General features: G+C 31.3%; 6 protein-coding genes and 1 long non-coding RNA gene across 8 annotated transcripts; 4 read left to right on the forward strand and 3 right to left on the reverse strand.

Moving 5' to 3' along the window:
- Positions 1-409: 409 nt before the first annotated feature.
- Rpn6 (regulatory particle non-ATPase 6) lies at positions 410-1,979 on the forward strand. Its single transcript, XM_088236417.1, has one exon. It carries the CDS (start codon positions 498-500, stop codon positions 1,755-1,757), a length of 1,260 nt encoding a protein of 419 aa, XP_088092543.1. The 5' UTR covers positions 410-497; the 3' UTR covers positions 1,758-1,979.
- A 4,051-nt stretch (positions 1,980-6,030) lies between these two features.
- On the forward strand, positions 6,031-29,754 carry LOC148274912 (uncharacterized). Its single transcript, XM_088236416.1, has 12 exons — positions 6,031-6,311; positions 6,393-6,786; positions 9,826-10,017; positions 12,131-12,345; positions 12,711-12,945; positions 13,069-19,493; positions 22,064-22,321; positions 22,876-23,002; positions 24,299-24,549; positions 25,223-25,354; positions 26,178-26,297; positions 27,183-29,754. The coding sequence occupies exons 1-12, from the start codon at positions 6,273-6,275 to the stop codon at positions 27,237-27,239; spliced, it is 8,445 nt and encodes a 2,814-aa protein (XP_088092542.1). The 5' UTR covers positions 6,031-6,272; the 3' UTR covers positions 27,240-29,754.
- A 5,171-nt stretch (positions 29,755-34,925) lies between these two features.
- On the reverse strand, positions 34,926-51,954 carry LOC148274913 (putative inorganic phosphate cotransporter). Its single transcript, XM_088236420.1, has 10 exons — positions 51,566-51,954; positions 48,937-49,142; positions 47,828-47,908; positions 46,905-47,148; positions 45,493-45,707; positions 40,886-41,047; positions 39,037-39,169; positions 37,182-37,295; positions 36,960-37,087; positions 34,926-35,998 (listed from the first exon to the last, which is right to left on the reverse strand). The coding sequence occupies exons 1-10, from the start codon at positions 51,645-51,647 to the stop codon at positions 35,813-35,815; spliced, it is 1,551 nt and encodes a 516-aa protein (XP_088092546.1). The 5' UTR covers positions 51,648-51,954; the 3' UTR covers positions 34,926-35,812.
- A 1,532-nt stretch (positions 51,955-53,486) lies between these two features.
- Positions 53,487-64,991, reverse strand: LOC148274914 (transmembrane protein 19). Of its 2 annotated transcripts, none has more exons than XM_088236421.1 (7): positions 64,779-64,991; positions 62,535-62,700; positions 61,430-61,678; positions 60,986-61,135; positions 59,280-59,443; positions 57,893-58,049; positions 53,487-55,111 (listed from the first exon to the last, which is right to left on the reverse strand). In XM_088236421.1, exons 2-7 carry the CDS (start codon positions 62,692-62,694, stop codon positions 54,954-54,956), a joined length of 1,038 nt encoding a protein of 345 aa, XP_088092547.1. In that variant the 5' UTR covers positions 62,695-62,700; positions 64,779-64,991; the 3' UTR covers positions 53,487-54,953. The 2 variants fall into 2 exon arrangements, with proteins under 2 accessions (XP_088092547.1, XP_088092548.1); XM_088236422.1 differs by lacking the exon at positions 64,779-64,991 and adding an exon at positions 64,663-64,683.
- Positions 55,108-61,135, forward strand: LOC148274915 (uncharacterized). Its single transcript, XR_015824165.1, has 2 exons — positions 55,108-57,590; positions 59,620-61,135. It is a non-coding gene; the product is annotated as an uncharacterized LOC148274915 (long non-coding RNA).
- An 844-nt stretch (positions 64,992-65,835) lies between the features above and the next one.
- CenB1A (Centaurin beta 1A) lies at positions 65,836-86,291 on the forward strand. The gene is made up of 17 exons (XM_088236424.1): positions 65,836-66,005; positions 66,085-66,201; positions 67,567-67,740; positions 68,801-68,885; positions 70,362-70,505; positions 75,602-75,697; positions 76,829-77,091; positions 78,199-78,315; positions 78,812-79,003; positions 79,409-79,515; positions 80,121-80,304; positions 81,128-81,351; positions 82,963-83,175; positions 83,711-83,883; positions 84,924-85,037; positions 85,128-85,234; positions 85,352-86,291. The coding sequence occupies exons 1-17, from the start codon at positions 65,953-65,955 to the stop codon at positions 85,536-85,538; spliced, it is 2,550 nt and encodes an 849-aa protein (XP_088092550.1). The 5' UTR covers positions 65,836-65,952; the 3' UTR covers positions 85,539-86,291.
- Positions 86,292-92,510: 6,219 nt separating this feature from the next.
- On the reverse strand, positions 92,511-115,703 carry LOC148274917 (uncharacterized). Its single transcript, XM_088236426.1, has 3 exons — positions 115,394-115,703; positions 95,268-95,398; positions 92,511-93,372 (listed from the first exon to the last, which is right to left on the reverse strand). Exons 1-3 carry the CDS (start codon positions 115,490-115,492, stop codon positions 93,273-93,275), a joined length of 330 nt encoding a protein of 109 aa, XP_088092552.1. The 5' UTR covers positions 115,493-115,703; the 3' UTR covers positions 92,511-93,272.
- Positions 115,704-144,179: the final 28,476 nt, after the last annotated feature.

Raw genomic sequence — 144,179 nt, forward strand, 5'->3', positions numbered from 1 at the left:
CCACACAAATGCCTAAAAGGTGACATTTAAAACTGGGTTTAATATGATCCAACACCGACAAAACTTAATCTCAACCATTTAAGGAATAAGGCAAATACCAAATAAAGTTCAATGTACAACATGAAAATTATAATTGTTATGAAGCTTTAAATATTAATTTAAATCATTTGCAGGTTGCATCGGTTGTTGTGTGTTGCAGGTCACAATATTGTTCAATATTTACCTCTTTGCCCAGATTAAAAAATGATCGCTATCTCTAAAACCGGCCCGGCCCTACTAGAAGATGTACATTATCTCTGCTAATAGAAACAAAAAAAGGAAAGCAGAGACAATTCGTTACATTCCTAACAAAACATTATAATGCATTGTTTCTATATTTGTCTATTTCCTTTACGCCATGTTTTTCTATGGTTTATTAGTGACATTGCCGTTCGTTTTCGTTCGTTGATGACTGAGCGATTATAATATTTTTATATTTTATTACAATAAGTTTAAGTATGGCTGGCGCCGTGATGCTTGATACCTCTCGTTCAACTACAAAACGTGATGAAGGTATTCATTTCTTGAGTAAAGCTATTACTGAAGAGGATATAGAACAAAATGATGAAGAAATCATTAAAGAAAAGGAGCAGAAAATCCTCAGTTTGGGAGAGCTTTATAAGAAAGAAGGTAAGGCCAAGGAACTTGCCGAACTTATCAAAGCCACTAGACCGTTTTTAAGTGTCATCAGCAAAGCGAAAGCTGCAAAATTGGTTCGGTCTTTAGTTGACTTTTTCTTGGACCTTGAGGCCGGGATAGGAATCGAAGTCCAGCTGTGTAAAGAGTGTATAGAATGGGCCAAAGAAGAAAAGCGAACATTCTTACGGCAGTCGCTGGAGTCCCGACTTGTTGCCCTGTATTTTGATACTGGAATGTTTCAGGAAGCCCTACTTCTTGGTGGTACTCTTCTAAAAGAACTCAAGAAACTGGATGATAAAAACCTGCTTGTAGAAGTTCAACTCTTAGAGAGCAAAACGTATCACGCCCTCAGTAATTTGCCGAAAGCCCGAGCTGCCTTGACCTCTGCCAGAACAACGGCAAACGCGATCTACTGCCCTCCTAAGATGCAAGCTGCCCTCGATCTGCAGTCCGGAATCCTCCACGCCGCTGACGAAAGAGACTTCAAGACAGCCTATTCATATTTTTATGAGGCATTTGAGGGATACGACAGCGTGGAGAGTCCCAAAGCACTGACAGCTTTAAAGTACATGCTCTTGTCCAAAATAATGCTAAATCAACCCGAAGACGTTCAGCACATAATTAGCGGGAAGTTAGCGCTCAAATATGCCGGAGCCGACATCGACGCCATGAAGAGCGTGGCTCAGGCCTCCCACAAGCGTTCCCTGGCGGACTTCCAACAGACCCTCAAGACGTACAACAAGGAGCTGGAAGAGGACGTGATCGTGCGTGCCCACTTGGGTACGCTGTACGACACCATGCTGGAGCAGAACTTGTGTCGGATCATCGAGCCCTACAGCCGAGTGGAGGTGGACTATGTGAGCAGCTGCATCAAGCTTCCCGTGCCGCAGGTAGAGAAGAAATTGTCCCAGATGATCTTAGACAAAAAATTCAACGGCATTCTCGACCAGGGTGAGGGAGTTCTGATCGTGTTTGAAGAAGCCGCTGTAGACAAGACTTACGAGACTGCTCTGGAGACGATCCATCACATGAGTAAGGTTGTGGACACGTTGTATCATAAAGCTAAAAAGCTCTCATAGATACCACTGCATCTCCTCGTAGCGTCGACTTTTTAAAAAAATTGTTGGAAAATTTCTATATTTTTTGTATAATTTAATAACTTTTCTTAAAATCATAAGATTTGAGTGTCGAGTATATATACTTTATTTCCCTTTAATATAAATTTGTATCTCAACATTATCTTTCATTCTGTATCAACTAACGCAATAATACTAACCAGAATATAAATTGTTTACAATGTTTATTGTTTATTTCTTTTAATTATATATGTAGACAAAAGATAAACATGGGGTGTGTACCTGCAAAAAAAGATTAGATGGAAGATTATTTAAAAATTATGTGTTCGCTACATATTTCATTTATTGTATGTTCTAAGTAGATTGATTTTCAATCTTAATTTACTAGCTTAATATTGTATACAGATAAAATATGCTATTATTTTAAAATTCAGTGACCTTTTACACAGATGAAAAGTAGGTATACATATATCAATAAATTGAAGGTAATCCTTTGTACTGATATTGTGTAGGATGTCCTTTGTTAACTTTATAGAGTAGAATATGTTTCTTTTTAGGTAAAAAAAAATATTCCCAAAATTTTCATTCAGTATAAAAACATCTTGAACAAGTAATAGGAATCATTTATTTAAAAAAATATATTTTAAATATGTATTTTGTCTTTGTGCTGTTCACAATAAAAATTTTTATTTTGCATACTCATTAAGCTCTTTGTTTTAAATATTCATAGTTTGTTGCCGAAACTTAAAAACATAAGTAGATGTAAAAAATTGATTTTTTCAAAACTGCATCCACAAAAAAACTTAAAATATAAATCATCAATAATAAACATGTAATTATCGAAATGTCAGCGTATTTGCCTACCACGCAAAAGGTCTTGGGTTCAATTCCCGACAGGGTTGACGTAAAATATTTATTTAAAAAGGTGTTTTTACACTAGAAAATTTCATAGTACCTGGACTGGTACCTAATGCGTAAGACTGATCATCGTACCTTCATGAATAAAAATTATCAAGATACACTGCGATTGGTGTACCAATACAGTGCTCTATGCACCATTAGGTGCGGAAAGGGAATGACGATGATGGTAAATTATCAAAAAGACATATTTTTCTGCACAGTGCTTAAAACTTCATTTGAAATAATGTCCTTTGCCCATAATAGAGAACAATGTCTCAATAAGGACATTTTTCTTACGGAAAATTCCATCACATATATGAAAAGAAATCAGAAATTAAAGGTAAAATGGGTTATTATTCCAGCATACATGTATTCTCATATCATTTAATCAAAAAAAAATTACACCACAACAGACCAGAAGGCCCAAGTACATTAGTGAATTACAAAATTATAGTAATGAAACTTTGTTTCAAACCTAGAGGTGGTGAGTGCAAGCGTCTAAGAATCATGTTAAAGAAATCCAACATTATGAAAAACAACTTTCTAAGAAATAAATCATACGAGGACCGCTTAAGGAAGCTTGGGTTAAGTTCACTGGAAGAGCGGAGGCAGCGTGGTGACTTGATTAAAACATTCAAAATCTTAACTGAGCAATATAATGTACCCAAGTTGAAATCAATGTTCACTATGAATGAAAACCGCCATCTCAGAGGTCATTCATTGAAGCTTAACACTACCTCCTTCTCATCCAACCCCAGGAAGAACTTCCTGACAAACCGAGTTGTGGAGAAATGGAATAGCCTTCCCGGGAAAGTGATTGGTGCTAGTTCAGTTAATGTGTTCTAAAACTGCCTAGATGCACACATCAATTTATAATGTTTAATAACCATGTACACTTGATATACACTCATCAGCCTAAAAGCTGCTAGTGTATTATTAATAATAATACTTATAAAACAATAAATTATAAAAATTATAATCTGTTTTTAAAATACTGTTAGTTGAAAAAAATTACCCATAAATTTAATCTGATGTAATATTTGTATGGATTGTAGATAGATTTTAAAAGCAGTCAACCCAATATACAAAAAATAAAGACTATCATCTATGTTGCCGATGTGTGCACCTGGATTTCAAAAGTCTGAGCAGACTCTGAAACCGCAGCGGGTACAAGGACTGTGAACCGGTTGTTGATCTTTCCTTTTGCTGTTTTTTTCTTGCGAAAAGGGTACTCCAATTGTCAGGGGAACTCGGCGCCAGCTACTTCATTCACGCCTACCCAGTATGGGTCGGATGCTCCAAACCCCGCTTCGGCGAAAGGTCTGTAGCACAGTACCTACTCGCCTAGATCGTCTCAACACCCCGTCTCATCACCATTCCCTTTCCGCACCCAATGGTGCTAGGGCACTCCATTGGTACACCAATCGCAGCTTATCTTGATGTAATCACCACACCATGTAACATCTTTGTTACATGGTATGGTGATCAGTCTTACGCTTCATGTACCTGTCTAGGGACTGTAAAATATTCTACTGTAAAAACACCCATTTAAATAATATTTCATATCAACCATGTCGGGAATCGAACACGAGGCCGACAAACACCCCGTCTAGCACCCAGTTTACGCAGAAGTTTGTCAACATAATTGTCTGATACGTCTTATCGTCCACAAAATATGGTAATCAAAATATTAATGCATAATATTTTTAAATTTTGATAACAATTAAATAAAGCTCGCTTGTTCTGATTTGATGGTAAAGGTCACAAAAAAAAATATTTTACGGAAAAGAAGTTGTAAGACCTGAAAAATGGCGTTCTTTCCTATCCCCACCGAAAGGCGTTCTACCCCCCGCGGAGTTTGATACCTGTGTCCGTGCAGAAAAATATTACTTGACTAAAGATCCCAATGCACACCCGATCAGCGTTTTACGTCAAAATGATAAAATAATATATTTTCGTGTTTCTGGTTCATGTTGGTAACTACAAATTTTTAATTAACTGGCATCAAATAATCTTTATTTGAAAAGAAAAGAACAATATGTCGTATTTTATAAATACAAAAAATAATCTTTTATAACATTCTGCTTGTGGTTTTATTTAAATTCTTGATTTGAGGTGAGCTTTTAAAAATAAAATAAATATTTGCGTTCTTATGATTTACCCAAATATTTAGTTTTGAGGGACCATTTTCAATGAGTTGTAAATAATAACTCACTATTAGAAAATGGGAATCAAGTTGGGGTAGAGTAGGATTCGAACCACGGATCTTTGAGCCGTAAATTAAAAAAATAAATATCGATGGGAACACTAGGTTCCCATCATCATCATTATAATTTCCCTTTCAGCAGTGGTGCATAGGGCACTGAATTTGCAAACCAAATACAGCGTATTTCTATCATCTATTTCTATAAATAAGGTGATCAATCTTACACTTCAGGTGTCAGCCAATGAACAACGAAATATTGCTGTTTGAACAACCTTTAAAATCAATATTTCACGTCCACCTTGCTAGTGATCAAACACAGGACCGCTAGAATTGTCAGCACGTGCGCCAACCTGCCAGCATATCACCACTCGATTTCTTTAACCAAGATTTTTACCTGAAGGCAGCTATCGAGTAGTGGTCAAGACGCTTGACTCACGCACGGAAGGTTCCGGGTTCGATTCCCGGTGAGAACACAAAAATTAAAATGTGATTTTTTTCAAGCCTGGGTGCTCTGTGATGTAATTCACCACTGTAATTAGGCCTCCTGGCCTGTTGTGGTGCAAAAAAAATGTAAACATTCGGCTGGGAGATATGAATTTGAATTTTTCCGCGATGTATTAAAGAAAGTATGCCCTTGCCCTAGATTTCGCGATCAAATAAAAAAAGATTTTTTCCATGTTACTACTCGTTCGATTTTGCTCTGCGCTGGTATTTCGAACGCAATTATTACGAGTTTTTACGTACTAAATATGCGTTATAGCATGCTGTAAATGCGTTCGGAATACTAGCTCTAGTATTTGTTATTTTTTTCACCACATTTCGTTTATCTGTATCAAATATTTAAAATTCCTGAATACATAAAAAGCACACATTCGAGCTATTTACAATGCCCGCGAATTTTCAAACAATTTAACAATATCTACCTCTTTTTTTTTTTTCTTTATTAGGGCCTACTACCTAAACTTGATAACATCGGCCGATTTATTTTCGATTATATGAAATAAAAACAAAATTATAAAATTGATCATGTTATAAAAATAATAAAGGTCATTACCCAAAAAATAAGAAAAGCAACCCAGTGATTATGTAAGTACCTGCACATTCACGCATCAACCCTTTCAATGTTTATGGTATTTACCATTTGGCCATTTGGCAACATTAATTTTATTTGTGTGGCAACACTCGTAACGACGATGCAAAAACAAATCGGGAAGACAGCTCGTTAATTCGGTTAATCGTTATTTTTAAATTTGAAAACGAAACTGTCATTTTGTAAATAGTTTCCGGCTTTCTGGTTTTTTACTATTTACGTTATATTGTTCATAGTGTCTTTAATTGGTGTTATTTACATACATAGGCGCGAATATGTCGTGGCTCAGTTTATAAAAGGTTTACTTGTGATAAAATCAAAAATGGAGTGTTATAAATGGAGTAAAATAATAAATCACTGGGTAAGTTTGGTTTCGTTTAAAGCTAAATTAATCTAAGGATGAAAACTCTTCGAACAATAACATTGATTCGTTTTCTTTCAGATAAACTGTCTAGGAGTGCCAAATTTGAAAGTTAGTGGAGTAAATGACTTAAATGTTCGAGTATTTTACGAGCTTATAAATTTCTTCCACAATGTCGACGAAGCTGTTGTCGGTGACAGTAAACATCATACAGACACGGTATTATCATTTTTGAAGAGAGAATATCCTCTATTTACTCCGTGGAAAGATCTAGAATCTGTCGGGGAAGATGAAAATATTTTAATAGCATCTTTACTTCTATATTATTCATGTATAAAAAGTAACGATGGAAGCATCAGGGGTGCGATGTGTCAACGCTTGAGTTCGGGAGACCAAAAAGCTATAACCTTGTTTGCCAATAGTTTGATGAAACATGAAAAAATCACAGAAGAGAAACTTATTAATACGATATGTGGTAAGTCTAATATTTCGCTTTTGTGGTTGAGTTTGTTCAATTTTTTTAAATAGTAATTCGGTACCTCATCCACATTTCTGATCATTTATGGAAGAATTGAAATATGGAAGTAAGTAAGTATAAAATGTAAGTGCCTAGACTTACATAAGTCTTCCGGAAAAGGTTCTCCATAGCATATCCAATGTTGAAAATATTTCGAAATATGAAATGGTCTTATTATGTGGCTAACCATTTAGCGCCAAAGTGGTTTAATTGTTTACAATGAGGAAGTTAAGTGGTTTTTATTATTTTTTTTATTTCTCAAGAGACTATCAAACTAAGCCAGAATGATTTTTTGAAAATATTTTTATGTATCGTTTTATCAGCGCTATGATTTTTTTAATTTTTGAGATATTTAAATGACCCCCTCAGTGAAGTCATAAGTTCTCTACGGTGATTTGTCATGATTGGTGGGTTGGCTTCCTGGTAACCGGAAATGTGTCACAACACCCGGTCATTGGTTGATGAGAACTACAGTCCAGACGGTGTGTTGTGGCAGTCTTTTTTCTTTCGATTTTTGATATCGATTTTAAATAATTTTCTGTCAGGTGGGGTAAATAGAAACCGGTTTTCATGACTAAATAGCTTAATACTTAATAGTTCAAAGTTAAAGTTATCGTCGATCAATTTCAATTAATCGTATTGTGAACTCCTTAAAATTAACACGCACAATATAATTCAATATAAGATATTGTCGATAGTACAGTTTTCTGATGGTACATCACTATTGCGGCTACCTAACAATAAAGTACGACATTTGTTTCCTTCACTAAACAGTCAATATTTACAGAACTTCATGAGCGTGTAAACGTTAAAAGTCTCTTCTTAAGTTGACTGTAGAATAGTGATTTTGTTAAAAGTAGTTAATTTTTACTAATTTTTTCATGCATTTTTGTGAAACTTCGTCATACATTTAAATGCTCTAATTTTTACTACCCGTGAGAAATAATTTCAAGATTTATATCCAATTTCCTGTTGCACTAAATTCCCTCATTATACTTTTAAAAAATATGTATTTACCACTTCAACTTTATTTCACCATCATTCCCTTTCCGCACCTAATGGTGCATAGGGCACTGTATTGCAGTGGCGAGCGGTGAGTTTTAGATTGGTAAGCTGCAAAAATTCTGATAAAATATCTATAGCGGTAGTTTGGCACATAAAAAAATGTCTATTTTTGATAAATAATATATAACAAATGGCACTAGCGGCTAATAGTTTCAGTTGAAATATTTTCTAATTTCATACGCGCATTTAATTATTTTAAAAATGCATTAAAAAAAAACGTAATTGCAAAAAACTGGACTATTTTATGTTTGATAAATAATCTATAAAAAATGGCACTAGCGGCTTAATTGCAAAAAACTGGAACCCCGCGAAGGCTCGAACGCCACCGTTGTGTTATAAAGCAACGAAATATCCGCACAGCTATTTCACATACAAGTATGAGTGTCGAAAAATTGATTTATAAAATAACATTATTCATAAGTGTACCGATAATTTTCGCTTAATTGTGACTACCTTTACTTGTCTTGAAATAAAACACTATTTTTTAGTAAATAATGATAAAATCTAAATTATTTAAAAGTATTCCTCACTGAAAACGAAAGTTCACTAATAATTGCCTTTTTAGAATCATTCTTTCATCGATTTTTATATCACTTTAATATTCACAAAACTGTGTAAGTTATACATTATACTATTCTTTATGCATAATTTACTCTTGACACTAATCAACTTTAATTTACTAGTAACGTTTTTATCATAACTCAAACATTATTTTTAATGTTTATATTTGAAGCACTAACTTTGTGGTTATTCATTATAATAAAATAAATAAAACAACTTTGTTTTTAACCACTAATTTTTATTTTTCACCGACCGGTTTCAAAGCAAACAAGCTTCTTTGTCAAGGTTTACGTAACCAATGAATTGATTCCTTTTTATTTCATTTCTATCATGTTCACTAAATACTACACGTGTGAAATCAGATTACCACCCGTGTAAGAAAAAAATAACACTTGATTTATTGGGTCCACGTGTAGTATTTAGTCTGTTTAACTGTCATCGTCGGTTAAAAATATTATATAATTCATGTATATTTTATTCTTGTTAAGCGAATTTTTGTTTTCGAAAACTCACTTAAGTATTTATACTGATACTAAGGATTAAAATGTCAATTTGTAATATTATGTATTTTACAACAAATTAATCAAACAGGACCTAAGTATTATCCTAATCTAACTTCTATGTTATATACTCGTACACATATTCGTTATTTCCTTTTCACATTATACGGGTGCGTATAATACTATCTCACTTGCACTGTCTTAAGTGAAGCAGTTTTATTTTAAAGAATAATAGCCCTTATAAAGGATATTGATTCCGTCAATAATGCATGTCTCAGCCTTACATAGTTCACGGATCTCGACGTTTGTGCACTAATTGAAATATTCACTATAAAACATACAAATATAATACACAAAATAAAATGTGTCCTCACTGGGATTTCCTGCTCCGAGGACACGCTTTACATTATTTTAAAAAAACATTGAGAGAATACAGAAAGAATTTTACAAAAAAATAATCATGAAAAACACAAGATTATAGACAAAATTGGTCATTTTTCATGTTACAGAAAGAAAGTTCCGAGAGGATAGCTTCCTATTATTCTAATTGCTGATTTTACCATTTTTCACATTCAAATTCTATTGTTAATTTTTCTCGTGTTATGTATATGCCTTGAAATATATATTTTGTAATGTACATAAACATACTGAATAAATAAATTGAAAACGTAAACGCAAAAAGAAAACAATATTATTAATTTATTTTTTTAAAGAATTGCTTATGGAGTAGAGAAATCAAAATTGGTTTGACTGGATGACACAATCCATTTTACTTCTATGTGCCTCCATAATCAATTATTTTAAATAGCCTTTAAAAACTTTTTTGTACCATCCTACTATCATTCCGATGTTAAAATATATGTGTTTGCAGAATTGCCTCAAAGTGAAATATCACCGATGCACTGGGCTGGGTCCCCCGGAGGGAGTAGCAGTCCCTTTACACCAAAAGGCCGGCGCTCCCGGCGCTTGTTGAGCCTCCAGGCCGCTCTAGACTCGGAGCGCTTTGATCGGAACTTCTTGCAAGAAGAACTAGCGAGGCAGAGTGCTAAATATACCGATTTGGGTGAGTCGATACCCATTTTAAAAATTGATTTGTGTTAAGAACAATAACTGGGCCAGTAATCTTTTGTTACTGTCGACACTATGCGTTGCAAAAATCACAAGATAAAAAATGAATCATAGAAAACCAACAAAAATTTGATATTAAAAATAAATAAATTATTCAAAAACAAATTATACAAAGATGATCTTTCACAGTAGTAGCTGTTCAATTATGTAATAATCTACCCCCTAATGTCAGAGACGTGCCCCTTCTTTATTTATATTCAAATCGCATATGAAATGTCACTTACTGAATATTTAAGTTTTTACTTTTTCCTCCTTCTTTCCTTCCCTCTTTAACGCCTTCTCTCTTCATAGTTAAGTGTAGATATTTAGTCAATTTTTATTTCTTAAAAGATATATTGTTTATCAATTTTTTGTTCTATAAAGAAAATATAATATACCAACAATATGTTCATATACCAATGATTTTCTAAAATTGGTAAAACGGTTTAGGTAGGTAGGAAGAAATTGCCTCAAGGCAATTTGCCCGCCCTTATGCATATGTATGTAAACTGTATATGTATGTATATAAAATGTTTAAATAAATTAATCTAGGGCAGGCATAGGCAACCTTTTGCCAATTTTCCTCCGAGTTGCAGGGTGGAATATCAAAATAACCACCCACACATACAAAACAGATGTCTAGTAGTCAGCCACCATATTAAAATAAATTATTATAATTAAATTTAAAAAAATATAGAAATATGATGCACTTAGGAATAAATTCATTTTCTTGATAAATAACTGCATCCTAGTCCAGTAAAATCCTGTTCAACATAACATAAACCATGCGGTCTAGATTGAAATTATTTCAATGTTCCAAGTGCGTTTACAATTTTCCTCTAAAATCGGATTTAATACCTCACATGCTTATGTACTTTGGATTGAAAACAATAAAAAATCTTGTGCATTAATAACAATATTAACAACTGAATACCAGACCAATTGTTTTTGCTATCATTATTTCTTCATATTTATTTTTTTAGCCCTGCGAATAATTTAATAACATTTTGCTGGTTTGAAGGAGGCTTTTGGTTCTGGCAGTGTCAGCTCTGGATTCTATGCTATCTATTAGTTCAAACATTGTAAAATTCAAAATCACGGTACCGTCTTACTGAAAACTAATTAATATGACGTAAATATTTAAACAATATTTTGAGTTTGTCCAAATTTTTGTAGACAAGGACTGGATTCAACTCCCTGGGGAGTTGTTTATATTAACATATTACAACAGAGATGAAGAACATTTAAGAGAAGGTTATTTAGAAGTCTAGGCATCTACAGGGCTTATGACCTGTCAATGGCTGGTTTAAATGGCCACTTTACACACTGTGTAACATTCACCATTCTGCCTATATTTGAACATCTATATTCCTTCAATTCTTTCATCTGTTGATGTTTGTGAAGTTAAAGAGCTGAAACCTTTATTTATGCGTGTGAGATTCATCTAATTGAATTATTTCACCTACATACTAGGCAACGCCTGAAAATGTTATTGAAACTGAAAGACATTGCTGTATTTAATTTTTTTTATTTAAATTTAATGATATCCTATACCTATATTTTCAGCAATGTCCTTTTTTTTGGGACAAATTAAGATATTTGTTTATTCACAGAAATCGGCAGTATCGCTTAAAAATGACATCTGATATTTTTCATTTTAATTTCAAGAAAAAACTCATAAACAGACAAAATAAACTACGAACATGTAAAACAAACTTACTACTGTATTGGAAAATAATGCGGATTGCAACTATTTCTCCTTTCCCTATTATTTTAATTAGCAAATTACCGGCGTCAAGTTCAAACTTGTCAATATTCATACTGACAACCACAGGCTATGCGACATCACTGTTTTGTGTGTGAGCGAAAAAGATAGCTATATTTTTGTTATTTTTTATCACTTACCACATTACATTTTGTTTGTGTTAATAATTATGATCGATTTTGTAGTTACCACTTAAACTAGACGCAAACGCTTTAAGGGTTAAATGTGATACTTAGAATATAGGACTTTATAATTCTTAATACTTTGCAATTCCAGTAAAGTATGTTTTTTAATATGTTTATAGAAAAGCAAAATTGCCTCTATCACTCCGAAATTGTCAGCCTAAAATCCGAGTTACTTGCGTGTGCAACTCCCAGCGAGAGGGGAGATTCAAGGGGAGCGGAGAATGAAGAAACAACCAAACTCAGAGCGGAGCTGAAGAAGACATATGAGGAATTGTTAAATACTGAGAAAGACCTCGACAATGCTACTGAAGAGAGGGACAATCATAAGAAAAAGGTAAGCCATAAATTAAATTTTAAAAAAATGGAAGATACACTATTCACTAGATAATTTACTGTATATTATAATATTTACTGTTACAAATAAATAAATATTTAATTAATTGATTTTCTGTATTTATAAATACACATTAATAATTCATCTTAATATAATTATCCGCACCTAATGATGCATAGTGCATTGAATTGTTATGCTAACTGCATATTTTGTTTAGTTTTTACATGTAGGCAAGATGATCAGTCATGCACTTCAGAGGCCAGCCCTGAAACCATAAAATAATGCTTATAGTTTCTGGGTTATTTTTTGTTTTTTTTTTATTGTTAGTTTTTAAAAAAATAACTACAAATTATCGGTTGTTATAGATTGGAGACATTGAAAGGGAGCTTTCAGCATATAGAAACCGCATTATAGATCTGGAAAACACCAAGGAACAGATGTCAGTGCAAATTAGTGAAGATGCAAGTCAAATTTCAATCTTAAAAAAAGAATTAGCTGAATTTAATAAATTCCTCGAACTACAGCGAAGAGAACACCATTTGAATGAGAGTATCGAGTGTGATGATGATACTCTCAGCCTTAAAAAGGGATTTGGCTCTTGTAAGTATAAAATATAGCAAGTAAATATGTAACACTGTATCACTAAAAAAAAAATGCAGATAATTTTGTGAGTAGTTTTTTCCCTATAAAAAACGCCTTGTTTTACCATTCATTATTTTTCAGCTTTCAACTGCACCGTGGAAAATTTGGGTAACGCTGTTATCGATGTCCAATTAAGAGAACAAATTAATCAAAATAACTTATTGACCAACCGATTGGAGGAGCTTCTCAAGGAAAAAAATGCAATGGATAACCAACTTCTTATATTGGCTCAGCATCTTGAAGATTTTAAGAATGAATGCCTCATTCTGTCTGCCTCCAATACCGATCTGAAAAATAAAAGGGAATTACAAAAAACCGAAATATCTCACAAGGAATCTATTATTCAAAATTATGAATTAGATATTCAGGTTTTACGTGAAGCATTGCAGAGGACCGAATCTAATAATAACGATCTGAATGTAGAAAGTGAAAAATTGAAACACTGTTATGAACAACAAGAAAAAGAAAATAATGATTTACATATTAAAGTAAATGAACTTGAACTGTTGAGCGAGGAATTAAAAACTCTACAAAGTGACTTTAATTCTAAAGTCGAGATTCTGAATACTGTCACCGATGAAAAACTAAAACTCTGTCATCATATTGAAGAACAAAAATCTGAATTGAAAGCTTTAAATGAACAAGTAGATTTACAGAAATCAGATATTTCTAACAAAGTATCCATAATTCAAGCAAACCAATCAGAGTTTCTGATTTTACATAAAGCATTGCAAGAAATTGAATCCAAGAATAATGATTTGACTGTTACTAATGGTGAATTAATTCAATATCAAGAACTGCAAGAAAGGGCAAAGGATGAAATACAGATGTCTTTAGAATGTTTGAAATTGGAACATCATAAAATAAAAAATGATTTACAAACTAAAGTAATTGAATTAGGAATATTGAGTGAGAAATTTCAGACTCTGCAAGGTGATTTTATTTCCAAAGATGAGATTTTGAATGCTGTCACTAATGAAAAACTAAAATTAGAACACGAAATTGAAGAGAAAACATCTGAATTGACAACTTTAAATAAACAAGTGGACTTACAGAAATCTGAAATAGCTGATAAAGTATCTTTCATTCAAAACTACGATTTGGAGTTTAAATCTTTAGGGGAAGAGTTACGAGCGACAGATTTGAAATACAATGATATAGTAGCAGTTAATGAAGAATTAAAATGCTGTCGAGATAAACAAGAAATAGAAAGAATTAATTTAAATACCAAAGTAGATGAACTAGAACACCATATTAAGGAACAAGTATCTGAATTGAAAGCATTGAATGAACAGGTAGATTGCCAGAAATCTGATATATCTAGTAAAGTATCTCTCATTCAAAATAATGAGTCAGAGGTTCAGATTCTACGTGAAGTATTGCGAGAGACTGAATCCAAAAACAATGACTTGATTGCTGCAAATGAGGAATTGCAACAATGTCAAGAACAAAATGAAAAAGCAAAAGATGAAATACAGATGTCTTTAGAGTGTTTAAAAATAGAGCACAAAAAAATAGAACATAATTTGCACTCTAGAGTAAATAAATTAGAACATCACACTATGGAACAAGAATCTGAATTGAAAGCTTTGAATGAACAAGTAGATTTACAGAAATCTCTTATATCTGAAAAAGAATCTCTCATTAAAAAAACTAAATCAGAGTTGAAAGCATTGCGTGAAGTCTTGCAAAATACTGAATCCAAAAATAATGACTTAATTGCTGCTAATGAAGAACTGAAACACTGTCAAGAACAACAAGAAAAAGTAAGAGATGAAATACACATATCTTTTGAATGTTTGAAAGTAGAACATCGTGAAATAGAAAATGATTTACAAACTAAAGTAATTGAATTGGAAATGTTGAGCGAGGAATTTCAAAATCTGCAAGTTGACTTTATTTCTAAAGATGAAATTCTGAATTCTGTCACCGATGAAAAACTAAATCTAGAACATCATATTAAAAAGCAAGAATCTGAATTAAATGCTTTAAATGAAAAACTGAATTTACAGAAGTTTGATATTTCTAACAAACTATTAATCATTGAAGCAAGTGAATCAGAGTTTCAGACATTACGTAGAGAATTACAAGAAGCTGAATCCAAGAACAATGATTTGATAGTGGAAAACAATGAATTAATCTGCTCTCAAGAACATAAACAAAAAGCAAGAGATGAAATACTGACATCTTTTGAATGTTTGCAAGTAGACTATAAAAAAATACAAGATGATCTACATACAAAAGTACATGAACTAGCACTGTTAAGTAAAGATTTTGAAACTCTGCAGTGTGATAAAAATGAAACTTTAATTGCTGTCGCTGGTGAAAAACTTGAACTTGAACATCACATCAAAGACCAGCTGTCTGAGTTAGAAACTTTGAATAAACAAGTGGAGTTCCAGAAATCTAATATATCTAAAAAAGAATCTCTCATTCTAAAAACTGAATCAGAGTTAAAAACACTGCGTGAAATCTTGCAAAAGACTGAATCCAAAAATAATGACTTAATTGCTGCAAATGAAGAATTGAAACTATGTCTAGAACAAAAAGAAAAAGCAAAAGATGAAATGCAGATGTCTTTAGAGCGCTTAAAAGTAGAGCACGAAAAAATAGAACGCAATTTGCACTCTAGAGTAAATAAACTAGAACATCACACTAAAGAACAAGAATCTGAATTGAAAGTTTTGAACCAACAAGTAGATTTACAGAAATCTCTTATATCTGAAAAAGAATCTCTCATTCAAAAAACTGAATCAGAGTTAAAAACATTGCAAGTAGTCTTGCAAAATACTGAATCCAAAAATAATGACTTGATTGCTGCAAATGAAGAATTGAAACTATGTCAAGAACAAAGAGAAAAACAAAAAGATGAAATACAGATATCTTTAGAGTGCTTAAAGGTAGATCACGAAAAAATAGAACATAATTTGCACTCTAGAGTAAATAAACTAGAACATCACACTATGGAACAAGAATCCGAATTGAAAGCTTTGAACGAACAAGTAGATTTACAGAAATCTCTTTTATCTGAAAAAGAATCTCTCATTCAAAAGACTGAATCAGAGTTAAAAACATTGCACGAAATCTTGCAAACGACTGAATCAAAGAATGGGGATTTGGTAATGACTAACAAGGAATTGATTTACTCTCAAGAACAAACCGAAAAAGCTAGATATGAAATACAGATATCTTTAGAATGTTTGCAAGTAGAGCATAAAAGAGTGGAAGACGATTTGCTCAATAAAGTAAATGAACTAGGACTGTTACGCAAGGAAATGGATATTCTGCATGGCGATTCTATTTCTAAAGAAGAACTTCTGAACCAGCTCAAGAGCGAAAACATCAAGTTAGAAGACGACATTAAAGAGCAAATATCTGAATTAAAATCTCGCAGTGAGCAGGTGGATTTACATAAATCTGAAATTTTCATCAAATTATCTCTCATTGAAAATTGTGAATCAGAGTTGCAGGCTTTACGTGAAGTATTGCGAGAGGCTAATTCCAAAAATAATGATTTGATTGCTGCCAATGAAGAATTGAAATGTTGTCAAAAAAGGCAAGAAAACGCCAAGAATGAATTACTGAAGTGTTTTGAATGTTTGAAAGTTGAACATAAAAAAGTAGAAAACGATTTACGCATGAAAGTACTTGAACTAAAATCGTTAAATAAGGAAGTTGAAACTCTACAGTGTGATCATATTTCTAAAGAAGTTCTGAACTCCCTCATTAATGAGAAACTTAAACTAGAACATCACACGAATGGGCAATTATCTGAAATCATCATTTTAAAAGAACGAGTGGAAAACCAGATATCTGATATATTTAACAAAGAATCTCTTATTCAAAATTACGTTTTAGAGTTAGAGAATATTCATGAAAAGGTTGATACTTTAGAATCACAAATAGAAAAGATGGAAAGTGCCAAAAATGATATTTTGAGTGAACACCAAGCAAATATCCGAGAACTAAATAATAACCTCGCAAAAAAATCTTCCAATATTGAACATTTGCAAATACTGAATACAAAATTAGAGATTCAAATAGAAATGTTAAATCTTGAATTGACAGATAGTAAGCAATACTTCAGTGAATTAACTGAAAGCAAATCGTTAATTATTGAACTCTCTGAAACACTCGATCGTTTGAAACAAGAAGAAAGTAAATTAAAGGTGGACTTATCGAGTTTAAATGATATGTACGAAAAGTGCAATACACAGTTAAGTCTCCAAAATGATGAATTAGTCACTAAAAATATGGAAGCAGTTTATCACGAACAAGAAATAAATAACCTTAATGTGATTGTTGCTGATAAAAATGTTGAATTTAAAAATTATGCAGAAAAACTTGAGTCTTTGTCTAAAGAAAATAGTATATTACTGAAAGAAAAAAATGAGTTGGAGGATTTCATTGATGGTGTTCATTTAGAGTTATTAGATGATAATCATTTGCAAGACTGTAACAATACTCAACCTGAAATTTTTGAGTTTAATTCATTAGATTTTGAGAGTGTTTTAGTTAAAAGTGAGGCCACAACTAAAACGGAAGATGTAAATATAGTTACTGAACATACTAAAGTTAATAATATTAAAATGAAATTAATTTCATTGTGTAACTCGACCGAAATGATTTCCAAGACATGCGCTAAGACTATTCTAGAAAAGGATGAAACCATAATCAAGTTAACAGAAGAGTGTGATTTTCTCAGAGAGCACATTGATCAACTGGAAACTGATACTGGTATTATGCAGCAGAAATTATTAAATATTGAAGACCTAAATATAGCGAACCAAACAAATAATGAAAACCAGCACCGAAATTTAACAGATTTGTCTATTAAAATCACAAAGATAAATGAAGAATTACAAGAAACCAAATGTGAACTATATCTATCTAAGCAAAATGAACAAACATTGCAAAAAATGTTGTACTCCAAAGTGCAACAGTTATCTGATTATCTGAGAACAAATACGAAAAACCATGTTCTCTTTGAAAAATTAAAAGCATTCGAAAATACGTTAAGTAAAATTTGGGAAGTAGTGTGTGAAGCTGTGAAGAGACTAAAAAATATAAGTTTGCCAATCGAAGGTGACTTATTCCCTCTAACTGTACAGGTACCTTTTATGGAGTCATTAAAAACTATCGACAGTGCTCATTTTGAAAGCTCTAAAAACATTTTTAATATGCTGGCAACTGTTTCTAACTCTATAGATTATGTGGAGAACTACGTTGACAATCTGTGCAAGATGATTGTCTCATTAGTTAAAGATAGAATAACCTGCAGAGACACGCTCGCTCGGTTAGAGAAACAGAGGAGTGCCGTTTCTGACGAATGTCTGCAATACAAAAATAAGTACCAGAGTGCAACAAATGAAAAAGAAATTGTTACCAAAAAACTTACCGAGTTAGAATCTGCGAAGACTCTCAACAACTCTGACACCATAACCTCCACTACAGTGCACTCTATAAACAAGATGCATTCCCCCCATTTTGAAGAATTTCTTAAAATGTTAAATGTAAATGGATCAAGATTAATGTACATATTTTCACTTCAAGTGACACGTACCAATAATGTAAACAAATTGAAGGATTCTTTACATAAATTAAATGAAAACTTTTACAACTGCATGGGTGACAAAATTGCTTTGAAGAATACAATAAACACTTACAAAAATATCGAGAAAAAAATCAGCGAATTAGAAGTTGAAAATGCCCAGCTTATTGATAAAATTGGAAAGTTCTCAACTGATTTATATTCGTTTTTTGTTAAAAAGTTTCAAAAAGACTTTGATAATTCAAATAGTTCAGAATCGCAGGATTTGTGGTTTATTAATTTTGAAAATGAACTGGAAGCGATCGAAACCATAACTTTATCTGTTCAAAATAATATACCACTTATTCACGAGTCTATTGAAACATTGAAATCTTCAACAACCAAGAATAAAATAGACATGCCTATATATTTCGATGCAGATAACAGGAAACTTTCAATTTATGAGCAACTACAGGATCTAGTAGAAAAGTATACCCTAATTAAAGAATATGAAAATACAAATACATCCGCAATCAAATCTCTTAAACAATTGCAAGAACATAATTTAGAGATGTCGAATGAGAGAAGCGAACTTGAAAATAAAGTATTTGCTCTGCGTAAAGTATTGAAAGAGATCGAATCCAAAAATAAAGATTTGATTGTGGCCAACGAAGAATCGAAACGCTTTCAAGAACAAAATGAATTTTTAATGAAAAGTGAAAAAGATTTTAATCGGAAGACAATGGCCGAGAACACGAGTCTTAAAAAACAAGTTACCAGTTTATCGTATAAAGTAGATGAAATTCACTCTCAATACAAAGTAGAATTAGAAGAACTAAAACGTGAAATAGAGAAACTCTCCAGGGAAAGCTTGAAAACGAAAAGTAAATTGGAAAATGGCGCAGACACAAATCAATTAGTGACGGATATGCGGAATGAGTACGAAGATAAATTGACTCGAATGAAACAAAAGATGGTCAGTATTTGTCCCTTCGTGATTATAGTTCTTGCTTATCAATTGGTGTGGTGGTTAATATTAACGATATATTTTAAAGATGACAGTACATTACATTTTAAATGAATTTTGACCAAATTAAATATGTTACAAATAGCATAAATATTGTGATTATTGTTTTTGAATTATTGCTTTTAAAGAAAATTTAAAAACTAGTAAATTATGTGCAATTTAAATTTTTTATTACAATGTATTTGCTATTCCAAAGAAATTATTTTATTTAATGTGAATAAATTATCTGTACTAAATAACTTCTTTTATTTCAATCATATGGCGGAAGTACGAGGGTCAATATAAAATACATCTTTAATACTAACCACTTTGGTAGTTTTTCACATTGTTTTTTTTTTTAATAACCTTTCAAATCCCGTTGGGCCTCAAAAGTTTTCATACAAGTTTTATACATTTACCCTTATTTTTTTGGACTTTTACATTGGTCTATTTAGTTTTATAAATTCTACAAAATATTCTCGATATTTTGTAAGTGTTAAAATTTTTTATTTTTTTTGTTTTATTTTAACATTTTTTAATCCAGTATTTCCTTATTCCTAACTAAGAATTTTTTGTCAGGTTGTTTTCTAAATTTAAAAAAAGTGCATTCCTGGTAACAACTTAATATATCGTCACCCTAACTTGTAAAACTCGTGAATCCACAAATTGCCAATAATTATTTTGGCATTTTCTGATAAGATTTGTATATCTGTTTCATTATTTAAAAAAAAAAACTTCGCTTCTCAAGTAAAAACTGTTTTTACTCTCTCCTGGAGAAAAGTAAGTTTGAAATTCACAATTTAGGCTGATGATAATATATTGTTTAATAAAAATATTTTGGACTATTATTTTTCTTAGTTTATTAATTAAAGCTGTAGTCAGGTAAAACGCACGAAAAATGAGGAAACATACGATTTTGTTATTTTAAAACAAATGTTTTTTTTAAATCGCGCAATAATAAAAAATAAAACTACATAAATTAGATAAAAACAATAATTTTTATAGGTATTTCTATTAAAAAATATGCTTAAAAGATTTATTTAACTAAAATATAATTACTTTTCGACTGGCAGATTACGCCATTTTAAATTTAGACTAAACTTTGGCATCTCAATTTGATTGTTTTGGCCATTTTCATTTTCAATCTATTGTCTTTAAATCATTAAAAAAATTTTTGTTCAATACTTAGTTTTTATATGAGAATCGAAATTCCAAAAATTAGTCTAAATTTGAAATGGCGTAATCTGCCGGTTGAAAAATAATTATATTTTAGTTACATATAACTTTTAAGTAAACTTTTAAAAAACATTAGTTCTAAAATGGCAAAATCGTATGATTTCATTATTTTTCGTGCACGACAGCCTTAATGGTTAAACCAAAATTTGAATAAGTTGTATTCGGCACATTACATGAAGTAACTGCTGCACCCCACAAGAAAACAGTTTTTTTAATAAAAAAAATAATTAAGATAAAAATAAAACTGTTTTTGTTACTGTTTTTTGTTTTGTGTTTTTGTGCTTGTGGTTTTTTGTACATTTTATGCAAAATAGGGTGGAATGATAAGGTTAAATATGAGTATGGCAACATTTTATTTGAGATATACGATATGTAGCATGAAAAAAACAAAATAAATAACTTTTAATACATAAAGAAACAAAAGTTTTAAACATTTTTAACTAAATTTTACCTCTTTAAGGAAATTGTGTAACTTCAAAACCGGTCAGTAATAAAATATAAACTAAGAAGTTAAAAACAAAGTCGTTTTATTTTAATAAAAAAAACAACTTCAATGCACCCAAATTATTTTCATAAAATCATATTTTAGGAATATTTTTTGCTAATTTTATATAAATTCAAATCTTATTTCTATACATTTACTAGTCTGAAGATGCTAGTTTAGAACAAAAGCACTTAATGGTGAATAAATAAAAGTTAAATTGTTGCCAAATATTTTATCAATTTGTTTTTTCCAAACACATTTCAATATATTATTCTGGGATTTGCATAAAATAATACTCCGTGTATTTACATAAAATAATGCACCTAAAGAACTGATGAAGGTAATGTATATCAACCCTGTTTAGGTCAAAGGCATTTAACCACAATTCCGAAAAATTGTTTTAAACCAATTGTGCAGGTCTTAAACACATTCTAGCTAAAGGATTTGAACTGCGAATATCTATTGGCCTTTTTTTGCCAGAATATGTGTAAAACCTATAAAATTGGTTTAAAACACATTTGAAATAGTGAAATGGCTTTTTTGAAAATTGTAGTTTTGACTTGAACATGGTCGATATGATTTAATTTGAAACTTGTAAAAAAACTAAAATACAAAAAATGCATTAAAGTTTTATTATTTTTCTGTAAATAATATTATGGTGTTGACAGTTAGCACATTTATGTGTAATAATTGTCCTGAAAGGATGATTATAAGTACTGTGCATTGAATAAAGTAAATATTGACTTATTGTTGATGGAGTATTTAATAGATATTTGGTCGCCTTCATTTTTAATCAATTTATTTTTTCACATTGGTTTAGAAACAACTTTACCAAGAACAAATATCTGTATACACGGAGAAACAAAAAGAGGAAACTGCCAGTTTGGAGGCATTATGCAAGAAATATAGTGAAAAAATAAATAGATACGAAGTTCACGTGAACCACCTGATGTTCGAACAATGGAAAGTTGGAGAGAAACTTCTCAATGAGAAGAAGGAGAATGATGAACTGAGAAAGAAATTGGGGGAGAGATTGGGATCACAGCAGTCAATCAATTCTATCACCTCGACTACGAGTGTAAGTTTTAAAAATAATTTCCCCTATCCACACCTAGTGGTGCATTAGGCACTGAATTTGCACTCCAATTATACCGTATCCAGATCATTTTTGTTGAATGGAAGGTAAGGTGATCAGTTTTACGCTTCGGGTGCCAGTCCAGGAACCCGGGACCTCAAAAACGATAGGCGAACACCCCAAGCACTACCCAACGAGGTGGACTTATCTTCACTTGATTTCCTTTTTCAGGATTTGAACCTGAGAGTAGCATTAAGTCAAAAACGCTTGGAACAGGGTTCTGGTTCTTTTTCACCCTCAAAACTGTATTACATATCCGCAAACGGATAACTGATAGCTATCCGAGTCACCGAATCCAACACCTCAACTTCCTTTTTTGTCTTTCCTTTGCGTGGACTGAGGCTTTGAATTGTAGTGAGACATAAAACTTTTAATTTAGCCAATACCAACGAGCATTACGTGGTGTTAGCTAATAATTGCATGTATCCTATCAGCTTTGAATATTGATAATAACTTAATACCTATCATTTATAAGTATAATATATTATGATTTTTAGTTGCCCCATACAAAAATGGAAATGAGAAGAAATACAATTGATACAAGACTTCCTCAAAAAAGGTTTTATCCATCGCCGGTAAAGGAACAACCTTCCTTGTTCAAACAACCGGCTGCTAGTAAAGTTGGTAAGCACAGCTAATTATTTTTTTAAACTTTATCCAGTTGTGGTTTTCTACATATTTCTAAATACAATGACAAAAAAAAGCATACTTATGTAGGGCCACTCCACTTGTAAAAAAATGCAATAACAGCTTTTTCAGCCAGAAAAAAAAACAGTTTTTTTTTAACGCGGTGTTAAAAAATCATCGCAAGCAGATTTAAAGAGTAATCCCAGATTAGTTAATTTTAAAACAAGAATGTAATGTTAGTCACTGGCATCTGCCGCGGTCAGGCTTCCCGGCATAAATGGGAGGCCACCCTCCCAAGCAGGGGCAAAAGGCAAAGCCAGAAGATAGGGGCACAACTGCACCAACTACAAGTCAAACTCAATAGCCCTGAAAAGGGCTTTCCTCCCAGTCCAAGTGGTATACAGAGGTGAAGGCAGTTAGCGAGCAGAGTGGAGGTGAAGACTGGAGAGCAGAGAACACACAGGGCAGAGGGATGGAAATAAAATGCAATGCTTACTTGTCAGAGACCAGAGCTCAACTGATTTCAACAGAGTTGGGCTCGACGGTGCGCACCGTATCGCTGCCCTGAATAGCACGGAGGGGTAGGGGTCATTCTACCCCACTACTCTAGGTACCGCGTCAACTACAGCGCTCTAGTTAATAGTGGCGCGCACCGCGGGGGCCATTTTGGCTATGGCCATGACGTGCGGATCATATACATTTTTATTAATTTTATAGCTACACTTTTTACGCTTATATCATAGGTAATCATCATTTATATATAATTTCTAGGCTATAATTTCCCCGGTATTCCTTCCCGGAACCTTTGTATCTATTGAAGGTCCAGCACTCGGCTAACAGATACCGGAGTTCTTAGCTAATTTTGCACTAAGTTTGCATCCGGAACAAAGAAAAAAAAATGAAAGCATAAAAAATAATAATATTAAGCTTTTTTTAAATAAAGTCAGATTAAAGTAACTATCCCAGGGCCCCTATTACAATGGGAAGTTAACAGAGTTATCTTCGACTGTCTATAATTAAAAATAGATATTTGTGTATGAAAATTTATATATTTGCATCAACATTTAAAGTATCTTCATCGATAACCTATAATTCAACAAGTTTAAATGAAAAAAATGTATGCATATTTTGCTTTTTATACAGAAAACTTAATTTTACTTTGTATATATAATTGAAGATAAATGTTAACTTCCCATTGTAATCGGGGCCCAGGTAGGTTTCAAAATTTGATTAGCCTAGACCAGGAAAAAAACATTATTTTATTCAATTGAGCGTGTGTCCTTTGGTGACCAGAATCTGGGGGCCTGCACATGTCTGATGAGGAGGGAGAGGTGTTCGACAACACTTATCTGACGGAGCTTCGCAGTGGAGTGTACGAGCCACGAGCCAGCAGTACGGCGCATAGTCTGAATGTGCACACTGCTCAGCCGCGGGATAACCGGCTCTCAGAATTGCAGTGGCGCAACTCGCTATGCCTGCCGCACCTCAAGAGCTCCTATCCGGCTGAGACGCAGTTCCGCAGGTTCAAGGAAGAAGACATTAAGGTAAAAACACTATAATCATCATCGTCATTTCCCTATTCGCACCCAGTTGTGCATAGGGCACTGCATTCGTACACCAATTGCATCATATCTTGATCATTTGTTATATAAACGTAAGGCGATCAGTCTTACACTTCAGGTACCAGTCCAGGGGCAGTGAAATATTTGCAGTGTAAAACCACATTTTAAAACAATATTTCGTATTGACCTTCCCAGGAATCAAACCCAGAACCTCAAGCATGATTGACTCTATTTAATTTTTCAGATTTTTTACATCAGTGTAGCTAACAAGTCAAAAACACTATTCTAAGATCCTGGTTCTATTTCACACGCAGAACTGTATTCTTCATTCGCCTGGACCCAGACAACACACTTTAAACTGATTACTTCATTTTTATATTCGAGGTCTAAAGAAATAATCTTTTGACACTGCTGTGTGTGTCATTTTTTACCTGTTTTATCCATTTTTAACTACATCAAACGTGGATAATATTATAATGTTTGAAAATTTTACATTTTGGTCAATCAACTGTACATGCGACAATGATTTGATTTATAATTTTTTTTGTACATTGGCTCTCATTGCCAGGTGGCAATTTCGTTCATCCAACCAATAAAATAAATGATGTTTAAAAAAAAGGGTATATGAATATTAACGTAACATTTTTTTCTATAGACAGGGACAATAAATTTGGATGAGAGTCCAGCAGTGGAGAAGCCGCGGGCTAAGAAGGAAGCTGGACAAACGTCTTATCATAAGCCAGGACCACCCACACCCAGTAAAAATGGAGGCAGGTCATCATTGCAGGTGATTTTATTTACCTTAAGAAACTAACTATAGGATTATCAAAAAGGCATTCACTGGAGTAACATATGGTGCCAACAACCCCATTTCGATGCTCCTTTCCAGAGTTCAGAATAGTTATTAGAATTATGTAAAAGAAGAAAAATCGCATTGCTATTAAATTGTTAATATTATAGTACACATTTATATTTTTTTACCATAAATGAGGAAGTTCAGTGAGTTTTTTCAGTGATTTGCTAGTAGACCATTAAACTAAGCCAAATTTTTAAAAAATAAATTGTGTATTGTATTATCAGCACCATGATTATAAAAGTTTTGTATTTCTGAAATTACTCCGCATGTGATGTCTCAAGTTCTTTTCCGCTTCTTCTCGGTCAGTTCTACCGATTGGTCTGTTGACTTACCGTAAATTGTAAATCTTTTACAACTGTCTTATCATTGGTTGATTCATATGAACTAGTGAAATTGTTCAAAGTAGTTCGTTTTTGTTAAAAAAAAATTTGTATACATTTTCAAAACACTTTACCTCACAATTTAATGCTCTAATTTTCACCGCGCATAAGAAAACATTTTTTATATTTAATTTCCCTAAGGGCTGAACATCCTCATTCTGTTCAAACATCCATATCTTGAATATTTTGGTTAATGTATAACATGAATGTATATTATTAATATTATCTCTAAAGTTAAACAACTTTAACACATATTTGCCATTGACAAATTTTCTAAGGAAGCCAAATAATTACAATACCTGTAAATTTCTATGATAATTCACAAAATAATATGTATATCTATGTTTTTATAAATATGTGTTTTTCAAAACCAGGGTAATGATCTCCGAGAGCCATTAAAGGAACAAAATGATAATGCAAAGAAAGCGACAACACCATCGCGCATCAAGTCACTCTTCATGGGAAACACTTCTAAATCGTCATCAAGAGATGAGGTAAGCATACAAATTATATTTATTTCACAAGAACATTGTACCAAAGGTTTCTGAAGTAATTAGCATTTATAGGGCTTTTGACCCATCAGTGGCTGGTTTTTGGAAAATTGATATACACCGATAATGTTTAGGTGATAATGAGGGCTGTAATTTTGTAACAGTTTGAACACGAAAGATAATATTTGGTATCACTGCAGCTATAATTATCATATTTTCGGACCTGCATTGTATTTTTTTTAGATTTACTAACAGTATATGTAAAGAGTTACAACAATTTTATTAAAAAATGGGAAATGATCCACTTGTACTCTAGGTCAGGTACAGTGGATCACAAATAAATCAACAGTGGCTCATTCCAATACCTGGTAAATAAATATGTATGTACCTTGGTGAATATGTGGGTAACATAAGAAATATTGCTAATAGCTTAGGTGCACAGTGGATCATGATTCACTGTGTACTACGGTATTTGATCCACTGTACCCTTTGCGGCCATTTTGATTTTCTAGCCAAACAAACACAAATTACTAAGTTTGTTCATGATAGTGATACTGTTATATGTAACCAGAATACGTGTAGTTTAAAGTAAAATCAATGCCATATGAAAATGTTGCATGCAAATCAGACAAGAAACAAAAAAAACTTACCTTTAAAATTTAGTTTTGTGACACAAAAAAAAAAATGGATGCACCACGTGTATGCACTGTCACAGCTACCAGCAAAAGTGATGTGTTTGCCCTATGAGACCTTTTTACTGTGAGCAAGATTAAATTGTAGTGCTTATACTTTTACGTGCAGGGTATTTAATCAACTGTACCTACCTGAGCCACTGTCGTCACCTTTGCGCTATGTATTTGAAATTATTTTTTCCTATTTCTTTTCCAGAACACATTTGGAACACCAAAAGGAAGAAGATTAAGTATTTTTAGAAAACAGAGATAGTTGCCTCAGTAAAGATTAAGTTCATATTGAAAAATCTATGGTAAACTTTATTATATTAATTTTGGATTTGGGATTGTCTGCTTGTTTAGCAAAATATATTACCATTCTTTGAGTGTAGGTTTAATTATCATTGTACTCATATTAATTATTAAGCATTATTATTATTTATCATATTTCTTGTGAATTTTCTGACTAAAGTATAATTTTATAAAAGACAAAGTACAAATAAGCTCTTAGTTCAAACCATCAAAGGCAGGTCATTTTGTAATATCCTCATATTTTATTATTAGCTTGGATACATACCTTTACAATTTCTACCATTTAATAATATGTGTGGCTTAATGTTATTAAAAATATATATATGTATATGCATATGTGTAAAAAAATTGTAATAATTCCATATTAATAATAGGGTATTTTCACATATCGGAAATAAAGTTGGATGGAAAATACATGAAATTTTTAGAACGGATTTTTACAATTCTAATGATATAACCATCAATGTGTATTTAAAACAAGTTTTCATTTATAATTTTCAGGTTTAAAAATGTAAAATTTATATTTGAAACACAAACTTTATGGTTATTTATTATAATAAAATACCTAAATATAAAACAATTTTGTTTATACCACTTTAAAAAAAATAAGCAAATTAACAACATTTTCTTTAGTGCACTCCTGTCTAGTTTTAAAGATTGTACCCATCTCACTTCCTACTTTCCATCTTTAGAAGAACAATGGTAAAAAGACTTATTAGTTCCATAGGTTTGATGTAAAATTTAGTAATCTCTCTTAAAATAAAATAGGATAGAATTAACTAGTTAATTATACCTTGATAAACAAGCTTGTATAACTTTGAAACTGGTCAGTAGAAAAAAAAAAATAGTGGTTAAAAACAAAGTTGTTTTATATTTATTTGACATACAAAACGGTTTGCAGTTAGCGTCACGTTATTTAGACGTCGCACGTCATGCCTACCGAGTACACTTCTAATAAACACTGCGTACACATAAGGCAAGGTACAATACGTGCCGTTTGTCCCGCGCAAAACATCTCATTTTTAGGTAATTCAAACTATGTACATTTCAAACCTTTGTAGAAAATGAATCCGACGTCGCATGGAAAAAATAATAACATCACCATTGTAATTCTTTTCTTATTTTAAAATATTTTTTAATATGTGAAAGACCCTGTTATTAGTTTAAATTAAAGTCCTACTGATCTGCATATTTTTGAGTTTTTAATTGTATAGTTATTACTTTTTTATTTTATTTTTGCTTTATTGTGATGGGTAAGATACCTTTATTCAATGTGCCGTTGTTTTAATTTTATTTAATCTGAATTATGAGTTTCTCATTGATTACCAGTATTGATAATTGAAATATTTAAAATAGATTTTACTTTGTATCCAATTTATATTATATTGACTGCTTTTGAAAATAAACATTTTTTTTTTCTCCGGACAATCCATTGGTACTCCGATTGCAACATATTTAAATATTTTTTATTACATATAAGGTAATGTGATCAATCTTACGCTACAGGTGCCAGTCCAAGGATTACGAAATATTATTGCATACAAACACATGTTTAAATAAATATTTCATATCAACCATGTTAAGAATCGAGCCTAGGATCTCAAACATGGTGGACGAATGCGCCAACTACTACACTCCAAGGCAGACTTATCTCCGCCCAATTTCCTTTTTCAGGATTTTTACACGAGTCGAATATACTTGTCCAGGGTTCCGGTTCTATTTCACACACAGAAGTGTATTCTTCATCTGCCCAGACACATAAAGGTTTTACCTAAATATATAAAATAACTCAATGGGTTATTAACTCTTTTCTTGGCATTTCATCTATGATCTCATTTTTCCTCATGAACTAAAACATTAATAAAACAGCATTCAGTTAAAACTGCTTTACCATATTTTTTATTCTTAACTAAATTATCACAATTTACAATAAACTTTGATTAAAACAGAAAAAATATTTGGGATTCTGAAGCCTTTTCCACCATCAAATGTGTAAAAAAACAATTTTTCGTTTTGCCAAGAAAAGGAAGGAGGAGGAGGAAATACCGGGTTCCTAGCTACGTTTATCAATTCACTCAGTTATCATTTACATATATCACTTTCATTTGTTCATTTCAACGTTATTCGCGTGTCCGGAACAATAGATGAATAACCTGTTTGAAAAGAGGAATATGTATTCGGATGTGGAATCTTCTCCCCTCCACCATCAAAGCTGTTACTACAGTATCTCTGTTTAAATCACGTCCGAAGAAACATCTCCTCTCTCTACCTTAACCTCTCCTCCTTTTCTCTTCTTCTTTTTTACTTTTTCCCATTGAGTAATGGTATTGATTTAAGATAATTTATACACAAATACATTTATTTATATTTTTATGTATTTTCAGCTTTTTTATTTTCTATCGAATATGTTTTGTATTACTTGAATTATAAATATAAAACTTTTATTTTATTGATTGGTTGGAAGAAATTGCTATTTGACAATAAGCCCGCCAATGTACAATTAACATTATGTACAAAAAGTTAAATAAATAAAAAAATATATGTATAGGAATTTATTTATAAAACCTGTCACTAAATTTCACTGTTCTGCCCGTGCATGGCCATCCATATTTATTAAATTAATATAATATTCTATTTAACCTGCATCAATAAAGGATTCAGTTCTTTGACTTCACAAAAATCAATACATGGACGAGTTGAAGAAATAAAGATGTTCAAAAATAGGCATAATGGTGAATGTTAAACCGTGTGGTAAAGTGGTCGCTAATACCAGCCAATGACAGGTCATAAAACCTGTAAATACCTAGACTTCCGTATTCCCTTCCCTAAAATGTTCTCCATCTCTGTTGTAGTATGTTAATCTTAACTCCCCAGGGAGTAAAATCCAGTCCGTCTGTAAACAAATGGACAAACTCAAAACGTTGGTTTTTTAAAAATATTTATTTTTTATTTACATCGAGAACATTAACAATTTATTCTTAATACATTACAAAATATTCATAACAGATTGATTAAATAGAAAAAAAAGTCATAACAAATGAATATACATATTACAATTTGGAAATTGCCTTCCTAGGAGAAATCCCACTGTCTCGAAATATATCGACATCCGAGGCAATACGATTGCTCTGCCTACCGGCATAACCATTGGCAGGTTGGTTCTGCATCGGAGTAGGGAGAACAAACTGTTGCCTCTTTCGAAGATAATTATCAGGGACAAAGAGACCGAATTTATTAACACCCAAATGAATATTACTTTTCCTCAACAATGATTGTTGATAGATTATGTATTACTATTACCATCACGCCATTCCGTAGGGGTAGGCAGAAAGGATGGACCGCACACATCTATCCTGACATACATTCCTAGTTTCTTCCACATTCATACATGTCATTTGGTCGTGTCTGCTTTTGACATGACCAGACTTGAGATTTTGGTTTATCTGATCACTCCACGTCTTGGTCGTCCTTGTCCTACGTTATCATTAACTCTCGCCATATATATTTGTTTTTTCATTATTTCTTGTATACATATTTATATCCTTTTTATAAGGCAGTGACTGTTCTGTAGCACGTGTTAGAATAATATACTTATATACATACATTATGAAAATGTGAGGTCAATGTGGAGGTTAAGGAGGGTTAATAAAACAGAATTATTAAAATTATTCATATTTTTAATTGAATTTGTATCACATTTTCAATATTATAATAAAATATTTGTTTAAAACACTCTTTGATGTAAACACAATCACGTAACTTTCAAAGTGCAAGTAGAAAATAGTCTTAAGTAGTTTTTTTTAAACCATTAAATCATCCACAAGACAAACTAAGACATTTAGCAAAATGAGAATGACTCCACAAAACAATTTGATTTTGTTGTTTGAAGTTGGCCAAATTTATCACTGATTTAAGTTGTTTTAAATAAGAAACAAAAAGGAGTATTTGAGAAGTGAAAATAAAAATACATAACTTTTTTTAAATACCTACAGTAAAATGAGACTATTTTAAATAAATTAAAGGCAATTATGATACATAGATATTATAATACAATTAAGTTATCCCCTTTGCCTTTATTTAAACATTCATATAAATCTTCTTTCTTTATAAAAATGCACTCCATCTCTAATAATTACAACTAATAAAAATATATCAATCTTGATAAAACTCCCTGGGTGGTAAAATCCAGTACTTTTCTACAATGATTTTGACATACCCAAAATAATGTAATTATTTTTACATTTTTAGAATGTAAAATGCATAAATTTCAATGAATAAAAATGTCCTTGGCATATTTTAACACATAAAATAGATAACCCTCAGTCATGATCCAGTTTAAAATCCGTACAAAACCACTTAAATAGTTGCGAAGCAAACATTTGAAATATATTACTTTATGTTCATTTTATTACATTTTGTATAGATTGAAAAAATTGCAGTAGTATTAGCTAAAAAGAAAATGTTTATCAGTAAAAATGCATATCAAAACAAATACGCTTTACTTGAAAAATAAAAACATTCTATTTGGACTAGTAAATCATAGTTAATCCAATCAAACGTTATTTCCTTAAGAATAATTGACATACCTACCTAAATAATATTTATTCTAATGTCAACAAGCTCTGGAATATTCAGTAGTATCACATGATTGTTATTTTCAGAAACAATAAATTTAAGGCTGGATTGGAACACCTAAATTACTCCGTATATATATATTTTCTCTCAATAATATTTACTATTGTAGTTTTTTCTTTCGCCAAACTTCAACAAAAGGGAGGATTTGTATATGCGATTATTTAATTGAAAACATTTAAGAAATATATTGGTTAGGGTGATTAGGTATCAACATATTTTCTAGGTAATTTTTTTACCAATCCTCTGAAGAGCATGAAATATAAGTTATTACATAATTACAATGGAATACCATAAATAATATACTAATAAATATGAACTTAATATTAAGGGTAAGTTTTTTAAAAAAGAATACGAGTTTGCACGAAAACTGTAGGTCAAATGTTACTCCCATGTTCATACATGTAATTTTTTTAGACATTTGGTGTATACAATGCCAGAATAATATTATTGAAATTTTTCTTGAACATAATAATACAAACATTTAACCCTTTCAGACCTGAATTAATTCCTGTGGATTTAAAAAAAAATATTTGTATTTTTTTACTTACTAAAGGAATTATTTGAAAGTTTGTGGTATATTTTAAATTTAATAAAAAAATTAACTCGCCGCTTTTTAATTTAGATAATTTTGGTAGTTACGGGAGTCGATGAATCTTAAATATTGTGTATTTGAATGAACACCCAGGCTGAAAGGGTATGGTGAAACTTCTCTAAAATATATGAAAGAATAGTAAAAGTAGTTAAAAATTTAACATATTTAAAATACACACCTATGTTGTTATCATTAACTAATTAATTGGCTAATCATAAGTGCCCGTTTGGTCGTATTAGAAAAAAATCCATGGATTCATAGAAGAACAAGGAGGCAAGAGTGATGTCACAAGTAAAAAATTAAAGTGGGGATTTAAAAAATGTAAATTTTTAAAACATCGTACTGGCGTCAAATGTTCCTGGTAGGGTCGACAAGAAATATTAGCTTTAAATATGGTTTTGCACTGCAATATTTTACTGTCCCTGGATTGGCACCTTGGATCACCAACTTCATGTAGCATATTTAATAAAATAATACTAAACTTTCACATTTCCCGTCTTAATATTTGTTACGATTTAGTGCAATATGCATATTGTGCGAACATTTTAGTATGCACAGTCTTCAATAATTGTGCACTTATTTTGATATCGTTGCTTGACGACTCATATTTTTTCATCATGGGTAAATTATTTTGAACCACATGTAAGTGTAAATACACATAAAATACCCTTATATAAGTTTGCATGTTCAGTTTGATAACATGGAATGATTTTATGCAAACGTTGAGTACATACAAGGTTTGATAAAAAAAGTACATGGAATATGTAAGAGCCCTTTTTTTCCCTAGATTGCTACAAATGTTTATAATTATTCTATCAATTTTTGGCCATTTTGGATGCGTAGTTGGTTTTCGACAGACAGGATAGACTAGTAAGACGCGTTTTGCTGTGATTGGTGAATTTTCACAATTATTCCAGAGCAAAAATGACAGACGCCCGCTTTTTGTAAAAAAAACCAGACTGCATTGATGCCCGGCCACAGTATTCACTGGAATTGATCCCTGGGACTTTTCTATTCCCAAAAATGAAGAGAGCTATAAAAGGACAATGTTTTGATGAAATTGTAGGCCATACCAAAATGTGCATTCCAGAAATGTTTCGAGGATTGGAAAAACGCTGGCATAAATGTATATCCGATGGTGATTACTTTGAGGGGAATAAACATATTAATATTGAGGAATAAATAAAGATTTTAAAAATATACACATTCTGTATATTTTTTATCAAACTGTGTATATGCATAATCAATAAAAATATACAACTAGAATTCAGATATTCATAACATACTAACATAAATGTTATAAGATTCTAACATAAATGTTATAAGATTATAAAACATTTTATCTCAAAATTACTAATTAACATTTTTTTTTTATAATCTATTAAACGGCACAAAACATGTAATATTCAAATACGCAAAATAATATATGCACTTGAAAAATACATAAATAATATCAACAACAAATACATACGCAAAATCCCTTTACTCACAAAGACACAATAGTGAATTTCTTTTTGGGTAATTTTTAAAGCCAATTATGGTTTAAAATCTGACTATCACTTTTTGTAAGAATGTGAATTAAATGAGTTTACGTTCATACAGTTAGAAATAAATCGTAAATGCTAATATAATTGGTTTTTAAAACAAAGTAGAAAAAAAAAGTATTTTAGATATATAGGCACCTAATTAGCAACATTTCACCGTTGCGCCGGTAATATTTATAAATTTTTCTCAATATTATTATATGTTTATTTATGCAGACAAAGTTTCATTTATAATAAATAATATTTTTGAATAAATAAGCATCGTTTTTTTTTATGACATTTTTTTATGGATTCAGTAAAAAAGGTGAAGAATTAGACACAAATAATATTGTTAAGTAAAGAAAAAAAACACTTAACAACTCGTATTAAATTAATACCATCAGTGCAACGGTGAAATTAGTATAATATTTTTAGATCATTATCTTTGTTAGAAAAGTAGTCTTTTTTGTAATTAGCACTATCGCATTACATTACATAATCACAATTCATGATCACTTTACAAGGAGTAATTGAAAATATATGTCGGGCCAACGGCAAAGTCCCGATATTATTCCTTAAATATGCATTTCAGTCAGTTTTGAGATATACTATTAGTCAACTCAAAATGCAGTATAAACTACAAAAACAGCACATGTGAAATTGTGACCAATGTGAAAATGACAAGATATTTTACATAGTCCAATTTAAATGTACATGTTTATTTTGTATTTGATTATTTCCTGAAGTAATAATTAAGCAGATTTGCCTACAATGATGAAATATTTAGAAAGTGTTTTTTTTAAAAACTGTATATTCATAGTCCCTGGACTGATAATCTTGTCCTCATGTAACCCATGATCAATATATCGCCATAGAGCTGGCAATATCTGTTAAGTGATTTTTCTTTTTCAAAAGTATTTTCAATTTCTCATTAAGATTACACAACTTTGTTTCAACAAAATTTACTTTTTAAAAGTATATTTTCCTTTCTGAGGTTGATGTTTAATGCGTATTTATTACATGGCGAATAAATAATGGATTGAATTATGTCGCGCAAGTGTTACAGCGACGAAGAGTTGAACTGGCTGCTCTTGAACTATATGCCGGAACTGAGTGACTGCGTTGAGCTGAGTCTTCAGGCTGGCTGGGCTGACTGACTGGGCGTTACCACGCCCTGTGGTCTCTTTATAGACCGCGTTCCTTTGTTCTACGTGTCTCACTAGCAGGAACGATGTTAATGTACTGCAGGACGCTGATCTCATCGTTATGTGCAATACTGTTAGTCTTGTATTCACTATAAAATGATGACTTGCTTCATCGGTTCACGCACTATATTTCAAGTGAAATGATTAAGCATGCGTGTGTGTCATCGATCATGGACTATGAACCCCACATATTTATTAACCCTTTTAAATCCATAGGGTTGATCGGCCTCAAAAATTTTCTTAAATATTTCTGAGAATTTCAATGTTATGTTCGGTCAAAGGTATTTTTTTAAAAATGCTACTGTTTCTCAATTAACCATAACTCAACACGCAAAACTGAGTTTAATACTAAGATTTTTCACACATTCTCGCAAAATAGGCTGAGATTAAAGGGGCTAATTGTAATAACAATTCATGTTAACTGGAGATATGTACGACAATGAGATACGTAGTTAAGAAAATTGATAATAATATCAAAATACATATAAAAATATTTTCATGTGAAATACTATCCCCAAACAGTAAAATTTGCTAGGTAAGTTTGACGCGACGAGAGAAAGCCAAACTTGGTGTTCGAGTGCTAGGAAGCTGATCTAGTGGACTCTTCCAGCAGGGAACTTGTTCCATCCACACCTTCCGGGGTTTCGGACAGTTCTCGGGACCATGGTTCTTCCTCAGCGCTGGCGAACATCAGGTAGAACAAGTTGCAGGCGAGGTTGACGGCCGAAGCGAGGTAGAACACTACCCTCCACTGGCTCAATGTTTCCTTAAAAAATACATGCATAACAATACGTTTGAATATGTTAGCATCATGCAGTAGAGAAAAGGTATGTCCGCATACCGCAATGTGGAGAATATCATACATTAATACTATTCTGACTTGCCAAACGCTGATGTAATATTTAAATACTTTCATTATTTTCATATGTCTCATGTCAAATTTTCTGCTCTTGACATTCTGAGACTACATATATTAAGACAATATACAAAAAAAATGCAGCAGGCGCGTGTATGCGTCCACTAGATCGGCAGTCCGTATGATGTCATCGGCACGCATCGGAATAGTTGCCCTTCTGAGTAATTACGTAGGCATTGAGAACACTTACCTGACAAGTCCTCATTAATGAGGAAGATCAGTGCTACAGTAAATTGAATATGAAAAATGTTTGCCTACATGTGGTAAAAATTAAAGCATTTAATTGTAGAGCAAAATTTATCAAAAATGTAAGAAAAAAATGATTTTAATAAAAATTAACTACATACTTTGAACGACGTCACAAGTTCTTGCTAATCAACCAATCAATTGCAACGTTGGATAGATTTCCTGTTTCCGGGAAATCAACTCACCATTTAGGACAACTCACTGATGACAACTAGTGACGTCACGGGAGAAGTAATTACAAAACTTTAAAAAATCGTAGTGATGATGATACATAAATAAGACTAAAAAAAATATTGATTTCGGTATATTGCATTGAACAGAATCGTTATATTGAATCGGGTTGTGGTGCCGTGGCTAGTGTCTCGGACTCATGGGTCAAAGGTCCATGGTTCGAATCCCACTCTACCCCAACTTGATTCCCATTTTCTAATAGTGAGTTATTTACAACTCGTTGAAAATGGCCCTCAAAATGAAATATTTGGGTAAATCATAACGTAAATATTATGATTTATTTTTTATTGCTGATTTTTGCAGCTCCATACGTTATCACTCTGAGATTGCATACCTGTCCTTGTATGATGACTCCTATGGCATAGGGAGCTAAGAAGCCGCAGATATTAGCTGCAGCATTAGTAATTCCATACATTGTTCCGGCGTACTGCGGCGAAAGGGTTATGTGGTTCATCTGGTTTCCTGTCAAATCAAAGAAAGCATTTAATGTTGCAACATTTATATCTTAGATTGAGCGTTTTATAAGCTGACACTGGAAATGTGACTGGTTTATTACCCGCATATACCGCGCCCCCGAACGCACCGGTAAATGCTAGTAGGAGCAGTACCGACATTTGGTCACAGCCAACCCACGCCACTCCCAACAAACCGACTGATGGTATCACTGATGCTGAAATTAAAAATATATATATATTGATGATGAATAATAATTAGTTTATCTCAAACTATATACGTACTAAAATATTTCAGAAAAAAACAAAACATAATCTACCATTCATTCATACGCGAAACCATATTAAAATATATTTTTAGGTTCTGTGTCCAGAATCCTCAAATTTAATAAAAAATTATATTTGTAATAATTCCACTCTTTTTTATCTTCACCTGATTCAACTCTTGATTATATCCTTATCCTCGTTTTCTTCCTTTCCTTACTCTAATTTAATTTAGAATTATAGTCCTTAAAATGTAACATGATTAGAATGACAGTTGTCAGAAAAAGTGACGACATAACTTTGTAGTAACGTCAAAGGAGTTATTTATATTGACACGAAAAATCATTTGTATCTGGCTTGTTAATTTTTTATTTTATTACAAGGCTTGAAACATAAATCAACATTAATATAATCAGCTTTAAAACTAAAAAAAAAACTAAAATAAATATAATTATTAACGACAATCTTACAAGGTTACATCATTTTGCAAAAAGAGAAAAAAGATGGGACAAATTGATCAATTATTGTACCAAAATTATTGTACAATTATTGTACCAAATACCAAAATTGATGGAATAAAAAAAAAAATTGTTTGATGTTGTTCATGAAAAAAGTATAAATGTCTCATTTTTTGGTGAATGTTAAACACACTATAATAGGCTTATTTTTTCATTTTTTATATAAATTTTCGGAAACAGAGTTTCATGATTGCATCAAATAACTGATAAAATCGATTTGATCGGTGATCAGTAATTTCCCATCACTAATGAAATTAGTTTGACAGCTGTCATTCTAATCAAGGAATATTTTAAGGACTATAATTATATTTATTTATTAGTGTTATGTTGGTATGATACATAGATTTTTTTTCAAAAAAACATAAGCCTAACACATCACCAATTATGCACACAACGCAATATATTAGGTGTTACAATAAGTTGTCTGTTTTTTTTTTTAAATTTAAAATTTAGCACCAAAAGAAGAAGAGTAAACAAAACAGTAAAGGTTATTTTGTCATTCAAAAGAAAATATTATGTTTGCTTTTGCGTTCCATATATTATTTTATTTGGTTACAAGGCTTCCAAATTGAATGCAAAATAGAAAGTAAGCATTAACACCCATTTTGTGCGCGTGTGTGGTGCTTTTACAATAGAATATTTCATAGTCCCTGTACTGGAACCTGAAGCGTAAGACTGATCATCTTAACTTCATGTGACAAAAATGATCAAGATACGCTGCGATTGGAGTACCAACGCAGGGCCCAATGCACTCTTAGATGCGGAAAGGGAATGGTGTGTCGGTGCTTCTGTTCGCGTGCAATCGAAGGAATAAAGCTGCCCAAGCTGCTAGCGATATTTGAGCAGTGTATGGTGAAGACGGTATGAATTATTGACTAATTTGTTGTAATTTTTTCTTCTTGTTCTCTCCATTTAGAAAAAAACAGACAGAACTTATGTTACCACCCGATATAATACAAACGTCTAAACAGGACAACAAGATGTAATGAGAATAGGTATCTATGGATGATTTTATTTGTGTTGATGCTGTAATCGCTTTATTTTATGCCCTGTACTATTGTTCAAACTAAGCAATTTGAGAATAGCATATAAATATGTACATTTCATTTTATTAAGATAATATAATGTTCCGGTTTTGTAGCAGTGGAGTAGTTAAAACAAACATTTTTATCATTACCTACTGTATTCCATAGTTTATAGGAGTTGATCCTGGATATGTAGTCTCTAGAAACTAACCAATCCGCAAATATACTGATGACAATCCCAGCCAACCAAGCTGTGAGGTAGGGCATTGCACTAAGTAGAGCATTCTGAAATCAATAAAACCGACAATTTATTAACCCTATTATTTTCTAGCAGTTCAGTTCAGTGCCACATAGTGAAAAGTGACAAATTCGTAACTAACCACTAACCGTAAGAGGGTTGATTGATACGCTTCACCCCTGACCTCTTTTAAAGTGGATGAGAAAAGTTTTTGTGCCTTATTTTTCAACGCAGTCCCCCAGGGCTGCTATTGTAAAGGCTCTCGCGGCCGTAGAAAAAGTTTTTACAGCGCATATTTACATACTAAATAAACTTGCTGTAAATAAACGCTGGACTTGCATGAACTTCTTCCAGCGATGCTCCAACATTTCTATAGCTTCCCGGTAGAATATTTTTGTCCGACCTCTCCCACCACTCATCTACATAGCACATGACCTCATTGTAGTCCAAAATTTTTTTAATAATATATAATGTATATATATATGTATATTTATTTTCCAATGTTAATTTTTTGATGCATCTATCTATCTATGTAGGTAGACCCGTACCAAAATAGGTGAAAGATGGATGTGTATGGTGTGGTATCGGTAGGGTATCTCACCCGCAGGCAACATAGCAAGTAGTGACAGCAAGGCGATCCATGACCACTCGAGCAAATATTTTAAAATTCACCCAAACGACAGCTTTCCACGCAAATATTTCTTGAATTTAGGGAATAGCCGGTAGTCACTGAGGGATACATCTGGTGAATATGTCATTAGTCAATAGAGGTCATTGACATGAGTGGTGGTGGGTAGATTAGTGGTCGGCAGGGGTCCGACAAATGTTCTACCAGGAAGCTATAGAAATGTTAGAGCATCGCTGGAAAAAGTGCATACAAGTCCGAGGTGACTACATTACATTATATCTAAATTAAACTTCCATTATGCCAGTTTTTACAATTACAATTCTTCTGGCAGTATATTTATACTATATGTATACAGGGTGTTCTTTAAACCCTGTCACATCCGAAACCACGATGATCAGTATGGGCAAGAAGACATATTGGCATATTTAAAAATATATTTAGAACGAAGAAAATTTGTAAAAATACAATATTAAAGAACAAATGGTTGCTTACTTCTGCAGGGGAGAAGCGAGGGGGGGCGGCCGCGTGGTTAGCGGTATGTTAGACTCCCCCCTCCCCCCTCCTCGTTTCTCTCCTGCAGAAGTTAGCAACCATTTGTTTTTTTTAATTTTTTTAAATTTTATTCGTTCAAAAAAATAATTTTAATGTGCCAATATGTCTTCTTGCTCATACTGATCATCGTGGTTTCGGATGTGACAGGGTTTAAAGAACACCCTGTATAACAGAGGTTCCCATATTTTTATACCTATGGAACCCTAATTGATCTACCATTTTTGGTGGAACCACCTTGACAATAAAAAAGTAAATTCACAAAAATTATATTTTTAAGGCCTGACACCTTATTGTTTGCACCTTTAGGGAACCGCTGGTCTGGAACACTTAATTATTCCATTTTTTCCATACATTTTTCATTTCTCCCTTGAAAAATGTAAAAAAGCGTTATTACTGTATTTATGGAGTTTAATCATGCAATATCTTTCGCAGCATTCCTCGTTTTCTGCAACCATTCACATAGCAAATCTTTTAAATCGTTTTTTTGTCTTCCAAACTGTGACAGCACCTCTTTCCCTATTTTGTTGACAATGGTCTTCATTTAATAACTATCAATCGCAGAATGGATTTATGTAATATTTACCTGTTCGAGATTCATGTGAAGTATGTTGTTCATATAGGACGGAAGTTCGGTCAGCTGTGTGTAGAACTGCCACGACATTCCGCACTGAGTTATCAAGATGGCCCATAGAGGAACGCTTCTGGCAAAATGGCCCCACGGAATAGGCCCCGACTTATTTCCAAGCTTCATATATAAACACAAAAATCAATAACTAAATATGATATAATCCACAATACTTTAAAGTGTTTTAATTTTCATGGATATGTGAGGAGGGCATTAGAAAAGCAAAAATAACAATGAATTTTTTTCATTACGATGTCTTTCAATAGTTCATCGATTTGATTTTATAATTCACATTTGTGTTTTAAATTATGTCTTAAATTATATAAAATGCTAGCTTTATTACTTGGGATCCATTAAACTACAATTTTCATTAGTTGTAAATAATCTCTTCCTATTTCCAAAAAAATACCTTGTTGTGTAATTTTCCGAGATTAGTGGGAATTTTCACGAATTGCTACGGCTTACATACTGCTTTGAAGGAGTTATTGCGACGAACAAACAAACATACACGTGTATTTTTGGTTTTATAGTATCGAATATCGGGTATGTATTACTTGTATATGTTTATTTAATACGTTCATATTGTATGTCCTATCTCATCATAGAGTGAAATTCCATGAAGTTTAAACACAATAAATTTTTAAATACTGGTACAATGAGGAAGTTCAGTGTCTTTTTTTGTTAATAGAATATTAAACTAAGCCAAATTTTTTATTTTATTATTTTTATATATCGTATTATCAGCGCTATGATTTTTTAAAGTTTTGTTTTTCTAAAATAACTCCGCGTGTGACGTCAGAGGTTGTTCGATGACAGTTCTTCCGATTGGTTCGTTTACGGTGACCAAACCGGATATCCTTCAAATTTCTCATATCATTTGATGGTTCATATGAACCAGTGACGTCATTCAAAGTAGTGCGTTTTTATTACAATGCTTATTATTATTTTTTTCATACATTTTTAATAAATTTTACCGTACAATTTAATGCTCTAATTTTTACCGCGCACAAGAAAACATTTTTTGTATCCTATTTCCCGTAGGGCTGAAGTTCCTCATTGAGAGGGTTAAAAGCAAAAACGCCTATCTTCCCAAAAACAGTGATCATGGAGAGAGGTGTGTAATTGTAAAATTACACATGAATGAAATAAATATGCACCTAAATATAACTCAACAGAGATGAAGAAAATCTTTGAGAAGAGAATATGCAAGTCTAGGGTTTGACAGGGAATAACAAATTGAAGATTTTAGATGTTTAAATAGAAACAGAATAGTAAATGTTAACCATTTGTATGCCATATGCATGTTACTAAAAAAGTGTGTATACGCACTTGACTTCTTACTTTACGGGCCAAGGTCAAGTGTATCAAAGAATTTGAGGTTTTATGCACTCAAGAGACATTATGTATTTATTTGGTAAGTATTTATGATATAATTTTGGCATACATGCTTGGGTTTTGTTCTCTTAAAACTGTCGAAAAAAACTATGGCCTACTGTGTAATGCCATAGCGATACCTTAAAATGTTTAATATTCAAATACAAACTGTGAAAAAATCTACCCTGAATATTTTCTTTGTCGGAATATGAAATGTAAAATATTATTTAAGTCATTAAATTTTTCCTTATTAGATATTATGATTTAAACTACGCATTGATTTGTGACTCAAGTTTGCAATTATTTATTGATGTCAATTACATCAATAATAATTTGTCGATCAAAGTTGATGAAAATGTTTGAGTGCATCATCACATTAATCCAGAACTATATTATTTTGTGAATAATATAATCATAATTTGACGGTATACATTTTTAAATAACGTAAGTATAAATAATGACATGTCACTAGTACTGGATGACTGAATAGATTGTTCGAATTCAAAAGAATTTTTATTGGATCAAAATAACATTAAAACAAAACATTGAAGGCGTTAAATTGGGACAACATATCAGGCCAGGAACCGCTGAGTAATAGCTCGATATTATGAAGGTATAATACTCTCCAATAGCAAGAGTATTTGTCTCTTAAACATACATACTGTCACTGATGTAAAATATGTCGATCTCTGACTGCTTTTGGAGAAAATTATTATTATTCAGTATTATTGCACACATATATCTCTCATATGGAGATATGAGAGATAAATGTGTACAAAAATACTGGGATTACCAGTTTTAGACTCTTCCTCTCTAACTATGTATCATAATGTGTATTAGTGAATTATTCGTCTTTGTTTACTATTGTGTTTATGGACTATATGTTGGACCTTAATAACTATTGTGCTTTTTTTTCAAACATGTTTTGTAATTACCTAATAATATATGTACATTGTAATTGGCAGGAGTGCTGTATTTACATTTAAATAAAATAAATAAATTGAGATTCTAAATCTAAATAAGTACATTTTTCTTTCACAGAGTATATCTGTACCTCAGAGGCAGACGGATGCAAATCCAAACATAAAATGTTGAAAACATGCCTAAATAATCTACTTTCTCTAAGTTGTTTTTAATTATTTATAGCATTAATTTGTATTTTTATAAACTCAATACATTGGTTCATTCATTATAAGACTTACATTTCTTCAAAATCAATAGACATGATCATAAACTGGATACAATGTCATTCGAAATGTCATTTCATCAAATTCTGGATTTGCATCCGTCTGCCTCTAAGGTACAGATATTATCTATGAATCTATCCAAGACCTATGCATAGTAGGTAAACGCGTTGACCATTTGACCACGAGGGTTGATATTATGGACAGAAAATATTGTTAAAAAAATACAAACCCTAAATTTTTATTTGTGTATTTTTTTTTTGGGTTCCACGTTATGAAATTCCAGTGTTAAGATATAACAAATAAATAATTGGATTATGTCACAGTGGAACAAATTGCCAACACACAATAAATTAATTACTAATGTGAAATTCAATACAGCATAACTTGATATCTGTAATATAATAAAATTGTACTGACCTTAAGTGTAATCTGTTTTACCTACTGAACTAAATATATTTACAATAGTGAAATATTGAGGATACAAATAATGAATTAATTAACATCATAATATTTTATATCGTCACTCTAACTTTTAAAACTCTCAAGTCCACAAATGGTCAAAAATTATATTTTGGCATTTTCTGTTAGGACTTCAAATAATCTCTGTGTGTAAACGTATATATTCGTACAGTGGTGATCATTGTATGTAGGTAAATATTTTATGCAAATTCAACTTTTTATTTTCGTATTAAATTTTTACATAAAAAAATATTTAAACTGGTTTCTAAAATACTAAAATATTGTTTAAAAAAACATCAAAATTAATTAAAAGAAATCATTGTAAAATGGTAAAAGTATTCAACATTCCCAATTACGACAGTATTTAGAATTATAATTTTTCTGGCGGTATATTTATACTTAAGTCTAGAGTCTGACCGCCTCATATTACCTACGTAACATTAATACAGAAAAATATATCAATTACATTCAAGCAATAGGACGGTTGTAGTTCCGTAGTAGTGTTAAAGACTCTGAACTTGAAAAGACACAAATTTTTTCCTTTTTTTTAACATGGTTATTAACGACTAAGAAAAAATGGCTACAAAATTTAAATAGTTAGGTAAATCATAAGACCACAAAGTATTTTCTATTTTTTTTTTTTTTAATCCAACACATCATTTTCAGATCAAAACTAAATTTCACCAGAAACATGATTTAGTAAAAATATGGAATACAATATTTATTATCTGTATTTAAATGCTTTCCTATTAAAATGATTATAATTTCGTCAAAATATCTATGTCAAATAATTATCTAATACATTATTTAATAGGCTATAGCATCGACCAATTGTAAAATAGTAATGACACGAAAGCGTACACATAGTTACACAGTTTGTTTTTTATGCCAGGGCTGCATTCAACGAGCATGCATATACTACCAAAAATTGGAGGAAACCCATTTTTGGTATATAAAAAGTTTGTATTTCAATATTTACAAGTAAAATTCGGTTTTTGTGAATCCCAATCATATTCTTTCCTTAAATTCCTTATAATTTTGACCCATTTATTTATTTTCATGGATTTTGGGGAATGCAAAAGTAATATTAATTCACATTTATTATATTTTTTAAATGTATTCCTATCACTGCATCCCTGTAAGTAAGAAAAGCTTAGCAATAGCGCCACTATTCATAGTCAAAGTTTACAAAAAGTAGTATTTTTATTTAAATATGAATTACTTTAAGCTTTATAATCATGAATGAACAAGTATTTACCAATGGAAAGTTACACAATTTTTTTTATGATCTTTTTTCGAGAGGTTTCTACAAACTTTCATGATACATGTTGGCATTTTGGTTTCGATTCTAAACGTCGCACCTGGCAGGCGGTCGAAAAATGACTAAATACGCGTTGGGCATTACTGAACGTTTGGCCATCAGTAAAGAGTCATTGAGGGCTCAGGGCGCGTCTATGTATTAATTGGTCGATGGGCTATAGAGTTTTACCAGTAAATATCTACACAAAACATCAATAATCAATATTAAGAAATTTCATAACTTACGTGAGGGCCGATGGTCCATGTTATGTATTCCCTCTCTTTGGGACATATCCTCGGGTGTTGTTGTGGGGTGTCGAAGACCAGAAAATACCAGGCAATAAACCAGAAGATGGTGATGCCACCAAATAGGTAGAAACACAGGGGCCAACCCCCTGCGTAGTCCAGTGTACAAAGCCAGGCAGACACGGGAAGAGATATTACAGACCCAAAATTCGAACCTGTAAAATTAGCAATGTTTAATTTAAATCAATAAGCACAGAATATTTTTATTGAATTTAATTTGTGAATGAATTTTAGACATAGCATGTGCGTTATAATTTATGGCCCTGGGAATACATAATTACCCGAGGGTAATTACTCCCCAGGGGGTAAAATGGGAATTTTTGAGGAGAAAAGACAAAGATTGGATCATTGTCCAAAAAAAAATAAAATCGCCAAGTAAATGCTCGGGTGCTAAGATTTTTTTCAGTGGATGAAGGAACATTTTCAGATACTTAAATTGAAGCCAAAGCACAATTCCTTAGACTTCGCGAAGAGAATAGACTGAAAAAAGATTTTGAAAACACACAATTAACAAAATTTTGGTGAAAGATTGGAGTATCCATTATTATCGGAAAATACATTGAGAATACTGATCCCATTGCCATGTGACAATGAAAACAAAAGAAAGGATGAATGAGGAAGTTCAGTTGGATATAAAAAATGTTTTCTTACACGCATTTGAAATTAGAGCATTTAATTGTAAGGCAAAGTTTCTCTAAAATGTATGAAAAATTCATAAAAATTAATTACTTAAACTGACGTCACAGGTTCTTCTAAATCAACCAATGATAACGTGTTGTGATAGGTTTCCGGTTTCCTGGAAGCCAACCCACCTATCAGAAAATCTCACCGAAGAGAACTAACTTCTACATTGAACTACGATGTGCATTGGCTAAAACTGCACCGAATATTAAACAAATTGTTAGAACTAAGCAATATAAACCGTCTCATCGATTTACATTATTTCTTGACTAAATAAAAAATGGCTAAAAAACAGGTGTTTTCTGTAATTTAATTTTTTAAAATGCAAAAGTTAATTTGTTTTTTTAAGTAAACTTTTTTGAGGGTTTTTGCTAATATCTAAGCTGCTTTTTGGGTAATAGCCTCAAAATGGTTGAGAACAGTTACTCTAGTGTATTCTGTAATTGTAAAAGCACCAATAGCATTATTTCAGCAGATGGCTATTGTTCTTGTCAAAAATCAACAAGTGTATATCAAACTAAGTGTCTACTTGTTTATTAAAAATAAAATTTTATTAATTACAATTAAATTCCACCAAGAAATTAAAAAAAATGAAATGTTTTTAATGTCTACCATATCTTTGTATTAATTTTTATCACTTCGCGTGGCCGCCTTTTTGCCTTACATATTACCTGCATACACTATAGCAGCAAATTTAGATCTTTCTTCCGGGGGGATCCATCGAGCGAGCATCGCATGCATTGCCGGGAAGGTGACCCCTTCTCCGATCCCCTCCAGAACGCGGATGGCTATGAACATTGGGTAACTCCAGTACGCTGCAGCAGGACTTAGCAGTGTGAACAGACCAGTCAGTAACACACCGAAACCAAATATCCTCTTTCCACCAAACATCTCCGCCAAGCGGCCGCCGGGTATCTGAAAGAGGAAAAATGGTGAATAGGGTACATCATTTCTCTTTCCACATCCAGTGATGGCACTAGATTTGTGAACCGAATGCAGCGTATTTCGATCATCCGTTACATGAAGGTAAGGAGATCAATCCTATGCTTCAGATGCCAGTTCAGGAACTATCAAAATATTGTAGTTTAAAACAACCTTTAAAATCAATATTTCACGTCAACCCTCCCAGGAATCTATAACCCAGGACCTCAAGAATATAGGGGAATACAGAAATTCAAAAAGAACTAAAAAAATCTAATAAAAGCCGACAAACTTACCTGATGATGTGCAATTAAAAAAAGTAAGGTTTCTTATGAAGTAATGAATAAAAAAAAATTTAAAAATTAAAAATGGTGGAAAGCGTAATGATAAAAAAAAAACAGATAGATATTATCATTCAACCGAAGAAACAATAACGTTTAGTTGTATGGAGCAGCGATGAGAAAAAAAATTTCATTGAATCGTTGTTTCTTACTATTTGACACATATTTTTTTCATAAAATTTTTGATGGAAAAAAACTATTTTGAAATTTTTCGGAACCTAACCCCTCTTTTTGTACTGGCTCTGAGTTCCATATAACACGGTTTCACATAACACGGAATTTCATAAGAACCTATCTACCGTGTTGTAGGACCTGTATACAAATAAAATTACCTGTGTTAAAACATATCCATAGAAAAATGATCCCAGCACAACGCCTTGTTGCTTTTCATCCCAATTGAAATCTCCTTCCCTCTGTAACAATGTCAGATAAGGTAAAAAATAAATAAGGATTTACAATACAATTTCACTCTTATCTATGAGTTTTAATATTTCGTCTAACAACAATATTTTTTAAAAGTTTATTGTGATTTTGATTTAAAAAATACTTCCACATTTGAAAGTAATATAATAAACAAGAATTAATACGAGGTGACCAGAGGAGTATATACAGAAAGTAAATTCCTTTGTCTATCTTATTCGCGCCTACATGGTACTTACCCTGACAAATTAAGAAGGAGTTGCACTGTTATAAGTTAGCTGACTGTTGTGTACGCCTCGTGGTGCCTTTTTGAAATGCCGAATAAAATTGAAAATCCCCCCGCTTGTGAGATCAAGGTCTGAAGTTTGTTTCCTTAATATGAAGAACATTAAATCAATAATGCTTTTGTTTGCAGGAGATAGGGAAAACAATTTGAGAAGGAAATATAGAAGTTTAGGCACTTATAGGGTTTACGACCTGTCATTAGCTGGTTTGAGTGGCCACTTTACACACTGTAACATTAACTTTTCTGCCTATGTACAGATGGAAGAGTTGTAGAAATGTGCATGTTTAAACTGTGAGATGTGCAAAACTGTCAGAATGAAGTGATGTTTCGGAAAAATCTTAAAATCCACTTGTTCTCTAAATCATTTTAATAAATCCGTAGCATGTGATCACAAAGTATTTTTTGTTTACATAAATTACAAATTCAAAAACTTAAAGTTGAGTTTATTTATTTGTAGAATCACTTTGTAAAGTGCCCTTGAGGTATTATATTACAAAAATGGCACTATATAAGTTATCCATAATAATAATAATAATAATAATAATAATTTCCACCTGCTGACAAGCCTCTAAAATAAAGGCTAAATGGGTTATTCCTTGGGAAAAAAAAGTTGAGACCCAAATAAAAAATGGTTGGTTACCATCAACCATCCCTCCTTTTTTTTTAAAGGGAAGAAGAGACATATTTTTTTGTTTCCATAGTGTTTTTTTTTTTAATTAATAAAGAAATACATACCACAGGTATTGTGCTGTTTCCGGGAGGATCTAGAGTCGGACAGACATCTAAGGAGGAGTTTGTAATATTAGTGATGATTGAAGAGTTGACCATGGCAACTATGGCAACGGAAAGGTTTACTCTCATCGCGTAGACATTCGCAAAACCAAGGAATCCCATGATCCCGAGTACTGTGCGTGCTTTCATACATTGTGCTGTGTCAATTACTAAAAAAAACATATACAATTTTAAAAACTCACATCTCAACAGACAATATGTAACACAATCACTATTTCTTCAAAGGTCAAACAGTATTTAATTTGTAACTTTTATAAATATCTAGAAGGTCGACCGAAGAAAGCAACTTAGCATTTTCTGTTTAACGCAATACATTGTATTGCCCAAGACCAACTTATTTCACACAAGAATTTGTAAAGCACCCTTGAGATGATGGGTGGCCTATTATGAAAATGGCACTATATAAGTTATCCATAATAATAATAATAATAATAAAAAGATAGTAACTCTTAATAACGATATCGGATGACAAATCCAGTGCAACGCTCTGAAGGACTGGATTTCACTCTGTAAATGCTTTTCCTTCCAAATTTCAATATCAAAAATTTTTTCCATTTCTGATGTATTATGTTAATTCTATAAATATATCATTATTGCATTGGTAATATTTGTTATGAGACTTTAAACATTTATTTGCAGTTTTTTTTTTCTTCTTTCTTCTTCTTCATCTTTTGAACGATCCTAAGATCTGTAATACAGAAAACTAATTATTCTCCTGAGATGTTGAGGTCCAAATATTCCTCCATCGCTTGGGTGGTCTTCCTGGCAGACGTTGTCCAGATGGGATTTTATTGGCTGCAGCGTACACAAATGTGTCATTGCTCAACCTGCCCACATGGTCCCTCCAGTATCATTGTTTGGATCTGCTCCGTCACACGATATCTTTTATTTCACACGTATCTCTAATTATAGCATTCCGGATTCGATCTCGGAGCATTTTTCCAGTAATAAACCCTAAAACCTTCATTTCAGCAGTTCTGAGTAGCCCTTTAATATGAACAGTGTCAGCCCGCGCTTCCACAGCATACGTCATGATGGGTCTCACACATGTCTTGTATATTCTGACCTTGCTATCGATGCCCACATCCTTATTTCTCCATATTACATTCCTCAGACACCCCGACTCAGTTGATGTTTTGTTAACCTGTTCTCAGACTTCAGTGTACAAATCGCTATGACTTGAGATTTCTACTCCCAGCTCATGACTTGTTCCACTGGCTTGTTGTTAATAGTCAGCTTACACCTTAAAGGTTGTCTGAATACTGTAAGACTTTTTGTTTTGCCGACTGATATTGACATATTTAGCTTTTGTGATACTACTCATCCTCAGATTCGGATATTATGGCTGCGTCATCTGCATAGCATATCATATTAATTGTTTTATTGCCCATTTTATAACTCAGTCCTAAGCCAGTCACCTCTCCTACAATTATTTCATCATCAAAAAAGGCTCAGACTATCTCACTGTCTAATACCATTACTTGCTGGAATCTCCTTGGATAATTCATTATCAACTTTAATTTTTGTTTTGCAGTTGGTATAGAGATCTTGAATAGTATTTACTTTTGTATTGGATATTCCCCTCTAGAAGTATTCCTATGTCTGAAAGGAACACCCTGTCGAATGCCTTAGTCTAGTCCACAAAACATATATGTATATGAAACTTTATTGGATTATATTGCCTTTTTCTTTATCTGTCTTAAAATAAAAATTGTGTCTATGGTGGATCGGTTTTGTCTAAAACCCCGTTGATCCTCTCTATTATGTAATTTCTTGAGAAATAGGTACAAAAACATTGAAATTTTTTGGTGGAAGTTCATTGTAATTAATGAAATTTTAAGGTATGATAGGTTGACACTTTAATCCATTAAGCTTGATAACCAACAACCAATTTCATCACTCTCGCACCATCAGACTGGTATGGTTTTTAGAATATACTATATAAATTGAAAAATTTGTGGGTGAATAGATACTTTCTCGTGATATCGTAAATGGAATACAACTTCTTCATCTCTGCTGCGAGCCATGGTCTATCAAACTTAATGGATTAAAAAAAAAACAGTCAATGAAATTAAATATCAGAAACACAATTCAATGCATCGTGAAGGTATGTAATTAGTGAATCATACTTAAGTCTAATGAATGTTTGTTTTGTTTATGCATAGTTAATTGAATTTTCAGGTACCTGAGCGAATGGTAGTAACACTAACTTATACAATTTGTTAATTTACTTACAATAAATTATCGTGACGCAGTAGTTGTGATATATACACAATGATCAAAAGTTATGCTGTTATTTTATATTGATAACGGCGTTACTGGTTTACTTTATTAGCCGGAAATGAACATAATTTCGATACAGATGGAATGATGTTAAAATACATCGATAAGCTTTATTGCGTCTTTACAATAATGAAACAACATTAAAGATATTAAGATTGTATCATATTCAAGAACAACAATTACGATTTGAGTCTGATTAAATTGAAAATCACACGTAAATAAAAAACACTTATTTTAATTGGTAAATCGGATGACACTTTTTAGGTTAAATACACATAAATAAACTTACCTGTATTTGGTATTAACGTTTGATCATCGTGATCACTTACTTCTTCAGTTTCCGAGTTATTATCTCTAGGTGAAGGAAACATTTTGAATGAATAATAAACACCAAATCATTTCTCAGTAACCTATTGTTTACAAAACCATACTTTTGTTTATTTACTAGGCATTCCTTCCGGCCAATTTATTGTAAGGCTGTGCTATTACAAATGCGAACAAACACGTTTTAAAACTTATTTGATAATTTGAAAACTAGATAAAACAGAAACAAAGCTATCTCCTCTAGTTGCGATGACACAGATTGTGACGTAAACTGCACGCTCCCACCCCACACTTTCATGTAATATCAGCTGTTTTTTCTATTGTCCCGTCAAAGCAAAAAGCTTGTTTCTGACTGGTGGGTTTTTCTCCAAAATGTTCAAATATCTTTGAGCTGCTTTTAGCTTTTTTGTGTCGGCATTGAACCTGATAACGGGTTATGGAAATTTATTTCAACGGGTAATGAAATATATCCTCTTGTAATCGATTACTTAAGCTAATTTTACTTCGGAAAAATGTTTAAAAACTTCTACATCATCAGTAAAACCATTTATTTATGTTTTCCTTTTAGCAAGTATTTATATTAATATTTTTAAAACTGTACCTCCCTGTGTTTGTAAATATGTTATTTGAAAACAACACAACATTTTTCATATTAATTACCTCAGACATCATTATTTTTTTATAAAAAAACTTCCATTTCAAGGGTTAAAAAACAAGTTGTAAATAATTACTCAGACCTCTGATCAGAGAGTGTGCGACACTATTACGGGACCACAACCCAGTTCATATTAGGATTATATGTATACCAACACCAATTTATTAATATAAATTACTTATATTCATATTTTATAATTTTTCAACCACTACATTATTATTATTTCAACTGCACTAGCGAACCTGTACTTACCTAAGTTTAGAAAAAAATAGGGAACTAAAAATTAAAGGCCCAGCCATTTTTCAGCCAACGGAGCCAAGGGAACTAATACGAGGATAGCCACTACATATCCATATTTAAACTTTATGGAACTAAGCAACTAAGACTACCAAGAGACCAACGGCAGTTAAAAAATATTAATTAAATAGTATTACATTTTGCACCAAAAGCATTCTTTATGTGAACTATAAAAAATATTGATATTTAACTCAGCGTAATAATGCGCCATATGTTATGCATTATTACTCTGAGGATATTTAAGGTACTCATTAAGTGTTCAAATATTTTTAAAAAAGAGATTGAGATTTTCTACCGACATTTCTTGGTGGAACTGCATTTTAATAATAATAATAAAAATTACATATATACGCATAAAGTGGAATAAAACTATATACCCATTTTTATCATTATAATGTTGTATAATACTGTTTTAGAGTAATGGTAGGTTAGTTTTAAATAATTTCAATTTAAAAAAATCCATAACATGTTTTAATGCTGAATTGATTTATAAATAAATTAATAAATGTGTTGATTCTGTTTTTTTTAGAGTATGCTCTATATATCACAAATTATATTTGTGAGTTGCATTAAAAAAATACAAATGTATGTACATTACCTTTGTATTTACTTTGCTGTTGGATTTGTCAAAATAAAAAACATAATACATTAGTTGTGCAGTGGGTTTTTATTTTTTCAAGGCTGTGTGATAAGAGACAAAAGCATTTTATTAATATAAAACATTATTAGCTCCACCCTTTTGTATGCAAATTGCATTAGTGGTATTATCTGGAAAACAGTCAACTGATTTTTATGGTGGTAACATCAAATTACAAGATGCTTGTTTTGTGATTGGTTATGACAAGGTCACGACGTTCTAGAAAGAAAAGCCATAAGAACATCAGCACTCTCTATACCGTAAATAGTTGTATGGGGAAGTAATAACAAAGCAAAATACAAATTCAAGTAGTTTATTATTTTATAAAATATTTAACAATGTTATATTAAAATATTTTTAAAATGCTATCTGGACTTAACAATCACATTAAATAAAAGTAGAAAAACACAAAAATTATTATTAATTAATTTGTACCACAACCAAAACAATGACTCTCCTGATTAGTATATAGAAATGCAAATTTAAGTACCTATCTACATAAATATATAACTATTTTTACATTAAATAATAAATATTCTTTGTCAAAAATTAAGATTTAATTTATAAATAATTTCATTGTCTTTTGATCAAGCCTTGAGTATTGAAATAAAGTCTTAAATAATGGCTGAATTTTATTGCATTGTTGGTGATATAAAAATAAATATATCGCTTTGAAAATTGAAAAATGGGATAGGAATGTGTACAAAATAATATTATGATATTACTAAGTATTATGTACTTTTTACAGTTTGAACAAAATATGAATGCACCGCTTTGATTTATCCTCTTAATAACAGAAAAATGATTTATTAGGTTGAAAATCTTCATGGAATTATATACATAATGTTCTACAAAAATTTGAAAGGTTCACAGATCCAAGCTTGAGTAGGTGGCGATATATTTACAAGATACAAAAATCCATAAAAATTAAATTCCAACTCTTTGATTTGTAGAAAATTGAGTAAATTCTTAACTACATTAATCAATATTTTACTTACCCTATTAAGAATTACTCATAGTCCTCTTTTCTTAGAGAAAACATATATTTTTTTTAATTAACAAGCCTCACATAAAGTATCAACATGTTTAAAGGTTAAAAAAGATTGCATTAATAATAACTAGAGTACAATTAAGAATGGTCGACAGTTCTAGATAGGGATGTGCAGACTCCCGAATCGAACCTACAAAATTTAATTTTGAGTTCTGTAAATCTCTAATTTTTGAGGGAAAATATTTGACGGCTTGTATAAGTCACACGTATTTAGATACGCAGAATAATATTTACGGCATATAGTATTATTTAGTCAATAACGACATCAAAATAAAACAGAGATTTAAAAATATTTAGTCAATAATGACATCAAAATAAAACAGGGATTTACACACAAACAACAAAAATTTTCACAACATTATCACCAATGAGGTTTTAAATTAATTAATTCTAAATTGGAATTTAAAAGATGATAATATAATTAATACTCGCCTATATGTCAGAGAACTGTTGAAAATTCTATTACTGTGTTGATTTTCTTTAGTTAATCACACAAAATACACAAACATACACAACGGGCGTGAAAATAACATGTTTTGTGTTGAAGAAAGCATCTTTGAATATGCAATAAAAATGTTACCACTTAAAAATAACATCAAGAGTATAAAATCTGAACAATCAAATAGAACAGTACAGTTAAAACACACAAAACATACAACTTTTCATGTTCTAATATAAGTTCAATTGATTCTTTAATATAAATACCACTTGAATCAGTATGGCCAGATAGCTTTTGCTATATACGGCATAACAAATCCCATGATGACACTGGATATAAGGTTAACACTATGGTTGTCTAATATTTTCCATCCACTGATGTGTTTTACGCCTTTCCCGGGGTGTGTCACAATATGACCATTCATGTCTATACCTGTGACAAAAATTCAATCATCTCAAAAGTCATGACAATGATTAATGCGCAATACATGTAGAAAAAACAGAAATAGAAAGATCATTCCATTATTTAAATTTAATTTGGTGTAAAATCACTAAACTCAAATTCATATACTTTTTTTAGATTCTTGTCAATTTTCAATATTTAGTTTTGGTTATTTTTATGACTTTTTTAAAGTTTTCAATAATTTATTTATAAAAACAGTGTTTTTATGATTTATGTAAATATTTCAATTTTGGTGGGCCCATTTTCATAGAGTTGTAAATAATATACTCTTATAAAATGAAAATTTAGTTGAGGTAGAGTAGGGTTCGAACCTCTGATCTGTGAGTCCGTAAGTTCGGGGCACTAGCCACGGAACCACAACCTGACTTGACAAAGCCACAGTTGTGTTCCAAAACCGGTCGGTTGATGAGTAATTTTACACAAAATAAAAACATAGTCAAAATATTAAACATGAAAAGTTAGTGCTTCGAACATAAATTTACATCACATTACTTAATTCTATCAAACAGAAGCCTATTCGGCCCATTTGTCATATCTTCTGTTGCATATGAATAAAGAAAAAGGTTTGTTTTTTGTATGATTTCTTTCAGTATCTTCCAGTACTATCTTTTATTTGGTGATCCGGGCTTTTTGCTTATGTAGCAATTTGCCTCCCGTAACCTCAAACTTGGAGAAAGGATAGTGAAATAAAGGTTTAAGTCAAAATATTTGAAAAATTCAAAAGATGTGTTGACCATTTTTAATTTTTATTTATTTATTTAAATCATCAAACAAAGAACAAGTTCTTTGGCAGACTGACTGCTAAAAATAACATCTTTCAGTTAACCAAGAAGACAAAAAAAAGAGTTCGTCAAAAATTTATACTAAAAAAATATACATATATCAAAATATACACACACATGAAAAAACCTAATTAATTAAAAATAAAAGCTGTTTATTATGGGGAGATAAGGCTTGCACATATAAACTTAATAAAAGTACATTATGCTATATATATATTTAAGGATGAGGAATGTGGAATCGGGTAATGAGTTGAGAAGGAGAGAGGAAGAGAAACCAGGTAAAGAAAAGGAATAAAAAATATTTAAAAAAACAAAAAAATGAAGGCAGGTTAAGTTTATTACCCTAAGTGTGTGTATTGTGGTGGAAAGATAAATAATAATTCCCCGAAATTCATTTTTAGGCCTGTAAGCCGAATTTCCTAGCATGTATGTTGCCTGCTAGTGGTTAAAAGTTTTTTTATTTGTTTATTTCATAGAAAACACAACATTTATAATGTATATAATGTATGTAATTCCCTATATCGTTCTTTTACTTACTAGGCGTAATTTTTAAAGTATTTAGTTGTCATATTATATTAAAAATAAAATTAAGGTACAATAAATAATAAACAATAAAATTTTTTCGAATTACTGAAAAGAAAATCATACAAGGGATTATATCCCAGCATTGTTCTTTTTAAGTATACTTTTTTTAACAAACGCAACCACTGTTCCGGTGTTTACGTATAAATTTTATTAAAAATAATATCCGTAGCCAATATAACAATGCTTGTTGCCAACGTAACGCGGCATATGCCAACTTGGCGGCCCTTCTTGGGGCCTTTCATAATATTTAATCAGGAACTTCAGTATGTGTATGCGAGGTACTACCTCCCCAATAAAGACTAACATTTGTCGCTTTCGGGGGTGGTCATCGCCATACTGAAGCACATATAGAAAAGGATTTAATAAAATATTACTGACTGCCTATAAAATTATTTACTGTGTAAGATTATTAATTATTCTGTTTGAATGTTAATCGCCGCGCGGTCGGCAGGGAACTGCGGCCGGGTAGCGGGAGGGGGGCGTCCTTATACGTGGAGCGAGAGAAACCGATAGAGCGGGCGAATAAGCTCGCTATCTCTCTCGCCGCGTGATTGGTCAACCTAGTACCGCCCGCTATTGGCCTAGCATCGCTGCCGCACGGCAAAATGTATTGTATATATAGCCCCGCCGGGCAAAGAATAAATCAGTCAAATCGTCAAACTACTAAAGGCTTTTACTCTCCACCTCGTATCCCTGCTTCGCTTCAAACCGGACCTCACCGCCACCTGGAATATTCGACCGCCGCTACCCCTGGACTTGGAACTCGGATACTCTTAAGATTGGATTTTGAACCTCGGATAATTTGGACCCTTGGCTACTTCCCCGGAACACACCCCGCCGTTCCCGCCAACGGTGAGATACCGACCTTACAACCCGGTTGCCTGCTTCAGGATTGCGGCCGCCAGTGCTACTCACTAGCGACCCCGCAAGGGATCTCTAGGCAGCGATACCTCCCCCGGAGCTTATCGTTCGTCGGCCGAGGCCCGCCTACGCCCTGCCACTCTGCATTGACATCAGCACCGGTTGCTTACTTCTGCAGGGGAGCAACAAGGAGGGAGAAGGGGGAGTCTGACAGTTTAGAAGTAAGCAACCATTTGGTTTTTTTATATTTGATTTTTGAAAATTTTATTACTTCTAAAAAAATATTTCAATGTGCCAATATGTCTTCTTGCTTATACTGATCATCGTGGTTTCGGATGTGACAGGGTATAGAGAACACCCTGCATAAAACATAATAAAGACAATAATATAAAAAAAGAGAACACTCACAATTAACCAAATAGACAAAAAATAGATATGTTTCTTCTTAGTGTTTATAAATTACAAAAATTAAATGTATTACTATAAACAAAACTATAATACTAATTACTTTGAATAAATATACCTGAGTATTGCAAAGTAGCCCCCAGTAAAGAGTCTACCAGACTTCCTATGAGGCCTGAGAAGAGTCCAACAACTAGAATTGGCCATTGGGGAGGACTAGAAGCTAGTACAGCTCGGTCAGCCATATAAACAACTGTCAAATAATGTGCGATGCCAACCTATTCATAAAAATCAATCTGTTAATAATAATTGATTTCAATATTTTTTGAACACTCACAACTTTCCAAAGTGTTTGGTTTTGTATATTATCATAGTTGGATACTTTATATAGCGCTGAAAATCACCTCAAGGGCGCTGTACAATAAATAAATATCCCAGGACGTCCTGCAGCTAAAGAGCGCATAGATAATTAGGATTCTAGTTCTTCATTTCCAATTATGATCTATTTCAATTATAACAGATAGGAGCTAGATTACAGCACATCTTGTAGCTACAGAGCGCATGGATGGTAAGAAATCTAGCTTCGATTTACAGTGAAGTTAAGTGTTCGAATGGTATTAAAATAAATTTTTAAAAACAATTTTTTTGAAAATAGGAGTTAGATTATAACAAGTCTTAGAGCTACTGAGCCCATTGACGGTTGAAATTCTAGGCCACATTTACAAAATGCAGGTATTTGATAGTTGAAAACATTTACACATTGAAGCTAGATTACCAATCCTCTTGCAGCTACAAAGCGTATGGACGAATGGAATTCCAGCATAACATTATCTGCTTTACTAGATAAGCCTGTACTGAGGCAGGAATTGCACTTATCTTATTTATACATATTAACGGCTTAGCTGAACTTTTGCATTGAAAAATGTACAATAAAACAGATAAATATATAATATTACAAACATACTTTTTTTTTACAACGGGGAGGTATCAATAAAAACAAAATAATTTTAAAAAAACGATTATTTTTACAACAGTGAATAGTTCATTTGGAATAACATTTTCTTCTGACAAAGATTATTAAATTAGTTGAAATATTTCGACAATATGTTCAAAGTATTAAGACACCATAGCTGTTAGAGAGAGCATTTCGCTCTATTGCATACAACAAAATTTTTGGTTTGGTAAATGTTTACCAAATTGTTTCAGTTTGCGCTTGCGATTGTCGACTTGAGTACCTAAAGCCCATTTTTTTATTGTAAGCTATAGCTAACTTCTTGATTGATAATCCTAGAATGATTTGTGTCCGTATGGGTGGCTCTACAGCTGTGAGGCCTTCTTACTCTAAGGGTTCTACAATATATTCAATAATGTCACCGACAGAAATTTAAAATACTGTCAAAGACGAAGATAAAAATTAGATTAAAATATAAATATTCTCTGACAAAGTTCTTTATGGCAAACCACTTCTTTCGCTTGATTTTATAAGTATAAGGAAATAAAATATTTACCATTAAACCGCCAATTGCACTCAGGAAGATTCCAGCAATGCTGACTCCACCATTGGTACCACGAGGCACCCTTTTTAAGTTAGTTATGAGCCACGGATCGCCTCTACCTAAAACTGTACCCAATTCTGAAGCCCATGTATCCCCATTACAGCAAGCAAATGACCCTGCAAAAAAGAATGATGAGCAATGTATAAAAAATGTATTCTGTATAAAATACATATTTCCTTTAAAAATATTTTATAAAAACTCTGAACATGGATGATTTTTGCCATATTATATTATATTTTTAAAACTTTTGTATTCCACATGGACCAACAAGACCAATTTTTTTTTGTTTTAGTCATCATCATGGAACTAATTATTCATTGAATTCACCAATTATTCACATGCAGCGACTTGCAAATCAAGACAGTGATGATTTAGATTTTTTATACCTCGCCGCTGATGATCAAGCCGTGTTTTGAAAACAAATTAACAATTAAAAATTCAAATTTACTCTTGTGTGTATAATTATTTTTTAAATTTATAATATTAATATTTTTATAAACCATGAAGTAAACTTTTTAACTTTCCTTTTAAAGCACTTTCTTTTTCGCTTTTCTTTTTTCTTCTCTTCCTCTTTTTTAAAATTGATATTTTCTTTAATTTACTTTTCTTTTATATAGGTAAATAATTTGTTACAGATGTAATATTTATTTTTTGATATGTAAAATACTGTCTACCATTGTATACTTTTCTCGATGTTTTTGTTTTTTTTAATATAATGCTATTTTTTGTTGTATTTTTTTTCACTGGTTTTATTGTAATTATGTAAAAGGTTCATGAAACTGTAAATCAATAAATAAATACATGAAAATATTTCCCAGATTAAAAATTTGGCGCGTTCCCTTACCACGTTTGAGGCCCCGGGTTCGATCCCTGGGAAAGTCCGCATGAAATATTTATTAAAAGGGTGGTTCTATACGATCACTGTACTTTCATGTAAAAGATGATCGATATATCGTCATTCCGCCGGCATATTTACTAAGGAACATTAAAAAAATTGTTCAGGAGATTAATAAAGCAACGTTACTTTTGATGGACTATTTTTTTATTGATAACAAAAAGGAATATTACGTTATTTTATTAAGAAAAAACATTTAAGTAAGTGTATTTTATTGAAACAAAATTGTGTGATCTAAATGAGAAATTAAAAACACAAAAAGAAAGTTCACTTGACAGATATTGCTGGCGCAACGACAATATGCTACATTTAGAACATTTACACCATAATATTAAATAAATAACAATGTACTAATATTACCTATGTTAAAAAAGATTCTGTGTTTAATTTTTTTATCATTTACTGTAGTATGTTTATAAAATCTCAACACTACAAATTAGATTAGGGTATCATTTGATTCTTCAACTCTCATCTATATATACATTCACATTTTTTCCCTACATTTTCGCTATGTATTTATAATCTTATCATAATATGTTACCTGTTAATTTAACAATAACTGTTTAATTTTTTTTTTATTGTGTATGTTAGTAATTTATTTAGTACATAATAAAATTACAACTCAAGGAAACCCATACTATTATTGAATGTTAATGGCAGCTTTTTTGTTTTCCCTATAAAATTTTCTGTAGGTCTATTAAAATTTTTATCGTAATGCTGGTTGATGAATACATTTAAAAAGTGTATTCTGCGTTAAATTTACCCAATACTCCCATAGCGAGCCACGAAGGTCTATAATCCCAAGCAAAGTTAATAGGCCTCTCTCCGCAACCTGCATCCAGCAAATACAAGAAGCTCAATTGAGTTGCCATTCCTCCATTGCACAGGACGTGAATCCACGAACGTTGTCCGCCTATTAATGTAAAAAAGAAGAGAATGAAAGAAGTTATTTTATAGTACAAACATTAGTAATCATAATCATTCATTTATCCACAATAAATTTACATAGTAGACTACGTTGGAAAATGGCAGCTTTGAGGATATAAACATTAAAATTAATTAGGTACTATTTTCAAGAAAGACCAAGCATTTAAAATTCAAACTGGTTTAAAAAAAAACATTCAAAAAGGGAAAAGAGGGGTCCGAATTTACAGACCAAAAAATTTTTTTTTCTATGGAAATCATATTGAATACAAGAGTATCAAACCTTCTTTATGGTCCTCTTCCAGCTTGGCCTTTTCATTTTCTCTAAACTTGGTAGCTTTGGATGAAGTAATGAAGAATACCAGAAGACACGCCAAAAAGCAATAGCTCCCGATGGTGAGAGTCATCCCAACAAAGAAACCGAGGAAAGCACCACTTGAGGTTAAACTCTTCTTCTTCAGCCCATATATAATAACAGTCAAACAACTTAAACTAGCCACCAGCCATCTACTAGGGTGTATTACAAAACTGTCTGGAAAATAAACAAAGAAAAAAACATTCAAAGTCTACCTTAGATAAATATCGATATTAATATTTATAAAATAAAGACACAGAAATTTCACTTTTTTCAAAAAAACAACATCATTTCTGAATAGTTACGCACTAAAATCATATACTAAATTTTACTCGTCAATTATGCACTCAAGCTGCAAATTTTTCTGCAAGACACTGGACTCTCAGTGATCTGTAATTTATGGCAGTAAGTAAATGAAGGTCTTTTGAAATGATTTATTTTATAAGTAAAATTTAGTGAGACAATTGTGAGCCTTTTAGGTGTATATATATATATATTTATATAAAAATAAAGTAAATGAGTATTTACCACAAATATTTTACAACTATAAAATGAAAAAAATACTGTTATTACTTTTTAAAATTATAATGAAATCCAAGGAGAAAGTGACTTACTAAATAATATATTACTGAATTATTTTGAGTTTTTAGAAAAATACTTAAAGTTCTTTAAAATTTCAATCTCAAAAGTTTTGATGATAACATTTCGAATGAGATTTAAATAAATGAAATACACTGTTTGTTGTTGATCACTAGCATTATAGTTGTACGGAAATCAGAATTAGTTTAGTCAAATGACATTACCTACTTTATTTTAACCTGCTTTATATTCCGTTGTTATTTTTTATTGCATGTTTTATATTTTCGCATCACTCATATCCTAACGGATAATGGAAAGGGATATAACAATATAACTTGTATAAAAAGATAAAAGTTGAAATATATATTTTTGTTGTGTAGGACACTCTTTGCTTCATTTAGCCAATGGTTAAATATTTTTGTCTGCCAAAATAAACGATTTTTTTACAACTTACCATCATACATGTCTTTGTATTGGAAATATGTATACCCAACATTGAACAACCACATTGACATTGAGAGAGGGATAGCCAGAGCACATACAAGAATGGGAAGTAAGCTGGCAGACTCCATCTTGGTGCTGACAGTTTCTGATTTACTGTGCAAAGATGACATAGTTAACTGAAAAACCAAAATACCACCTCAAAAATTAACCAATCATATTTATTTATTTAAGCGCTTTTTAGATACATATCACGTTTCTGGACTCGAATATCTAGGAATTTTCTAAAGTTAAGTTCATCAGGAAATCTCAAAAGCGATTTATGTAGTACAATGTTGACTATAAAATCCATGGCTTAATATACCTACTTCAGACCCGTAGGTACAACATCCAAAGATGAATGAAACACACGAGTCAAATGATTTTACCCAAAATTTAGGGCATCAATCAAGTAGGGAACATAACATTTTCTATTTAACACAATACATTATATCATGAAAGACCAACTATTGCACACAGGACATTAATTCAATAATGAAATCGGAAGACATATCCAGTGCAACAGCCTGGAGGACGTTAACTTCATCCCCGTCATGGAGACGTGAAGAACAAAAGAACATGACCAATAAAAGGACCACAGAGCGTAGAAACATTGTGTAGTCAGCTCAACGCAGGCATGCAGCCAGTCTCCTGTTCAGTTATCGCCGTTACTCTTATGCTTCATAACCAAGTTCCGTAAATTATTCAACATCTAATAAATATGCATCGAACCTCAACATAGCTTCTCTGGCAACACTTCAAATGGGGTAGGAGCTCTTCGATTTTGGACTTTCCTACACCCCTTGCACAGAGCCGGATATACCATAGGTTCAGTTGGCACAAAGAATCAGACACTAACTTACAAGGGAGGGGAGAATAATATGCTCATATTAATTTACAAATGTGTATATTCCCGTCTGTTTTCAGTGACGGGGCGCATATACTATTAGATCAGGCGCTGCACTTGCGTGTACATTACTTATAGGCTTAGAGAGGTATGCAGAAGGCTGTGGAAATCTCAAGTAATGAGAACTATATTGAGTAAATGGGTACATCTATTGTCTGATATCCTGATGCCTTGATATCATGAATTGATTGTTATCAAATTATTCACTATTAATCTTTGTATTAAAATATTTTTTTTCACATTTTTTACACAGTAATGTATGGAACATATCCACCGTGTAAAATGGGAGGCCAGTGTAATATAATAATTTGCAAAGGAGTGAAAAAATAAATCGGAGTTTGCTTTGAATAGCTTTTAAATTGGATAGGAGACTTAAAATAACATAATATTTAGGTAAACTGATATCAAATTGTGCAATGTGAGCTACCCAATACTATATTCACTGATGTCATTTTCTTTCAGTCATAAACAACCGTATTCGGGCCTCCTGGTCAGGAGTCTGTGATGCTTTCACTGGACCACAACATGTCTCAAATTATATTACCTATGTAAAAAAAAAACATCCAGTCACAGAAGTATTGTAAAATTAGCAAAATAATATTTATTTAATTAACGGAGTCAAATATCAAATTGTTTGGTGTGATGGCTAAGATTAGCCTCACATACAAGAGTTCAGTGTTTAATTTGAGATCACAATTCACAAGAATTAAATGCGATTTTTCTCAAGGCAGTGCTGTAATTCGTACTTATGGCTTATTGTGGTACAAAAATTTAATATAAGTTTTGGGTAAAAAAATATTTTGAAAAGCTAGTGCATTGGATAATTAATTTCTAAAAGCTACATGACCATTTTGTATTTCATTATGCCCCTTTAGCACCCGATGATGCATAGGGAGCTTTTGTGTTACATGAAGATAAGATGATCAGTTCTATGCTTATCACTAACCAAATTATTGAACAATTGATCATATTCTTTAAACATACACTTTAACTAATTTGAAAAAACATACACTTTAATTAATATTTATGCGGTGTAAGAGATTTATGGAAACATGATTTAAGTAATAATACACTACAGTACACAAAAATAACCTAAAGGTGACGAGGTCAAGAATCACAAGTTATAAATTCAAATAATACACACACTTCACAATACATTGATTTAATTAAGACGGAGGACTTCGAACTTAATTACCGTTCATCAGCTAAACAGAAACTCAAATAGTATTGTCGCTTGTCACATACGAGAATCCTTTTATTTTTATCAGTCATACGATAGTTAACGATTTAAGGTGATCAAATTTTAAATACCTGCTTATTCTGATGTAACAAACGAAAACGTATTCGGTGGATTATCCATACATCATTTTAAAATTACGAAATATTTTTTAAAGGCCGTTTTTTATTTTGACATCGGACGGAGAAACGTAATAAAATCCAAAAATAAAAATGCAAGAATCAGTAAATTTGAAAAGTAAAATCTGACATTTGACATTAAACCATTCCACGTCATTTTTTTCCTCTGGCAACATTAGAAATAGGGAAGGGCACAATACGAATAATTGAATCGTTGACATTTTCCCATAAAATATTTCCAAGATATCTATCTACAACGATAATTTTTCACAACCCAACCAAATTTACATCAGTAACTTAAATAGATTTTTTTGGAAATGGGTTGCGTTTAAAAATATAAATAATTGTAAATATTTACCTACCTAATCATATTTTATTAATTATAAAAACAAAATTATTAACCCATATAAAATATCTTAAATTTTAAAAGAATATTGTGGAATTTGATATTTTTATTAAAACAAACAAAAATAGTATTTTTTGATATAAAGTCTTTTTCACAACACAATCATATTTATATCACCTACTTGGATGGATTAATAATATAAGTCCATTTATTGGTTGATTTAATATTAAATATTTTGTGAGTGATGTAAATCATAAAATATTTGATCATACAACTATAATTTTTTTTTTTTTTATTAAATCATACAATTAATTTTGTACTCCCAGGAGTTACAACAAACTCATTTTGAGACAGAATAATATTTGCATTACGGTATGGTATAATAATAATATTGTAACAAGTAATAATATGTACATAAAACTGAAACAAGATAGCAAGCAAGTATTCAAAAGAAAAAAGATATTATAAGTTGAGGATTTTGTTAAAAATAAAAAAATCCATACGTATTTCCTCTGAAAAACCTATCTTAATGTATAAATATCTAATTACTAATTCAGATATTATATTTATTGCACTTTTTAAAATTTACGAATCTAGGTAGGCAAAGCACTGAATTGTGATAGATTTTTTTAAATATGGCACATTATTCTTGTGGTTGCTTACAACACTGAGTGCTAGTGGGTGACAGACATTGACATTGACGTTAACTTTAGAGTTCGCTATTATTTTAGTATTAGTAAACGATTAGTATTTTAGAAAATAATTTATCTTTTCTAATTCAAAATGCCGACCGCTATAGATTTTGACGAATGTCTTCGCGATTCTCCAAAATTTCGGTAGTGTTTTACAAATGTAGTGTTTTTAACTAGCGCAAAATGTATTCCGAACTAATTTTTTTCGCTCTTTTACCTTTAGATCTCAATTGGAGGAAGAAGAGACTAGCATTGAACAGTTAGAATTGAAACTGGATAAAGTTTTAAAAATGTGCGGTCTTATGATCGATAATGGAAAAGCATACGTCGCACAACAAAGGTTTTTATAAAATAATTTGTCTCCTTATATACACGATTCATGCACGCATGTACCTATTCGTGTTATTATGTTTCCCTGTTTCCAACACATCCTGTTTGTTTAATCAATGTTGTTTTCGTTACTTAAATCATTTTTTCTAATCGACTTGATATAATATACAAATTAGAGCTTTGTTTATGTTAGATTTTTAACTGACTGACTTCAAACACTTACTTATTTTATGCTATAAACAATGATACAATGTGAATAAATAGTGAATTTGTGACACGACAGTGCCGGAAAATGCTATTTAGATGATGTTTTCACGTTAAATAATGTTTAATATGAAATGCTTGCATATCATGTATTCACTCTGATGATAACATAAAAAATGGGTTGTGGTTCTGTGGATAGTGGCTTAATTTTCACCACTGTCTTATTTTCTAAAATTTTAATTCTAGTTTTTTTCTAATATTTAGATTGAAAAAGTGTAAGCTTTTTACTTAGAAACAGTATAAATTTATTCAGCAATGATTTAAACCTGATGTGTTGTCTAACGCATTTTTTTTTTTAGCAATCCAATCTAATTGACAATATTCGGTTATTTTTTTATGAGCCTTTTTATGTATATCAGGTTTGGAATAATTATGTATTTTATTAACAAAACTGATATGATTTGTATTCCTTATACTAAAACAAGATACTTGTTTTCGTCACAAAATAGAAAATCCATTTCAATCTGAATCTATGAATACATTTAATGAGCAATAGGGTTGTTGAATTGAAAAAATAATGAATTGAATTGACAATAAGTCATTGTAACACAATAACTAGTTTCAATGTGTAATCTTAACTCTTAGAAGACTGCTAAAAAATCCTGGAAATCCTTGTTACATTAAGCAAAAGACAATATATTTTGAAATACGAGTATTTAAAAACAAAAATTTATTGTAATGTTCTGTACTGTTTAATAATCTATTTTTCATATTTTATAAAACTAGCCAAATAATTTAGGCCTGTTACAGCAAAATACGATTTCATTATTTTATAAAATAAGAGAGATATATCATGTTTTGTATTCTATGGAGACTTACACGACATAGCCACATAAGAGTTAATAACTTCAAAATAAAACTAGGTGCATTTTGTTAAATTTAAAACATTATTATGTAATTCAAATACGCCTACCTATCAGTAATACGATTTAAGCATATCAGCTTTAAGCTGCTTTTTTGAAACATAAAAACAATGAAGCTATTGAATGTTTTGATAAATGAAATCCAGTGAATGTCTATAAAATGTGTGAATTGCAAATATTTTGGGTTGGATGCATAAAATTTTTGTGCTGTATGTTTTGTGACGTTAGTTTTTGTTATTGAATTCCAGCTTATTTGCAAATTCTCTGTGGGAACTCAGTTTACAGTTCGGACAAGAAGCTCCTGTTATGTCCGCCCTGAACAGACTCATTCACACACTACAAGAAATGAATAAATTTCACACCATTCTCCTCGATCAAGCTTCCAGGACTGTGCTAAAAAACTTGACTGCCTTTATCAAAGTGTAAGACATATAATTAAATGCACAAATCTTAAAATTATAGAAATCACTCTATATTGGGAGACATTTTGGCCTCTTATTAGTATTGCATGTATTTAGTAAAATTTCTTTACATCACACTTTCTTCATAATGTTTTTCATTTGTTTGTCCTGCTTGTCATTAAAAATGTTTACTTATTTTATTATTTTTAATCATCATGTATTCTGATTTTTAATTTTTGGGACATCCACAACTTTCATGTTTGACGGCTCAAAGGTCTGTGGTTCGAATCCCACTCTACCCCAACTTGATTCACTCTTTCTAATAGTGAGTTATTTACAACTCGTTGAAAATGCTCCTCAAAATTCAAAACTTGGGTAAATTATATAAAATAAAGGTATTGGGTAAAAACATGAGAACACAAATATTTATTTTTAAAATACAAGTTGTAGTCGAGCGGGGTTCGAATCTCGGACTTCTGATCCGCGAGTCTGCGACAATAGCTACAGGACTGAAACTCAACTAAAATAATTAAAATAAGAAAACATATGCATTAGTAACAATTACTGAAATGGTTCCTTATTATTATCTTGTATCTAAAATGCTTAAGCAAAAATAAGGATTTGAAGTTTCTATTATGTATATTACAGGGCATAATATATTTAAAGAATAAATAATACACCTACGGATACATTATCATTCACTTTAATTTAGGTGTAATAATAAATGTTTTATTTTCTATGTGAGACAAAATGATTGTGATTGTAAATCATTTTTCACATTTGGATTAAATTACATCCAGCCGCAACATAAACAAGATTACCATTATTAGTACAATTAGATTTTATTCCAGAGCTTTGTAAACCCAAACGGCAAATAATTTTGCATTATGGAGTTATTTTTATTAGAGTTTTTCACAAAAGTATTTATAAACTTAAAATATAAAGTATTATGTAGTGCAAGATATTATTTTCCCTTTTCTGTAATATTTTAATATTTAATTAAAAACAGTTTTACTGAATATGCTAATAACATATTTTGCACATAATGCATTCAAATTAAGTATTAAATTATCTTTTTTAGAGACATAAAAGGAGTAAAAGAGAGCAAGCACTATTTTGAGAAGATTTCAACTGATTTGGATACATCACTCACAAAAAATTCGCAGGTTTCTATCTTAATTTTTTCTGCCTAAATTAACCATAATACAGTAAAACTCAAATTATCCGGATTAAAGAGTGCTAGATTTCATTGCTTTGAAAATAATACAGCGAGCTGGAATCACATTATAAATTTACTTAGACATGTCCAGCAAAGTTAATTGCACAATTAAATTAAAATTAAGAACTTCTCCTTTATTTTTTATTTTCTGATAATGATCTGGATATTTGGCAATCCAAATGACTGGAGTTCGGATAAACGGAGTTCTGCTCTATAGTCAATAAAAGTCGAGATCAAGTCAATTCTATATAAATATATTTAATAAGTTAACAGCACAATAGACAGTCGAATAATTTTACGTTTGTGAAAAAATAATTCAATTCTTTTTTATTACCATTTATTTTAGTACCATTTTTATTTAAAAAAAGAACAACGTTTATTTTTCTTACAAATAAAACTACCTTTTAATATTTTATAAAAACATATTAGAAAATTGTTTTGTAAATGATTCAGTAAATAATTACAGCAAAAATATTTGTGTTTCTAAAATCAAATATCTAATCTTTAGTTTTGTGAATGTAAATTAATTTTAGTTTCCTTTATTACTTCTTAGTTTCTTTTTATTGTTCATTAAAAAACAACAAGTCTTATCTTTAACCCAATCTGTGTTATTACTCAAATTTGTTTAATTAAACTACTCACAGAAAGATGGTGGAGTTCTATAATTGAAGATATATATATATATATGAAGAATGATACCAATGCTTACTTAAAAATTGTATGTATCCTTGTTGAACGTCCGAATAAAATAAAATGAATTAGTACTATAAAATAATATTATGTACAGGAATTGAATAATCTTTGGAAAATGCATTGAACTCACCAAGTCCTTTTTTTGTTCATATTAATTTAATAAAAAAACATGTTTTTTCATAAAAATAACTTTTATTTATGTTCAAAAGATAATAAGACCAAATAAGTTAGCATAGCAGTACCCATCATCATTATTTTCATTTCTCTATTCACACCCAGCGGTGCATTGGGCATTGCACTAGTATCTCAATTGCAACATATCCAGATCACTCCTGTTATATAAAAGGTAAGGTGATCAGTTTTACAATTTAGATGCCAGTCCAGGAGCAATGAAATATTGCAGTGTAAAATCACCTTTGAAATCAATATTTTACATCCTGCCAGGATTTAATCCTGGGACTTCACGCATGGTAGGCGAATGAGCCACTACCAGGTGGACTGCACTTGGTTTTCTTGTTCATGATTTTTATCCTAGAGTACCATTCAGGGCTCTGGTTCTATTTCACTCACAGAACGGTATTCTTCACATCCTGGACACAGACAGTTTCTATAGTGTTTACAAAATTTTCTCATCATTAAGTTAACATGACAAAATTTTGACCTGATGGGTTTTCTCAGAATACCCACAGTATTTTTAAGTGCACATGTGAATTTATTTTTACATTTTTAGGCAACCAAAAATCGTCCAATAGAAATGGAAGAGGCTGCAAATTTGCTTTCTGCAACTCGTTCATGCTTCCGTCACACGGCTCTGGATTATGTTCACGCTCTCACCATGATAAGAGCACGAAAGAGGCATGAAATATTAGCCACAGTGAGTATCATTGCAATTTTAATACATGATACAACAAAGAGAAAAAAAATACCAAGTATTTTCAATAATCCTATTGGCCCCGCGTATTTGTATAAACTCAACATATAACCCACTTACCACCTGCCTACCCATCCTCGCCAGTCCCTTCTCAACCGCTGTCGAATCTGCAACCTAAGTCATTCCTGAATTTGAATCTGATTACGCCTGTGTGATGTCTTGAAGTTCACCGCTGAAGACGTTACATGTATAGGCGCCGTATCTTTAATATTGTGTAAGGATCTTACCAAGGAAAGGCTGCTACAAGAAGGAGAATAAAGACTGGAACAGATTAGTAGCTATCCCTCAGAGTAATAATTCTCTAGAGAAGCCCTTAAGCTTTATTGCATAGAAAAAAAGCGTTCCAAATTTTTGGTTTGTATTTGTACACTTTCGGTTTACACTAGAAATTCTCAACCCAAGTACCTACGGCCCGTTGTATTGCTGTAATCTGTAGCTAACTTCGTGGTCAATAATCATAGAATGTTTTTTACCAAATGGACGACTATTATCCTAGTCCATCTTTCTTGGTAAGGTTTGTGAATGACAGCTGACACCTCATATCGCATTGTTATTAATTGATTATAACCTATAGAAAAAATACAGTCCACTTCTCATTAGTATCATAGAAGCCGAAAGGCTTCGCTTCTGCACCTGCTGGTGCCTCCGCGGGGAAAATTCATTTTCCTGAGTTTTTCCCACCACCAATTATATAAATATTTTAATTTATTTTTTATGCATAATTATTTATACATTATTAATGTTACTTATATATTGATTAATCAAGTTTACAAACAAAAATATGTTGCATTTATGCCTCTTATGTAGTGAAAGTTATAATGTTATGTTAGTAACGATATGTTTACAATGAGAGTATTTCAAGTGTGCAATTAAATTGTTTTAAAATTTAAATCAATAAGAACCAAAATAGAATTAGAAAAAGTAATTAACAGTTTAAATATCTAAATTTATTTCAACAGAGCGGGAAAATATTTTTGAGAAGGGAATATGGAAGTCTACGCATTTACAGGGCTTATGACCTGTCATTGGCTGGTTTAAGTGGCCACTTTACACACTGTAACATTCACCATTCTGCCCATGTTTGAACATCCACATTTCCTCAACTCTTCCATCTGTTGACTTTTGTGAAGTAAAAGAGCTGAAACCTTTATCACTCGGGTGAGATTCGTCCGGCTGAACCAAATCACCTACTAGGCAACGCCTGAAGTGTAGTTTAAATATCAATCAAAAGTTTAAAAAAAAAAATTCAAACTACAAAATATGCCCATGACATAATTGTACTCCCATGAGTTTGCAAACTCATTCTGGAACAGTTATAATTAATTAGATTGAGACGTAATCAGATATATAGAGCTATACAATTCAAAATAAATAAAACATATATTGTGGATAAATCTCAGAAATTTTTAAGGATAATTTTACAAAAGGGTTACCGAGGAACTGTTTCAGGAAATGATTTTTTAGTATAGTAATTTAGTAGATAAGAATGAAATATAGTAATGTTGTCAGTGACATATAATTAAATAGACACGTTACTAGTGCAAAGAAAATGGCATTTCAATTCGTGGGTAATTGCCTTTCATGCCTTCATTCTCTAATGGACTTTCATCATGATCAGACGTGATCCTACGCAGAAATATGCTGTCCATGTGATTTAATCGCACTGAAACTCTGAAAAACCAAACTGATGTGTCGTTTTATTCATAAATACAATCCAATTAAGATATTTTTTATAAATTTTGGCAGCTGCGTGCTAGTGTTGTTTCTATGGTAACGAATTACATATCATCGGTGATACTGCAATACCGCATGACCTGATTTTTTTACGAAAATGTTTTACTGAAATAAACTCATTATAGGGACTCAGAGCCGTTCGTTTTTAATTATTGCTATTTTTACTCTGAATAATGATGGTTTTTCTGATACTCCACTGGTATTATCAGTTCACCGGCTTATCAGTTCATGGTTTACCTCTTCGTTCTAATTCTCAAGACACTCTCTTAATACCCATCCACAATTCCTCTTTCTTCTCTAACTCATATAGTGTCCATGCGGCTCGACTGTGGAATCATCTCCCATCCACCATCAAAGATGTTACTACATTATCTCTGTTTAAATCATGTCTGAAAAAACATCTCCTTTCTCTTCCTTAATCTCTCCTCCTTTCCTTTTTCCTCTTTCCTCTTTTTTCCCTTTTCCCATTGAGTTATAGTTCTGATTTAAGGTTATTTATAAACAAATACGTTTATTTCTATTTTTATATATCTTTAGCTTTTTATTCTTTTTTCTATTGAATATGTTCTGTAACTTGAATTATAAAAATAAAACTTTTATTTTATTGGTTGGTTGGAAGAAATTGCCATTTGGCAATAAGCCCGCCAATGTACAAATAACATTATGTACAAAAAGTTAAATAAATATTTTTGGTTGGTAAAAATCTTAAGTAATATATTAACAAAACACTTTTTAGGATATCCTGCCAAAAAATTCAATTGACAATTATGCGCTATTGCAGTATCACATTGCATGCATATAGTGATTTGCTATTTCTCTCTTTTTTTTTATTGTTGAGGGCAATGCAATATTATAGGAATAACAGGTCTATTTATTATATGTCGTTAAATGTACTTGGTACAACAACATTTTGTACAATTCATAAAATACTAGCTTTTGGAATGTACATATTATTTTATCTCTAGATAAATTGTATAAAATATCTGAGTTATAAGGATACCATCAATATATTTATTTGGTCTTTTATATCCTGATATTGTCTTAATTATCTCAGAATGAAATAATCAACACTCTTCATAGTATTGAGAATGCCAAAATTTACTTACAAAATTTTTATTCAACTACAAATCAGTCTGGGTAAAGTATACAATTTTTCAAGAAATTAATGAATTTTATAATGCATACTTAAATGCTAACTAAAAAAATGACATTTGCTATCAACAAATTAAAATCTATATCATAAAATAACTCCGGAGCCGTTAGGTATAGAATGCTCAGATAAGTATTTTGTTATCTAAGAATTATTTGCATGTTTAGACATAAATTATGGCAATAATTTTGATAAGTGAAATGATAATACTTTTTCTGTGTACTAAAGATGGGTCATATAACCAGTCTGTTCATTTTTGCATTTAATGTATCAACCTGTATTTCTAAAATATCACATTTTTTAGTAAGAAGATTTATGTAGTGTAAAAAATAAAACAATTTGTACCTACTGCCTAAACAATATTTTTGGTAAGTACTCATAAAATTAAAAAAACTGAATGGATTTCTTCCAATATTAATAAATTATTACATAAATATTACCGCTGAATGACCTACATATCTCATTTCATTTTTCATTTTCATTTTTTTTTTTTTTGCACCACAACAGGCCAGGAGGCCCAATTACAGTGGCGAATTACATTACAGAACAACCAGGCTTGAGAAAAATAACATTTTAAAATTTTTGTGTTCTCACCGGGAATCGAACCCGGAACCTTCCGTGCGTGAGTCAAGCGTCTTGACCACTACACCACGGAGGCCGCCTCAATCACTTTAATTGTACACTTAATTAGTTTTTCCCTATATTATTTTGTAGTTTCCTGATTTGGTTTATAACATTATGTGTCGAAATAAATCCGACCTTCTAGTCCTATTTAAAAATCTCAACTTACTCTTGGATGCGCCTGAACTACTGAGCTTAATAAAATTAAATATCCCAACTAGAAACCTCAGACAAAACTTACTCTTTCATACCAATAACCATAGAACCAACTATGGTTTTCATTCCCCTATGCCCAGAATTCTTATAGTCCCGCCACACTATGCTCCTTGCGCTGCTCATGCTCATGCCCCTTGCGCTGCCGCCTTCTCGCCCGATGTTGCCCTCTCCGCCCACACACTGCTCTACTCGCGCAATTAATCGCGACGTTCCGCACTTGTCATTTGTCTTTCTATACAATGGACGATAAATATGGAATGGTGGAATATTTTTATGTTTTTTATATATTTTTTTAATTACCATAAAATAAAAAAGTACCTCATAGTCTTTAACAGAATATTTTTTTTCTCTTTCTTATATAACACAAAAATATTATATCTGTCTATTTATTATAGGAGCAAAAATTCATAAACATTTCTTGTATACCCACGAACAGGCCATGCCTTTGTGGGATTTTTGTTTGCTATTTTTACATTTAATATGTATTTCATTTATATATAATTATCCTTTATTTTTTTAATAGTTACTTTGTTTCACCTCTTCTGTATATTGTAAAAAAAAATTTGCAACAAATAGTAAAAAAAATGTCATACAAAGAAATATACATCATTTAAAAATGACGTGAGCGTCTTGTGTGAGCGCTCGATGCGTACTGTGACCGCGCGATTACGGGGCCCCCACTCGCGCTCATATTGCCGGCCCTTTGACTCGCGCTCAAAAAACCGACAAAATAGGGAGCGATGGGCACGACGAGGAGCATGACGAGCGGCATGACGAATAATGTTGCCACACTACGTCTCTGCCTCCTTTCCTCGCTACTTCCCATACCACTCGTCGAGTGTGTGGCAGGCCCATTAGGTCTGCCAACAAACATACCAGTCTTGATTTCTTTGATAACAAGTTGTCTTCTTTCATACAATCACTTAATCAAATTCAATTATAAACACCTCTCTCCCGCTTCCAATCCCACCAAGTCTACTATATACCATCGTTTCTTTCTACTTTCTTATATAATAATTTTCTACGTAAAAATATGTTCTTAAAAATGCCCGCTTGGCGTATATATAAATAAATAAAAGAATAATTAATGTAATAATAGATTTTTCACTTCACAATATTTATATAATTTCTCACAAAAACAGTACTATGTATCTAAATTAGCCAAATAATTTGACATACTCCTGTATACAAAATCAGTATACTTTATTTCTAAACTTGTTTCCATAAAAGTATAATATTGTTTTTATCATTACTTATTCAAATATTATTTCAACTTGTTTGTGGTTTAATTGATTCTTAAAATATTTTTTTTTTGCAGTTCCTGTCGTATATGCATGCGTGTTGTACATTTTATCACCAAGGAGCTGACCTCTGTGAAGATCTCGACCCCTTTCTTAAAAGTGTAGCAGAAGATGTAAGCAGTTTTATTTGCCTTTTACTGCATCCACTAAAATTATTTTCAATCAATTTACTAAAATAACGAAGAAATAGTTTCATCTTTATCAAATTAGTTGATTAATTTTTTTTATCTGTATTTTTCTACCAGTAGGTATGTAACAGTATCATTCATATTAATTTTTAGCCAGTTTAGATATTAATTTGTTCTACTGGCTAAAAATTATATCAAATAAAAAATAAGGGTTTCAGGTTCAGGACCAAATCAAATTGTTGACTTAAAAAAACAATTGAAATAAGTTCATAATGTTCATAACTTCATAAAAAATTATAATATTTATAAGAAAAATAAAATGTTGATCATCATCATCATTCCTCTTTCTGCACCCAGTGGTACAGAGCGCACTGCATTTGTAAGCCAAATGCATTGTATTTAAATCATCTGCTACATAAAGGTAAGGTCTTACGCTTCAGGTGCTAGTCCGGAACTATGAAATATTACAGTTTAAACATCCTTCAAAATCAATATTTCATGTTCACCCTGCCAGGAATCGAACCCGTGGCCTCAAGAATGGAAGGCGAACACACCAACCACTACATAACGAGGTGGACTTATCTCCACTTGATTTTCTTATTCAGGATTTTTACCCGAGAGTAGCCGTCAAGTTGAAAACACTCGTCCAGGGTTCTGGTTCTATTTCACACAGAACTGTATTCTTCATCCGCCTGGGCACAGATTTTTTTCTGTTACATAATGTTTAAATGCAAACACAATCTTTTTAATCCAAATACTGATCTAAAATAAAAATTGAGAATTTGGCAGTTAATTCGGCATTTAACACAAAACCTGGCATAAATCTGTTAAATTTGGCCCATTATTATTATTATAGGTGGTTATAAATAAATATATTTTAATACTTCTTTGTACACATGCTTTACAAAGCTGTACAAATAATTGTGATTAAATATATAACTTTGTATGACATAATGAGCAATTGAATTGCATATAAAAGTCTTTTGACATTTTAAGCGATAATTTATCAAATACAAAGAAATATATATACACCTAGTTAAAATCTTTTATAAAACATTTTGACCATCGGACATCTCTCAATTAAAGCATGAATATTTCAGTGTAATAATTTTTCAGGTGGCCAAAATGCGATTAGAAACTAAAGACTTGGAAAAAGAAATGGAGAATCGGCACAGCATTGTCAATAGTCGTGATACTGCCTTGCCTGGTTGTAATACTTCGGGGAAAGAGAGTGAAGGGACAGACACCATGACTCTGCCCTCTTCCAAGGCGGCAGTAAAGGCGCGCATGCAAGGGTACTTGTATAAAAGGACCTCAAATGCCTTCAAAACATGGAATCGGAGATGGTTCTACTTGTATGATAATCAATTGGTTTACAGGTACACAAATTTATAATTATTTCATTTCTTAAAGTATTTTTTTTGGCATGGAAAATGGGCACCGAAAACTAATAAACTTATACAATATTAAATAATGTGAGATGAGAAAGTCCAGTGCTTTTTAAAAAAAAGTGTTTGTTAATAGACTATCCTAACTAAGACAAAAATTTAAGAAATATATTTTTATATGTTGTATTATCAGCACTATAATTTTTTAAGGCTTTGTCATTTTGAAATTACTCTTGCGTGTGACGTCACATGTCTTCTTCAATGAGTTGATTGCTGAGTGATTGAGAGTGCTGATTGGTGAATTATCTTCCCGGGATCCGGAAATTTATGTCACTCAAAAAAGTTCCTTTTTACTAAAATCATTTTTATTTATTTTTTTATTCATTTTAAAGAAACTTCACCGTACAATTTAATGCTCTAATTTTTACCATGCGTAAGAAAACATTTTTTACATCCAATTTTCTGTAACACTGAACTTCCTCATTGGATTCAATATGTAAATTGTTTTATAAAGAAAGTGCTGTAAATATTATTAATATTTTCACATTATTTAGTATTTACATTTTATTATATCATTAATAAAAAACCAAATTAATTAAAATTTGTTGTTTTATTTAAATAATAACTTTAAAAAAAGTCTATGCTCGAAAAAAACATTTTAAAAAGTAATTTATTATCCTGTTAAAGGAAATAATCAGATTTGACCGAATCCTTGTGTTCTCATAATGTAAATGACTCAATAATTTGAAAACAGATTAAAAAATGGAATAAATTGATTTAATCAATGTTTTTTTTTTACCAAAAATATTTGGGCTTAACTTGCACATGTTAAGAGTTCGAATATTTGTATATTAAAGCATGATATGAATAAAAAATGATTTTCACATCCACCATTATTTTGAACTGGATTAAGAGTTTTTATTTTTAGAAATACTAACATCTGAATTTTTTTTAAATGCTTATTTATTGCATAGTAGTAAATCAGAGAACGTATCTCGGACCTCCTAATCTGAAGTCCTTAACACTACCTCTGGACTACAACCGGCACAAATTATTTAAAAATGATAACTAATGCTTTTTCCATTTGGAATATTTCAGGAAAAGAACAGGAGAAATACATGTCACGGTTATGGAAGAAGACCTTCGACTTTGTACTGTGAAACCCGTTGTAGAAGGAGAGAGGAGATTTTGTTTTGAAGTACTTTCTCCATCCAAGTAAGGAAATTTGTTACAAGCTTAATTTGTATTATTTCTTGAAAGTCATATTGAAATTACCTGTTCCAAACTGATTTATTCAATTTTCAACCTTTTAAATGCTGTTAGGTATCATTATGGCAGTACCATAGTGATATTGTATCAGTATTTGCACTGTTGGCCTCGTGGTGTAATAGTCAGCGCGTTTGCCTACCATGCAAGAGGTCTCGGGTTCGAGTTGATATGGAATATTTATTCAAAAGGGTGTTTTCACACTAGAATATTTCATAATTCCTGAACTGGTACCTGAAGTGTTAGACTGATCATCTTACCTTCACATAACAAAAAATATCAAGATACGCTGCGACTGGTGTACCAATGCAGTGCCCTATACACTATTAGGTGCGGAAAGGGAATGATGAGTTGAAAATTTAAATCATTATTATTTTTCAACACCAATTTGCAATAAAGGATTGCTCCGTTCAACAAAAAGTTCTGAGATAAGGAATTCTTACAGGAGCCACATGCTGCAGGCTGACTCTGAAGAAATGCTCTTGGCTTGGATTGGCGCTCTGCAGAGTGGGATCCGAGTTGCCATCCAGAGGGGAATGTGCACCTTACCTGTCTCTGACACCCGTCCCCGAGAACTAAACCCGCCTTCCAACCACTTTAACAACACCCCCAACCACCAGGCTACCAGGAAAGTCAAGTGAGTATTCCATCTAATTAAAGGTACTACCAATAAAGACTCTTTGTAAAAATAAAAAAAACATTTTATCTTCAGATTTTTAACCTTTGAATGTAGCCCTGCAGTTTGGTAGAAAAAAATATTCACAATCGGCATAGGTCTGTTCAAAGCTGAACAATGCTTAATTTAGAATCATCGGAAATCCCCTTTTCTTTTAACTTATCAATATATGGCCGTTTGATGCATCAGTAGGTCGTACCTACTGCGGCGGCGTGCAATATGTATTAAGAATGAGAAAATTTAGAATCTTTAAAAATGATTTCTTTGATTTCCGATTTTTTTAAATTTGGAGGAGATCGCTGAATCGAAAATCCTTTTTTTTATGTTAAAAGTTCTGGATTTAAAGCTTTTTATTTTTCTTTGTAGAATGTGGGAACAGTTGCTGAGTATTCCTGGAAACAATGTCTGTTGTGACTGTGGGAATCCAAATCCCCGCTGGGCCAGCATAAACCTAGGAATTACACTTTGTATAGGTAAAAAAAATACTCGACTATCAAATTTATAAAGGTCTGATACTATATCTAAACAAATGTAGCTTTTACTAACATATTAGGAAAAGCACGAAAGACTATGTTAAATATTTGAGACTAGAAGAATACTTAGAAATCTCTATTGAAGGAGTTACTGAGAAATTTGCAAAAAACTTTTTTTTAAAAATGTACCATAAACATAGGTTCTTAATAAAAAGACTAAAAAAATAAGTGCAATAATTTTTTAAAAAGCTATCAGATACAGAATTGCCAAACATGTGTATTGTATTTCAATAGATACATATTTGGCAATTCTACAGTATCAAGCTTTGTTTTTGCTCTCCTGTAAATCTTGCAAAATGCAGATTTGATAGTATACGTAGAGACCGTTAAAATGTTCTACTAGGAATATATAGAATGTTGGAGGAATGCTGGAAGAAATGCATACAAGTTCAAGGGGACTACATCAAAAACAAGAAATAAGTCAGGAGTGGTGCATATCAATCGACCCTCACATACCATTACTCCCTTCCACGGTACATTCTTTAGTTATTTATTTAGACATTATAATAGATACTGCCGAGATAATAATAAAGTAATGTTTCCAGAGTGTTCCGGTGTCCATCGTTCTCTCGGGGTGCACCACAGCAAGGTGCGATCTCTCACCCTGGACGAGTGGGAAGGGGATGCAGTGAAGGTGATGGTGGAACTCGGTAACCGGGTCGTGAACCAGGTGTATGAGGCTAAAGCTGACGACTCTCCTATCACAAGGGCCACCCCTAACTGTTCTGGGTAAGATAGTTACTTCCGAATTTATTGCAATGCCTTTAAACACCTTTCAATCGAATGTTTTCCCTCTCTGTTGCAATAAATAATAACTCCCTTGGCACAAATGATGGTGAACCTTTTTGAGAAGCGGGCCAAATTATGTTGATGTTTTTTTTAGTACTATCCCGTGAATCACCGAGTCAGTGGCATCACTTGGAGAAAATAAAAAATAAGTATATGAAAATCAACTCGTGGGTCATTCAAAAAACCTGCATCTGACCTGCAGGTCATAGGTTCACCATAACTGCCCTGGGGAGTGAAATCAACCAAAATTAATTAATCAAAAGTGAAATCAACTACAAACATGTTGACATACTCAAAACATTGTCGATTAAACTAACTGGGGTGCTATTCTGAACCGCTCTCGTGGCATGAGAAAATAGTTTCTCTCATGTATTTTGTATGTATATACGCGAGATAATACGGCCGCGAGAGCGTTTGGCATACCACCCTTGGTATAAAAAGAAGTAAACAATTTTTAAGACATTACCTATTAGGTGAAATAATTCGGCCAGATTTAGATCTTTATAACTCCCAAGGGAGTGGAATCCAACCTCTCTACGAATATTTGGACTCATAATTTATTTTGAACATTTTTTCTCGCTCTTGAATATTTTATACTGAACGGTGAATTAAATTGAATAGCGAATTAATTTATACAGAATAGTGCATGTTACACAGTGTGTAAAGTGGCCACCTAAGCCTGGTTATAATTTGTGGATGTAAGTATCATTCAACTTTTATTTCTATAATAAACCATATTTTTTTCAAATATTTATTTTTATAGGTCTGTTCGTGAAGCTTGGATAAAAGCAAAATATGTGTCTCTCATGTTTGTGAGCGAGCTGCCTTCTGTTGTGGGTGTGAAAGCTGAGGGGGGCGCAGAAAGTTCTGTCGACGGCCCGTCTGGAGCCCCCGGCCGCAAGTGGTCCGTGAGGCGAGTGCGCCGCCGCCCCCGCTCCAGGCCTCCGCAGAAGAGAATTGTCGAGGAAGAGAAAGACAACTCTACTGGTAATAAATTCTTACTGACTGCTTGTAGTTTATTTCATCTTTTTGAGAGCTTTCTTTCGTATTTTTGTAAATTCTGCACTCTCCACTTAAGCCGGGAATATATGTCAGATTTTGATTCTGATTGTCTGATCAGATAAGACAAATACCAAATACACCTTAGATTCTCGTGTCTGTATTTTTATGGTTTAATTGTTTCCGATGTGTCCAGTGAAACACATTGTGTATAATCAGCACAAAATATTTATAATCTATCGCAAATATGAATATGTGTAGCGAGGAACTTTTAGCAATCGCATATTTGCTTATGCGAATAAAACAACGGTATTAGATTCATCCCTTAAATTTAAGAAGGCCCACAGAAAATCATATCCATATCCAAAACTACATACTTCGCTACCCTAATATTTTTCTTGATAAAATGAGGATAACTTCATTTCATGAACTTTTAAATCAAGTGTATTATCACTCTAGCGCCACTATTACTTACAAACTGACGAGTCGGAAGATAAAATTGGACGTGTATTTCTGACTGTTTCAACAGATTCATGGCGTGAACGCCTTCCGACAGTTGGACCCGACTATCATTTGGAAAAATCTGACATTCTATTCCTATTCCTGGCCTTAATACTATTTACCAATTTTTAAAGTAGGTATCTATGTATGTTTATTGGATTTAATATTATTGTGTGTTATTATTAATCCCTTTGTTGAGAAACTCTCCTTGGTACCATTCAAAAATCCTGGCTAAGAAATTAATCTCTAACAATAGTAGGTTATGAATTGGTCAGTGTGTCACAAATATCTATTTAAAATTAATGCGACAGGAAGTCAATGGTCTGAATGTGGTCTTGACTTTGAGACACTAGAGCGCGTATTCTTTGGCTGCCAATAAGGGATAAATATAGTTTGTACTCCTTGAAAAAATCTTGTCTAGTCCTTGGTCCTTCTTATTTTTCTGCTTTCAATATCCTTTATGTTTATTGTTTTGTTTCTTTATTGATTACTTAAATAAAAAAAAGAAAATATTTTTTTTTGTTGAGAATGCTGCATTGAAGTGATTGATGATCCCCCTTTTTAAAATCTTGTTTCAATAGATAATCATATTCTTCTTCTTGTTTGTGTGCCGTACCAGGTCCCCTTGACATTGACGATCACTGTGGCAAATGTTTCCCTTGTTTGCGCTATCCGGAACAGTTCTTCTACACATACCATTCCGGTCCAATTTCTTATATTGCACAGCCAAGATATTTGCCTGCTGCCAGCCCCTCTTATACTTATTTTGGCCATTAAAATCGCTTGAGATATGAGATTTTACGAATCTTAACATTTAACAAGAGTTTTCTCTCTCGGTATTGGCTCTTTGTAAAACCTCTGAGTTCGTCACCATCTTGGTCCATAATATGCGAAGCATAATTATATTACCTATATTTTACTCCACGGTACCATATATCCAACTCATTAAAACTATTTTTTGTTGCGAAATAGATTTCTTTACCTGCTTAATTGACTTACGAGGGAAATTAATATGTTTACAGTGTTCAATCATGTTTATAAGGTTCAAATTGCTTTTCATACAGGCACACATCCACCGAACTTTGATTTGATTTCTAGGTGCAGGTTTTTCTTCAGGGGACATGTCTCCTAGCTCTGAAAGTTCCACCAGTAAGTGCCCGAGCGGAGAAGCCAGCGATCCCATTAGCCCCGCCAGAGAGAGGGAGGGAGTGTTGCTTATTGGAAGTGAACTCAGTTCAACAGACAGGCCGACGGCCATTACCCTCAGTGACCAGGACTCCACAGAGGGAGAGGAATCTGATAATATCTTGGGTAATTTCTTTAACTTTTTATAAACATTTTAATGCTGCAGGAATGGCAAAAAAGGGGCGACTTGATAGACACATATAATACTAAATAATCACTATAGTTGCCCAAATTTGGAGTACATGTTCAAACTAAATCACGATGCTCAACTTTAAGACAACAGTCTTCAACCAGATTCAATCTAAACCCCCGGAAGCATTTCCTGAGCAATAGGATTGTTGATGGTTTGAATAAGCTGCACAAGATCTGGCCTTAACTTGTAGTCTCAATAACTTAAAAAATGGGATGATTGGTTTTGGAAAGTTTAAAATACGCTAACAGATGACGTTTGTTAAAAAAGATTGAAGCATATCAGCTTTAAGCTGCTCGCTTACAATAAAATTTAAAAACAAAGTATATAAAATGTTTTTTACTAGTTTATTTTTTTCCTAAAAATACAGCTCCTTTCACATATGATATTAAAATAAGTTAAGTGTTTTTTTTACATTTTCTGTTATCACAATTACTATTCTTTTATCTAATTTCCTGTTTTTTATGACAGAGGAAGAAGAAGAGATGTCAGTGCTGAGCCCGTTCATGCTTCTCTACCGTGCGGCAGCAGCGCACAACCTGCCTGTTATGTGCGCGGCGCGTGCTTTGGGAGCTGACGTTCTCACGCCGCACCCTCACCCCTCGCATCTCTCCCGCACCCCGCTACACGCCGCAGTTCTGAGCGTGAGTACAGTGATAACCCCATTACTTTCAAATCATCGCTTAGCGAACAACACCGTGTAACTCATTTTTGTTCTTTTCATAGGGTGACAAAAAAACAGCTTATTTTATTAAATTGAAGAGGAATTAAACGAGTTTTTGAATGGTGATCGTTTATGGATAAACATTTAAAGATGTACTTTAGCAGGGCTTTCAATAAAATAAGCACCCGGTGTTTTTAGCTAAAGGATGAAATGTCAAGAAACCCAATTTCTTCTTCTTCAGCCTTGTTTTCTTCATTGCTGGATAAAGGCTCTTCCAAACGTTTCCATTTCTTTGTATCCGTTTTTTCATTTATGTTCTATTTTTTTTTTTTTTTTTCTACCGGCTATCGAGGCAATGTCATCGGCCCATCTTTTTTAAAGGCGCAGCCTTCTAACCTCTGTTGTTTGCACATGGTCTCCACTATATTATTCCGCGTGTCCACCTGTCATCACTTTGTTTCACCAAGTGTCCTGTCCATTTTAATTTTGCTGTACGTTCCATGATATCTACGACTCCAGTTCGGCGCCTAATTTTTTCATCTCTTATTCTGTTTCTTAGACATACACCGAGCACCTGTTATTCCATAAATTGTTGCTTGCATTTCAGTTTCTGGCTACTTTTCTGTGTCTCAGACATGGTTTCTAGTCTGTATATCAGCACTTACAATATACTCGATTCTTAGATTTATCTTTTTAAGCATATTGGGACTTAATAAATTGGTCTCATTGCCAAGTACTACTCGAAACCGCTAGACATAGAAAAGAGATAAATGGTTATGTACAATCATTTACTAACATTTAATAAAATGTTTTATTTCATAGTTAACGCTTCAAATATTAATAATATACTGGTAGGTACTTGTTTATTTGCTAAAATGTACTTAATCTTGCCGAAAGCTTAGCGTTATTCTTTTTGGCAACTTCGCTGTCTTTTTGTTTTTACCAAGTTTGACTAGCGGGTTACTAATTAGGTATATAAAAGTTGACTTTGTTTAATAGTATGCTTATTTCTTTGTTCAGGGCTCTGTCATGGCATGCTCGTATTTGCTAATGAATGGATCACGTATCAACGTTCAGGATGCCCTCGGAAAAACAGCTCTTCATCTTGCCACGGAGGCTGGGAATACTGCACAAGTATGTTAATTTCTTCACTTTATATCGTGGTGGATCAACTATAATATTACTATATATATTTATTAAAAAAACCCTTGAATTTTTCTTCAGGTGTGTTTGCTTCTACGTCATAGAGCTGACCAATCGCTACAAGATACGGAAGGGAATACTCCGCTGGATATAGCTGTGGCTAATGCCAATGCTGATATTGTTACTCTGTAAGTTCTTACAGTCAATGATTCTGTAACAATTTTCGAATATTTCATTATAGCCACAGAGTTGTATGAAACTTGGGTTACATTACAATGACTAAATCTCTTTATGCATGATTACAGACTTCGCCTTACAAAACTGAATGATGAAATGAAGGAGTCAGAAATGGGAGTGATGGGCGATGAAACATATAATGAAGTGTTCAAGGATTATAATCAGATAGCTCATACGCATCCGGAGAGGTTAGTTCGCCCGAACCAGAGGAATAGTGTCACAGAATCTATTCAACAAGAATCTTCCGAGGAATAAGGTTTCCAACTACTGTGATTTATATTTCCCCTTTACAATAATGTTTCCGCATATACATACTCTTACCAATCGGTGACATTCTTAGTTAATATACTAAGAGCTTTTTTAACTAACCAAACAATTGAATTTGTCATTACATATAACTTATATTACAAGGTTATTCAATATGATGGACTCAATTTCGTAACTCCATATTTGAATTTGCAAACTAGTGACAAACATGAAATAATTACATTTGATAATACTCACAATAAAGTTTACAAATAAAGTTCTTTAATGTTAAATGTGACTCCTTTTATGCTGCAGGGCAAACATGTAATTGGTAGCTGAAGAAGCATGTTTTTTCTTAAATTGAAATTACAAATTAATGCTTTTTCTGACGGAGGTTAAATGTCAAAATGGAGAAACTTTCGGACACCCGCTTCATGATCATTTTCATCCACCGTATAATTCAAGAAATATATCTTTGTAAAATTGATTTTATCGAATTGAATAACCTGTATGTTTATAAATATGTATATACATACAATTTGTAAATATTTATGGGTTATTTAAACAGCAATACCTCACATAGTCGATTGCAGTAAAACTGGTTTAAATAATGTGCAAGATTTATTGATCGTGTTTTGTGATTAAAAAAATTATTGACTAAAATAATGTATTGTTAATTTATGAAATGTTCTAGGTATCATTGCTCATTATCATTTTTAGCGTATTATCTACGCTATCATTTTTCGTAAATTGTGAAAGCAATGAGAAAAGGCAATTAAAACTGAAGAATACTCTGGCATTTTTTTACAAAAAAAAATTGTATTCGAATCATTTACACATTTTATATAATATGTACATACAATGAGATCCTATATAGATAACGAATGCCCTTTTAGGGATCATAATATGTTACAATCATGTGACATTTTTAGTTTAAAGAAATATGTTTTGTAAAAAGTATTAATCAATTTTATTATATATTTATTCATTTTATTGTTCTTTGCTGTTTTTGTAGCCACCTTATTCTTAGAGGTGGAGGTCAGTGCTATGCAAGCTCCTGGTGTCACTGCGAGCCACCTTACTAAAAGTAATAATCTTTTCGATATACTGATGTTCTCCAATTTGTCTGTTTAGCATTTTCGAATCTATGTTTTAGTGCATAAGAACTAAATAAAAACACATTATTTGAACCACACTGTTTAAAATTAGGTATCCACAGCTATTGATTGAATTTGTACTATTGGAGCTTGTATTATTGAATGATTACTATTAATTAGGATAAATAAATTACAATTAATGTTTAGATCTTTGAAGCTGGTTAAAAATGTCTCTTGATTAATTTATGGGTGGTATTGATGTACATGGCTACTCGTATTATCAGTATATAGAGCACTTAGCATATATGTGTAATTTTAAATGCTTCCATTTTTTATGAATAAATCATCAATAATTGCCATCTTTTAAAATATTTTACCTGATTATTTTTAGTCCTTATTTTTAACGATACTTTTATTTGTAATATGCCTATTAAAACTTTAAAGTGTGCCTTTTGCAAACATTCTGTTCATTGCTAGTAATATTATGAAGATACATTTATTTAAAAAAACGCCAGTTCGATCTGTGTAACAGCTGATAATTCAAGAATAATTATACAATCTTTATTGAATTTTTGGTCAGCACAAGTACCTACATTGTAAAAGTCAATGAAAGTTTTTAATGTAAATTTCTTTACCCTGCTAACTTAATTTTGTTGTTGTTTATTTTTGCAGTATGCTAGCAACAATATTAACTTTATAGCATGCTAGATTACTCATTGAAATGGGATCACATCAAATATGATTAATTATTTAAAATAATTTTACTGTACCATTCATTAGCCAAATTACACTAAGTGTATTTAAAAAGCTGTGTTTCCTTTATATTAAAATGATTATTTTCTAACAGCTTTGCTAGAAAACTTGTTGTAAATTTAGATCTGTTAGGATATATTCTGAATTTTATATTGTATTTTATATTATATTAGGAAGATCTTTTCATTTTATGTGGATAGTATTGCATTTATTAGTTTTTAAATATACTTATTGTATAACTATGTAGTTTACAGTGTAAGTATGTACACAATAAATATCTTTTTGCATTTGTTTTATACAACGATAAACATTGTTTAAATTATATTCTTTCTTATGTATTTTAATATGTATTGATCTTTAAGATTATATTATTTTGTGTAGAATTACTTCGTACATTACTTTATTAAAAATATAAAAAAATCCATATACATTTTACTGTGTGCCAATAATTTTAATACAATTGATACCATTCGCCAAATTATAAATAAACAAACTCACAAACACATTGTTGTTTTCTCTGTAAAGAAATTAAAAAAAAAAACTATTACACATATTGATTGCAATAATTGATATTTCATATTTTAATATAATATCTATGCACATTTTTAAATTATTTAATGAAGTGTTTACATGACTTTCCTCTTAATATAAATATCATGTCCTTAAAATAAATATCCTCTCGTATTTAATACTAATATTTTTTAACCTATTTGATGTAATAAATCTTATTTAATGACTCACTATGCTTTCTGAATATTCATCTTTGCAACTGTTGTTAATTAAAACTAAGAATAAAATTAATAATATGGCAGGTTTTATAAACTAATATTGTTTTTTGAATAACAGATTTATTGTTAAAAATAGTAAAATCTTGTAAACATTTTCGGAAATTTGATTGATTTAAAAAATAAAACCGGCTTTAAATTTTTTATTAGATTTTATTATATTTAAGTAAATTATTTGATCTCTGTTTCTTGTAAAAAAGTGGATATTATTAAATAAAACATATTTTGGTATAAGTATCAATTACGTATGTAAATTATATAATAAAAACTATGCCTTTAATCTAAATTTTATAATTCAAATTATGTTGGTACATATACTTTTTTTAGAGTTTTAATTACATGTATTTTGCCTAATGTTGTTTTCGAATTATTTTGTAGAATGTTTCTTTGCCTTTAAACAAATTCTTCAAGTTATCCTTTCGAAAATAATATAATGGTAATAATTTTCTTGAATTACAGAAATTCTTTGTTGATTTTTACATTTGCAAATTTAGAAAAGTTTTTTTTGATGCAACATTAGATTATTTTATACATACAAAAAAATATGGTTGTAGTATCTTGTGTTGTTGGCTTGGATGTGAGATTTGTAGGAAAATATATACATCATTTTCAATGAATTGTACCAGCCTCTGTATTTATTAGCATTTTGACAGTAAGTTTGATAAAACTTTTAAATCAAATCGATTGACAAAAATAAACTTAATTTATGGTATGAATATTGAATTTTGAGCTTTCTTGCTTTGTGAATAACTATAAATTATAATAAAATAAATATGAAACAGCTTTGTTTTTAACCACATATTTTTTTTTTCTAACGAACAGTTTCAAAGCTACAAAAGTTTCTTTATCCAGGTATTATTAACTAATGAATCTTATCCTATTTTATTTTAACTGTGATTACTAAATATTACATCGAAACATATGGAGGTAATAAGTTAAGTCTTTTCATCATTTGTTCTTGTAAAGGTGGGAAGTATGTAGCTTTGAAACCGGTCAATGGAAAAAATAAAAAATAAGTGGTTGAAAACAAAGTCGTTATATATTAATTTTACTAAAACGAATAACCACAAAGTAAGTGCATCAAAATAAATTTAAAAAAAAAAAAGTTTTTAAACTATAAATTAATTTATATGTTTAAAATAAATTATAAATCTAATTTATACACTTGTTTATTGTGGTTAAACATTGTTTTCAATATCCCTTTTTGTAACCTGAATCAATGAATTTATATACTTCTGATATTCTAATTTAAATCATTGTTGTAATGTTAATGGTCATCCACCTAATTTTTAATCAACAGAATGTAATGCTTAATACCTGGCTAAATAGTAAAGTATTAAGTCTATCTTTGTTTACTCTTCTCTAAAAGCCGGTGTCACCTGATCTTTTAGTTCATAACAAAACCAAGAGTGATTATTATTTTCATAGACTAATAAAACTTGTATCAACATTATTTTGAATACGTCCAGTGGCCAATGGCTGGTCATAAGCGCTGTAAATACCTAGACTTCCATATTCCCTTCCCTTCCTTCTAAAATCTGATAAAACTTTTATTACATACTAGTTGAACCCGGCAATGCTTTGCTATTGCTAGATTTGAGTGTACACTCGTATATGGATTAAGTGAACACAATCGATAATTTGATATCAATTATTGTATTTAGTTAAAATGATATATATTCATGTACATTATTATTTTTGTGTTATGGATTACATAAATTGTGAGGATATGCGATGACAGGGAATTTTGATAAATACGTATTTGAACATTGTTTTTCTGTCACTGTCTTAAAGATGCCTCCCTGATACTGTGCGAAAAAGACAACAGCATATCGGATTTTTTATGCCTAACTGAAATAGATGTTTTGTTGTCCCGTTTTCCGCACCTCAACACTGAACTGATATTGTTGATTTTTTTTAGAAAGAGTATCAGAACTGAATTTTCTGTGTTGGTACGTTTTTCGAAAATAGCTCTCATATTTGCATACTGTGTGTCCGAAGACAGCAGAGAAAACTGGGCATTTTTACGGGTTTTTGGATGGTCTAGTTGTTATTTAGTTTATCGAGGGCACACATAAGAACATTGCCTTATGCCATAGATTATGTATTATGTACATATTATAATATGTATTCAAACAATTTTTTAAAACAACTTATTCATGTATTAATCTTTTTTTAATTGCTACGAAAGATACATTATTTTCTTAACGGTCATCCAATCTATGTTTGTAATGGTTTTTAAAATCTGTATGTTTTCTAAATAAGAACAGTTATTCTAATTATCTGGGGGAGGGGTATTATGTTCTGGTATCATTACCATATACTGCTGATCTTTAAATTCTCATCAATCATTAAAAAATAAACAAGTACAATTTTTTAAAACGTTTTTGTATAATATGCACATAGTATATCTATTTAAATAATGTCTTAGTTTTGATGTCTTTTGATTCGAACCTAATATTTATTTTGTAAATATGTTTTTTTTTATTAGTGTTTCATATTTCTATAATACAGTATTTTTCTTTTAATATTTGATTTTTGAAAATGAATACTGTTTATAATAAAGCTCTCTTCCTCTTTTTTTATGTATATACATTTATGAGCACTTCATTGTAAAGTTAAAATTGTTAAAACAATTACTATAGATTAAGCCTTTGTGACATTATCAGGTACCTACATTCTTGTTATATATTATGAATCGGTTAGCATATACAACATCATGTTCTTTATTGAGAAGCTTAGATTCGAAGGGTTTTTACTTGTAGAAAATCAGAGTGTAAATTCAGAAATGATTGAAACATGAAAGAAATTGGTAGTTGTATTTAAAAAAATACCAAGTTCTGTCATTCTCCATTTTGATTCTGATTGGTGTATTTTCAATATTATGGACAATAGATTCTCTGCAATAAATAATTATCTGTCAGCAAAATCCATCACATGCATGGCCCTTGACATGAAAGCGTGTTTTGTTAATGTATCCATAAATTTCTAAATTTTGCATAATATTTGGGTTATTTTACCTGTTAATCTATTTATTTATTTCCGTTGTAATATGTGAAATCCTCTCTATTATGTTTTAAAACACTTAATAACAGTTGTATCCAGAGTTGAGTAATAACAAACTCAATTTTTAAATGACAATCAAATTACAATATTTGAGTTTGTCCAAATGTTTGTAGACAAAAGACTGGATTTCACCCCCCCGGGAGTCATTAAGATTAACAAATTACAACAGGGATGGAGAATACCTTAAAGAAGGGAATTTACAGGGCTTATGACCTGTCATTGGCTGGTTTAAGTGTCCAGTTTACACACTGCATAACATTCACCATTTTGCCTATGTTTGAACAGTGTGTAAAGTGGCCACTTAAACCAGCCAATGACAGGTCATAAGCCCTGTAATTTACTTAGACTTTGCCTAGACTTCCATATTCACTTCTTTAAGGTATTCTCCATCCCTGTTGTAATTTGTTAATGACAATGAAATTATTTAACAACCTGAAGTTTATATGCCCGGCAATCATTTGTGTTGCATAATGGATCCAAATTTATGAAGAAACGTGACTTGTCATGTCTTGTGTCTAGAATGGATTTTGACAGTAACTGGCGAAGTTAATTGAGTTTCAATATTGACGACGATAAGCGCTTTCAGTACAGGGTCGAAAGAATTTGCTTGTAAACTTGAATATATGTATGAATGTATGAAGTTAAATATATGAATAATTAAAAATTATAAAGTTTTTGCTAGATAATCTGACTGATTTTCGTAGGTAACAATGTTATTAGGTTTTCTACTTTCCTGTTTTTGATATTTTTTGTGATGCCAAAAACAATATCTTGCTTTCATAATTTTATAATGTTAAGTTAGTTTTATGTTGTAGAACTATTCATTTATGTAAAATGATTATTGAAATTTTAAACACTTGTAATAATTATTTTAGCATATCTTGTAATTTAGTTACATAATTGATTTGATTTGTTAGATATACATACAATGATTTCAATCTGACATTTGACCACATAATCATTTTTACTTATTAGTTTAAACATTCCACTTTTTGGGTTTTACAAGATTATTAATTTTGTTTTGTATCTTATTTCAATAAATAAAGTGAAAATATTCAAATAAATTGACTTAAGTATTTTTTATTCCCATGTTCAAATCTACTGTACTGTTCTGTTTCATTATGTTAGATATAACATTCTTAATATGTAATAAAATTTAAAACATTTTTAAAAATTGAAGTATGCACACATCTGTTGATTGTGTAATGTACTGGCATCATTATTGTATACTAAAAGCCTTTTCTTTTGCTGGAAGTTTAGGAGACAAATAAAACATTTCATTATTTATAAATTTTATATATTTATTGGTTATAAATACAATAGTATAAGAATCAATAAAAAATTATCTTCCTAAAAATAAAAATTAAGTCTAAGAGTATTAAAAGTTCAGTTCTGATATCCGCCGCACTACTTTTCCACTGTTGCATAATTCTTGTGAAAATTGAGGTTGTCTTTTTTGATATAACATAATTATTTTTTTGACTGATTTCTGATAAAATCAATGAATGGCCAAATTAATAAATCCCAGTGTTTACACATTCTATTCTTAGTTAAGTAAATTGGCACTTATTTCTAGTGTTTATACTTCCTACTTTCTTCATTTGAAGATAATTAAATTACAATATAAATAAGGTTATGATCATAAGATGCATAAATACTGTACAAGTCCCTTAATATTAAGAACACCAAACCAGACTTAAATTATATGGCTTCAAATAATAATGTACCCAACTTATTGTTTACAGTAGCAAAGTTATCAAAACTTAAAGGAAATTCAAATGCGTAGAAGTTTCTGTATTTTACTTTTTTTTAAATATTGAATATGTAAGTTAATGTAATTTTTATTGACAATCGAACTCTAAGCCATGCAAGCCTTTATTATATATAAAATATACACTGTTTTTCATTGAGTATAATTGTATTAGTACTAAATTAGCTGCGAGGAAAAATAACCCCTGGGTGGAGTTAGCGTTTCCACAGTAAAGGAACTCATTTGTGCACTTAACAGTGTCCTCTTAGTGTTGCATTTTGCCGCGTGGTTATTACGCTGGCGGCTTCCTGCAATGGTAAACGTACGCGCTCACTGACAAGTCATCCATGGTCCTCAGGCACATTGTCCCTTGTGGGCAGTTGCACATTTTACTGAAACACAAAAACGTTATTGTAGAATTTACGTATAGCTAATCAAATAGGAAACGAAGAATGCGATTTCAAGTATTGATATACAATATGATTGAAAGAATTGTCCTTGACAAGAAACATGAGTGGGGTCAAGGTGCCGACAGTGGCTCAGGTGGGTACAGTGGATCAAATACCTTGCACGTAAAAGTATAAGGACTACAATTTAATCTTGCTCACAGTAAGAAGGTCTCATAGGCCAAACACTTCACCATTAGCTGGCTAGTAGCTGTGACAGTGCGTACGCGTAGCGCGTCTATTATATAACAGTATCACTACGATGGATAACTTAGTAATTTATGTTTGTTTGACTAAAAAATCGAAATGGCTGCATAGGGTACAGTGGATCAAATACAGTAGTACACAGTGAATCATGATCCACTGTGTACCTAAGCTATTAGAAGCATTTCTTATGCTACCCACGTATTCACTAAAGCCTAAAGAAATATTATTTATTTACTGTGTACTAGAATGAGCTACTGTTGATTTATTTGTTATCCACTGTATCCGACCTAGATAGTACACAATGGATCATTTGCCATTTTTTGATAAAACCAACTCCTTCTAGCTAAAATACAATGCAGTCTGAATATACAATAATTAAGAGACAGTGATACCAAATTTTAGGTTTCGTGTGCAAATCACTTCAAAATTACAGCCCTCCAAAAAAAGGGTTATTCACTGTCGGTACCCTGACCCTGCATGCGGAGATTCAGAATTGCATATAGATGAATAAAAAGAATATCAAATGCCAAAAATTAAAAATTGATAAATAATCTAATAGTCACCCATATGGAGAAAAACCATTCTATGATTATTGACCACGAAGTAAGCTACATATTACTCAATACAATGGGCCGTAGGTACTTGGGTTGAGGATTGCGAGAGGTAACCGAAACCGTTCATTACTCGTTTGTTGTTAAACTAAAAACAAATCAAAACCTCACCAAAAATTTGGAATGCTTTGGTTTTATGCAATAGAGTTTAAGGGCTTCTCTAGAGAATGAATACCTGAGAGTATACTGAATCGACTGAAATAAAAAGATAATCCGACAATTACATGAAATGTTGGAAGATTAAAAACCCAGCAGTCCGTTGAATCAGATGGACGAACAAAAAGAGAGGCTTATATTCAATACTGAAATAAAGATTGTTGATAATAATTATTATTGTTTGTTACTGTACACATAACGAAAAGAGAGCAAAGAGAAATTATTTTTCTCAACCAAAATTTTTTTGAAATCAATTAATTCATCATCAAACCTTAATCCGTACCTTATGGTGCTTAGGGCACTGCATTGTAAAAGTACATGCTGTGCATCTCGATCACGTGTTACAGGCTAAGTAAGGTGATCAGTCTCATGCTTCAGGTGCTAGTTCAGGGCCAGAAAAATATTGCGGTGTAAAACCACAAATATTTCATGTTGACCCTTCCAGGAATCGAACCCAGAACCGCAAGCGTGGTAGGCGAACGCGCCAACCACTACACTACAAGGCAGACTTTTCTCTGCATGATTTCCTTTTTCAGGATTTTAACTTCAGAGTAGACATTGAGTCAAAAACACTCGGGGATTCTGGTTTTATTTAACACACAGAACTGTATTCTTCATCAGTCCAGATTAGCACGATGAGGATCACACATTGGAGTCACAATACATAAATTCACTACGTATAAAAATATAATATGTTCGAAAGAGAACTGTTTTTTTCTTTAAGAAAGCAGATTAAAAATTGGGGTCGATTTGTAATCAGAATCGCCCCATAGTCTCCGGCCAAACTGTGTTATTAATATGTTGTTTGTATTGAATTCTGTATCTGTTCGCCGCATAAAATTATCTTTAAGTATGTTTTTATCTTACTTTTTCATGTAGTACAGGATTTCGCGAGTGATGGGTTTGTATACAGCCCACCCACACACACTCTTACAGTCTTGGATCTTCGGTACCTCAGTAGTGGTAGGAGCTGCATTATCTACAGCACTCTCTTCTCTCTGTGGACAAAATAAAGCATATTGTTTTTAATTACATAGATTTAGATATTCTTAATACTAAATTTTGTGACTAAAAAAACTTTTTAAACACTCTAAAATGAAACATTTGTCAGTGTGTAATTAATTTATGTACCTTTTAGTATGTTTATGTTATTATCGTAGGCAAACTTCAAATTGGTTCAACTACATATATTGTCAATCTTTTTAAAGTTCAAGACCAGTGAAAATTTACTACTAATACTTTGCTTTCCTTCCTTGTTTTTTTTGCTTATTATATATTATATTTTTTATTACATACATTACTTAATATTACATTAATACATTTTGATGTTTTTTCAGTATTTATTTTTGTATTATTTTCTATTGATATCAATGATACTACTATTTTGTAAATTGGATTATGTATGAAATTTAATTTGTTCAATTTATATTTTAATATTTATATCTGATTTTTTAAATGTTATCTTCTTTGGAATGTTATTATTATTTTATTTTTTAAAAATTGTAAACAATAATTCATAATAAAAATAATGTGACCTCACTGGGGTTACCTGTGCTGAGGACACTTAACAATAAGCTTATTTTATTTTTTTTACATGTGAGAATATACAAAGAAGACTTAATATACAGAGAGAAATAAAAAAAATTATGACTGTTTTAAACACTACGTATTTATGTTTATATTTCATTTCTGTATACCCATATTATTTATGTTATAAAACGTACAATAAAACAACAAAAACAAAACACAAACTATACATTTTCTGGATTGTTATTATATTGCATCACATGTTATTATAATTTTATTTATTTTGATTTGTTTTTTTCTTGCACCTCAAAAGGTCTTTTTATTTTTGTGAGTTAGGTCTGTTTTGGACCCATTCAATTGTAGGTTATGGTTACGCCCACCCACCACAATATCCACATTAGATTGTATCAAGAGTATCTCCTTTCATCTTTGTATTATTACAAGCACTAGGATGATCAGATGTTTGTGAATGTGATGAATGGAGCTGTATAACAGTGATGGAAGTGACACAATAATGAATCAACGTGTTGAATAATTTCATTCACATAATAGATTCGCCATAGGAAAGTTTCAGCCATTATGAATGATATAGAGGAACACACAAGAACATATTTACTTTGCATAAATAGCTGACAGACGGAGAAATATAAAAGTGGGCATCTACCTAAATACTTATTTGATAACATCTAATATATATAAAAGGCAATGTTCGTATGTGTGTCCTCGATAGACTAAATAACTGATTTACGTACGGTTTTCAGCAAAACTATGAGCTTTTCAACATTCCGTTTTTATGGATCCCAATCAAATTCTTTCCTTTATTCATTATAATTTCTATCCATTTATTTCTTTTTTATAAATTTTCAATAATGATAAAATAATATTAACTGACATTTAATACATTTTTGAAAATCGCATTCCTACATAAAATGCACCCCTGTTGGTAGAAAAGCGGAGTTAGACATTTTCAAAAAGAATTCTATATTTAAAAATGAATTATTTTATGTTTTGGAATTCAAACAAAAAAACTAAAACTTGAAAAAAAATGTACCTAATAAACATGGACATAATACAAAAATATCAGAACAATATCACATACAACATTCCAAAACGTGACAAGGACAATCGAGACTAATAAATCGTGAAAAGGCCGTAAAACGAAGAAGAAGAGACTAAAAAATCAGGGACTGAAATTATACAATAAACTACCTGACAAAACTAAACAAAAGACTCGGACAAACTATAGTATAAATAATAATAAAAAAATATTTTTGTAAAATGAATGTAATAATTCATAAGGGTTAATAAATAAATTTCAAATAAAATTTAAAAAAAAAAAACAAATCAGCTCTGTTTTCAGGTGCGGAAAATGGGATAACGAAACGTTGATTTGTCTATTTTAGTTAGGCATAAAAGGCCCGACATGCAGTTGCCTTTTTCGCACAGCATCAAGGAAGCATCTGCAAGACTGTGACAGGAAAACAATGTTCAAATACCTATTTATCAAAATTACCCGACCGCGTATCTTCACAATTTATGTAATCCGAAACATAAAAATAATAATGATATGTACATATCTAATTTGAAGTAAATACAATTATTGATATCGAACTCTCAATTGTGTTCATTTAATATAAACGAGTATATACTCAAATATAGCAGTATAAAAGTATTGTCGGGTTCAGTTCGTTATAAATAAAATACTGTATTTTTATGCCACACACGAGTTTAATATTAGTTAGGATACAACAGTTTCGGGTTTTCAGTGTTTATATTTACACCTGATGATGGGCAATGCTGAATACCCGAAACTTGTTAGAGTAATTACCTTAATAGAATCACCCATACGGAGAAAAAATATTACACTTGTGTGCGGCGTAAAAATTCAAAGTGTTAGCTTTTGCCCATGGCTTCGCTCGCTAGGAAGAAATTAGTTTTAAAAAAAATATTTACTAACTTAACTTTGTTAAATTATGTTTCACTTATTGTAAAATGTTTCCCTCGGCATGGGACACCCCAGTGAGGGAACATTATTCAGTATAAAAAAAGAATACAAACATTTTAAAAGTATAAACTTATAAAATAAAAATATACATATAAGGGCGGGCATATTGCTTTTATGCAACTTCTTCCTAGGTACCAACCCAAATCGTTCAGTTTGAGAAAACAAGAAGTACATGGACATCTTATCTATACAAAATTTTAAACAGAAATTAACTAAAAATCTTCACTATACTACGAAGAGAGGAGAAAAGGGATGGGAAGGAAATAAGAAAGAGAAAGGAAAAACTGAAATATTTAGATAGAGACATTTCAATCTTGATTCAAAGGTCAATAAATAAGTATAAGTATGGATTGTTTACGTCATTATTTCGGTTTTTGTTTTCGGTATTCTTTCCGATTTTTTCGTAATAGGTATCCCAATAATAATACTTAGTAATATGAGAGTATTGATATGCAGATTGACAGTATGTTTCGACTGTTACGAGTACATTTGTATTGGTGCGTCACACCGCCACACGCCTTGTATTGTAAATTGTAAACAGAGAGTATTGCGCCGCGCCGTAAGTTAAAGGAGGAAGATAGAGAGCGAATTTCAAATGATGTGATAACCCATAAATATTATTTCACGCGGCCTCACTACGTCCGCATCCGCAACATAACAGGCATGCTGAATGGGCCATTATCAGGGTCGGATTGGGTGAGGTCACTGAGACGGGGGCCTGCGTGGGTGCTCGCCCCGCGCGCGCCCGGGAGAATCGGGTTGTGGCTAGTCGCGGACTGCGGACTGCGGACTCACGGATCAGAGGTCCGAGGTTTGATCCCAGCTTGATTCCCGTTTTCTTATAGTGAGTTAATTATTATTTACACACGGACAATACGATGGATAATATGACAATATTGTCTTGTCCCAGATCCGTGAGCGGCAGGACAGAACGCTGGGACAATACTGAAATTCGGCCGCAGTTCACACGTGAGCGCTGCCTAAACGAATACAGGTCGGCGTTTATTACGAGCGAGTTCACGAAAAGTACTGTTTATTTTATACCAAGGACAATGCGGCCGTGCGCGGTGCCGGTGCATAACCTGCCCATCTACCTCCGTTACAATGTATCGTAACAATGTTTTAACGTACAAATAGCTTTTTACACTTGTCGTCGCTTCAGTTCGTTTCTGTCCAACAGATCAAAACACAAATCTGCAGAAATAGAGCTTTAAAGTTTTTTTTACGAAATAGGCATAAATAATAATGACCACAACTTAAGAAGAAAATCGTTAAAAAACCCCTTAAACAATAAAAAAATAACATTAGAATTTTATAAATACAGGCTTTCTCAAAACTCCTTCAAACTTAATTTCGTTAAAAATGGTCTGTTGGACAAAAACGAACTAAATCGACGGTGTGGCAAAACAATATTGTATTGTCCACGTGTAAACGGCCTATTATTTACAACTCGTTGAAAATGGCTGGCAAAATTGAAATATTTGGAGTAATCATCGTCATCATCATCCTATTTGCACCCGGTGGTGCAAAGGGCACTGCATTGGTATTCCGATCACAGCGTATCGAAAGTGATCTGTCTTACGCTTCAGGTTCCACTCCAGGGACAGTAAAGTATTGCAATGTTGAACCACCATTAAAACAAATATTTCGAATCCGAGACCTCAAGAATGGTAGGCGAATGCGGCAACAACTGCACCACGAGGCGGACATATCCCAACTGATTTCATTTTCAGGATGTTTAGCTTAGAGCAGCCATCGCATCGTCCGTGTCGAAAACGATCGTCCGGCTATTTTACATACGGAACTGCATCTGTATCTCCCTCTGCCTGAATGCCCCGAATACGGGACATGAGCAAATCACTAGTTCGATTCCCCGCGAAGTTGACAGGAAATATTTATTTAAAAAGGTAATTATAAAACATTTAAGTTTGTAAGTGAAAATCATTGAAAGAAGTTCATTGTAATTTATAATATATTTATATAAAAATCTTCTATTTAAAAGACGAGTGATACTTTAGTCCACAAATTTGTGTTATTATTAATTATTAAAATTAAATTATCACTCGTAATTACAGGTAATTATACATGGCGGCATTTCATGGTCCGTGGGCTGGTACCCGAATGTAAAAAAAATATATACGGTTTTCTGGGCTACACAGCGAAACTTCAGAAGAGCATGTTTTATGATGTACTTTTAAAAATGTTCCAATGATTTTATTGTAAACCCGCTTTTGAAAAAAAAAAATAGATTAAATACCTTAGAGTATATAGATATATATACTCTAAGTTAAAAACATGCTACGAAGCGATACGCTCTGAACGAGGACTAGGGTAGCGGCTGGGTAGGGAAGGGGAAGAGTTCGAGACATCATCGATTAACTCCATTTTCGAATTATAATCGTTATTTTTTTTCATGGTAAAAAACGAGTTTTTGAAAAAAATCTTCAAAAAGTTTACCATGGCGAATGTCTCTCTGAAGCTTCGCGGTCTGGCCCTGAAACGCCGTGTTTACATAAAGGGAAAAATGAATTAAGTATATGTTCTCTGATACGTTGATTCTGTCCATAATATGTTTTAATTTACAAAAGAAATCATGATTGCCATAAATAGCACTGATGATTTTTTTTGTAAATATTACACGGCTCTACGGGGGTGCGCCCATATATCAATACAATTTTACGCAATTTTTAATTGTACGCATTTTTTTTTTTTACTGGACAGTATTTCATAGACCTCTATTACTTTATAATGTGATATTTTCCTATTGTCACTGGAGATGAAATGTGGGTTTTTATGATCCTGAATCAAAGCAAGAGTGTCTGCAGAGGCACGAAACCAAAGAAATACAGGTCGTTTCATCTGCTGGAAAGGTGATGGCAACAATCTTTTGCGATTCAGAATTCCTTTGACCTATTACATAAGTAAAGACACCACTATAACAGATGCATACTACGCTTATATTTTACATCGTTTAAAAGAAGAAATTTAATATGAAATAATAAGAAAAATGGCCAAAGGTGTACTTATACTTCAGGACAATGCACCGGTTTACAAGGCCAAAGTTACGGTTAACGTTATAGCGCCATGTTTCGAGGAAGTTGTTAACCCTTCATATAGTCCAGATTTGGCACCTAGCAAATTACTACCTGTTCCCAAACTCGAAGAAAGAACTTAGTGGAAAGCATTTTGATACCGATGAGTTACTCCAAGCAGCGGTAAATGACCAATTTTCAAGTAATAAAAATATTTTTACGAAGGGTTAGAAAAATCAATTCAAAGATGTGAAGATGTTCGAGATTTTACTGAAGAAAAAAAAGTGACTTTTAGTGGTTTATTCCGCGAATATAAAAATTATCCCTCGTAGGCCCTTTAATAATAATAATAATCACGGTTTATTAACAAAAATAACAATTACTTTATCTACTGCATACATAGGTAATAAATTTCTCTGGATCATGTCTAGTCTGCCTAACTAGGTACAACCTGTTTTAAGGCAGGCATTTTTATGCAAAATAAACAATAATATTACTACCTATTAGTTCATTAACTGTATACTAATATAATATTAATTTATTCTATTTATTATGTAATAATGTTTTTGAGTAAATTTTCCGATTTTTCTCGACCTAAACCCAGTAACCAATTTTTTACAAATGTATTAAATTGAATCCGGGTCACGATTTTGCTATGTTTAGGTAAAATATAGAATATTTTGGGGCCCAGAAATACATCGTGGTTTAATCACTACAAGTGTGTAACTTCGAAATCAGCATTTTTATTCAACCACTGAAAACTCATTAATGTATCCTCCTCACGAACGCTACAAATAAATAAATTGTGAATTCAAATCATCATAATATTATTTGAGTGCATCATGACTTGTCTATTTATAGCATTTATCTATCCAAATATGTGTTTTAGTGGGTAATTAAAAATCCTGATTTTGTAGTTACCTAGCTGTACTAATTTTACCTTGATATATAGCTAGAAATTTAAAAGCAAAACTAGCAAAATAGCAAAACAAAAATTTGGCAATCCACAAAAGGTCAGTTTTTGACATATATGTTAACGATTAAATTTACTGAAGGCGTAAAAAGAAATACATTAAAATAAAATAGTCCGTCACTGACGAATGACATAAAGTATAAAATTAATGTAATAATCGCGCCTTTTTGCCCAAATTGGTAAATACATGCATTTAAAAGCTGCGCCTTATTTATGCGAGCTTATTTGCTTGGAAAATGCACTCCTACCCTAACACAAGAACGTCTGTAGTATTCCTAAAGCGAGGCACTAGTGCGCACTGAGCAGTGTTAAGCTTGTCCATATTTAACAGGTGACCCAATTTTACGGGGCTTTAATAAGTTAACATATCCGCATAATCACACCAGAGAAGATAGTAGACAGAGTTATTCGAGGTCTTAATAAACTTTGACAATTGATTTTATCGCATACCTAAATATTATTGCCCCCAATTTTCTATCACTTATGATCGTGACGTTACTTGTCTATTCGAGGCGCAGTAAGTGCTGTCAACTGTCAGCTCGTGTTTTCAGGAGGCGGTATTCATAGGCCCAATTTCCGGCCCAAAACATAAATATTATACCTGATGTTTGAAAATTGTAGGACATTGATCGAAAAACGAAAATCGGAAAATCGGAGACGCCAGGAAGTCTAGACTGTCATAGTTATTTAAAACAAACATGTTTTTACAGAAACCACTCATGCAAGATAGGATATTCATATTTATTCAGGTACCTCAGTACCTATTCACAGTCAATCTCGTTTTTTCAATTACAATTAATATATTGTTTTATATTATATGTAAATATTTGACACAACATATTATATTTATATTTTTATTTTATTTCTAATTTATTTTCATTCCTTTATTTTGTTAATTGATTAATTAGTGTAATTTGTGTTATAACGTTATTATGTTTGGTAAATGTATGCATTATTTATTGAAAATGTAACGGGTTTTTAATTCCTCGCATAAAATTGCACAAAGATAAAATTCACATTTTCGAAAATATTTTGAAAACCATTTCAAATCTCATTGTTATATTATGTATTGAGATTAACTTTTTTTGAGAAAAAAAAATAAAACTCCACAATGTGAGTAGACTAAATGATTCAAAACAAAATATGAAATTAATAAAATAATGAATAAAAAATTTCAATAATCTCCCCTATGAACTAAAAACTATTTAAACTAAATATATCACTAAATAAATTCAAAGTAAATTCGAAGAATTTTTTTGAACACGTGTAACAGAATTCTATTTCAATTAGTATTACCGTTTTACTATTTTCTGTTTTTATTTTTATTTCGAATTTTTTTTCCTCGTGTGTATTCGATGTTATATAACTTTAAATTAATAAATCACTATAACAGTGTAATTTACTCTCCAAGCACAAGAGCTAGTCTCTTTTTTGGAATGTTACAGTTATGCATGAACTAAATATATAAAAGTAGTTTGAAATAAAAAAAAACATTGACATTTTATGTAATTAATAAAAAAAACAGTTGAAATCTCCAGATTAAGAATGTAAAAATAACAAAAAAGATTACAAATTGAAAGTTGGATTGGTCAAGATCTGTAAAAATTATATGATGGAAGTTTTATTGTGTGTATAGAAGTATTATTTATGCACATATATGTACAACGTTAAAAAAAATATTTAACGAAGATTATGGTGGCTAAATATACAATGTACATTCATCAAAATTGTAAACAAGGCGTGGCGATTGTATAAAAATATAAATGAATCAAACAATCGGCTTGTTTACAAGTTCAGTTATGTCTCAAGGCCAGAAGTGTATAACCTTGAACTATTTTGTGATAACTTTTCATTATAGTCTGAAGATGGAAACTAATAATCCAAACAATAACAATAACGGTATCGTCGTAAGTCGTGAAACGCGACGGAAATGGGTAGCTAATATCGTGAACATAAACCACTGTAATATTCCGCAGGCTATCACATAATATATGTCAGGAAGAGTGATGAAAAGCTGTCAGATACAAATTAATTGTGGAATCTGGATACCGATGAGAAAAAAAATGTAACCGAAAATATATTATAAACCATAACAGTATTAATATAGAGCCATGCGGTAGACTTTATTTGTATGACGACAGATTTATAAATGGGTTGTTTTCTTATTAACCTTTGATTGTGGTTTTTAAAAAACTGCGCAAAATTTAAGAACACTATTATTATTTTTAAAACATAAACTCGGGCCGTCATAGGCGTAGGGTTTTTAGAAAGGGGGCCTTTTAGAATTTCGAGACCCCTATCCGGCCGGGGGCCCTGGGCTCGTGCCCCACTTGCCCTTATGGAAAAGATGGCCCTGCATAAACTACTAAAAAATAGTAAAAATACCAATTATCAACTACAACAATCTACTTTTTACTTATTAGGAAATGCTTTCATTAGGGTTGTTGAGTCGAGAGTGGCAGTCAATGTAAATTCAGTAGAAATGATGTCAGATTTCAAATTTTGTTTGGTTTATGGAGTATTTTATTTATTTTTGATTTGGAAAAGCATTTTTCTTACGGGCTGCAGACAAGGAGCGATAATCTCAGAAGTACAAAAAATAGACTTCTCATTATGGCTGTGTTTTGTGGTATTTTCAAGAAAATCTTTTGTTTGTGGGGTGTCGATCCATTTATTATTGAATTTTGCACTGCATTCATTATTTATTTGACCTACGACACTCGGTATTAGGACTACTAGGATTTTTTTTACAGAATCATTCATTTAACTTTTCCTCACACATACTTACAGCAAAACGTAAGTAAAGAGAAAGCAGATTAATTGAATTATAAAAGTGTTTTAATAATTGAAAAGAAATATACATTGACAAGATTAGTAAAATATTTGGAATATTTACAAATACCAATTTGATAGCAATAGTTTTTTATACAAGGCAACATTGAATTTAAAATTCCAATGGCTAAAAACAGCATTTACTCGTATAACCATAAGAATAGTAAAAACTGTGACGCCCTAAATTTCTTGGCTCACTTTTACATTTTCATTAGTGTAACACAGTTTGCCTATGTGCAGGTGTACTGGAAAATTGAAAATCTGTATTAATATAATACAAACAAGATCCTTAATGGTAACTATAATTGCTCCACGTCTCAAGCTGGAGATGTATCAATTTATCACCGACACCTATTTACGATCACTGAAAATTCTATGGTCCCAAATTTCAGCTTAACCCCAAGAATAATTTTCTGATTCGGAGTGATTTCTGACTGGAATAATTTACCAAAAATAAGTAGTAATATTAACGTGTGAGTGATGATGCGTGCGCGTCCATGGTGTGTGCGCGTGGTGCGTGAACGTGGTGCAAACGCGTGGTACGTGCACGCGGTGCGTGCGCGTGATGGGTGCGCGTTGATGCGACTTTCAAAAAGCTGTACTGTAATAGGGAAATATCACTTTTTAAAAACATTTTTTCAAGTAATAAAGGTCTATAAAATACTGTCCGGTAAAATAAAATATTTTTTTGCTAATTATTAGTAGCATAAAAAATATTTTTAAATTTGTAATTTTGAATTCCCGCAAAAACGGTCATTCCATTGGCCACGCCCTTAATACGTCACGATTCATGTTTATTTGTTCCTGGCCATTGAATTTTTTTTGGAACATTATCACGAATCTTGACGTCACAACAACTAAGGCTAAAAATGTCGCGTTTTTCTATCAACGTATTAAAAAAAAAATTGTACACTTATGTATGAAAACATTTTTCCACAATATCCATATTGATTTTGAAAATACAATTAATTATTGTAAATCCATTTCATATATTTTTATCGATATTTGTAGTATTTGGTATTTCCCTATTCACAACAATTAGGCCTTCTGGCCTGTTATGGTGCAAAAAAGATAGGTAGGTTTAAAAAGAAAACAATTTGAAAAAAATTGTAACATTTATAAAAAGATAAAAAGACCAAAAAAAAAATCATAAATAATTTTTTTAAAAATAAAAAAATATTAGCGTTCTTATAATTGACCCTAATATTTCAATTTTGGTGGCCATTTTCAACGAATTGTAAATAACTAGCTATTAGAAAATGGAAATCAAGTTTGGGTAGAATGGGGTTTGAACCTCGGACATCCGGCCCGTGAGTCCGCAACACTAGCCACGGGACCACAACCCGACTCATATACTTTAATGCTTTAACAATATATTGGGTATGTCCAAACGTTTATAGAAAAGGCTGGATTTATACCGTGGGGAGTTATCAAGATTCAAATTTATTGCAAATATTTATTGCAGAGAAGGAAATATTTTTGAGAAGGGAACACGGTTGTCTAGGCATTTACAAGGCTTTTGACCTGTCAATGGCTGGTTTAAGTGGTCATTTTAGATACTGTGTAATGTTCACAATTTCCTTAACTCTTCCATCTCTTGACTTTTAGCCACAAACTAGTCCATGACAGGTCACAAGTCCTGTAATGCCCAGACTTCCATATTACCTTCTCAAAAATGTTTTTGCTCTCTCTCTGCTGCAATAAATAGATTATTTTAGTCAAGTGCGCGTGTTTCACACTTTAGGAAAAAACAATGGTAGTACCTATTACTTTCATAAAATACTCCAATAAAACACGAGACGAGAAAATAAGAAATTTGTCAAAGTATGTCCATGAGATAGATATATTTTTTTGTGTAATAATATTATTTTACTTCAATCTGAAAAATTTACCCCAGAGTTCATGGATATCATTAGAGTCTTCCGCGTTTTGTTTAATCACATTGAAGCTATTTTTATACTAATTTCCTTGATGTCATGAAAATTTACATTATTGTCTGTACCTGACGACACAATGATACGAGTCCTTTGAAACAAAGATCAAATTATATTTTGCAATCATAGAAGTCCGCGTCCTCGTGAAACCTCGCGTACCAAAGTCGTACCTATTGCAGGGACAAAGTCCGTATTTATAAAGGGCTGAATTTTATCGGTACAAGGGGCATGAGTGAGAAGCTTCTAAAATATATTAATGTATGTTAATTTTGTGCAAGACATAGTAAAAAGAACAACGAATAAGGCACTTTAAATAATAATTTACTTTTATAAATATACTAGAACTACAGTATTATATAAAATAACAAAAATGTTCAATTTAGATTAACAAATTTACAAATTACAACAGGGATGGAGAAAACCTTAAATAAGGGAATATGGAAGTCTAGGCATTTGCAGGGCTTATGACCTGTCGTTGGCTGGTTTAAGTGGCCACTTTACACACTGTGTAACATTCACCATTTTGCCTATGTTTGAACATCCACATTTCTTTAATTCTTAGAATTGTTGATTTTAGTGAAGTTAAAGAGCTGAAACCTTTATTGTTGTGAAGAGATTCATCTGACTGAACTATCTCACATACTTGGCAACGCCTAAAAACAATTTTCCATTTTTTAAACTTCTTCTTGGACCAGTTGGTTTCATTACAATATTTGAGTTTGTCCAAATGTTTGTAGACGTGACTAGACTAGCCTAGACTTCCATATTCCCTTATTTAAGGTATTCTCTATCCCTGTTGTAATTTGTTAATCTTAATGACTCCCGAGGGGGTGAAATCCAGTCTTTTGTTTACAAACATTTGGACAAACTCAAATATTGTAATAAATTTACGCAGATAAGGTAAAGATGAAAAACAATAAAATAAAGACGAATATTAAAATAAATTTAAACTACGATATACACTCAAGAAATATAAGAGCGTCAAATAGTTTAACTTAGGACTTACAGAAAAATGTACGGTGTATACAGCGATAAAGCTTTAAAATACTTAAAAGACATACAAAACATAAACAAACTTAAAAATCGCATAAAAAAATATCTTGTCACAGCCCATGTGACGCGTGATGTGACATGTTATTTTCTACTGTAAATAGTGTGATAATTAAATTTTTACATACACTTTTGCTGATTGAGAATATTTTGTACAAATAAAATATATAATGCACAGTAAAACGATTTATTTTGTCATAAATTAATAAATAATTTGTGTTTCAAACAACAAGCAAACCATCACTCCGTTTCTCCATGGGGGTAGGGAGAGAGGATAGAACGCCATATCACTCGGTCTTTGCATAAAGACTTCGGTTCCTCTATATCTTCTCATGCACACAAGACGATTATTTCGACTTTTGACATGTCCATACTCAAGTATTTATTGAATTTGTCTTCCTTGTTTTCTTCATACATCAACATTCACACCATAAATCCTTTTAGCCGTTCTTTCGATGTCCATTCGCTCTACATGTCCAAACTAACACAGCACTCCTTTCGTGATTTCGTAGATAATGCTTGTCTCAGCCCTACACAATGCACGGATCTCGACAAGTGTACTGTTTTTGTATTTAATTTGTGAATTTATTGATTTTGCTTCTATGTTTAAATATCAAGTCTCAGATAATGACAGGCCCGTGGTGTAATTGATGAGACTCTTGCCTCACGTAAGGAGGATCACGGCTTCGATTCCCGGTGATATCACAAAAATTGATGTGATTTTTCTCAATCTTGAGTGTTGTAATTCACCACTGAAATAAATTGAGCCACGTGGTCTGTTGTGGTGCAAAAAATATTTTAAAATGCAAAAAAATACAAACATATTCTGTAAATTGTTTGCCTTTGTAGAGGAGCAATGGCATGAAGGAGCCGCTTATTTTTCTTTAGATTATATTTTTTATAAAAGCGTATTTAAGTAAAATTATTTTTCCAGTAATAAATTTGTTTAACAGCAATTTAGCAATTAACATTTTTTTTCCGTTAAAACTTTTAGAACACGCATATTTTTTTTTTCAATATCTAAATTTGTCTCTTTTATTAGCGGTCTGTTATGAAAACGCCTCAAGAAGTATTGTTTCACACTTCCTTTCCTACGTTTTTCATATACATCGGAAAACCGTTTGTTATCAATTTAATAATATACGATATGAACACATTTTAACAGTTTTATTTGTAAGCAATAAATAAATATAATAGTAATAAAAATATACCAATATAAGTTAGTAAACTAATCCAATTTGATCTCATGAAAATACTAAAAGCATAGGGGATACCTATAAAGCGAGTCGAACCAATCAAAGCTGTGTATCAAAGATGTACTTCATAGTCCTAACGCTCCTATATACCTGCGTGAAAAATAAAAATTTCAACGCTTATCAGTTCATGGTTTACTTCTTCATTCTATCCTCAAAGCACCTTCTTTATACCCATCCACAATTCCTCTTTCTTCTCTAACTTATATAGTGTCCATACGGCTCGACTGTGGAATCATCTCTCCTCCACCATCAAAGATGTTACTACAGTATCTCTGTTTAAATCACGTCTGAAGAAACATCTCCTTTCTCTTCCTTAATCTCTCCTCCTTTCCTGTTTCCTGTTTTTTTTTCCCCACTGAGTAATGGTATTGAATTATTTAAGATAATTTGTAAATAAATACATTTATTTATATTTTTACATATCTTATATATTTTATTTTCTATTCAATATGTTTTGTGACTTGAATTATAAAAATAAAACTTTTATTTTATTGGTTGGTTGGAAGGAATTGCCATTTGGAATGTACAATGTACAATTAACAATTTACACAAAAAGTTAAATAAAAAAGCTCTTTCATTCTTTTAACTGTTTGTGAAAGAAATACAGAATGACGAATGCCGCAAGTGAGTAAAGTGATCACCAGACAATGATAAGCCCTGTAAATGCCTTGACCCTCATTTCCCTTCTCAAAAAGATTCTCTATCTCTCTTGAAATATAATACGTTCCAATTACGAAACGAACACAATGTAGAATGCGGATTATGATATTGATGATGCTGGTATGTCTGGGTTGTACATTGTAAATTTGTTCCAACTCAACGGCGCGCCGGATGATCCAAGGGACCGGTGTTTTCATTAAAAAATAATAGTCATATTATAATGATGCCGAATTAAATAGTAAAGTTTGAATTACTGGTAGGTAAAATTCGTATACATATATCTATAGTCGAGGTCTACGTTCAAGGCGCACGGAAGGATTGCGGCAATGTGTTTTGACGCTGCCCAGTTGAGTTTCGGTAAAAATTAGTACCTCGGTTTCAAAAATATAATATGTTTCGGAATATTGACAATCTAATTTTTATCTTAATTCAACCGGACAGCGTATAACTCACAACACACTACCGCATTGCTTACGTGCGCTTTGAACGTAAACCCCGGCACACGTATTCAAATTGATATTAAATGGGCACATTTTTTCATTTTGTTTTCATCCTTTTATGCTGTTAGTAAACTAACCCAATTTGATTTTAATTTTTGATTTACTTTTAAAAAAAACAAATTTATAAAACTTTCTATATTGATTTGAAATCTTAATTAAAAAACTTTGTATTTTTATTTTTATACTGTATAAATTTATTTTCTATTCTTTTTTCGTAGGTTGAGAAATAATGAAGTACTGTTCATCTATCAGCATAGATCAAACTATGGCCTTAATTCTCCAATGAACCGTCTTTGTCGTATTTTTAACTCAAGGCAAGATCTGGACTTTTTTGGTTTAAGTTTAGAACTATTTAAACGAGCACTAAATAAATAGTACAGATCTTGTCTTGATGTCCCTTATGTTTGTCGCTGCTTTTTTTTTCTTTTGTAATGTTTTTAACTGTTCTAATGTTGTATACTACAACATATATCTATAAATTGTATCAATGGACAATGTCCGTAAATAAATTAATATAAATTTTCTCATTTCATTTTTTTATATTTCGTTTTTTGTCATAACAGTTTTGAAACATCAAAACATAAAACATTATGTTATTAGTCTGAACTCTTTTATTTTATAGTAATTACACTAATATCTGAGCACCTGATGACAAACAGTTAATAATTAGTAAGTAGTTTAGCGGGACGAATGACGTTTTATAATATATAATATCATTTACACCATTCATGTGTATTTTCAGAATAAAAACAGTATTTAAATTTACATCAGTATAATTTGATCTGACGTAAGCCACACTGCATTAGTGGTTAGGCGCGCTGTAAATAATTACAGTTGAATAACCTCTGTTCTGTAAGTAGAAAAATGTACCTGCAAATACTTCAACACACACGTATGTATGTGAACATTAATGTAACACCATGACAAAGTATGTACTAATATATTACACAAACACACACACACACATATATAAAAAACTTTTAATCTTTAATAAAATATATAAATGTGCGTTCTTACAGTGAATTTAATTACTCCAATTATTATAATTTATACAAATAATAAATTTCGTTTTTTATCATTGAAATGCGTTATTTGATATGTGTAAACCATTTAGAAAAAATAAAAAACCAATATATCGTGGGTATACTGGCAAAAAACTTTAACTCTCAAATCAAGCATTTAAGTTTTGTTCCAATTTTACTCTTTTATATTTTATATCCCATTTTCTAATAGTGGGTTATTTACAACGCGTGGAAAATGGCCCTCAAAATTAAATATTTGGTTAAATCATAAGTTTTCTAAAAAAAAATATCTAATTTAAATATAGTAAGATTTTAAGTGCTCATTTAAGAATATGTTTTTAATTTTTTCGTTTCTTAGTTTTATTTTAAGTAAATATTAAGTTATTTAAAGCTTTTAGCCTGAATAAAATACCAGGTAAACGACTTAACCTTAAATTTATTTATAAAACTACAGATACATGAAATTTAATATGACTTAGTGTATTTTGCCAGTTTGTTGAGTGTTAAAAACTTTACAAAACTGCACCATTAAGTCAAATCCGCATATTTTCGAGTTAACGTTTTTTGCCAGTATACCTACGATACTATGGATAGAGGAGGTAGGAAGAAGTAAAATGGATTGTAAAATTCGGCCAAACCAATTTTGAAATATCTGCTCAACCACAATACTTTAACCTCCGTGGTGTAGTGGTCAAGACGCTTAACTCACACACGGAAGGTTCCGGGTTCGATTCCCGGTGAAAACACAAAAATTAGGTGTGATTTTTCTCAAGCCTAGGTGTTCTGTGATGTAATTCATCACTGTAATTGGGCCTTTTGTGGTGCAAAAAAAGCCTAAAATTTGTTTTTATTTCTTTATTTATTTACGGACTTATTCAGTCCATTTTTGTAAGCTTTATCATATAATATACAGAGATAAATAAAACAAATGCGTAGTGTTTTCAACTGTGGGTAATACTGTTATGAAATTCTGTCATTTTCTCGGCGGATATTACGATTTATATGTGCATAAAAAAAAAATAGTGCCTCTCACGGGTTACCCCAGCTTAGTGAGGGCACATTATTCTTGATGTTTAATTCTCTATATAATATACAGACGTTTTCAAATGTTCAAATAAAATCATTTTTATCAAAAAACGACTAAATCCTGGCTAAGCTATTGTATTCGGTGGAAATATAAGTTGTGTCCATTTTATTCCAAATTTAAACATAAGCAACACAAATAAAACAAAATGATGAAGGTTTCGCCATTCGAAAGAAAAATTTCGGCTCTACAAGACATTGTATTTGCCTTTACGTTGTATTTATATTATATTTTTGATAACAAGCCTTCGAAATTAAATATCAATTAGATGAAAGTGAGTATTTTTGACACCCCCTTCTGTTCGCGTTCAATCATGGGAATAAAGCTGCCAAAGCTACCGGCGATATTTGCGCAGTGTATGGTGAAAATGTTAAAAATTTTTGACTAATTTGTAGTTTTTTTTTGTGTTTTCTTGTTCCTTAATTTGTAAAAAAAACGTACATATCAAGTTAACGCCACGACAAAACAAAACTACAAATAAGTAAATAATTATTTTTATGTGCGGTATTCTGTATTTGAAAATAGGAATAAAGTAAAAATATGGCAGAGTGAAGGACAAAAATATGGCAGAGTGAAGGACAAACTCATTATATAAATGTAATGCGTCAAGATACGGAGAGTAGGCGTTCCCGATCCACGTGGCTAAGCACGTGGGTTCAGACTGACAACGCAGAATGAAATAACTTCACCGCTTGCATCAGTTTGCTTGTTCTACACCCGAGCGAGATGTGAGAGGTGTTGTGTGCACTTGCTGCATAGCGGAAAAACTGTGATGTAGTATTTATTTATTCTTAAGTTCGCGTACTAATTATTATTATTTACTCAACAGGACAATGAAAACCATATTTCTTTAAAATATCAGTCAAATAAATACAGATATCAATTGTTTATTCTCGACCCCACCTTCTTTGGAACGAACATAAATTACTACATATTTGAATTAATTTGACTTAGTTTTAGTACATTTTAAAAAGGAATTCCTTTAAAATAAAAATTCCCCAAGTTTATGGTAGTTGTGTTTTACTTTAACCACAGATTTTGTTTTACTTTTATTTTTAATGATGCATATTGTTCTTGATTTTGCACATGTATGTAGAAGCGCTATGGTTGCAACACACGTGTTTTTAGGTTTGACTACTTTTGAAATATTTTCAAAATGTACTAAAATGTTAAACATACGTGTTTTATATCCTTGTTAAATAAAAATATTAATTTTAATTTAATTTCTGTCCACAAAAATGCCAGTAGGTAAAAACACAACATATTACTTTAGATTAGGTTCAGTTCTATCATACGTTTGATAACGTTTTTTAATGTGTAATTGCTTGTCAGTAAGATAACCCACATCTGCTCATTTTTCTGGTCAGTACAAACCATAGGATTTTGGGAAAAACTATGGGACACTCATTTTTCAGTATCTTATCTTAACTTTATTGAATTCAAATGAAATATTTTCATTATTTTATTTTTATGAGTTCTTATAAAGGCATACGGATTGTCCTGTGTTTCGTCAGGACTTTTTTGTTACACACGTTTTTTTCATTGCAAGATAGAAAAAACAGTTAGAATCCATAATAATAATAATGAAAATGAAAATAAAAATAAACAATAAATAAAAAATATTAAAATTAATACATTATATTTTAATTTCGAGGCCATTTTGTATTAGTCGTAAAAAACTGTATTCGAAAATGGGAAAAAATTGTGGTAGAGTAGGGTTCGAACCTCGGATCTCCTGATTTGGAGTCTGCAAGACTTCGAAGAGACCACGAGCCGTTTCAAAATAAACATATTCTATATGTATATAATACGATTTACGATAATCATTTTATTCAAATTATATTCCTAACAACGAACATGTTTTTAACAATCTTTTAAATAAGTAACTTAGATCGTCTTCAAAGGTAATCATGATACGCAAATTCATTATAGTCAGCGTACGACTATTATGAACTAACGCCTCAAAATATTGCATCATCTGATAGTAAGAATAAAAAGTAAGGAAATCGTACGGTTTAGCCATTTCAAAACCCTGTTTTCTCAAAATCGCGCTATTAAAAAAGTTAAGTTAACACGCATTCAATAAAAACAACAAATTTTTAAGGTATTTCTTCTAATATACTTACAAGTATAATACTTTAGAAACCATAATAAATAAAGAAACTTAAATATTATTACTTTTCGACGGAATCACTACTATTCGATTTTTATATTATCTTTTCCATTCGATTACGCCTCTTCAAATTTAGACCAAACTTTGGTACATAGATTCTTACATAAATGCTTATTAGTAATGTAAAATTTGTGTACATAATTTAAAGATAATAAATTGGTCAAAAGAACTGCTGCAGCAAAATCTTATACAAGCATTTTAATTTAGATATATTTATTTGAAATCAGCATTTTCTGGTTGTTAATATTTAACTTCTACCTTAAAATAATATTGTTTTTAACAAATGCATCTCTACCTATTTTTTTTTAGATGCGTGATTTAAAAAAAAAGCAATGTTTGAAAATGGCTAGATCGTATGATTTCCGTACTTTTGATAAGACTACAGCCTTAAAGCACCTACGCAGTAGCTTAGTACGTAAAATAATGATTTAAAAAATGGTTCAAGAGTACAATGATATGTTATTTATATAAAGCAAAATCAAGAGAAAAAATGTTTTTGATTAAACCAAAAAACATCTGATTTTTCCGTAACATACCTATCAGTTCGTTGGGCTAGGAATTGCCCTATAGGAACCGATAGATCCTAATACAAATATTCTTTACAACTGTTTCGATTATTTAATCTGTATTTGGTGCAAAGTTTTTTTTCAGTTTTCAAAACTGTGGTTTTTGTAATGTTTATATGTAAATAAATAAATTAGTTTAGGCTTCCATATTCCAATATATGTCAATTTTGATAAAAACCTTAAATGAATTTTGAGTACCCCAGGGGGTGGATCCAGTATTTGTCTACATACTAAAAATATTTCTGCATTTAATGTTGTTAAATAATAATTTACTATGAAATACTCTCTTTACAGATTTTTTCTGAGAAAATAATACGTTTTTGTTCGGTTTTGAAATTTTTGTTGTTTTATGAATCGACAGAATTAAAAAAAATCTTACCTTTTCCCTGTCTAATGAAAGTGCACTATTAGTAGATAGCAGGGTGGCAAAAACTACCACAAGAAGCGCCATCATCACACTGCTAGATCGGGGAGACATCTTCACTAATTTCTCTTTTCAATTGAGAGAAAAAAACTTTTCCACGAGATTCCGGAGAATATCAAAAACTAAGAAATTTGCCAGATTTTTTACAAAACTAAAGCGCGGGAAATATTTAAACTGACTCAAGTATCTTGCGAAATATACGCGAGCTTTTAGATCTTCGGTCAGAAATGACAACTCTGCAAGAGTCAAACTCGAAGTGATGAACTTCATTTTCTCGTTGCTTTATATATAGTCGATACAGCGGGGGGGAACCACACCTCCCCTTACCAATCACTCAATTCGTACGCTGTCGTTTAAATGAATCATTTTTACCAAGAAATTATTTTTAACTATCTAGAAAAAAATGCTAGAAAGTAATTTCTAAAAACTTTAATATATTTTTTAAATAATTATGTAAAATAATAGTTTAAAAAAAGTTCAGGTATATGTGTAGGTGTAATTCGTCAGCAAGTTTCATAAATTTTATTTATATACTTAAGTGCAATTTTACGACAAATATAGAAATTAATATTACTTTGGAAATGTTATAAATATTAAGAATTCAATGTAAAATGTGTGAAAAATATATACTCGTATTTTAAAGACTTAGACCAAAAAACGTCGTGCCTAACGACTTTATAAATCGTACTTGAAAACAATCAAATATTGTTGTATTTTTTAAAACCCGTATTTAAAAAAATTAAAACAAATTTACCCAAATATTTCAATTTTATTGGCCATTCTCGTAAATAACTCACTATTAAAAAATGGAAATAATGTTGTGGTAAAGTGGGGTTCGAACACCGGACCTCTGATCCGTAAGTCCGCAACACTAGCCACGTGACTATAACCCGATTTGAATTCGAATTCATTTTCCTAGCTGAGATGGGTTTATTTTTAATTGAATACAATTTTTTCAAATTACTGTAACTATCCAAATGTTTTAAATTTGGATATGTTCAAAACATTGTTGATTAAACTAACTGGTATAAGAAGATGTATTAAAATTGAAAAGTATTTTAAGGCGACGCCTAGTAGGTGAAATCATTCATCGAGATGAATCACACCTACATCTTTTAAGGTAGCTCTTTTACTTCATAAACGTCGACGGATGGAAGAGTTGATGAAATGTAGATGTTTCAACAAATGCAGAATGGTGAATGTTAGACTGTGTGTAAAGTGGCCACTTAAACCAACCAATGGCAGATCATAAACCCTAAGCCTAGACTTCCATATTCCCTTCTCCAAAATGTTTTCCCTCTCTATTGCAATAAATTAAAATGCTAACTAAAGCCAAATGACAGCTATTAAAAAGAACTGGATGTCTCTCAGAAGAATCTTGGGTGTGCGGTGGTTTGACTTTGTGCGGAATGAAATAATAAGAGAACGGACGCAGCACATTTCAGTGACAACGGTCATCAAGCAGAGGTGATTCGGATGGCTTGGCCATGTACTGCGGCTGCCTCCTGAGAGCCTTAATCACGCTTGCCTACTTTAGGCATTAGGTTCTCGACGTCCTGGACGTCCACTGCTGACTGTTCGCGGCAGTTCACGTCAGAACTACGAGACGCAAACCTGACTTGGGAGGATGCATAGGAGCTGGCAGCCGATAGAGATGCCCGGAAGATCTTCGTGGACACCATATGCTCCAACTAGGGAGCGGATATGGAATGATGATAAATGAACCTGGGACTGCTGGGGAATATGGACGACAGCGATGATGACAATTTAGAAGATTTAGACTTACGTTAAATGGTGATGTCACAAAATGATTTTGCTAGAAGACATACCGAAGTCAAGAGGAGAGGAAAACATTAATGAGCAGATAAAGAAAATCCGCAAAGTTGTACTGTATTTCAAAAGATCACCATTGAGGAAAAAAGGGGGTTTAAAAATATTTACAGGTTGAACGTAGAATACAGCTGTCACTTCTTTTGGACTGTAAAACCGGGTGGAACACTTTTTAAACATGCTGTAGCGATTTTACATTTTGAAAATTTACATTCAATAAGCTCTTATATATCTCAACCATCCGATCTTTTAAGATTCTGATTTTGAGTTTTTTAATGTAATCGGTGATGTGCTGAACCCAATTAAATTGACGTTAGAAGCACTCTGCCGGTGAGATGCTAATTTATGCACATCAGATGCCGCGCTGAAATTCATTTTTAAACAATTGTCCAGCAAAAACTCAGCACTCGCCGATGAAATATAAACATCCTGAATTGAAGGTATAAAGTAAAGACAAAGTAATGAGTTAACTGGTGGATGGAATTATTTACAGAATCCACGAAGAAATCGTGAAAATCAGTTATTATCGGATTTGGAATGGCTGGACTAATTTCCAGTAACTGCACTGCTTTAGTTAAGAAGCAAATACACAGTTTTCTTAAGATATTAAATGGTCAAGATAACAATAAAATGGAAGAAGAAAAAAAATCAGGATCACAAACAGATGATGAACTAAAGCAACATACCCCCCAACACCAATTGACAAGGAAGGAAAAGTTACAGCTAGAAATTGATAAAAGTATGGAATCCCTAGATTCTCCTGAAGTATGAAATGAATCAGGTTTGCTGAATAGCATTAGGCGCGAAATAAACCTATTTGAAAATGAAGGAGTTGGTGGAAATCAATTAGAATTACCATATAAATATATATATATATAATATCTATCGTCTATTCATCCAACCAGCGTTTTTAACCGCTGCTTATGTTGGCAATAAACTAAGAAGCTGGCTCGGAAATGAAACATTGGATGCTTTGATATCTCTGCACTTGTATTTTCGAAATTCCAAGTAGGTATTCTTTTTAATGTTTTGTCTTTTTATTTTATTGCATTTGCAATAAACAAGTTCAGAAATTACCTAATATTGTTCTTTTTGACAATGCCTTTCTCACAAAGTTCTGTTAATACTAATTATTTTATAAAAAATAAACTATTTAAAAAAATACTGTACAAATTCTTTAAAAAAAATTGAGTCTAATTCAAACCGCTTGTTCATATCCCGGGATAGTTCCGGGATCCCGAGATTACGCATAAAAAATCCCTTAAGTATAAATAAAGGTATAAATAAAGATGCTCTGGATCGTATTCTGAAGTTGTAATCTAGCTTTTATTTGCAAATGACGAAAAATAAGAAAAAGTCTATTTTAAATCATGTATATGGAGGCCAGATTTCATGCCGTCCATACGCTTTGTAGCTGCAAGACGTGCTGTAATCTAGATCCTATCTTTTATTAACTTCTATCATAATCATTGAAAACGAGGAACTAGAATTCCAACCGTCTGTGAGCTCTGTAAATGCAACACGTGTTGGGATACTGCGCGCTTGAGGCGATTTTTACAAAAATGGCACTTCTTTTCGACTCGATGGCTACTGTCAGGTAAAAAGTGTTTTTTGTGCTAATTATGTCTAATATAAATACGTATGCTGGTATAAATAAATAAATGTGTAATCAGTACGAATGTATATGTATATAAGCGGTTACCGCAAATGTAAAGAAATTACAAATTATTCATGAAATATTTGTAAAAATTGATATGAAAAAGTTTCCATAAATATTTTCACAACGGAAACGAAAACCTAACGATTTAAATAGATTGTTCACGAGGAAAAATATGAAATAAACATTTAGGTACCTACATACATAATGAACATATTCCCGATAAATAATTGTTTTCTTTTAACAGCCTCCGTCTTAATTGTGATAAATATTTTAACACTTTGTTCCCTGAACAAAGATTCAATAGGGTTTTTGAACTTTTTCTTTTTGAATTATGTTTTTTATAGCTCAAACACATTTACGCAATTTTCATTTTTACATTTTTAATATTTATTTAAAAAAATTGTGATTCAGATTTGGATCATTAGGGATCATCATTGCAATGTAAAATGTTGTTATTTTTCCGATACGATATATTTACAAAAATAATTTTAAAACACGCATTATAATAAAACTGCAAAAATATTTGAGAAAAACAACTCACTTGCTATCATATTTATAACAGTCATGGTTTGTAAAGAAGTAGTAATTTTACACAATCAACTTTATGCAAAACTGATCCCCGACAATCATTTTTCGGAACTAATTCAAAATGTTCAAATATGTACCGCCACAGTAACATTAAATGCATTCTCATATAAGGGATATATGAGTAATTTTTCACCTGGACAAATTTGTAGTCAGGAGTAAAGGGTTAACTTACTTATGTATCTGCCAAGATAACCCGAAAGCGTGAGTATGTAATAAAAATAAATTATTTCTTTTGTCAAGTAAACAAATTCGCTTTTGAAATAAAATAAAAGTGTGTACATAATAAATAATTTTACAACTAAATTCGCTTATTCCAAATTACACGCTGTCGTAGCTAGATTATGAATAAAATACCTTACTATTCGCCAGTACCGTAGAATTAGATTGTACATAGAAACAGTGCCTTACAAAAAACCAAATCCCCCCATCCTCTTATCCCGAGGACAAACTCTGCGTGGAAACTCGATTTCTTCTTTCTTTATCAGAGGCATTCAATAAAAGCATTTTTATGTCTTGGATCCCTAGCCATTGTGGTATTCCCGGTAACGAGAGGGTAGACAAGTTGGCAAAGGAGGCGTAATTTAATAGTAATTTCCTACCACTAGGTGATCTCCTCGTTATGACAAAGGAGAAGCAACTTCGCACATGGCAAGAATATTGGGTAGCCTCCTCCCAAGCCAAGGGAAGACACCTTTTCCAATTGAAACCAAATGTAACAGAAAAGCCTTGGTTCTCCAAAGTGATTCTGAACAAATATGAGACATCTTCCATATGCAGAATGCGCATCGGGTATTGTTGTAATAGTTTTCATTTGTTTAGAATCCATGTCCGGGACTCTGCCATGTGCAAATGTCAGCTTGAGGAGGAAGATCTAAATCATGTTTTCTTTGAATGCCCCCTAAATAATTGTTATCCTGAGTTCCTATCTGACCTCTCCAAAATCAGCGTCCCATTCCCTACTAATATTTTGACTCTCTTGTCTCCAGCTAATAAACAAACACTTAAATTAATTTTATGTAGATATGTAGTTATAAATGGTATTAAGTTGTAAATAAGTTATATATTATGTAAAGTGTATGTAATATTAAACATTAACACACTAACTTGTATGTATAGTACTAACACATGTGTAAATATTTAAATAAGTCAATGGCACTTTGGTACTGACTAAAACACCCCAGTTAGGGGTGAAAAAAGCCAAAAAAAAACTAAGAAGAAGAAGTAAAAAAACGAAGAAAATGGATTGCGATTAAATTATCGACAAAACTCTGCGTGTACTTTTACAATGCAGTGCCCTATGCGCCATTAGGTGTGGATTGTGGTTTGATGATGATAATGACATTAGCCATTAAAAAATAATGTTCTGAATATGGGTTTCTAGTAAAATGATTAGCCAAAAACAAGAAAATAAAATGAAGGTACGTAAATACATATGTGTTATTTCATTGTGTAAAATATATTATTATTGCAGTCTAGGAATGATTGATTGTATTATGTACATATTTGGTAATAATGATAAGGATTTTTTTTAAAGTTTTCCCGTCCAAAGTATATCTTTCCATTTAAATAATCAATATTTATTTTCCTTTACTTGGGGATTCAAATAATTACACAACAGTTAGATATTATTCCAAATTTTCCAGAAACAAATTATTTCAAGTAAAATTATACATAATTGCAAATTTTATTGAATAAGAGTTATGAGGAAATAAAAGTAGTTCAATGAAAAACAAAAATAATAATTTATGTTCCAAATTTTGTAATACTCGACAAAAACACATTTTAAAACGTGGTAAAATAACGCTATTTAAATTGCTTTTTAATTTTGATGATTTTGCTATAATATAAAAATACTATGTATGGAGCTTTCATTATTTCAGAATCCAATGTTTATTTTAAAACAGTCACGTTTATTAAAATAAAGAAAATATAGGCCAATGACAATTAAAAAAAATGTACCGTTGCTATTTTTTATTGCGAAATTAACAACACGACCTTTGTTGCATTTCGAAAAACATTTTTACTTTCAGGAAAAGTATTTTGATGACCGCGTGCTTTTTCAAGGAAATTCGACCACACACCCGAAATCATTTTAAAGACTGTGGGTCTTGTCTGTTTCGTTTATACTACAAACAACTATTTTTTTACAGAAGTCTAATGACTTTGGAAAATTGAATTTTATAAACCCCGATTTAAACTTCATCATCATCATCGTTCTTTCCTTTCCACACCTAATGGTGCATTAAGCACTCCACTGGTTTTCACGTTTTTGTTACATGAAGGTAAGATGATCAGTCTTACGTTTCAGGTGCCAGTCCCGGGACTATAAATTATACTAGTGTAAAAACACCTTTTTTAAATAAATATTTCATGTCAACCATGTCAGGAATCGAACACGAGACCTCTTGCATGGTAGGCACATGCGCTGGCCACTATATTTCTAAAATTAATACCTATCAATCTTGATTTACTCTCTAGGGGCTAAAATTTGATACGCGTAAAATTTTGTTGCGATATAAAGGCCATTTTTAGCCGCTATAGTTACAAATAGATTCGAATGAAGAGATTGATAATAATTACGCATTGCCTAGATAACTTAATTATTTTCAGCATAAATTATTAAATCGCCAAAAATCCCGATAGCGTTAGAACTTATTTAAGCAAAATATTTGTACAAAACGTCATAATTACGTCACAAGCGTTATATTTTTTTATTTTTTTTTATTTATTAATAAAACATATAAGACATGAATATCATGATATTATATTCCCAGGAGTTGTACGAGAAAACTCATTTGGGACGGTACATAAAAAAAATAGTACATTTCTTGTAACAATACATAGTATACATTTAAACAATAAAAATTTAAACAAATTTTAACAATCTATGAACTTAATATTAAAAAAGGAAAGAAAACATTTAAACAATCTGTGAACTTAATATTAAAGAAGAAAATAAAAACATTCAAACAATCTGTGAACTTAATATTAAAAAAGAAAAGAAAAACATTTAAACATTCTGTGAAATTAATATTAAAAAAGAAAATAAAAACATTTAAACATTCTGTGAACTTAATATTAAAAAAAGAAAAGAAAAACATTTAAACCTAAAACACATATTATGCATTTCCTTTACATATTTTTTTTTTTTAAAAACATTTTTTTAAATATATTTATTGCATAAATATATTTTTGATATTAAAAATCCTCTTTTTATTTAAAACTTAGTAGGGCACATATAAGCATATTATTACAGGTGCTATAAAAATAATCATATTGTATAAACATAAATCTAATTCGAAAAGACTTTAATACCCGTATGCAGAGATAAAATTAAGGTGAGGAAAGTACATTCTAATCTCAAATGCGAAGAATAACCCGAAGGTGGAGACAATATAATGTACTTTCCTTACCTTAAGTTTTGTCTCTGATATGACATGAATAGACCTTGGCCTAATTTATTAATGGACAATTTTATTCAAATTCATAACCGCTTATCTGTCTTCTTTTAAATACTAATTATAAAAATAGGAAAATCAACAAAAATGATGTAAAAAAATTAATGTGTTTATAAAAAAAAAACTATTAAAATTATATATATATTTACTGTCTTAAAACGGGGAAACTATCACTATTTAGGCAGTTTACAAATCTCACAAGCCAAAAAAATAATATATCTAGGTACTATTTTATATCAAATTAAATGTAAATTGCATTTATAAATATGTAATCAGAAATAAATAAAATGCGAATATTATTACCCTTATATTTCAAAAGCGAAAGTGTGTTTGCGTTTCCTTCACGTCGCATCGGAGCAACTGATCAACGTAATTTTTTGTATGGGGATAGCTGAGATAAGAGTTAAAAAATGTCAAAAACTACCTTTCATCCAGAAAAAATTCCGGCAATCGATCAGGCTATTTTTTATTCAGAAAAAATATCATTCTATTGAGAAAATTCTTATTGTTTAACAAAATGAAAAAAAAAAAATCTCCATAATACCACGTGAGCAAAGCCGCGGGTTAAAGCTAGAGTTATGTTTTTATTTACATAATATTTTTTTTTTTAATAAAGGAATATTTGCCTCCTAATGTAATATAATAAATAAATAAATATTCCAATTTAGATGGCATTTTCCACGAGTTGTAAACAACTCACTATTAAGAAATGGGAACCAAATTTGGGTAGAATGGGATGCGAACCTCAAACCTCTGATCCGCGAGATCGCAATACTAGCCTAACCTGATAAAACTTTTAACATCGAAATGAATTCCTGTGAATTAACAAAATGTTTTCTATTCTGTACGTACTAAAGAATTATTTGAATATTTTTAGTATTTCCAATTTTTTTAAATATGTTATGCTTCTGTCTGTGTCCGGGCTTATGATGAATACACTTAAAATGTGTAAAAAAAGAACCAGAATCCTGGACGAGTATTTTTGACTCGATGACTACTCTCAAGTAAAAATTCGATAATCCGGCTAATTCGGCTTCATAGTGAAGTAGTGCGCCTTCGCCTACCATGCTTAAGGTCCCCCGTTCGATTCCTAGATACGTTGTGATTAGAGTCCCAATGCCGTTCCCTATGCACGTACGGATAGGAAAATGCTGAAATGACCAATAATCTTATCTTAATGTATAAGTGATCAAGATAGGATGTAATCGGTTAACCCTTTGCTCCCTGACGGTACAAATTTGTCCTGGTGTAAAATAACACATATCTCTTATATGAGAAAGAACTTCATGTAACGAATTACTGTCGGTATTTATATGAACGTTTTTGAGTAGTTTCGACCGTTTTGAAAAAAATGATTTTTTTTTTAAATCCTGGGGATCAGTTTTGCGTAGAGCTGTCACCCGTTTGGTCATGTAAAATTACTAGTCCTTTACAAACTTCAAAATATTGTAGTTCCTTGACTGTACAAATTTGTGCCAAACTCCAAAAACAAGAAAAATACACAATTGTCTTCGAGCTATACCTAAATAAAATAATTTTAAAATAAAAAGTTAAAAAGCTCTAAATCTATGTTCAGAGATCAAAGCGTAAACCATTGCAGTACCTTCAGCATCATTACGGTAACGACAGGATAAGTTAATGATTTACAGTCAAAATACTCTAGAATTTAATTTTAACGTCAGTGTTATACGTTATAATTTAAATAATGAGAACAGTATTTTGAGTATGTCCAAATGTTTAAAGACAAGGCTGAATTCCACTCCCTTGGGAGTTATGAAGATGAAAAACCCACTCGCTTACCCGGATCCATTTTAGGGGTCTTTTAGTCTCTTTAAAGATCCGCACAATGCAATTTTTTAGCTTTAATGAACAGTTATTTCCTTTAAAAAAATAAAACATTTATTCCGATTATAATTCTGTTATAAATAAATCAACAGATAGAAGAGTTAAGGAAATACAGATGCTTAAAAATAAGTAGTATGGTGAATGTTACACATTGTGTAAAATGATCCTTAAACCAACCAACACTCCGTAAATTGCAAGACTTCAATATTTTTATTTAATTATATATAATTAAGTATACTTAAAGGCAGTTTATTACACATTATTTGAGATATAAGTCCCAACTCCATGGGACTTAAAGTCCTGTTTTGAGTTAGGACGAGCAATTAGTTGGCAGAGACACATGAGTATATCATCACAAATATTATATGACATGAGTATTTCACATGAGTATATCATCACAAACATATCAGAAACACAACAATAATATTCCCTTCTTGAAAATATTTTCCCTCTGTGTTTCAATAAAATGTTTCTTATTATGTAAAATAACACATTCATTGTTCAAGGCGAGTCGTGGTCGTGTGAGAGGTCTCCCGAGGTTCGGAGCTGGAGGTCCGAGGTTCGAATGCCACTTTACCACAGCTTGTTTCCCATTTTAACACGGTTATTTACGACAAAAAGAAAATGTCCCTTATAATTGAAATATTTGGGTAAATCACAAGAAAACAATAATATTTATATTTATAAAGTAACTTTTCACTAGATTCAAAAGGTTCTAAGGTGGGTGACTTTGGATTGTGTATGCATTTAAAGATTTGGATTTGTATTAAATGCATTTGAAATTGATGCGGGATACGGGATGGGAGATGGGAGATGGGACGTGGGACGTGGGACTAATAAGATATTATCATTTTCATCCCTGAATATAAATGAAGTAGAGTTTATGAACTTTTTCGTTTGAATTTTGTTATTTGTGGCTTAATGTGTTTTTCTTGTTTTATTTTGAAAATTCTCAACACAAAAAAAAACAGTGGCACAAACCTGTATCGTCAGAGAATGAAATATAAAAAGTTGTTATTTTTCCAATACGATATATATCGGCCTCGTGGTGTAATGGTCAGCGCGTTTGCCTACTATGCTAGAGGTCTCGGGTTCGATTCCCGACATGGTTGAAATGGAATATTTATTTAAAAGGATGTTTTTACACTAATATATTTTATTGTCCTTGGACTGGTACCTGAAGCGTAAGACTGATCATCATACCCTCATCTAACAACAAAAAAAAGTCAAGATACGCAGCAATTGGTGTACTAATACAGTGCCCTGTGCACCATTAGGGGCGGAAAGGGAATGACGATGAAATTTATAAAAATATATGATAAACCCGCATTATAATAAAACCACAAAAATATTTGAGAAAAAATAACTTACGTCAACTATAATTATAATATTGAGGTTTGTAAAGGAGTAGTAATTTCACACAGCTAAACGGGTGACAGCTGTTCGCAAAACTGATCCCCAGGAGAAAATTTTTTTGGAACTAATTACTTCAAAATGGTTAAAACTACTAAAAGATGTCCAAATATGTACCGGCAGCAATTAGCTATTTATTTATTTTATTAACATAAACGGCAAATCTGCCTTTTACCAACATTTATAACACTACAGTAATTTAAAAAAAACATTTTTTTAGCTTTATTAAACATATTCTCATATAATAGATATACAAGTTATTTTTCATCTGGACAAATTTGCACTACCAGGGAGCAAAGGGTTAACTGACTTATGTATCTGCTAAGACAACCTGAAAGCGTGAGTATATATATATTTTTTAAATATTTATTTTGTCAAGTAAACAAAGTCGCTTTTGAAACCAAATAATAATATGTAAGAATTAAATGTACATATTAAATTTGAGAACTAAATCTGCTTATTACACGTCGTCATAGCTTGTTATATTATATATCTTGATAATTTAATGTTTTTTTTCATGATGTATTTTTGTATAATTTAATTTAGTACGTACTATTATGTGGCATATGATTTATTGCTCCTACTTCTTATATTTCTTACTATAGTATTGAATGAGTTTCTAGAAAACATATCTCCATTATCCTTTCAATTATGTTTTTATATATATATTCTTTTTCTGTTGATTTCAATGATACTCTTATTTTGTTTTTTTTTTTAATACTACTATATTTTACTATTATTTTGTTGATTTTAATGATACCATTATTTTGTATATTTGATTTTGTGTGATTCTTAATTTGAATAATTTATATTTAAAAAAATATTTCTGATTATCTTTTTTGCATTGTATTCTTTGGAATTTTATTATTTATTACATTTACCTTTTTTTCTAGATTGTCATTCTATGTCATTGTAATTTGATCTAATTAATTTTACTATGTATTTTTATTGTTATTTATTGTGGCTTGACACGGGCATAGCCTAAAAAGCCTTAATAAGTTTATTAATATTTAAACTAGTGTAATTTTGAATGAATTAATAAATTAATAAAATATCTTACCAGAAATATTTGCGTTCTTATGATCTACCCAAATATTTCATTTTGAGGGCCTTTTTTAACGAGTTGTAAATAACTCACTATTAGAAAATAGGAATCAAGTTGGGGTAGAGTAGGATTCGAACCACCGACCTTTGGTCCGTGAGTCCGAGACACTAGCCATAGGACCACAACCCGATTCTAAATATATTGACATTTTTGTACGGAAAATTCGATTTTCGAGGACTTCCTAAGCTGTGAGTTAGAGTTTAGATGAATGAATCTTGTACGTGATGCAGATCATGTACGTATTTTAGTTCAGGCCAAGGAAAATTAATATTGCTTCTGACGCAATACTGCAACGCAAGCTATGGCAAAATACAACGCCGAAAACTGCACGTGCGAACATTGACTTAAATAGATTTTTCGTCCATGGCAATACACACACATATTTTTATTTACTTACGCACCCACACACACGCACCCTAATGAAGACAATAGTCGCACACACAGGATTATTCCGTTTATATTATGTATGATTAAATTAACAATGGAATTTTTTGATTTATGAAATATTTTGTACCAATTAAAATATTAAGACTTATTTATCAATCATTAGCGGAATCAACTAATAGGTATGGTATTACCAGTTGGGGCCTTTCTTGTAAAACCAACATTAAAAAAATTCAATCTTTACAGCAAGGGTGCCTGTCCGTAAATGCTATTCTATGGCTCTTACTAGATATCGATTTGATAGTAACTACCAGAAAAAGTATTTACATACACATACTACAAGGCTAGCACAAAGTGAAGGCTTGTCAGTACCGAAGTTTGTGAACAAGTATAGCCAAAAAACACTTCATTTTATAATTACTAAAATTTTCCAAAAGATTCCTGAGCAGATCTTAAAAGAAAATGTTGACGAAACTTTTAAGAAAAAAATCATTAAATGGCTTATATGTAACAAGGCTTTATATTGATTATTATTTTATGTTAACAGTCAACTATTTATTTTTTTAAATATAAATTTTGTGTTAAAAATACGTATGCTTTTAGTTCTTAATAATGTTTATATTACTTTTTAAATTTATGTAATTTCTCTAACGTTTTTCTTTGTAAAGGAAAAATGAGAAACCTGCTGACAAGCCGGTTTCGCAGCTTAGTGGGTTTCATTATTTTTCCTTTTATATTTTTCTGTTCATGTTTACCTTCTTAAATAAAAATAAACGCAAATTTATTCATTTATATATTTTTTCATAAATACAATTTTATGTTCACTTTGCCCAGCTAACAAGGGTACATACCTCGTTCCAAGCAAAGCAATTACATGATAATAGTTTAAAAGGGCTATGTATAGCGTGTGAGCTCGCCAATATAAGACAGTAAAAATTTTATTGTCTTTGAATTTCCTAGAGTTTTAACCATCGAAAAAAAAGAAGATTGCAAATCAAATCAACAGACAATGGAAATTTGATGTGTATTATTTTTATAGATTGTTTATAACAGAAAAATACATAGAGAAATATGCATTTTTATTTTTTGTAATAAAAACAGTCTAGTAAATTCGAATAAATAAAAATACGCTTTATATTAACAATATTAATTAAAATGCAAAAATAACATTGAATACTTGAAAAATAAATATTATTGAGTGTTACAAACATAATTTAAAAAACGGATAGCGATTAAAAGTAAAAACTATCTTTAGTTTAATTCTTATAGCGATAAATACATAAATATTATAAAACAGGAGTTATACAAATACAAAAATAATATTGTAACTAGGCGGCTACCTACACGGTTAAATTTCGAAACACCACGCGATTTCTTATCTCGGCTACGCTATGTAAAATGAAAAAAAAAAAAAAAATTAATAATTTCATCACGTCATGAAGTCGCCCCTGGGTAGCGCCTGCTAACGTCAATCAACAAAAACATCCTCGTTTTAATTACAATATTTCGGCTACGCCATGAATCTCTTTTTTTAAATAATTTCTCACGTCACAAAGTCGCCCCTGGGTAGCGCCTGCTAACGTCAATCAACAAAAACATCCTCGTTTTTATAACAGTATTTCGGCTACGCCATGAATTTCTTATAAAAAATGTCAAAACGTCACAAAGCCACTTTCTGTACGCAACATTTTTTTTTTAAATACACCTACCTAACCGATAAAATACTATTAGTAATTAAACCAAGGTGTGCTTTAAAGTTCCGTATGGCCAAATAACATTATTTATTATTAGAATATTATTGACATGTAGTTCAAGCATTGCTGCATTCACGTTGCTTTACTTCTGAGAGCTTAACTGCTATGTTTTTGTATATGGAATTGTATTTTGATAAAGAGTGTGAATAAATAAATAAATAAAAATAAAAAATAAAAAAAATAAATATAATAAAATTTAAGGTAAGTTTAGTAAACAAATCATAAGCCCAGTAAGTGCGTACATTTCCATATTTCCTTTTAAAAAAAGGTTCTCCGTCTCTGTTAAAATATACATAAATCTTTACAAACTCCCTAGAAGATTAAATAATCAACTATTTGTCTACTAGTATCTGGACAGATTGTTTCTAGTGTTTTCACGTTACATTTTATTTTTTATTATCGCAAATAATAATTGTTTTATTGCTAAATGAGTTGCTATAACTTCCAGGAATATAATGCATATTTTTGTATTATTATTTGAAAACAACAACAAAAAATCGACACAGTTTAAAAAAAAAAATCTTGTTAAGAATGAAACAAAAGAGGTTAATTTACTGGTTTATATTTAAAACGTAATCATTTTACATGTTTTATATAATTTTTTTATTCTTTAACTGTATTTGCATTTATTTTTTTAATTAAAAATATTTTTTCTTTGCTGTATATAATAGTATGTTAATTGAGGATAAGTAAAATTCCCTTAATGTTAATATTAAACATTTATTCAATAAAAATAGAAAATTCAGACTCTTCCGATTCTTCGAAAAAAATCAGTCTCTTGTGTTCGGCAAGCGATTCACCAGTTTATATAATAGAATATACATTAAGTTACAAAACACAGTTACATAAATAAATGTATCAATTTATTGAATGTTTATATAAACGAAAATATATCTAATATTATACAAATGTACAAGTACATATATATTCATATAATACATGCAAAAGTCAATATACAGTTCAATACAGTAAATAAAATATATTATGCTACATTTAAGATACAACAAAATTACATTTTTCATTTAATTGTACAGTTTCTTGTACATAATATGATTTTTATATAAGTGTTGTAATAGAATTGGATATAAAAAATGTTTTCGTACACGCTGCCTAAATTATAAATGGTATTTCGAAGATTCTTAAAAATGATTGTAAAAAAATATAATAATTATTTTAATAAAACCGAACTAATTTGAAAGACATCACAAGTGTTTACGAGAAGCCAATTCACCAATGGAGTAATTTTAAAATTACAATTACTTAAAAAAACCATAGCGCTATAAAAAGATACACATGTTTGTTTTAAATTGCCTTAGTTCGATAGTCTATTAACAAATAAAAACATTTTTAAAAAATTACCGAACCTCCTCATTAGCTGAGGCAGTAAATATAATAAATAAATTAAACCACGTGCATATCTTTATTCATTTTTTCTCATTCTTTCGCTTATTATTGACTTAAATAATGTGTCTACGTATAACTTGGATTCATATTTACGCTGACGAAATAAGTTTTATGAAACAAGACAAATAATGTTAGACATTTTTTATCACTGTTTCATTTTCTTGTGAATTCGAACAAATTACATACAAGTATATTTTAAAGTAAATAATTAAATAATGATTAATTGGAGACTGGCGCAATAAAATACTAAGTATTACATTGATGACGAGAATAAATTAGTTCAATGATTGATTTTACGTAGAAATTTTAATGGAAACATTTGACTTAATAAATTTATTTACTCGGACGATGAGTCGCACAAATATTTACACTTATTTATGTGTATACCAATGCGATTTTTTGTGTGAATGCGATGACGTCATTATCGTCACACGCTTTTCAGAGTAGTATTTTACTGTCGTGTTTATCAAATCGCGAGAACGCTTCAACGATTGTCATCACAACATACTCAATTAGCTTTATTTTTACATTTAATACGCCTATTTATTTATTATGGACCATTATAGTTGAATCCATACATATTTATATCTTTAGAAATGATGCGGAACCAGCTAAATGATAGAATATGATATATGCAGTTCTCAAGTATAAACTTTTTTTATTTGTTTATTACAACAGTACACATGAAATATAATGGAAAGTAGAAGCATACATATTATTTAACAACCTAACCAACACTACCTAAGTTGTTAAACTCTTAAATCCACAAATGGTGAAAAATTATATTTTGGCGTTTTCTATAAGGACTTATCAGTAATATGTGTGTAAAACTTATATATTCGCGTAGAGTTGCATTATTTAAAAATAATATGTCGAAAATAGACCTTTGCTACATTTTGCTACTGAAGTAAAAACGGTTCCCCTGAAAAATAGTTTGGGATTTAAAAGTTTTATAAGTCAGGCCGACGATATCACAGCAAATCCCGTTTTGAATATTTCTCCTTAAGATGGCTTTTGTTGCACAAAAATATAAAACCAACACGACATGCATTTTAGGTAGACATAGAAAAGTCGGTATGTGGTTATATACAAATATTTAATGACAATTAGTAAAATGTTCGACCACAAAGTTAATGCTTCAAATATTAACTGTATATTTTACTGCATTTTAGAGAAATCGACCCTGACACAATCAGTAAGGCTGATATTACAAATAATCCCGATGTGCCATTTCGTGCCACAGGGGAGCGATAATGATGGTACAAAATTATTTTTGAAGAACGATGTTACTGTAGTCTATTACGTAACTCATACAGACGTACTTGAGTTCCAAAGTGAATTACCTAAATCCCATCTTAATCTGGAAATAAAATCCGATTGTTCAAGCTAGATTTTAAAACCAATTGAGTACATTAAATATCTGGGAATAATTATTGATAAAAATCTACGATGGAAGGTTCAGGTCCAATAGCTGGTTTCCAGATTAAGAAAACTGTGTCATGTATTCTGCTTACTTAGAAACATCTTAGACATTGACGCTCTCAGAACTGTGTATTTTGCTCTTTTCTGGTCAGTGGCAATCTATGGTACAGTGGGCTGGGGAGGCTGCACTGCGTCTATCATGAACCCCCTAATAAACATAGACAAATTAATACTTAGACTGATGCTGCGTTGTCCCTCCACTTTCCCATCTGAGACATTGTTCTAATTCATGAAGGTACTGGACATAAGACAATTTTAAAAAAAAGATTCACTGACACATTTCTGGTCATGCGGCTGCAAGAGTAGATCCCAGCAGAATGCTCGTGCGAGGTTTTCCTGTAATTTAAATTATTCAATTCCAAAAACACGTACGACGTTTGCTCAGAGGAATTTTTCTTTTGTGGCCTCAAGAGTGTTAAATGTCCTGGATAAACATATTAAGTTCTCGTAAACGAAGACCATCTTCAGTAGTGTACAAGTCTGGATTTTATCTAAAGGAAAATACCATTGCAGGAGACTGCTGCGAGATATTACATAGATTTATATACTATTCAGCGAGTTGTCCAGATGCCCTTTGAAATATATGTATGTTTACGTAATGATATATTTATATTTTTTTGCTATTATTTAATTATGTACGTGCTTCCACTTTCCATTATGTTGTATCCCAACTCAACACAGGGCCTTTGGCCTCATAGAGTTTAGAATACGTTTTTATAGTATATTTTTGTAATATGTATGTATTTGTATGAATAAATAAATAAAATACATGTACTACTACTACAATGCTGAAATTGGCTATCCGGTCATCTTAATTTATTAAGATCAGTGCAAAACTTCTAAAGAATCGATATCAACACTACGCACTATATTCATATATTTTTAATTATGCACATATTACGCACAATCCAAATAAATAACGTAATAAAACATTCGGAGTAAAAATCGTTATCAAAAGTTAAAATTTAATTATAAAATTAATCGTAGGTATCCAAAATTTAAAATGTTTCTAAAAAATTATTACGGTCATTCATGTAATTTATTACAACTAATGAAGTTATAATTTATTTATATTCATTTGTTGGCTAACTTTTCCCTGGAAAACAATATTGACGTAAAAAGACTGATGGCTGATGCGCCATTAAGCTCATTTTACAGTAAAGTCAAAAAGGAAGTTCATTGGTTTTTTTTTACATTTATTTTATTTATAATAGACTTTAAAACTAAGCCAAAAAAAAAATTTTTTTTTTATGTATCGCATTATCAGCGCTATGTTTTTTTAATAGTTTTGTCATTTGAAATTACTCAGTCTGTGACATCACAAGTTCTCTTTGGTGAGTTGTCCTGATTGGCGAGTTGGCTTCCAGGTAATCAGAAGTATATCACAAAACTCTGTCATTGGTTGATTTAGAAGAACTTGTGACGCCATTAAATGTAGTTTATTTTTATTATTTTTTTCATACATTTTTGAGAAACTTCGCCTTACAATAATTAAATTTTCTAATTTTAATTAAGGCGAATAAGAAAAAAATAATTGTATCGAACTATCCGTAGCATTGATGTTTTTTCAACTGAAAAATTCATTCGGAACCAATTCCAAAACAATGTTGTTTAGATAAATGTTATGTAAAACTATCGGTTCTTTGTACAAATAGAATGGATCAAATATAGGTATACAAATAAGAAAATATATTTAAAAAAAAATAATATACATTTTTTTTGTTTTATTAATAAATTTCATAAAAGGTACATGTTTTTTTGATTATATACATATCTACTTTTACACATCTAGTAAATGTTATCACTGTAACTCTCCAAAAAAGAGACTAACTCTTGTGCTTGGAGAGTGACTTACACTGTTGTAGTTATTTATAAGAGTTTATAACTTTTTAAACACGAGTACACGAGAAAAAAAAACATAGAATATAAAAAGAAAAATCATAAAACAATAATATATTCATACTAATTAAAATTGAATGTAGTTTTTACACGTGTTCAAAAAATTTATTTAGAATTTAATTATTTTTTTTTTATTCATTGGGAAGATTATTATAATTTTTTAGACCTTTAAAGACAAAGCTATTTTGACCATATAACTTAATTTCAGTTAAAGTGTTCGTTTTCTCAGTCCTTTAGCCTTCTTACTGTTGACATATAGTTTTTTGATATTTTTTATTTGCTGTTTTACTATATTTTTTTAAAAAACGAATTATATCTGCAAAATAATGCACATTAATTGTAAAGAGTTTTTGTGCAAACAACTCATTGAAGTACACTTTTATTATTAATGCGTATGTAAAAAAATAAAATAAGATAAGCATTATCGACAAAATCAAGAAAGGAGCTCTGCGGTGGTTTGGACAGGTGGAGCAAATGGACAATGACAGAACGGCTTAAAAGATTTACGATGCGAATGTTGATGGATCCAGATATAAAAGAAGACCGAGAAAAACATGGCATGACTAAATCCAAGAAACACTTAAAGATGGACAATGGACATGTCAAAAGTTGGAATAAGATGTATGAATGTAGAGGAAGCAAGATCTGCATGCAAAGACAAAGTGATATGGCGTTCTACCCTCTCTGCCTACCTTTACCGAAAACGGCGTGATGGTTAGTTTGTAAAAAAATAATAGAAAATATCGTTTCAACCCAATTTTCAGTTTAAAGGTTACAAATAAAATATAAATTTAATTTATCACGTTAAATCTCGATCAACGTAAATACATAATATTATGCAAACTAATTCGAAGAATATGATGTTATTTTGTAACTCCGCAAATCTTCTTGTTTTCTTGTAATTGAAGAATAAAATTACGTCACAATTAATGTAAGTGCTTGGCGATATTGCTTTTAGCAATACGTCCAGCGAGGTACGTATTCTTTGTACTTGAAGATTTAAAATATATATGTATACTAGTGGACCTGACAGACGTTGTCCTGCCCGAACGTTGGCTTACCTGCTATGCGCTTGGAAAAAGACTTCATTGATAAGTAGGTACTTAGGTACTTATTTATGATTGAATTTCAAACTAAAAATATAAATATTTATTTATTGAATTTGAGTATTATTTTAAGGACATGGAATGATGATGATGATCAATAAAAAAATCGTGATAAGTAGGTATGCTTTGTATGAAGTTGAATTAATTTAATTGAAATCAAATTTTAGGAGTTTTTAGTGTTAGCCCAACTCAACATTGACTTTCTGTTTTGTAGATTATGTAGTTATGATTAATTATAAATCTCACCCACGTAATAAAGGTTTTACCTCTTTTACTTCACAAAAGTCAACAGATGGAAGAGTTGAGGAAATGTGGATGTTTAAACATGGGCAGAATGGTGAATGTTACACAGTGTGTAAAGTGGCCACTTAAACCAGCCAACGACAGGTCGTAAGCCCCGTAAATGGGTAGACTTCCATATTCCCTTCTCAATAATGTTTTCCCACTCTGTTGCAATTAATTTAAATAATTATACATCATTTTATTTCGATTTCTTTCTTTATATGGCAATTATTTTAAAACCTTTCTTTTTATTTTCTTTTTAAATTTTTTTTTTTTAACACTCGAAATAAAAACTTTAATGCTTAAAAACCACGAAAGATATAAAGAAGCAATGATTTATTTCTGATATTTAAAAAAATATTGTACTTTTTGATATTATATTTCATATTGTATGTTATAAGTTGTAATTTGTTCAATGAAATGGATGTTAAAAATAATCCCGACTTTTCTTTTGACCTTTTTTTCTACTAGTATTTTTTCAGCAATCTATCATGTCTCACTTCTGATGCTGCAGTGAATGAGTGAATGTACTAATTACTAATGTACGGTTTCTTTATCTCTTAAACTGTTTCAATGACGATAGGCTACAAATTACAACTTTGAGATGTCATGAGATAGATAATGTTGCGTGCGTACAACATGGCATTTGACATATTTATAGGATGACCGGACGGGTCAATTCTTTGGCCTCCACAAGTCAAATGCCCGATAAAGTTATTATAAGTAATTAGGTATTATTAGGATATTGATCTATTTTTATGGCATTAGAATTGAGTTTATGCACCATAAAGTTCTGGAAAGATCCAGAATGCTCTATCGAAGTGTTTAATCGCCGATTCAAATATATTAATTTATTTACTATTTATAAAATAAATTCTACTATACAAATTTATAAAAAATAAAAAATAAAAGAATTTGAGATGAATAAGTCACTCAGATACCAACATAATATTAAAATTCCTAAATTCTACACAAGTCATGGTCAAAATAGCTTTGTCTTCAAAGGTGTAAAAAATTATAATAATCTTCCCAATGAACTAAAAACTATTAAAAATAATATATCAATAAATAAATTTAAAGTAAATCTAAAGAATTTTTTTGAACACGTGTAAAAACTACATTAAATTTTAATTAGTATGAATGTATTATTGTTTTATGTTTTTTCTTTATATATCCTGTTTTTATTTTTTTCTTATGTACTCGTATTTAAAATTATATAAACTATAATAAATAAACAACTACAACAGTGTAAGTCACTCTCCAAGCACAAGAGTTAGTCTCTTTTTTTGGAGAGTTACAGTGATAACATTTACTAGATGTGTAAAAGTAGATATGTATAGAATTTGAAAAAACATGTACCTTTTATGATTTTTTTTTATTTTTAATTTACAGCTTTAAAGTGTACAGACGTTTTATTGATTCAGGTCCCGACTAGCTATTGAATTCCTGTGTTTAGGCAGGATATTATTTTTTTACATGTGTTTTTTTTCATTAAATGATGCTTAAAAAATTCAAACAATAATAATAATAATATCAAAAATTAAAAATAAATGATTATTAGAAAACATACCGATGATAATAAAAATTGCAGCATTAATATTAATTTAAAAATGTACCATTAATGTAAGAAAATGAAACATAAATGTAAATTAGAAATTAAAATTTAATTTAATTTAATGCTTGCAGACTGGCTGAATTCAGGGAGTTTTCAAATCTTAATTAGTTGCAACAGAGGGAAAATATTTAAAAAAAAAGTTTTATGAATAGAAAAGTGCATTCAGGAATCCAACATTTTTAAGAAAGAAGTGAAAAGTTATTTTTATAATTCTTTTCTGTGTTGCACTGATTAATACCACTGTTTTTTTTGTAACTTACCAATATGTTATCCTAAAATATTAGTAATTAAAAATAAAATATACAAACTATTGTAAGACGTCACTTCTTATTATGTATACAGGAATTGTTTTTTCTTTTACATAATGGGAAACGTTAATGTAAATATATGCATTTAATTAATATAAAAATTGTATTAAGTAGTAATATTGTTTACTTATATTTGTTACCTGAATAAAAAAAGACGGACTACGGTTGTCTAGGCATTTACAGGATTTATGACTTGTCGTTGGCTAGTTTAAGAGGCCACTTTACAGACCTTGTAATATTTACCATTCTGTCTATGTTTGAATATCCACATTTTCTCAACTCTTCCATCTGTTGACTTTTGTGAAGTAAAAGAGCTGAAACCTTTATCACGTGGGTGAGATTCATCCGGATGAACCAATTCACCTACTAGGCAACGCCTGAAAACAATTTTCCAATTTTTACAGTTCTACTTTTACCAGTTAGTTGGCGGCCTCCATGGTGTAGTGGTCAAGACGCTTGACTCACGCACGAAAGGTTCCGGGTTTAATGCATATAAAATACATCTCCGTTCTATGCTTTTCCAATGAAAACAGATTTAGAGATTGTTCTATTTCAAAATAGGAATAACTACCCCTTTGCAATCCGGGCAACCGTGGCTCTTCAGAAACAGAACAATGTTTTGATTATTTAGTGTGATGAAAATACGCATTTTCTTAGATAAAATCACTTATTCTCGCAGATAATTAAATGATATTATGTATATTCATAATATATCATCGTTCATTCTGCACATTTATTGGTTACTCCGAAAAGTATTAAGTGTTAACATAAGTTTTATCCGTTTTTTTTACAAATGACGAGAACAAATAGGAGTATTCTCCTTCATTATTTTACAACAAAATAGTCAATAACTCATAGCGTCTTCACCGTACACTGCACAAATATCGCGATCGGCTTTGTCAGCTTTATTCCCCCGATTAAACACAAAAAGAAGATGTCTTAACATTTCATTTTGAAGGTTTGCAATAAAATAAAAAAATAAGTCTAACTTAAAAGCAAACACAACATCTTGTAGAGCGGAAAATCGCCCTTCGAATGCAGCATAACCATTTCGTTTTACTTTTTTTTTAGTGCTTATTTTTTAATTTGATAAATTACGGACACAATCTATTCTAACACCTAATACGTACTACATTAAGGGCTTTAAAAATAATAATTATGATATGAATACTTTATTGCCATCGTAAGTAGATCATGATCTCGTAAAATATAAACCTATTAATTTGCTGTCATAATATACATAAATATAAACCTATCCATTTGCTATCATATATTATACATAAATATAAATATCTGCGCCGCTGAATCTTCGCACCGCTTAAATCCAGTTTTGTTTGAATCGTAAACATTTAATTACCTGTTTTATGTATGCCAGCGTTTATCAAACAACGATTCGCCATAAAAGAAAGAACTGATATATTTTATTTGAAATTTGCACTTCGAATAGTAAATGGTTTTTATTTCTGATAAGACTGAAATCATTTTATGTATTTGCTAGTCATAGAATTATAATATAACAGAAGGCGCGTAGAACCAAGTTTACATACATCGCACTGTGTCCAAAAATTGACAAATGCCCCGCCCCTGCACGACATTCTACCTGCGCGCATGCGTGAAGTGGCCGCGTAATGTTGCCAGACCGCGAACAATATATTATCATAACACACATATAAGATAATTTTGTCTTATGTTTTGTAATGTTTTATCACAAAAAATATTTTACTGACTAGACTATTGATAAAAGGTACTTTTATTAGGCAAACATATTTTTAAAAAAATCATGTAGTAATTAAGTGAAATTAATAGAGTTCAATTACCGCTAGCAAATTGTCAGCCTTGTTTTCTTTAACAATATTACAGACGGTAAAATAATCGAATTCTTTAATAATATCATTTGTAAATTCGCTACTTACACTTGACATGAAATGTGATCCCACCTTATTCCCTTTTAATCCCAGCAGTATTTTGACACTTTGAAACGACGCAACACAGTGTAATTGAATTTAAATCTACAGTTGAAAAACTTGTTGTTGAACAGTTGAAGCAGAAAAACTACTCGTTTATGAGTAGTTATTAACTAGTAGTTAGTTAACTGTATTTCAAAATACAGTTAGTTAACTGTATTTTGAAAATAAGATGTACGTTTAATATGTGCCTGTGTTTATAAATTTGGTGTTTTTATTTAAAAGTTTAGTGTTATATTTTCTCAATTTTTAAAATTGTTAAATTTTTTATTTATTTTATTATTTTGTTTTGCATTTTTTGTTTCTTTTTTATGCTATTTTGTAAACTTGCCAAACACAAGAGCCAGACTCTTTTTTGGCAAGTTCAACCTTAAGTGTTCAATTTTTTTACTGAATGTATTGTTTATTTATGCTAATAAAGGTTTTTATTGAAAAAAAAAATCAAAAAATTATCGGCGTCAGTTTGATGTGCGTACGTGGTTTCTGAATATTATACTTTTATGCTGCTAGTCATATTGTTGGGAATACTTTAGACAAAAGAATAATATTATATACTCGTAAATTGATGTATTTTGACTGAATTAAAAGGCAATCCGAACAACAACTCACGACTGCTCTCCAATCCTAAATGAATACTCAGAGTAAAATTCGCTAGGAAAGCCCTTCAGCTCAATTGCGTAGAACAAAAATGTTATTAATTTTTCTTTTGGTTTTTAGTCTGCAATGCAGCATGTAGGCGGACGGTTTCGGTTTGCGTTTGCAATTCTCGACCTGAGTACCTACGGCCCTTTGTATTGCTGTAAAAGGTGGCTAACTTCGTGGTTGATAATCATAGAATGGTTTTGGTCCGTATGGGCGACTTTATTAGCCAGTGGCGTGTCAAATCTAAGAATACATATAATTAGTAACAAATATAATTCCGATCATATTTAGGAAAAGTTCTAAGAAACTTTGTCAATAATTTTACTGATACTTATTGGCAAGACTTTTAGACAAATTTAAACCATACTTGAGCTTCGGCTTCGAAATACAGAGTAAAATACTGTACAATTTATGACGCATAACGAACCATTTTGTGTTTTACAGAACGAACGTAATATTGAGGTTTATTGCCTTTCATCTTAACTCGAACGATTTAAAGATCTAAGCGAATATGGACCATTACAGAAAATTTTATTTCCATCGTTTCTTTATTTTTTTGAAATCGTCTATGTGTGAAACACATTTCAATATCCCGTCCCGGTTCAAGTCTCGTTGTGAAGAACGAAGAATCGTTAAAATAATATGAAGTCGTAAAACCCTTTAAGTTCTTTAGCGAGATCGGTAGGAAGGTATTTTCTCGCGGTGTTTAGCTTGCGAGTTTAGTGCATTTCACACCGGGAATAATGCGCAACTTTGCTTAGTAAATGTGAATAGCCGCTTACTATAAATGCATCAAAAAAACTTCCGTTACATGTAACCCTCAAAGAACTTGGTAGGTTAACAACTGTACAGATTATATTTATTTATTCAACTTTAAGTACAAACGGCTAACGTTCTTTCTTATTTTTTATGGTAAACTTTGTTATTATTTATACATGTAAATAAAAGCCACAGAATAGACGATTATTGTAAATGGATAATAATCTTTTTCATACGAGAGATATGTACGAGTACGACTTATAAACAAAATAATACATTTGCCACTCCGGAAAGTGCACTACATCGGAGTGGCTAGATCCACAAAAAAATGTAAAAAAAAGTGAATTTTGTACCTTTGCATTTTTGTTGTTGGATTATTGAAATTTAAAAAATAAACAACAAGGCAGGTATCTAATGGGTTAAATAGAAGTCAGTCATATTCCCGCATGGCAACAGATATTAAATTTCCTTCATCTACAAATATATATTCGATGCACTAACCTACACCTTCAGACCCTACACTCTGCACATTGCATTTAATTTCTTTGCACTTTAATTCCTTTACTATTGTACTCGGCAGTAATAACTCTTATAGCCCTCCCTATAAAATATAATAATTTCTTCCGTCTGCTTTTACAAGTGGCGACATTATTTATTATAAACGTCTGCTCGACATGAAAATGGATTATTTCTTTAAAAAACCGCAACTTGGAGAGGTATTAATGCAACTTGAGTAAATAAGTTAAGAGAATATGAGTTATGACAATGATTTCATAAAAATTAAAAGGTGAAAGAATTGAATAAATATGCGTATTCAAACTAGGCGGTAGACAAAATGACGAGTGTGACACAGCGTGTAAATTTGTCACTTAAACCAGCCAATGACAGATCAAAAGTAAATGCCTGAGATTTCCAATTCCCGCCTGAAAGATGTTCTCCATCTCTGATGAAAATATTTGTCAGTTTTATCAATGATTTTTAATTTTAGGCGTTTGAATCTAGCCGAAGGTAGTTAGGTCTAGATATTCAATAATATTACGCATAAAAATTCTTTAAGTTTGAGAAAAAACGGGATATATTTTGATGGATGGCGTTACATGTTTTTTGGCATTTTCACGTAACGGTTTGATCACTATATAGGCATACTAATTGTAAGTATAGAAAATTTGAAGTGTGAAACGTGTTTGATATTTAAAATATGATTAAAATAAATGTCGATCTAATAAATGCATCGTGAATGCACATGGAGAAATTATGCTTTAAGAAGATTTCCTTCTGGAAAACGATTACTTACATTGTTCTTTCCAATGAAGATAAAATCTTATCTTATTATTGCATTGCTAGAAATCAGACTAACGAAGATTTCTAATAAAGGTACCTATGTAGGTTTATGTATTTGCTGCATAGGATTGAATTGATTTGTTTTTGTTGGATCTATTTAAAAGCAATATAAAAAATGGTAGCATCAATACAAAACCATACTTACTATGCAAAGTTATAACCCTTTATAACCAAACTTTATTTTTTAAATGCCAGATTTTTTAATAGCTTTCTGCAAATAACAAAACGCGTGTTTTTTGATTTTTCAAAATTTTTATAATGAAATTATAAACGGTAGAAAGTTAGAGTGTGACATTTGAGTTACATTGTGTTTACAATGCCTCATAGTATTCTAAATTGTCAACGAAATATGAAATTTTCCAAACAATTGTTTTGGTTATTTTAACAAAACGCAAAGTGTACTAAATAGCATGTATAAATATTTTTTTTCGTTTTTTTTTTATATTTCAAAACAGCGTCCACGGCGTTCACGGCAAGTTAATCTCAAATGAACTTTCTAGCAACCAACATGATAATGTAATTTATGATCTGTTTGTTAGAAAATGCACTTTAATTGCATTGAATGGTATGTACCTGTAGATTGATTTAAAATGAACTTTGGTGTTTATTTTGGTTTTTGTAAGCACTAAATTGGGTTTTACTAGATTTATTTCATGATGCTATAAAATATTACGGTCTAAGTCCAAGACACAAACTAACGGACCATTGACGCTAGGTATTTTTTGTACTTACACAGTCCCACATCCCGCCTTATACGTTTTAATTTTTTTACAACTCAAACCGACGTGCGTTCAGCTCAATGTATTTCTCCGAACTGACAAATAAATGAATATATTTTTCTATTTAATTAGGACGCCCTGCATAATTACTCCAATATTCTATGGAGGCGAGCGTTTTGAAATATTTCCAAAGATTCACTTATGGTGAAAATTTATTTAATTAGGTTGTGGTGGTTTTAATGCATTTAGAGTATTTTTTAATTAATTTTATTTGGGATTGTGAAATGAATTTCTAAATAAAATGTACAGGCGCACGGAGCATGACAGAAAAGGCATTTATGCTAGTATCGTCTACCTAAGTTCCTGTATTTATTTCTCGTGGGATTGAAAGAAATTTCAATTTAAGGTTTCAATCATTCAAATTCAAAATTCAATTTGTAACTGTCATATTGCATAGACTTCGTGGCTTGCTTCCTCACTCCGTTTTGTTTGCCGTCTACTAAGCTATGATACATTTCCACTTATCCTATCTATCATGAATATGCGGTTTCGCCAGCAAAAATTAGATCTCGAAGATACAAGTTCTTCAGAACATAGCTCTGAAAAACATTCTTGGACTAAAATGGGATACCCATGTCAAGGATATCTACCGACAGACAAAAATTCTTCCTTTTAACGTGATGCCACTGCATGACATAACCAATACTATTTTGAAAATCATAAACTTTTCTGCTTACACAAATTTAAAATACACATTTGGTTATGATACTTGCAACTATAATACGCGTTACTCAAGGAAATCTTCATGTATCTAAGTTTCGCTCAGCGAAGTTCGGCAAAAGGTCTCTGGAAAATATTGGCCATTCCGAATTTAACAAACTGCCCGATGAGCTAAAACACGAAAAGCCGAAAAGCAAATCCAAAAGTATCGCAAATAAAAAATATTACTTAAATCTTTTTGATAGCGATAGTTATTAATGTAATTTATATAGATGATATAGTACTGTGTTTCTTATATTATGACATTTTTTTACGCTTTCAGATGTATGAACTACGTATGATATTATGTATTGTCACAATTTTTTTTCCTTTTCATGTACGGTCCCAAATGAGTTTTTTTTAATAACTCCTGGGAGTATAATATATTGGGTATACCGGAAAAAACTTTAACTCTCAAATCCCA

Source organism: Micrasema longulum, unplaced genomic scaffold (assembly GCF_059751315.1).
Source record: "Micrasema longulum isolate JH-2025_06_02 unplaced genomic scaffold, ASM5975131v1 h1tg001557l, whole genome shotgun sequence".
Taxonomy (NCBI): Eukaryota; Metazoa; Arthropoda; class Insecta; order Trichoptera; family Brachycentridae; genus Micrasema; species Micrasema longulum.

Excerpts from the sequence above, each read along its gene's own strand:
- Rpn6 (XM_088236417.1), top strand. The coding sequence starts at position 498 with ATGGCTGGCGCCGTGATGCTTGATACCTCTCGTTCAACTACAAAACGT.
- LOC148274912 (XM_088236416.1), top strand. The coding sequence starts at position 6,273 with ATGGAGTGTTATAAATGGAGTAAAATAATAAATCACTGG. Across the intron at positions 6,312-6,392 it reads GTAAAATAATAAATCACTGG|ATAAACTGTCTAGGAGTGCC; the intron begins GTAAGTTTGGTT and ends GTTTTCTTTCAG. Across the intron at positions 26,298-27,182 it reads AATCGTCATCAAGAGATGAG|AACACATTTGGAACACCAAA; the intron begins GTAAGCATACAA and ends TTTCTTTTCCAG.
- LOC148274913 (XM_088236420.1), bottom strand. The coding sequence starts at position 51,647 with ATGTTTCCTTCACCTAGAGATAATAACTCGGAAACTGAAGAAGTAAGT. Across the intron at positions 47,149-47,827 it reads ATGGATATGTTTTAACACAG|ATACCCGGCGGCCGCTTGGC; the intron begins GTAATTTTATTT and ends TTCCTCTTTCAG. Across the intron at positions 37,296-39,036 it reads TAAACTATGGAATACAGTAG|CATCAGTGATACCATCAGTC; the intron begins GTAATGATAAAA and ends TTTTAATTTCAG.
- LOC148274914 (XM_088236421.1), bottom strand. The coding sequence starts at position 62,694 with ATGTCATCTTTGCACAGTAAATCAGAAACTGTCAGCACCAAGATGGAG. Across the intron at positions 59,444-60,985 it reads GCTCGCTATGGGAGTATTGG|GGTCATTTGCTTGCTGTAAT; the intron begins GTAAATTTAACG and ends TCTTTTTTGCAG. Across the intron at positions 58,050-59,279 it reads GTGCAATTGGCGGTTTAATG|GTTGGCATCGCACATTATTT; the intron begins GTAAATATTTTA and ends TTTTATGAATAG.
- CenB1A (XM_088236424.1), top strand. The coding sequence starts at position 65,953 with ATGCCGACCGCTATAGATTTTGACGAATGTCTTCGCGATTCTCCAAAA. Across the intron at positions 75,698-76,828 it reads TTAAAAGTGTAGCAGAAGAT|GTGGCCAAAATGCGATTAGA; the intron begins GTAAGCAGTTTT and ends ATAATTTTTCAG. Across the intron at positions 78,316-78,811 it reads GAAGTACTTTCTCCATCCAA|GAGCCACATGCTGCAGGCTG; the intron begins GTAAGGAAATTT and ends GAATTCTTACAG.
- LOC148274917 (XM_088236426.1), bottom strand. The coding sequence starts at position 115,492 with ATGTCTCCCCGATCTAGCAGTGTGATGATGGCGCTTCTTGTGGTAGTT. Across the intron at positions 95,399-115,393 it reads TTTCATTAGACAGGGAAAAG|AGAGAAGAGAGTGCTGTAGA; the intron begins GTAAGATTTTTT and ends TTTTGTCCACAG. Across the intron at positions 93,373-95,267 it reads ATCCTGTACTACATGAAAAA|TAAAATGTGCAACTGCCCAC; the intron begins GTAAGATAAAAA and ends TTTGTGTTTCAG.